Source organism: Macaca nemestrina, chromosome 2 (assembly GCF_043159975.1).
Source record: "Macaca nemestrina isolate mMacNem1 chromosome 2, mMacNem.hap1, whole genome shotgun sequence".
Taxonomy (NCBI): domain Eukaryota; kingdom Metazoa; phylum Chordata; class Mammalia; order Primates; family Cercopithecidae; genus Macaca; species Macaca nemestrina.
Window position 1 is genome coordinate 171,170,331 of NC_092126.1, and position 144,179 is coordinate 171,314,509.

General features: G+C 38.8%; 1 protein-coding gene across 3 annotated transcripts; it reads left to right on the forward strand.

The window, feature by feature from the left end:
* Positions 1–22,173: 22,173 nt before the first annotated feature.
* On the forward strand, positions 22,174–65,710 carry LOC105470400 (B and T lymphocyte associated). Of its 3 annotated transcripts, XM_011722362.3 has the most exons (6): positions 22,174–22,306; positions 22,401–22,600; positions 42,068–42,382; positions 50,779–50,940; positions 52,652–52,698; positions 56,039–65,710. In XM_011722362.3, exons 2-6 carry the CDS (start codon positions 22,513–22,515, stop codon positions 56,312–56,314), a joined length of 888 nt encoding a protein of 295 aa, XP_011720664.1. In that variant the 5' UTR covers positions 22,174–22,306; positions 22,401–22,512; the 3' UTR covers positions 56,315–65,710. The 3 variants fall into 3 exon arrangements, with proteins under 3 accessions (XP_011720664.1, XP_011720663.1, XP_011720665.1); XM_011722361.3 differs by having other exon boundaries at positions 22,174–22,600; XM_011722363.3 differs by having other exon boundaries at positions 22,179–22,600; positions 50,797–50,940.
* Positions 65,711–144,179: the final 78,469 nt, after the last annotated feature.

A 144,179-nucleotide genomic window follows, 5' to 3' on the forward strand; every position in this document is an offset into this window, starting at 1 on the left:
AGGAAAGGAAATCTATATATCAGAGAGATTCCTGCACCTTCATGTTTATTGAACCACTATTAACAATAGTCAAGATATGAAATGTCCATCAAAAGATGAATGGATAAGGTGGTCTATATACACACGATGGAATTCTATTTGGCCATAAAAAAGAATGAAATCTTCTAATTTGTGGCAACATGGATGAACCTGGAGGACATGTTAACTGAAATAAGATGGCACAGAAAGATAAATACCACAAAAAAAAGAGCTCATAGAGAGTATAATTGTGGTTTTTAAGAGTCTGGGAAGAGTAGTAGGGAGGGAAGAGTAGTGGGGAGGGGAGGATAGGGAGAAGTTCGTTAACAGATGAAATTATAGCTAAAGAGGAGGAATAAGTTCTAGAGTTCTGTAGCACTGTTAGGTAAATATTGTGTATTTTTTTAAAAGCTAGAAGAGAGGATTTTTATTTTGAATATTCACATCATAAATATTTGAGACAATGGATATGCTTAATTACCCTGACTTAGTCATTACAAATTGTATACATGTATTGAAAAACTACTGTATATCCCATAAATATGTAGTTATCACATGGTAAAGAAAGAAAAACAATGAAATATTAATAGGCAATTTACAGAAACCCAAAAGTCCAACAAGTGTGTAAAGATCCTCAAACTTATCAGAGAGATACGTATTATTACAGTAAGATACCTCTTTATCTGGTGAAAAATTAGGTTGGATAGTTGTTAGCATTCAAAGAAATGTGAACATAGAGGAATGCTTGTGCACGGCTGATAGGGTATAGACCGGCACAACCATTTTAGGGAGTAACCTGGCAGTATCTAATCCAATTGAGTGTACCTCACTCCTGAGTATATACCACAAAAGAATACATGCAGAGGACCTCAAGGAATGATATAGGAGGATGCTCATTGCTGTGTTGCTTGTGGTGGCAGGAGTTGGAAGTAATCTGGCCTCTTATTACTGATAGAGTTACAAGGGATTATGCAGCAATTAGAAAGAGATACACGTGAAACAACATGAATAGATCTTAAATATAGATCTGAATTTTTAAAAGTTATTTGTAGTTAACTCTACCATTTTTATTTGGTTACCTATATGGCAACATAAATATATTATCTAAACCAAAATTCTTGATTTTATATCTGCTGCCAAAAAAGTAACTACCACAACTGAACTAACAATAAAAACCCTTGCTCCTCTAATAATCTTTCTCATCTCAGTGAATGCCACTACTCTCCTCAAAATTTGTCCCGAGCCAAAAATTTTAAGAGCCATCTTTTGTTCCTCTTTCTCTATACCTCACTTGACTAACACATGTCCCAGCAATCAGGCACAAGCTCTGTCCTCTCTACCTCCAAAATACATCCTGATGCATAGGATTTTCTGTCCTGAAGTAGCACCTCATGTGATTCCAATGCAGGAGTTTCCTGAATCACACTTTGAGAAACTGAAAACATGCCTTCCTGCTCTGTTGAGGAGTAAGCTTTTCCTCTTTGGTAAATTTTGGGAAGATAATAATTTTTGGCTTTTTAGAATAAAGATTGTTGTGATTCCATTGTTAATAATCAGTGAATCAAAAGATCCCAACTAGTAATATCATTCCAGTTTTATCACCAACACAGCTGACAGACTGAAAGTTTAATGAACAGCAAGTAATTAAGACCTAGGCTTTAGAACCAATATTTAATTCCCAGATGCCTTACTTTTAGTTGTGTAACTTTGGTTTGTTTATTTACCTCTGAACCCCCAGGTTCCGCATCTACAAAATGAGGAGAGCATTATCTAGCCATAGAGTTGTTAGGAGGATTTGGATGTAAAGCACGTGGCACAGTGCTTGACCTTGACAGGGCTGCTGCTACAATGACAATGATGATAATGATGACTATTGCTGTGACTACTACAACCAGTAGACTTCTAGTTTTGAGACCACAAATACTAAGAGCATCCAGCAGAGGGCAATGGAACAGTGCAAGATTCAAGTTAGTATATGTGCCTACTGGAGATGTGTCAGATTTACCAAGCATTATTTCTACTTTTATATTTCTTGTTTTAATGGAAGAAAGAGGTGGATGTTATTGATAGACCTCCTTTATATTTGAGATTCTCACTTCTCCAATTATTGAAGAATGATGGTACATCTATATCTACACAATCCTCACTTATAACTTGCAATCTCAATCTCCTAATGCATTAGTCTGTTTTCACGCAGCTGATATAGACATACCTGAGACTGGGTAATTTATAAAGAAAAAGAGGTTTAATGGACTCAGTTCCACGTGGGTGGGGAGGCCTATCATCACAGAAGGAGAAAAGGCATGTCTCACATGGCAGCAGACAAGAAAGAAATGAGAGCCGAGCAAAAGGGGAAACTCCTTATAAAATCATTAGAACTTGTGAGACTTAGTCACTATCATAAGGACAGTATGGAAGAAACTGTCCCCATGATTCAATTACCTCCTACCTGGTCCCTCCCACAACATGTGGGAATTATGGGAGCTACGATTCAAGATGAGATTTGGGTGGGGATATAAACCATTTCACCTAACATCTTTTAAATTTTTTAAATTAAAAAAAAAATTTTATAGAGACAGGGTCTTCTATGTTGCCCAGGCTGATCTAGAACTCCTGGGCTCAAATGATCCACTCACCTCGGCCTCCCAAAATGTTGGGATTACAGGTGTGGGCCACTGTGCCTGGCCCTCCTAACAGCTTTGTCCTTTACATCTAAGGCACCTTACCCCAGCATCCCCCTTTCTAAAATGAGAGGAGTGGAATAAATATTTGGTATTTAAGTCCTGTACCCAAGAGCCTTTGGTGCTGTTGAGCTGCATCAGGGCTGTCAGAGATAAGTAGGAAGGCTCCACTTCTCTCCCCTCCACTGTCTACCAAAACAACTCAGCATTTATCTGTTTGATATATTGGAGTTTCTCATAAGATTTTATTTTGAAAAAAAAAAAAAAGTTAAAAAATAGATGCTCACAGGTGCCCCTTCTGGCTCTATCCAAAGAATCTAGTTTGCTGGGGCCTTTGTTGTTGTTTTAAGAAATAATAGTATATGTTATCTAGCATTTTTTAACATTTGGCCATTTCATCAGTTGCAAAATCAGTTACTGTATCTTTCTTAATATGAAATGATGGAATATAATAAAACAAGTAAAAATATCAACATACATTAGCAAGAAAAAATTTTGTTCTTTGTTCCAGCTATGTCTATCTGTACATGCTGGGTAGGGTGATAAAATTAATTTCATATTGTGGATTGTGACCAAAAATTTGTAAGCCACTGCTATATATATTGATACAGTTTTTGCTTTTATCACTGTATTAATCTGCTAAGGCTGCAATAAGTACCACAGATTGAATAGAATGGCTTAAACAACAGAAATTTGTTTTCTCACAGTTCTTGGGGCTAGAGTATAAGAAGATGTTAGCAGGGTTGATTTCCTCTGAGGCGTCTCTTTTTGGCTTGTAGGTGGTTGTTTTCATGTTCACGTGGTGTTCTTCCTCTATGCATATTGTTAAAGAAAAAAAATTATTTTATAATGCTTGTTGATGGGCATTTGGGTTGATTCCATGTCTTTGCTCTTTGTAAATAGTGCTGCAGTGAACACATATGTGCATGTATCTTTATAATTGAATGATTTACATTCCTTTGGGTATATACCCAGTAATGGAATTGCTGGGTCAAATGGTATTTCTGGTTCTATGTCTTTGAGAAATCACCACACTGTCTTCCATAATGGTTGTTCTAATTTACATTCCTACCAACAGTGTAAAACAGTTCCTATTTCTCCACAGCCTCACCAGCATCTGTTGTTTTCTGACTTTTTAATAATGGCCATTCTGACTGGTATGAGATGGTATCTTATTGTGGTTTTGATTTGGTTTTCTCTAATGATCAGGGATGTTGAGCTTTTTTTTCATATTTTTTTCATATGTTTGTTGGCTGTACTTTTTTTGAGAAGTATCTGTTCATGTCCTTTGCCCACTTTTTAATGGGATTGTTTGTTTATTTTTCCTGTAAATTTGTTTAAGTTCCTTGTACACTCTGGATATTAGACCTTTGTCAGATGGATAGATTGAAAATACGGTACATATACACCATGGGATACTATACAGCCATAAAAAGGAACAAGATCATGTCCTTTGCAGGACCATGGATGGAGCTAGAAGCCATTATCCACAGCAAACTAACACAGGAACAGAAAACCAAAGACCGCATGTTCTCACGTATAAGTGGGAGGTGAACAATGAGAACACATGGACACAGGGAGGGGAACAACACACACTGGGGCCTGTCGGTGAGGGGTTGAAGGAGGGAGAGCATCAAGAAAAGTAACTAATGCCTACTGGGCTTAATGCCTAGGTGATGGGTTAATAGGTGCAGCAAACCACCATGGCACATGTTTACCTATGTTTACCTGTGTAACAAACCTGCACATCCTGAAGGTTATGTATCCCAGAACATAAAATAAAATAAAAAACTAAAGTTCAGATCTTGAAATTGTAAAACACAGAACATAAAGCAAATATACTTAATACGTTACAAAAATGACAAATGCAAAAATAATAATAATAATGTTAAAGCACAGTGAAGAAGACTTTACTCAGGACCATTGCAATAAGTATAGGTAACACCACAACGAGATTTTGCAGTGTAGGAGAATGATTGGACTTGACTCCAAACACAGCATGGGCAAGTGGGAATTTATAGCCAAGCAGCAGGGTGGGGGTCAATGGATGGAAAATTACTAAAAGGAAACATCAGGAGTGAGGAGGATTTCAGCTAAACCAACTTCACAGGATTCTTGCTAAAGACAGAACAAGGTGATTTATTACCTGTGGGATAGTGGAGGATAAGGAACTTGATCAGATATCAAGGTTGATCAACTACTGAGGAAGAGGGTTTCTTGCTAAATGAGTTTTTGGATAAAGCTGGATTTTACAAGGAGGTGCACAGATGGGCCTAGGAGAAGGTTCAGGAGCCTGACTGAAGTTTGGTCAACCTAGAATCTGTGTCAATATCTGTACAAAATTCCTCTTCTTACAAGGACATAAATCATATTCAATTAGGGCCTAACCTACTGACTTCATTTTAACTTAGTTACCTCTTTAAAGACCCTATTTATAAACAGAGTCACATTCTTAGGTATTGGGTATTAGAACTTCAGCATGAAATTTGGTGTAACACACTTCAGTCTATAATGATCACATAAAAAATCTTGGAGATCAATCCATACAAACACATAAAGCCTGCTTCATTTTATTTCATTATTGGACTGTATTTCCTTCTCTTTCTGTCTTACTCCCCCCTACACAACCTCAAATAATAACTAGTGCTTTTGTAAAGGATTATGAATTCATTGTAAAAATTGCAAACAAGTACAAAGAAGAAAATAAAAAATCAGGTTCATTATTATCTCTTGGAGCTAATATTTTTGACATTTTGGTGAATATTCTTTCAATGATCCCTTTGTGTCTAAATACATATATAGATGTATATGTTCATGAATATATGTAAATGAGTATATGGATGTTTATGCATTTACCAAAACTGGGATTGTACCATTTATGTTTTTCTGTAATCCTTGTTCACGAAACAATATACGGGGACTGTCTTCTTCAAGAAATATATTAAGGCCGGGCGCCGTGGCTCAAGCCTGTAATCCCAGCACTTTGGGAGGCCGAGGCGGGTGGATCACGAGGTCAGTAGATCGAGACTATCCTGGCTAACATAGTGAAACCCCGTCTCTACTAAAAATACAAAAAACTAGCCGGGCGTGGTGGCCTGTAGTCTCAGCTACTTGGGAGGCTGAGGCGGGAGAATGGCGTGAACCCGGGAGGCGGAGCTTGCAGTGAGCCGAGATCACGCCACTGCACTCCAGCCTGGGAGACACAGCGAGACTCCGTCTCAAAAAAAAAAAAAAAAAAAAAAAAAGAAATATATTAATAGATCTATATTATGATTAACAATGGTTACCATTGTTGTATGGATGTTCAATTAATCATCTAACTGGTCATTTAATTTGCTTATATTTTTTCTGTTTTAATCAAGACTTATGTGAATATGTAGGTGTATACATCTTTGCACACTTGTATGATAATTCCCATGGAGTAAATCCTTGAAAGTAAGAATACCAAGTTGGCAGCCACTTTACATTTTGATATATACAATAATTCTAAGCTATCTTCCAAATAGTTTATACTAATTTATACACTCACAACAAAAATTTAAAAAACACATGAGTTCTTATGTATCTACACTGTCACTAATAATATTAGACTATATTATTTAGCATTTTTAAAATAAAATTACTTTAGTTTTTATTTGCACTTACAAGTGAAAGCATCTTTTCTCCCAACATTTTATTTACAACATATAACAAAGTTTGAATTCATTTTACAGTGAACACTCATGCACACCATCTTGATTCTGCCATTAACATTTTACTATAGTAACAATATATCCTTTTATCTTATCCATCCATTTAATTCATCTTTTAAAATGCATTTTAAAGGAATTTACAGGAATCCATACACTTTACCCAAAATGCAGTTGACCATTGAACAACACAGGTTTGAAATGTTTGAAATGTCCAGGTCGACTTATATGTGGATTTTTTTTCAGTAAATATATTGGAATTTTTTTGGAGATTTGTGACTATTTGAAAACACTCAGATGAACCACTTAGCCTAGAGATAACAAAAAAATTAAGAAAAAGTTATGTCGTGAATGCATAACATATAAACAAAATATAAAAAGTTATTTATCAAAACTGACACACACAAACACGCACCATACATGGTGCCATTTGCAGTTGAGAAAAATATAAACAAATGCAAAGGCAGTATTAAACTACACAAAATTAACTGTAGTATACACTTGACTCAGCTGAGTGACCAGAGGCCTTGTGGGTGTGTCTGGGTGAGGGTGGGGACAGGGGTTCAACCCTGTCCAGCAGCCCTACAGGGAAATGCCTGACAAAAATTAATTTTTAAAAAGGCTCATCCAGGAAACGCATATAAGGGCTGCTCACCTGGCGTTTTGAGCCCTCTCACAGGTCATAGACCTCTGGAGAGAGAAACTGAAACACTTAAGAGGGTGAAAATGACTCAGTGGTAACACACTATGGAGTCTTGCCCACAAGCAGCACACATCAATTCACCACACAAAAACCCTAGGCCACAGCTCAGTTCTCCTTTTAAGAAAAAAAAATAAGAAACTAATAATCTCAGAATGAGAAAACAAGGAGAATGATCTCCTTTCAAGCACTCCATAGGTTTTATGGCACCTCCACTTGCCAGAGTTTATGTGAAATGGAAGTAATATGGTATTTGTGCACATATACATTAATGAAAAAGAGTACTAAGGTCAACCTGCAAAATATAGAGTTCCTAAGTTCTCTTTTTCTCTATTTTCCTTTCTGCCAGCTTTAAATCTGCTGTTATTTTTCTATTAAGATACAAAACACTGTTTGGACTCAGCAAGTTTTTTGTTTGCAAGTGGGTGAATTTGTGTTTGTCTCATGGCTTAAGTTCTGAAGTAAAAGCTATAAGATTGTGTGTGTGTGTGTGTATGTCTGTGTGTACATATTTAAAAGGCCTTTATAATTTATGTACTTTTACGTTGAATTGGCAATTAAATCCATTTTAATTTCCCTCTTTCAGTACCTTATAATGATTTTCACCTGAGTTGTTTCCTGTAATATGCAAATTTAAGGTTAGTTAGTTGACAACTGCCTACGGTAGTAAAACAGGTTATCAATAAATTGAGGCTGGGTACAGTGGCTTACTCCCATAATCCCAGCACTTTGGGAGGCTGAGACAAGTGGATCACTTGAGGTCAGGAGTTCAAGACCAGCCTGGCCAACATAGTGAAACCTCATCTCTACTAAAAATACAAAAAAATTAGCCAAGTGTGGTGGCACATGCTTGTAATCCCAGCTAGTCAGGAGGCTGAGGTACAAGAATTGTTTGAACTTGGGAAGCAGAGGGTGCAGTGTTGCAGTGAGCTGAGAGCATGCCACTATACTCCAGCCTGGACAACAGAGTGAAACTCTGTGTCAAAAAAACAAAAAAATAATTTGAAAGTCTTAAGATAGGGAAAAAAGATCTTTAAGAATCTATAAGGTGTACTTCTGTTGGCTTACCTAATACGTCTATGTATTGATGTGTTGTGTACACAATGTTTCACTACTGAAAATATATAAAAGAGCTCTAATTAATTGGCTTATGAAAATAAAAGTGCTTGAATCAAATATGTTATCAGGAAAAAAGACTAGTCAAATGCTTTTTCAAGCTTACATAACTTAAGTAAAATATTTAATAAATAAGCTAGCTTTAAAATTACTCATAATTAATATTAGAAATGTCTTACGAACTGCCAGCATACATTTTTGTTTGCATTTATTAATCAAGCAATTTCCTACTTATCCCTGCCAAATTCTATAAGGTGTCAAAATTTGGCACAGGGGTTATAAAACTATAAATCCAACCTAATACAGAATTATCTTTGCTTATATAATTTTTAATAAATAAGACATTGATATTGGTTTAATGAAAATAGCTACATCTTGAATTTAGTATGATTACCATAACTTCTTATCTTGTGGCTTTAGAAGGTCTAGTCCACAGGCAGTAAGGTTTATTTTGGGAAAGGACTGTTACCATCTTTGTTTCAAAGCTAAACTGTAAACTAAGTTCCTCCCAAAGTTAGTTTGGCCTATGCACAGGAATAAACAAGGACAGGTTGGAGGTTAGAAGCAAGATGAAGTCAGTTAGGTCAGATATTTTTCACTGTCTCAGTTATAATTTTGCAATGGCAGTTCTATAACTTTAAATAATGACTATTGCAATTTTCATAAACAATCTAGGTAAATGATTAAAATAAAATAATTGGGAAAATGGGATAAATACTTGTAGACAAACTTATAATTTAGAATCTAAAGTTATATTAAATAATAGATATTTCATTATTTGGGTATTGTCCAATAATATATTGTAGGAAAGCATCATTTCTAAAAACAAAAGTATTTCATTTTTTAAAAGGTGAACAATTTTTGTTTAATTCAAAGCTTATTTAAAGGTTATGTATAAAACAAGGCAAAAGGAACCAGGAAATAAAAGAGATGTAAAGAAAGTTTTAAAAATAAAGAGGTTTTTTTTTTTGTTTTTTTCTGTAAGAAAGCTTAAAGAGACATAATTTTATATGAGAAAGAATCATTTATCATAAGTTTAGTCCTAGAATAAAATGATAGATTGTTTAAAGAAAAGGGATGTTCAGCACAAACCAGAAAGTCCATGCACGTAATGAACAGTCTGTGTAAGTCAATAAGAGAATTTATATATTTAAAAAAACAAAAAACTTTTCTATAAGAAACTCTATAATTAAAGGGAAATTATAATGGTCTTTCTAGAGATTGGGCTTGATGTAAGAAAAAAACATTTATACACTAAATATTTGGTTAGAACAATGAAATTTTCTTAAGGGATTGTTTTACTTTTTTTTTTTTTTCCAGACAGAATCTCACTCTGTTGCCCAGGCTGGAGTGCAGTGGCACGATCTCAGCTCACTGAAACTCTGCCTCCCAGGTTCACACCATTCTCCCGCCTCAGCCTCCCAAGTAGCTGGGACTACAGGTGCCTGCCACCACGCCCGGCTAATTTTTTGTATTTTTCGTAGAGACGAGGTTTCACCATGTCAGCCAGGATGGTCTCGATCTCCTGACCTCATGATCTGCCTGCCTCGGCCTCCCAAAGTGCTGGGATTACAGGCATGAGCCACCATGCCCGGCCAAGGGATTGTTTTACTCTTAATAAATTATAACATATTTTAATCTTTTAAACTCAAAGTTCAACTTTTATTGCATCTCACCATTTTCAGTTTCCTCTTCCCTTTTAAAGAGTGCAAAATAGTGATATTCTCCTTCAACTCATTTTCAGTTCACATAAATTTGTTACCTTGAGTTCTGTTTGTTGTGGCCTGATGCTAACAATGTTTTCTTAAAGGTCTAAAGGCAATGTTTTCTTCCAACATAATGTTCTGTGCAGGGCAGAAGGTCTTTTCTTTTCCTTTTGGTAACTGGCCTACCAGATTTTATGGTTTATCAAAACTATTCCTGTGCCATTATTATTAAGTTTTGGTGTGCTTAGGAAAAAGACTGAGATAAAAACAAATTTTTAATTATGGTTATCACATTCATGTATCTTTCTGTATGTGCTTTAAAGTCCTTCTGACATTAAGTTACAGGGCTTTGACTCCTGGGTCTAAAAAGGACACCAAGTCCTGCTAAATCTTAAACACTGACTGAAATTAAAGTCTCATTTTCACACCCAGTAGACAATGCCAATCAAAATAAACTGCATTCCAGAAACATAGGGCCAGAAATTAAAGCTATTAAACTCCTCGAGGCCCCAGGACTCTCACAGAAGAGGTGGGCATGTGAGATTGTAATGGTCAATTTTGAGAGATAAAATAAGTTCAATTTCTCTATAAGTTGATCATTAATGTCAAAGGCACACTGATGCAAGACCAGCATATGGGCTCTTGAGTCAGATTAACAAGGTTTTCTTGAAGCATTAATTGACTCCTTAATAAAGGTTATAAAGGTTATAAAAGGGTTATGGAAGTCATATCTTATGGTCAATATTAAACTTTTATAGACTGTTTATAAAATTTTGAAAAATAAGTTTAATAGGCTTCATGCTGTTTCATTAGGGTTTGTTGTTTTGAAAAGTAGGTCTCCTCTCCCAAAAATAAAGGTTCTTATCTTTTTTTGAAATCCTTGAGTTATCACTTTGGTCAAATGAATGACTTATTTTACAATGACACATGATATCAAGTGTTTTAAACCTTTGATATTTGACAAACTTTCCAAAATCAAATTACAAATTATGTATTTTTCTGATCTAATTAATCCTTTAAGATATTAGGTTCCCTAAAGTCCAAAAATGACATAACTTGGCTTATTTTGCATAAAAATTATACAGGAAGCATTGTCAAATATGAAATGGTGTTTGGTTTTCTTTGGGCTGTAGTTGTATAACTATGTTATTTATATGTGTTCCAAAATCATGGGAAACTCCTATAATTCTGATGTGACTTGGTATACATTATCAGTAACAGTTATAATTGTTATGCTAAATTATCGTGTGCCACAGAGGTAACAAATTTCCTAGCCAATTGTGTCTTTGACTATGGCTACCCTAAAACCTTTTGTCATCCTTGGACTACTGTTTTCTTGTTTTGGTCATCTTTAGAAGGTGGTTCTACTACTACTACTGAAAACCTTGGTTTTTGAACTACCTCTTTTCTTTCCCTCAAGTCAGAAGAATCAGGGCAGATATAGAAGGAACACATAGACATTTTTCATTACCCAGGATGGTTCAGCTGGATATAGATATTAGGAAACTAGTCAGTGTTAAATGGCTATGTTTTTATTTCAAAGTTTTTGGGGACCAGGTGGTGCTTGGTTACATGAATAAGTTCTTTAGTGGTGATTTGTGAGATTTGGGTGTACCCATCACCCAAGCAGTGTACATTGTACCCAAAGTGTAGCCTTTTATTCCTCACGCCCTCCCCACACTTTCCCCACAGTCCCCAAAGCCCATTGTATCATTCCTTTGTTTTTGCATCCCCATAGCTTATCTCCCAATTATGAGTGAGAACATATGATGTTTGGTTTTCCATTCCTGAGTTACTTCACTTAGAATAATGGTCTCCAATTCTATCCAACTCCAGAGTCTTTGATGTAACTTATATTTTATCTGTATTTCCTTTCTTTATATGGAGAATTGGAGAATTATAATTCTCAAAGACATAGCAATTGGTAGAAGTAGATGATTCCACAATTACTTTATTCCACGTTACACACATAGTGGTCTTAGGAGAATATTATTTTTTTATTTGAGGCTTTTTAAAAAATTATACTTCTTAGTATTCTCCTGTTTTGATTTTCTTCAAAAGGAGTTTCTGTTAACCATATATTAAATCTTCTTGGCCTACTTTCAATATTCATTATTTTCAATCCTTTTTATCTATTCATTTATTGTGTGCATTTTTAAAAGTCTCATTTTCACCTTCTCTTTTTATTAAGGCATTATCTGTTGAGTTGAGTCATTCTTGTGTTCCTTATTGTTTAGCCTTTGTTTCTAAAATGAGTTTCTTTATTTCTAATTCTTTTCTGAATTGTTGCCTCATTTTGAGTTTTTTGGATTCCAAATTATGTTGTTCTTTCATATCTTGTGTTACTTAATTTAAAAATATCTTCTGTAGGCGTGTTTTTGTCATGCTTTCATTGTTTGTAGGAAAATTAATCTGTTCTTTATTCTCTTTTCTTTTAATAACTTTGTATGGGATTTGACCTCACTACCTCCCTGTTTCTTAGTTTTTTCCAAACTTTTAGAAGGAGGAATGACACAGGGTAGTTTTTCTACTTTGAGAGGGCTCTATTTTCTGTTTTGCTTTTTCTCTTTAGAGAGTAAAAAAAATACAGTAGCTTGCTTTTTGAACTGTGTTCCTTTCTACCATTTAATAACTTTTTCTTTTCTTCATCTTTATTGTTACTATTCTTTCTTATTTTGATGCCACTCCCAGCAATTTCTATACAGTGTTGGCTCCCTGGGAGGAAGCCATAGTGGGTTAGTTTTGAAAATTTATGGAGGCTGGAGGTCTCCAGCCTCTCCGGTTCTTACAGCAGGCTCTTGTGATTATCCGCTAATAGAGCAGGCACACCCCTCCCAGGTTCAGCTGCTGAACTCATTTGGCCCACTGTGTGATGCAGTGAGTTCCTCTTAGCTATTTTGAGGGTTCTGTTGTTCTCAGCTCTGTCAGATGTCCCATTGCATCCCTCTACTTCCTCTTGCACAGAAGTTGTTGTATGCAGATTTATGCCTGTTGGTAATTTGTCCTCATCTACTTGTACACTGTGCTCTGTGACACACTTTATTACCTGGTTTTTTTTTTTAATTTTTTTGTAAAAATTATTCATGAGTTTTTGGGTTTGTTATTTGGTTACCTTATTTATTTGGATGTATTTGGAAAGATTTAAAAACTATGCTGCTGCCGCCACCGTCTTCTCAAAATGAACAGGGAACTATTGAATCATATTAAGAACATGAAAGTTTTCTAAAATATTTTGTTTCTTTTAATACATCGCTTTCCAAGGGAAAAAGATTTTTGATTCTTCAGAGTTGTGTTTCTCTTACTATAGAGTTAAAAAATACAGTGGCTTGCTTGTTGAACTCTGCATCTCCCTTCCACACTTATATAAGCCTTTTCTTGTATATAAATATTAACTTTGCATAGACCCTGTGATTTTGTCCTGTCTCCCTTCCTTCCTTCCTCTCTTAAAACAAAACAAAAACTAAAAAAAAAAAAAAAAAAAAAGTGTTTGTGCCTTTAGCAACAAATGGTGGCTGATCCCCACCTCTATCCCTCACCTTCTCACTTTGCTGCACACTTCCTAATTTCCAGTTGCTGGCACTTGCATTTCTTTGCCTGTGAATTTTCCCTGACTACCAGCGCCTGCTTGATTTACCTGAGTAGCAGGCTGAAGTGCTAATGCTGTCCTTGGAATCGGTCTTCAACTAATGACTGATGAGAGGAGGTGTATGCAGTAGACAGAGTAAAGGCCCACCGAAAGGTGTCCACAATCTAATCCCAAAAATCTAAATAAGTTGCCTCACAGGGCAAAGATACTTTCCAGATGTGATTAAGTGATGATCTGGAGATGGAAGCTTATAATAAATATAAAATTCTTCTTCTTCAATCCAAACTTGAGAATTTCAGCATGTACCTCCATCAGTCTCTCACCAAACTCATATCAAGTTTCATTTTAGACTGGGTTCCCCCAGAAGCAACCCCTAATTCAAGGACTTGAGTGCAAGTAGTTTATTTGGAGGTGTTCATAACATAATAGGGGGTGAAAAGGTTAGACAGGAAAGAGAAGGAAGCTACTAATTGGTTTGTTTTCTAGCTGTGGATTACCATTGTTGGATAAGGCACTTAATCCCCACCTCCAGGACTCTGAGAGCCAACATTAAACATACGCTTCAGTTATCCCACTCAAGGGCTGAGGAATTTTCCATGGGCTCCATCTTATCCTATGGGTTCTTCCTTAAAAGTGGAAGAAGGAGGTCATAGTCAGAGAGAAATTTGAAGATACTCTGATGCTGGCTTTGAAGATAAAGGGGACACCCCTTCTATTTGCAAAGGGTTGCAAATGGCCTCTAAAAGCTGAAGAGGAAGAGACAAGGAAACAGATCCTCCCATGGAGCCTTCAGATGCAGCTCTGCTGTCACCTTGAATTTATCCCAGTATGACCCATTTCGGACTGACGACTTCCAGAGCTGTTGTATAATAAATTTGTGTTAAGCCATCACATTCATGGTGGTTTCTTACAGGAACTCTAAGAAACTAATAAAATGCATAAATGTGCCAACTCTCTCAGCCCTTGAGTGGGATAACTGAAGCCTATGTTCAATGTTGGCTGTCAGAGTCCTAGAGGTGGGGATTAAATGCCTTATGCACCAATGGTAATCTGCAGCTAGAGAACAACCAACTAATAGCTTCCTTCTCTTTCCTGTCTAACTCTTTCACCCCCCTACTATGTTAGGAACACCTCCAAATAAACTACTTGCACTCAAATCCTTGAACTGGGGGTTGCTTCTGAGGGAACCCAGTCTAAAACGGAACTAGAGATGAGTTTGATGAGAGACTGATGTAGGTATGTGCTCAATTTCTTCAAGTTTGGATTGAAGAAGAGTTTTATATTTATCATAAGCTTTTATAGATTCAAGATGCAATAACACAGGGGCAGGTGGGAAGTGGGATGGAAGACTGAAACTCAGGTGGTCATAAAACATAGTCTCTATCTTTATTTCAATGCTTTTTAAAATAAGTGATTTTGTGTGTGTGTGTGTGTGTGTGTGTGTGTGTGTGTGTGTGTGTGTGTGTGACAGAGGGAGAGGTGGCAGGGGGAGAGCATAAGACTGTGGAGTTCAGATTTCTGCTTTGTGAGTCTCCAGAAACGAATCTTAGGGCTTTCACTGCCACCAAGGACTATCAATCAATCAGAGGAGGGACTTTGAGGTAGATACAGTAGGTCTGCTCACTTTATACCAGGATTTCTTACCTTGCACGGTTGACAATTTGGGCTGGATCATTCTTTGATGTGAGGTCTCTCCTGTGCATTGTAGGATGTTTAGCAGCACTCCTGGCCTCTACCTACTAGATGCTGATAGCACCCCCACACCAGCTGATAAGCAAAAATGTCTCCAAACATTGTCAAATTTCCCTGAGGGATAAAACCACCCTTGTTTGAGGGCCACTCCAACTCCAACTCCAACTCCTTTTTATCTTCAAATCTGAGACTCTGGAAGCAGGCAAGTTAAAGATCACATTCCCCAGCGTCCCTTGCAATTGGGATTCTGCATGTGCCAGCTTTTGAGGACGCAGCTGGGTAAGACTTAGAACATGGTGTGGACATCATGAGGCATGTGACTTTTCTGTTACCACTGTCGTGGAGGTAATTTTTTCCAGAACAGTATGGGTGAAGGTTTAGTCTCTGACTTCACAGGAACTGAGCACACAGGCAGCAGCATGATTTTTGCTAATGCAACGCTGTTGGATAGTTGGACATTTCTCTTTGCTGTGTTACTTCTCACTATATAGCATCTAAGTTCATTTTTTGGCACTTCAAGAAATTTAAAATGGCTCCTTTCTCATTACACTAGTCAGAGACTATTGTATGAACTAGTCATTTTTACCAGGACTGTGTACAGAGTACATCATAATCTAAATTGTGGCTTTTGTTTCATGGAGGAAGTAGGGAGAAAGATACTAAGAGTTTGAATTTTCAGCCTGGAAAGCTAGTGAACCTAGTTATATGGTGTTAAACATTTCTTACATGGCAGAACCCATGCTGACTAAGTCTGTAACATTAGCCAAAATGTTAGGACGAAGATGCAGATCAACTCAAACTAGAGATAGCAGGAATAGGACTTGGCTAAGAGAGGCTATGGGCCTGTGGTCCGCAATCTAAGTAGGCTGAGCCTTCAGTAATTTGGTATCTTGCAGTTAAAAAATTCAACTATGCTATTTACTCAATGAATTGAAAACATATGTCTCCCCTAAACATGCACACAGATGCTTACAGAAGCTTATTCATTATTGCCAAAATCTGGAAGCAACCAAGATGTCCTTCAGTAGATAAGTGAATAAACTATGGTACGTCCAGACAATGGAATGTTATTAAGCACTAAAAAGAAATGAGCTACCAAGCCATGAAAAGATATGAAGGAAACTTACCTGCATATTACTAAGTGAAAGAAGCCAACTTGAAAAGGCTACATTGATTCCAACTACATGACGTTCTGGGAAAAGCAATACTATGGAAACAGTGGTTGCCAGGTGTTAGGGTGGAGGGAGGATGATTAGAGAACAAACGTTTTACAGGGCTGTGAAACTATTCTTTATGTTACTATAACAGTGAATAAATGTCATTATGCATCTGTCAAGATCCATAGAATATACAGTATCAAGAGTAAACCCTAATGTAAACCATGGATTTTGGGTGATGCTGATGTGTCAACACAGGATTCATTGATTGTAATAAATGTGTTACACTAATGCCAACGTTGACGGTGAAGGAGGCTGTGCATGTGTGGGGGCAGGGACTATATGAGAACTCAGTACTTTCCACTCAATTTTGCTGTGAAAGCCACTATAAAAATAAAATTTTTTATTTTACCAGCTGCTTCTTTACCCCAGTTTTAAAACTGTACCCTCAGAAGGAGATAAGTTTCTGACTCCAAGTTCTCTTCCCCAAAGTCCTATCAGAGTGCCTGACAGTGGGAACTCGCTCATAAAGAGAAGATTAAGAATCACTTTTCTACCAAGTCCTATTTTAAATAGTCTCAGGATAGCTATCATTATAATGTGAACTGGAGGCTGGGCAGAGCATAATGGCTAGTAAGTCTCTTTGGCTTGAAAAATCCACAACTGCACAAGTTCTTTAACTGCGGTTATTTGTGCACAAAACTTACTGAAAGAGAATAAACAGAAATCCTACCAGATGTTTGAGAGAACTCTAAGACTATTTTATAATAGACTATATTAAACACCAAAACTCTACCTGGACCCTAACTTGCAGAACCAGGAAATGGAATGATGAAGCTGTGTATCCCCCAAAGCCATCTTCTCTAATGCCCACCTCAGCTGTGATCTGTGATCATCAAGGCAAGAGAGCTAGTGTAGTGGAAGCTATGATGCACCATTCATAGCCTCTTCAGGACTAAAGAATTTATTTCCCCAAGCTGTGGGGAGTGTTCCTGGCTAAGAGGCCTCAGCTGTCAGTCTTGTATGGAAATTTTCCACTGCAAAGAGAAATTCTTTACCCAAATGCAAACCCCCTTTCCTGGAGAGAGCCTGCATCCAATGACTGGTCATTGCAGGTATAAAAAATCCCAACCTCCTTGGCCAAACTAAAAACTATAAAGGATCAACCCAGCTTCAGACCTTCTTCTGTTTTGCTGAGGCCTTTGCTGAGACTGTATCACATCCTGATGTGTCCCTTTACCCTCTGCTGAATTCGGTTCTCTTTTCTGCCTCCACGCTTAATGATCCCCAGTGCACACCCTAAAAAACTTCCTGCCTACTAGTCTCTGCCTCAGAGTCTACTTCCCATTGAGCTTTATTTTCAAAAACTAGAAAGATCTTCCAAGGAACAGAGGCTGGAGCTATTGCATGGGCTAATTAAGAAACTTCACCCGCTGCTGCAGCAGGGCACCCTGGCTATTGACCAGTGGCTACCTATGTTTCTTGTATTCCCTTTTCTGAATAGGAACGTATGTGTGTCCCTAAAAACTGAAAATTAGTCATATTGACATTTCCCCCCTTAGCTTAAAGCAGCTTTCTAACAGGGACCATTGATGCACCATGGCCTAGAAAACATCTTTGCAGAAACTTACGTGACTGTCTTCTTCCGTTTGTGCTGGTATGACAATATACCTTAAACAGTAATTCTTGTTTCTTCCTTTGTTTTTAAAGACAGGGTCTCGCTCTGTCACCCAGACTAGAGAGCAGTGGCACAATCATAGCTCACTATAAAAGCTGGGTAGTTTAGAAAGAACAGAAATATATTTCTCACAGTTCTGGAGAGTGGGAGGTCCAAGATCGAGGCTCCAGCAGACACAGTGTCTGGCGAGGGTTGCTCTCTGCTTCCAGAATGGTGCCTTCTTACTGCCTCCTGACAGCAAGGTGGAAGGGAGCAAAAAGGGATGAATGCTGTGTCCTCACATGGTAGAAGAGATGGAAGTGCAGGCAGTTCTCTGAAGCTTTTTTTAGAGACAGGGTCTTACTCCCTTTCCCAGGCTGGAGTGCAGTGGTATGATCATAACTCATTGTAGCCTTGAACTCCTGGGCTCAAATGATCCTCCTGCCTTAGTGTCCCAAGTAGCTGGGCCTACAGGCATATACCACCATATCCAGCTAAGTTTTGAAGTTTCTTGTAGGTACAGGGGTTTTACTATGTTGCCCAGGCTAGTTTTGAACTTCTGGCCTCAAGCAATCTTCCTGACTTGGTCTTACAAAGTTTGGGATTACAGATGTGAGCCACAGCACCCAGCCTGAAGCCTCTTTCATAAGGACATTAATTCCATTCATGAGGGCAGAGACCTCATGACCTAATCACATTCCAAAAGTCCCTATCTCTTAATGCCATCACTTTAGGGGTTAAGTTCTAACATAGGAATTTCAAGGAGACACCCACACTCAAACCATAAAAGTTTTTATCAAAATGAGCTAAATATTATTCAGTTGGAATTGATTACTGTTATATAAGAATTCGAACTATGAATACTATATTATTTCTTCATTTGGGGAGACCAATTGTCCTAAAAGTGAGGCTTCCTCACTTTATTATGTTTTATTATTGCAAATAATACTTCACTCAACAATCAAACATTGCTTATGAAATTTTTTTAAACACTATCATGGAAACGTTGGGTGCATATAAATTGATTTTTAGTTCATAAGACATGGAACCATGAGACACTACATATAGACCTAAGGCTCCTTTGCAAATGTTTTTGTAATTTGGACCAGCTTTAAGCTACACCATTCCTCTGCTAATCAAAGCTTTATTATGGCATTTACTTTAGAGTCTTGATCTCTATGCAATAATGACTCCCATTAGCAAGCAGATATTTTCAACTTGTTCCACCATCATTACATTTTGGCTCATTAATACAGGGTTTCTTGGTTCCAGAATGATTATAGTTGCAATTTACTGATTACTTTGCATGTGTCACCTCAGTTAACCAACAAAACAGATAGGTATTGTTACTATGTTTTATAGAACTGGAAATTGAAATGTGGAGCAGATTTGGTTCTCTGGAAGCAGACACAGATAGATTAGGGATCAACAACTGTGAAAGGAAGGGATCAGAGGAAGAAACTGTGATGTAGGCCTAATATGCCCTTGGCAACTCAATTGGGAGTTCTGGATCAAGTATTGCCCATCAGCTTGCCGTGTCAGTTCAAAATGGCCAGCAATCTGTACACTTTCCCTGCTCCATCATTGGATGCAAGCTGTCACGGGAAAGCATGACCTTGGTCAAGGTGTGTCTCAACTGAGGAGACCTGGGAGAAGTTTACAGCTGAAGGTACTCTGCCTATTGCATTCCCCCCATCTAAGAGCAAAGATATCCTTGAAGGGGGATCTGAGAAGTGCATTTCTGTGTCTACTACAGACTCTAGGAACATAGAAAATCTATTAAAGTTTCTATAGCTAGTAAGTGACAAAGCTTTGATACCACATATGTGATTCAAAAGCTTATGTCCCCTGCCAACTCATAATTGATTTCTAACTATTCCTTCAAATCAGTATATCAAAATCATCTTTGGAGCTTTCTAAAAATAGGGATATCTGTCCTTCACCTTGTGAGATTCTGATTCAATGGAAATGAATAGGATTAAAAAATTCCACCCATTTTATAAAAAGTGCCCAGGCTGAGTATAAAGTATAGTAATGTACAGAAACTATTGCTCACAATAACATTAGTGAAAAAATGGCACCAAATTGAAAAATGTCAAAGGTTTTAAATTGCTGGACTACATTTACAGTAAAGCTATGGAATGTTTTGGGGGGATGTTAAAAAATCAGAACCAAGATTCATCTCTTTGGGGTTGTCTAACATCAGGGGCAAGACTTTTCCGGGATCCTGTGTCATGTTTTATGATTGCTGGTTCTCTGATTACCTGAGGGAAAAATATTGCAGAAAGTATAGCTGCTTCATCATTCATGAAATCAACCGAGTCTGTAAGTGAACTGAAAAATTTACCCTCCAAGTAGTTCCTGAGATGTTTGTAAGGAGAGTTTGAAGATACCAAATTCTATTTCCTTTTTGTCTTTCAACATAAAACTCATTAGAGGTTCATGTCTTTAAAATTGTTGCAATTTGTAATGCAATCGCTTTCAAGAATGTAATAAACTCTTTAAATTTGCAAATATACATGAAAATTATAATTTTGGAATCAAACAGTACATAATTATGATGGGATTACAAAAGTTATAAGCTTAAGGCAAGATTGACTTATTACTGAGATAATAAATTACTGAGTCTGGCTTCTTTCCATTTTTTTTTTCTTTTTGTCTTTACTAGAACAAAGACAGGAGTGAGATTCTGAGGCAGCGTTTTATCTACAGTGGAACACTCAGGACTCTACCTGCAGAAGGATAAAGAGCTAGGCGTGCTAATAAAAGCAAGAAAATATATACATCTTTTAAAAATACATTAGATGCTACATAAGATTTTTTCTAAATTTTGTCTAACTAGCATGGACTTTTTTGTATGAAAAATACTTAAAATAGTGACATAACAGCTTCAAGCTGAGATAAAGTTAATATGTTCTCTCTCTGATTTGGGCTTACGTAACCCATAAGCCATAAGGTTGTGGCTTTTGACCTCTGGGCCATTTTAAAGGGACAATGAGCCTTGCTTCAGCTGCCTCAAGAAGTTTTTACTCTACTCTGAACACGGGGAAAGGAAGGAGATGTGTAAATACTGCATAAATATTTCCCAGGATGTTTATTTAATAACAGAAATTCCAAAAGGCTGTGTGTAGCCTCTCTGTATTATACTCTATTATAGGACCAACACTAAAGGTGGATGTAAGGAAGTTGTAGTACTGGTTGAATGAGTTCTTTAAAATCAGCAATAACAACTCATTCATCATTCATCTCCAAACATAGCACATTGTCTATTTGAATCAATAAATATTGATAACTGTTTTTTTAAATTTTAATTTACCCTTGGCAACTCAATCGGGAGCTTTGAATCAAGTATTGCCCATCAGCTTCCCGGGTCTCGCCAAAATGGCCAGCAATCTATATATACTTTCCTTGCTTTTAAAACTTTCCTTGTACTTAAAAACACTGAAGTTTGGCCTTGGAAGAAAATCATCAGTCTCTGAGAAAAAACTTATATAATCGATTTCTGTCAATGATCACAAATGCCACAAATCTAGATCTCTTATTTGGAGTCTCAAATGGCAGGTGAATTTGATTAGCTCCTATGACAATAAGCTAAGCTAATTATTACAAGTGGTTGTGGAGAAAACAGTCCTATGGTGGCCTGTGGTATCTGATCTTGAACTTTTCCATTTCTTTCTTTACTGTTTCTATTCTACTTCATCAAGACAACTGCATGAAGAATGTTTAAAATGGAAATTTCCTTTAATTGATATTCAAGATCTCCTTTAGATTAGAACTTTATTATCTAGAGAGAACATGTAGCCAATATTAATGATGATCTTGTTCCATTGATATGTATCCACAAATTAAAGACGGCTGCTCTTCCTTCTTCTGTTGAGGAAGTGCTTCCTGTCACTCATTTTCTCCATAACCTCAGATAAATCTTCACTGGTTTAATGATAATAAGCAGTCTTATCTTACTGTGACATGTACAGGAAAAACAAGAAACCTAAAATCTTTTACATAAAAGAAGTTTCATAATCACAAGCTATCACAAAGGGGAAAATGTATGCTTACCATTGATAGTTTTACCATAAATTTCCTGACCTTAATTTGATTAAAATCTCAACTTAAAGACTGTAACAATATAGATTTCTTTAAAGTTTAATCGCTCATTTCACTGAACGTAGAGTGCAGGAAAAACCTCAAGCTGGGGCAAAAATGTGGTAGAGCGGAAGGAGAAGTTAAGGACTGAGCTGCTTTGCAGAGCAGAGTGTTTGAAAGTGAACAGCCAACCTGACAAGAAGCAAAAACCACAGGACAGAGTACCACATCATCTTTCTGTTCACTTTGTTTCACAAAATCATCCAGGTTCTTCCTACTCTCCTCTCTTACCACCTCTCTCTTCTTTTTTTTTAGTTATTTCACAGATGCCACTGGGGTAGGTAAACTGACCCAACTCTGCAGCACTCAGAAGACAAAGCAAAGCCTTCTACTTGAGCAGTTTTTCCATCCCTGATATGTGCCGGAAATGAAGACATTGCCTGCCATGCTTGGAAGTGGGCGATTATTTTGGGTCGTCTTCCTAATCCCTTATCTGGACATCTGGAACATCCATGGTAAGGCACCTGCTTAGGTTATTTCTGGTTTTATTTCTCAGGGGGTCTTGGAGGCAACATTTTCCCTTGCTGAACTTAGTACAGTGTAATGTTTATACTAAGTGGGTAATCGTAGATGAAACCAAGCAGTTACATTTGCTTACCGAAGACATCGTAGAGCGTAAACCAAATTAGAACATAGTTTTCATCTATCTAAATCATAGGCATTTCATCCATAGCTTGACTGACTTTCTTAAAAAACAGGTTGATGGCAAGAAAAGAGAACTGAGTAGATGTTATAAATAGTTAAGTATGAATCTATCACTACTTTTTGCAAAAATGCTCTGGCTGCCATACTGGTGATGAATAGATAGCTCGTTTTTTCCAAACTGAGTGCAGTAGAGTGTTGCAGTGCTCAGTTGGGTAGGAGAGTTGTTGGATAATCGGGGTTATACATATCTTCATGGTTACTCTCAAATAATACTGTCTCTAAATAAAATCTCTATACTTGCTTCGTTGGGGTGTATGCCATGAGAATACCAGTTGAGAAAATGCTACAAAATATAGGAGCAGAACCTTTCGTTATTGCTTCTGTTTTGTTGAAAGGGAATGGTTCCTACTTGGTTGTCAACTGAACACAGAAAATAAGTTGGATTCTGCAAAGATGACATTTAGCCACCCCTGCAAAGACTTTATACAGGCAAAAAAAAAAAAAAAAAAGATAATTTCTTCTTTGTTGTAAAGTCGCTTGCTACCTTATATTGACACATATTATCAAGAGGAAAAGCCTATGAGTGGCTCATCAGAACCTTCCGATTTTTCAGGTTTTATTTTTTTATCTTTTTTGAGACAGAGTTTTGCTCTCGTTACCCAGGCTGGAGTGCAATGGCGTGATCTCGGCTCACTGTAGCTTCTGCCTCCTGGGTTCAATCAATTCTTCTGCCTCCCGGGTTCAATTGATTCTCCTGCCTCAGCCTCCCAAGTAGCTGGGATTACAGGCGTCTGCCACCACGCCCAGCTAATTTTTGTATTTTTAGTAGAGATGTTGGATAATTGGGATTATCCAACATCTGTCCTACCCAACTGAGCACTGCAAAACTCTACTGCACTCAGTTTGGAAAGAACGAGCTAGCTATTCATCACCAGTGTGGCAGCCAGAGCATTTTCACAAGAAGTAGTGATAGATTTGTACTTAACTACTTATAACATCTACTCAGTTCTCTTTTCTTGCCATCAAGCTGTTTTTTAAGAAAGTCAGCCAAGCTATGGATACAATGCATGTTGGGCAGGCTGGTCTGGAACTCCTGACCTCAAGTGATCCATCTGCCTCAGACTCCGAAAGTGCTGGAATTACAGGCATGAGCCACCATGCCCGGCGATTTTTCAGGTTTTAAATATTCTGTCTTATTATTCCCTACAAGCACATATTTATCAGTTTGGCTACTGCAATTTTAAATTAGAAAATCTGACCACTGAGGTTCTATGGAAAGTCCATCTATAATTTTAAACTGTGTAGTTTGGAATTTGTCTCTATGATGCCAGGATGCCATACAACCAAGTACGAAGTGAAAAAGTCCTGAGTTACTTAAGCATCTTTATGTTTGTAAGTATCTAGTATTAAGTCGACTAGGTGCTTAGATGGTTGACAATTTCCCACCTTCCATCAGATGCCTACAGTCACATAGCCACAACTGGAGTCAAATATTATTCAATAGAATTCTTCCCCATTTGAAGGACACATAAACTACTCTATGAAATTAAGAGCACTGAGTTTCAGTGCTAAACCACATTGATGGTGGGATATGACATTTATTTCTCCTAATGTGCAACCTAGCGTTTGCAAAAGTGAACTTGGGTGTTAGAACTGGGTTAATTTACTGGCTCCGCCATATGGCATTGATTAAGTCTCTTATCTTTAGTTTCCTCACTTGAACAATGGAGATAATAATCATACCTAAATTATGGGGCTGCTGTGAAGACTGTAAATGCAATAATATGGGTAAAGTGCCTAGCATAGTAAGTGCACATATTTAAAACTCAATAAATGTTAGTGGTATTTTTCCTAAATTATTTTCACCAAGCAACTTCCATGTTATTAAATGAGAATTATGTTTTAACGTTATTATTTAAAATAGTTGAGTTTTTAAAGTTAAAAATAAAATAAATAAGTACAATATGTTTTGCAATATATTTAGCCCAAAATATAGTGAATAAAATTATTCAGAAAATGTAATACTGCTGGGAGCCATGGCTCTAGCCTGTAGTCTCAGCACTTTGGGAAGCCAAGATAGGCAGATCACCTGAGGTCATGAGTTTAAGACCAGACTGGTCAACATGGTGAAACCCTGTCTCTACTGAAAATACAAACATTAGCTGGGCATGGTGGGAGGTGCCTGTAGTCCCAGCTGCTCAGGAGGCCGAGACAGGAAAATAGCTTGAACCCAGGAGGTGGAGGTTGCAGTGAGCTGAGATCACACCACTGCACTCAAACAAAAAAGGGAAAGACTTGAGTGAAGTGCTGGTCAGATATATACCAGTTGATATAATTGCAGCATCAGTTGCATTAAATTAAAGCTATAGGTTAAGAGAAGGAACATTTGGTGCAATTTGTTCTCCCAGGCAGAGCTGGCGGCTCCATTTCTTAAAACCACATTAACTACCTTATATCTTGGGGATTTCCCGTGATTTACTTAATTGCTGAGTTCTTTACAGTAACACATTTTCGAAGTGTTTCAAGATAGCCTTTGAAGATTTTTCCCCCTACTTCAAAGCCATGTGAGATCCGTGTCCTTGTTCCTAGGAGTGAGGCTGCATCTATAATAAGGCTGGAAAAAATGTAATGTTCTCTACAAGCTTCCTGTTTAAGATCCTTATTTATTACAAAAGTATGCTTGCTTAGTTTTTGTGTTTCTCCAAAAAATTAGAGAAACTTGCCCCTCAGTGTGTGGCATACAATTTCTGTTCTGATAGAAGTAATAAAAATGTCAGCACTTTCCCTTCATGGGCAGATCATGCTGGTAAGAACTAGACTTCAAACGCAAGTGTCTCTGTCCATTGTCTGCCCTATCGTCCTGGACCATTTGTCTGAGGCGACCCTAGACCGTAGTTCAGTTGAGGATCAACCAAGGATTCCACCTTTAGTCAGGCAGGAACACTGCAGTTAATGTCTGAGTATCGCCTAGAACCGTATAGGATCCAGAATAAAGGCAATTGGAGCTCTTTGATTGATTACTGGTTATTGTGATTTTTTGAAAAAGCAATCCTAGTCTGGTTCAGTAAGGGAAGGACACCTGTATTCTGGCTCTTTCGAGAATACAGTGGTCAGGTCTATGTCTCCATTTTGATCTGGTTTGTGTCATATTTACCCTTTATTATGACGGTCCAGTATGGTTTATGGACCAGCTTTTAAACACCATATTCCACATCCCACACAGATTGTTTTGCTCTACCACAAACTGGCCATATCTTTGGGTCAAAAAAAATCATTCCTTGAAGTTCAGGTTTTGTAGCACAGTATCTTTATAAGGCATATTTCTATGACTTCAGCTATTTGTTCCTGCTGAAATGTACATATGGTGGAATGCTAGTGACAGAGCTCTGTCTTCTGCCAAGTGCCTATGTATTATTACAATAATACCTGCCACATATTAAATAAATGTTTAGGAATGCGTTCTGTGGTTATAGGACTTCTCGAATTAAAGCATGAAAAGATTAACCTTGTGCTGATTGCAACCTTGAATATACTTTGCTATCACAGAGAAGTTTTTAAATTTCTTGCTTCCTCTGTCCTACTACCAAAGTTTCCTCTATTGTAAAGTTGAGGTCAAAAGCTATTTATCTTGCCTCATTGGGACTTTCCTACTTAATTTCCATTATTTGTGAGTTTCATCTTTATGTAGAGTCCAGAATTGTTGAAAGAAAAATATTTATAGGCATTTGTAATCAGGTCCAAAAAATAATCCTTTTCTTTGTTCCTTGGAGAAGCTGTGTGGTATAGTGGCTAAGATCAGGGACTCTAGAGCCAGACTGCCTGGATTAGTATCCTATGTCTGCCATTTAATGGTTTTGTGACTATAAAATCTCTGGTTTTCAGTTTTCTCATCTAAAAAAATGGGAGAATAATCTTATAATGTCGTTGTGACTATTAAGTAAATTAATTCTGTAAAACACTTAGAATAGTGCATGGTATGCCATTAAGTGCTGTGCATTATTTAGCTAATTTTTTTTATTTTAGTCCAACATTTCATTAATTTAATAGTCCTGTTAAAGTAACATTGGGTGGCAATTGGGAATCAACCACAAATAAAATTTTGGAGTTGACAAAAGTCTTCTATAAATTACTCTTGATATTATTATCTACTCTTTTTTTTTCTTTATTTCTTCTAAAAAAGGAAAACAGTATACACGTGCAGATCATGCAGGTTTGTTACATAGGTATATGTGTGCCATGGGGGTTTGCTTAACCTATTGACCCATCCTCTAAGTTCCCTCTCCTCTCCCCACACCCCCCATTAGGCTCTGGTTTATGTTATTCCCCTCTTTGTGTCCATATATTCTCATTGTTCAACTCCCACTTATAAGTGAGAACATACAGTGTTTGGTTTTCTGTTTCTGTGTTAGTTTGCTGAGGGTGATGGCTTCCAGCTCCATCCATGTCCCTGCAAAGGGCACGATCTCATTCTTTTTTGTGGCTGCATAGTATTCCATAGTGTATATGTACCACATTTTCTTTTTCCAGTCTATCATTGATGGGCATTTGGGTTGGTTCCATGTCTTTGCTATTGTAAATAGTGCTGCAATAAACATACATGTGCATGTGTCTTTATAGTAGCATGATTCATATTCCTTTGGGTATATACCCAGTAATGGGATTGCTGGATCAAATGGTATTTCTGGTTCTAGATTGAGGAATCACCATACTGTCTTCCACAATGGTTGAACTAATTTACACTCCCACCAACAGTGTAAAAGCATTCCTATTTCTCCACAGCCTTGCCAGCATCTATTGTTTCCTGACTTTTTAATAATCGCCATTCAGACTGGTGTGAGATGTTATCTCTTTGTGGTTTTGGTTTGCATTTCTCTGATGATTAGTGATGTTGAAATTTATTCTTACGTTTGTTGGCTGCATAAATGTCTTCTTTTGAGAAGTGTCTGTTTAGGCCTGGAGTGGTGGCTCATGCCTGTAATCCCAGCACTTTGGGAGGCTGAGGAGGGCGGATCATTTGAGGTCAGGAGTTCAAGACCAGTCTGGCCAACATGGTGAAACCCTGTCTCTACTAAAAATACAAAAATTAGCTGGCCATGGTGGAATATGCTTGTAAGACCAGCTACTTGGAAGACTGAGGCAGAATTGCTTGAACCCAGCAGACAGAAGTTGCAGTGAGTCAGGTTGCACCACTGCACTCCAGCTGGGTGACAGAGTGAGACTCTGTCTCCAAAAAAAAGAGAGAGAAGTGTCTGTTCATATCCTTTGCGCACTTTTTGGTGGGGTTGTTTGTTTTTTTCTTGTACATTTATTTAAGTTCCTTGTAAATTCTGGATATTAGGCCTTTTTCAGACGGGTAGATTGCAAAAATTTTCTCCCATCCTGTAGGTTGCCTTTTTGCTCTGATGATAGTTTCTTTTGCTGTGCAGAAGTTCTTCAGTTTGTTGCAACTGCTTTTGGCATTTTTGTCATGAAGACTTTGTGACAAAAATGCCAAAAGCATTATCTACTCTTGTCCTTGTCACCAAGAAATGCTAATAGTGTTTGAGAATCATGCAGCTTGAGTTGTATTGTGTCAGTGAATTGTATCATATGTGATTTGTTTCACTTTTCTAATATTTTCCATTCTCTTACCTCAAAATAAGCTCAATATTTTGTACCTTTCTGGTATACTCTCGTGGTTATGGACCTGATTTACGTGTTTATCTTGATGGAAGAAGTGCCTTGTGTGCATGTGTCTGTGTGTATGCATGCAGAGGTGTCATTTTTAGTATGCTCAGAATCTAAACATATACAATTTGAGATTCACTTAGAACAGAGTCCAGAGGAGTGTTAGATCAGTCCCAGGAAAACATCAAGTTTAGCTGGCGGAGCTCTTCAGTTTCTCTTTTCTGCCTTCTTGATAACCATGTTCATCTTATAAGTACAACCTAGAACTCACACACATCACAAATGGCCTATTATCCAATAAGTTGGCTACAAGGGAGGCTGGGGCATTGAGATTTTCATCTGCGGGGTTATGGCCCCACTTCATTTTCATCTATAATATTAGAAGATGAGAATTAATACTGGAAGACATTTAGCAGATTCTGTCCACATAAGTATTGTTTACTATTTTCAAGGGCTTTGAAAATGCCAATGAATCTCAGTGTGATGTCTGTGGAGAGATATGAGGAAGTATCTGGGAAGAAAGTAGAGATTGACTTTCCCTTTCCATTCACAATACATAAGCCACACTTAATCTGAACATCACAGGTAACCATCCTTCCACTGAAGTCAATATTTAGAAATACTCATGTTGGTTTCTGATCAAATGCCAGAGGTGCTCACAGATGCTACTGTCAACAGCTTCTCAGGTATGCTCTCTGCATTTGCTGCCCTGTGTTTCTTCCTCAAGTCCCTGTGATCAAGGTGGAAAACTTAGCCTATCTGAAGGACAGGGCCTGTGTGTAACAGGCAATCAAAGGCTCTCTGGACCAGAGCTATTCTCTACATAGTCAACATAAATCATTGTTCTTTAGGACTCATTAAGTTGACTAAAAGCTTTTACTATTCAAGAGCAATAATTACATGTTGACCAACTAAAACCACCAGAAACTCATCCTTGTTACTTAGAGTAGACAGGGCTCTAAGGGGTGCAATGTATGTGAATCTTCTGGCCTAGAGAAGCAAAGTCAGTGACCAATAGGGTAGAACTGCAAGGGGACATTTGTGACTCGGCAGAGATGTAATGAAGAAATCCTGAAAGCAAGCTTAGAAAATTATCAAAGGACAAAGTTTTTTTCAATTTTCTAGTTTTGACCAAGGCAAGCCTTGCTGGTTAATATATGTCTGTAGAATTTCTTCTCCCACATAAAAGAAGATCATGCTTATATTGGATGTGCTGCCTTTCTTCTCTCTATTATCTATATTTTTTTGCCTGGTGTATATACCAGTTATTATGCACCACTGCTGATCCCTAGAATGGTTGTTGGGAGTAATTTTTCACAGCAGAGCCTTCTGTGTTTCCATCTTGTCTTTACCACTCAGGCTTTACACCTCTGGACAATGACTCAACTTCTGTGTGACTTCCCTAAATTCATCCTATCAGAAAACAATAATATCTGGTACTTACTCTTGTTGTTAGGTGCCAAGCATAGTGCTAAGAGTATTTCCTATGTGTTCCCATTTACTTTTACAACAGTCCTGCTGGATAAGAGCTTGTGCTTTGGAGTTAGCCAGGCCTGGGTTAAAGTCCTAGTCTTGACTCTTCCTCCCACCAGTTGGTGACCTTGGGCAAGTGGCTTATATTCTCTAATACCCAGTTTCCTCAACTTAAAAATAAAGGCCATAGTAGCAATTCCCTCATAAAATCATTGTGAGGGTCAAATGAAACAATACATGTTTGGTATCTAAAAGTGCCTACCTCATAATAAGAACTTTGAAAATATTAGTCATATGCTTTTTTTCCTCCTGTTAAGATAGATCTAGGTTGGTTCTACAGCTCATAGATAATGTGAGGTGGCGTGTGCTTGTGGGCAAGTGGCAAAGAACATGTAGCAGTGATTCTAGAGGTGATCTCCTAAATGTAACTTAAACTTTCCATTGGACATCTGACCTCATGACCTCTAAAGATCTCTTCTTGTTCTACTCTTAAATATCTCAAAGAGAGGAAATGACACGGGGACTTTGTAAGCTTTGCTAGATGCTGGAAAAAGCAATGACAAATACTAAAATGACTGAGTTTAGACAAAACAAGTTCAGAATTATTTCAAACATGAGAAAATCAAGAGATATATGGCTTAAAGTCTTCAGTTGCTCAATACAACTGCATTGAAGAGATCAATCTTCAAATTTACTTTCCAAATAGTCATACTACACTAACAATGAGGTATTCTAACTGTAGAAGAAATTACTTTAAAGTGTGCTAATACCATATGAAAGTACACTTAAAGAAAAGTTTCATATATGAATATAAGAAGATATATTTTTGTAAGAAGGGGATTTTAAAGAGGAAATAATAATAAAGGATGATTGTGAAAATGCTCTCAATTTTCTTGTTTCATGGTTCTTTGTTTTTGTTTTTAATAATGGGCATAAATGTAGACTTAGGCCCTGTGTATTCTTGGCATTAATACTTTCCAGTTCCATTTTTGTGAAGGAAATTTTACATTGTGTGTGTGTGTGTTTACACAGGGAGAGAATGGCTCTTCTTGTCTAAAGACCAATATCAGGTAATATCCACAGAGAATAAGTTAAATCTACTATTGCATACTACATCCTTGTCTGTGATCTGTATTGTCTGTGATCTGTATCTTTAGTGTTGTTTTTCAGGTGAGACGTATGTAAATACACTTTCATTTTACACAAGGGACTGAGGGTCAGTCAGTTTTCACCGTACTCATGAGAACAATCACAGGGTTTTCCTTAAAGTAACAATAGCCATTTTTACAATAGAAGCTCTGATTTTAACATATGTGTGTGTGCATCATACTTATTTAATTTTCTCCAGGTATTCCTAGTACTTCTGAGAATATCTGACTTATGGAGTGGGTTTATTTACCATAGAGTTAAAGTAATACCTTTAATAGACGTTACATAATACATTAAATGAATACTTTCTGTATGAGGTGGAACTCCCCCACCCTAGCCTCATGTCACCACATTTCTGATTTTGTGAGTGTATGTCAGCTAGTTTATGATGGGAAAGTATGCCATCTGGGTTTTCTGATGTCGTGCATGTGATTTCCCAAGGTGCGCAAGTCAATGTCCTCCCAAGATCTTTGAAGTATGGTTCCATGGCTGCTATTGCTGTGTGTGGATTTGCCCCGACTGTGTGCAAACCACTGCCTTATGGGATCCCTAAACTCTAATTTCAAGGGAAGATTTGCGAGACAGATTATTTCCCTTCCCTGGTGGCCATCATCTCTTCCCTCCTCTCTGCCATTCCAGCCTTCTAAAGTAAGGCGGAACATACCATCTGGAGGCCTTTTTGCTCCTGAGTGTAAAGACTTCTTTCCTTCTGTAGCCCCCCCAGCATGTATCTGAAGTTTGGTTTGTTGTTTGTCTATGATAGTATCTCCTGACAGACGCTAAAATCCTGGTTGATGTCACAGAAAATTGTTGGTTTATTATACTTAGTAATCATTTTAGTTTCTCAAAAAATCATTTGTTTAATTTCTGTGTTAAACTCTGACACTTTCTTAGCTCAAGTTAGGGCAATCTGCATTCATTACAGTAATTCATTTCTTTCAATGGTTGTAACCACTTTGAAGTTTCCATAAATTTGTAAGAATTTTTCAATGGAGACATAGTGAAACTCAGGGGAGATATTCCTCATGATAATGGTTATAATCAAAACATATGGTCTTTAAAAACAAGAAACAATGGTATTTTACAAAATGTTCATAATCACAACCCTCTTTTTTTTAAGGGCTAATTGGTTTCAAAAATTACTTACACTCTTCAGCTCAGCAACTACACTTGCTTGGTTGGGAGTTACGAGACTATACAGTTATTTGTGGCTGGCACTCCTTTCTGATCGGCTGGTCTGTGTAGCTGGATGGCCATGGAGTGTCACTTGTTAAATATTTTTAATATCCACCCCCGAGTGGACATAAATCAGGCCTTTTCAAACTGAGTACTTGTAAAGTCTAGCTTTTCTTTAGTGGTTACAACTTAACCACTGTAAGGTATGTTGAGTTGCATATGTTCTTCACCTCTCTGCCTTTTAGCCCACCTCTCTAAGGGCTTAGCTGACTCTGCTGTGCAGCCAGTACTAGGTAGAAACAATTAGAGCTGTGAACAGGGGATTATTTGCTCCATTAACGTCTTTCTGTTCAGTCTCAGGGCACATCGTGCTTTCTCACCTTTATACCTTTCTAAGTCCAACTCCTCATGCAGAGACAGGTAACACACCATCAAGGAAGTAGCAGACTAGATAGAAGACAGAAACATGAACACATGTGATTATAAAGAGTGATGCATGTCACACAAAATAGCATCAGACATTCGCTAGGGGGTGGGGATATGAGAGAATGGTGAGTTTGCATAAAGAAGCAGGGGCTAGGCCCGGTGTGGTGTCTCAGCCTGTAATCCCAGCATTTTGGGAGGCCAAGGCAGGCGGATCATGAGGTCAGGATATCGAGACCATCCTGGCTAACCCAGTAAAACTCCGTCTCTACTAAAAATACAAAAAATCAGCCGGGCGCGATGGCGGGCACCTGTAGTCCCAGCTACTCGGGAGGCTGAGGCAGGAGAATGACGTGAACCCGGGAGGCGGAGCTTGCAGTGAGCCAAGATCGCGCCACTGCACTCCAGCCTGGGCGACAGAGCAAGACTCTGTCTCAAAAAAAAAAAAAAAAAAAACAAACAAACACTGACAGTGATGTGGAGAATGGATTGAGGTGGAGGGAGGGAAACAAGGCCAAGTTTGGAATGTAGACGACCATTTGGTAGGCTGTGACAATAATCCACATGAAACAGAATGAGATCCAAATTAAGGCAGTGTCATGGAAACAAATATGGAAGACATTTTCCATCCTGAATCAACTGAACTTCGCAGCCGATAGAATGGGACAGTGACAAGGAAGCAGACTAAGATGGCTCCCCAGGTTCTGGCCCATGTAATTAGGTAAATGATGGTATTATACTGTGATAATGAGAGGAGGACCAAGTTTGCCAGGGGGTTGGCTTGGAAGAAGAAAGAGATTTATCTTCCCCCATGAAGCCTCTCCTGATTGACCCAGCGAGAAAGACTATCGTCCTCGTGAGGGATTTGAAAGCGCTGAGAGATTATATCATATCCTAGATAATCAAACAAAAATCTAATGGCAAAATTGAAAAGTAATGTAAGACTTTCAGCTTCTTCTTTATGCTAGAAACTGTCTTGTTACTAATGTGTCAAGGACAGTGGGATATCCACACTCCTAGGTGTGAACAAGTGGGTCCACTGTCTGTACTGAATTTAAAAACAACTAAAAGTTGGTTTCCTTTTTTTTTTTTTTGACACGGAGTGTCGCTCTTGTTGCCTAGGCTAGAGTGCAATGGCATGATCTCGGCTCACTACAACCTCCGCCTCCTGGGTTCAATCAATTCTCCTGCCTCAGCCTCTTGAGTAGCTGGGATTACAGGAGTGCGCCACCACGCCCAGCTACTTTTGTATTTCTTTATAGAGACAGGATTTCTCCATATTGGTTAGGCTGGTCTTGAACTCCTCACCTCAGGTGATCCACCCATCCTGGCCTCCCAAAGTGCTGGGATTAAGGCATGAGCCACTGCGCCCAGCCGGTTTCCTTTTAATTATCACTATATACTAGCAAATATGAACCACGTCAGAGGTGAAATATTTACCCTTCAAATATTTTTGGTCTAAGTTCTAAATACTGTGGTTACTGTTGAGTTTTATAATATATATGTAAACTTCAAATTAGCACAGTTGTAGTATATATCTTTTGACAAACTTTGCATTCTACTTGCAAGTTAACTCAGAGAACTTCCCAGTTATAGAGCTGGTCTTGGAGGTATACAATTCAGCTACTTGTGTTCATTTTGATAGTAAATTTATAATGTCCAGGATCTCTCCAGTTTCCTCCAGGGACACTTTGTGCCCCCAGTCTCGGTGGTACTACATACTCCAGTCTTTCAACATTCAGTTTTAAATAAACAACAATACCACAGAGAATGCTGAGACAAAGAAGCAGCACAGGAGCTGTTTCATTTTTGTCATTTGGTGCAAACGTCTTGAATTTTTATTTGTGTTTAAAATTTAAAACAGTGAAAAGGGTACAAATTGTGATGTATACCATTTTCGGCTTGGCAACTTTATTTCATGCATGAAATGTTAGATTGATTAATATTTTTACAATTGAAATGTATTTTTAAAATATTGTTTTAAAACTAAAGAAGAAATCAAGAAAATAAAACTTTAGTGTTACAATTTAGTAGTTACCTAAATTGTATCTTTGTAGAATTGCATTTTTAATACAACTCATTGATTAGTTATTGGACAATTATTTATATAAACTTATATCAGACTATAACTAAAGAATCAAAGTTCATACTGTTTAGGTGGATATAAAAATGATTGAATAATTACCTGTGCATTTTTCCTTTTTTGTATTTTAATATTTTTTTAAACATTTTTTAATTTGCATGGTTTTATACATGAAGTTCAACACAAGACAATGTTCATTATCTATATTTCTTTTCTGGCCATTTTATTACTTGTTTCATCTCATGATTATTTCTGAAAATATTTTTATGTATAGAGAAAGGGGTTGCTCAAAATGATGTACTCTGGACCTAAAATAAAATATAATCGGTACCACCTGAACGTGGAATATCCATACCACTAGTGGTTTTGATAAAAATTTTTAAAATGAAAGAATTCCTAAACCTATAGTGACTTAACAAGGGATATTTCATTATACAAGAGCCTGGAGGGAAGTAGAAGTTTTTATTTTTTGTTTGTTTGTTTGTTTGTTGAGACAGAGTCTCGCTCTGTCGCCCAGGCTGGAGTGCAGTGGCGCGATCTTGGCTCACTGCAAGCTCCGCCTCCCGGGTTCACGTCATTCTCCTGCCTCAGCCTCCCAGTAGCTGGGACTACAGGTGCCCACCACCACGCCCGGCTGATTTTTTGTATTTTTAGTAGAGACGGGTTTCACCGTGTTGGCCAGGATGGTCTCGATCTCCTGACTTTGGGATCTGCCCGCCTTGGCCTCCCAAGGTGCTGGGACCACAGGCTTGAGCCACCACGCTGGGCCAGAAGTTTTTATTCTTTTACTGCATGTATTTATTTTAATTATGTTTAGCATTGAAAATTTCCTATCATCAGACATGAATGCTTGAGAAAAACAGCAGAGATAATAAGAGCAAGAATAAAAATAACTGATAGCTCCCACTATTTGGGAGGCTGAGGCAGGAGAACTGCTTGAAACCGGGAGGTGGAGGTTGCAGTGAGAGGAGATCGCGCCATTGCACTCCAGCCTGGGCAACAAGAGCAAAACTCCATCTCAAAAAAATAAATAAATAAAAAATGAGATAAAATAACTGATCGTTGGAAGTTGAGTAACAGCCAAAAGCAACTGTCATAGTTATTCCTCTTTAGGAAATATTTATTTGATAAGACAAACTTTTGGGGGATAGCTTTGTGTGTCCTGAGTATCATATGATGGATATTCATAATTCAGAACAGGCGAAAAGGAGTGTTAACAAGCTTGTCAGATGGACAATTAGAATTGTGTCGACGGGGCCCGGCGGCTCACGCCTATAATCTCAGCACTTTGGGAGCAGAGGTGGGTGGATCACCTGAGGTCAGGAGTTCGAGACCAGCCTGGCTAACATGGCGAAACCCCGTTTCTACTAAAAATACAAAAATTAGCTGGACATGGTTGTGGGCGCCTGTAATCCCAGCCACCTGAGAGGCTGAGGCAGGAGAATCGCTTGAACCCGGGAGGCGCAGGCTGCAGTGAGCCGAAATTGTGTCACTATACTCCAGCCTGGGCAAGAGTGAGACTCCATCTCAAAAAATATATAAATTAAAAAAAAAAAAAGAATTGTGCTATTTGTCTCAGTGGTCATTTTTACACTATAAACATCAGTGTTAGCCTCTGAGAGATAGGAAGTATTATAATACCTTGTTTGTGCCCAGAGAGAGTCCTCTTGATTTTAATGCCTATTTGCAAGCCTGCATTCATCATCGGTTCATTCCTCCATTCAAGAAAAATTCCTGTGCCAGTCGGTATGATTGTGAATGGTCATTATCCTGCTGATAAGAATATTTAGGAACTGCAATGTTTCCATAATCCCGTTGTGAATCAGTGACGTCACCAACTCAGAAAGCTGGCTCTTTTCTCCAGCCCTAACCCACTTTGTGCACTGCTCCGGAGCATACAGTCACGAAAGACAGATCTTGAAGTGATGTCTAATTGCGCCACTAACATCAAGTGATAGCCCTGTGGCTAAATAGAAAGGTAATATATTGTGATAGAAATAGAAATTGCAGGCTAAAAGTGATTTCATAGTTTCAGTCACACATTGAGGAAGGTGAAGTTGTGTGTGTTAGTGTGGTCAGGGGGTGGTGAGTGAGAACTTTCTTACTTTTACAGCTCAACGCTTTCATCTTATTTTGAAGAAACTGAGGACCAGCAAAACTGGGGGACTATCTTCAAATTCGCTCAATGTGTTAGCATTTGAAACAGACATGTTCAAAGGAATAGTCTCATTTTTAGCTATTTCCATGTCCTTTATGAATATCCCCCAAAATTAGGCATTGTATTTTTTCATGGTGGATAAGCAAAGTTTAAACTCCTGCCTAATGCTTATTCCATTTGTTCTGAAACAACCGGTGGTCTCCATGTCATCATGTCAGAAAACCATGATCTAGTTGTGTATCAATGATCTAAATCTATCATGAGATTCCTGGTCTCTAAGACTTTTCCGTTCCATTTCCTCACTCTTAAAATACCTCCCCTGTCCCATGCACTGCTCTGATTGCCAAAGGGCTACTCATTTACCGAGGTTCAGCTCAAGTATTGCCCTTCCATGAAGCTTTGTTCCAGCTGAAGTTAACCTTCTGCAGACCCATGCAAACTTGTTTGTACCTCTGGTTTGTTTTTTTGTTTTTTTAGAGTCTCACTCCATTGCCCAGGCTGGATGGCATGATCTTGGCTCACTGCAACATCCAACTCCCTGGTTCAAGCAGTTCTCCTGCCTCAACCTCCTGAGTAGCTGGGATTACAGGCATGCACCACCACACCTGGCTAATTTTTGTATTTTTAGTAAAGATGGTGTTTCACCATGTTGGTCAGGCTGGTCTTAAACTCCTGACCTCAGGTGATCCACCTGCCACAGCCTCCCAAAGTGCTAGGATTACAGGCATGAGCCACCATGCCCAGCCTTGTTTGTACCTCTTTACAGTGTTATATAACACTCTCCCAATTGTCATTCTTTTTTATTTCCCATTAGAAGGCAAGCTCCACAAATGCAGACATCCTGTCCGATTCATTCCTAGGCTTCCTAACAACCAGCATGCAAGGACCCTCAAGCCTTGCTTTCAGCTCAGTAAACTGAAAGAACAAAGAGTGGTATATAGTAAATTTATTCTAGAAAGGTGTCCTCTGGCCGATGTGGTGGCTCACGCCTGTAATCCCAGCACTTTGGGAGGCCAAGATGAGCTGATCACCTGATGTTGGGAGTTCAAGACTAGCCTGACCAACATGAAGAAACCCTATCTTTACTAAAAATACAAAATTAGCTGGGCCTGATGGCTCATGCCTGTAATCCTAGTTACTCAGGAGGCTAAGGCAGGATAATCACTTGAACCCGGGAGGCAGAGATTGCGGTGAGCCGAGATCGTGCCATTGCATTCCAGCCTGTGCAACAAGAGTGAAACTCTGTCTCAAAAAAAAAAAAAAAAAAAAAGAAAGAAAGAAAAGAAAAGAAAGGAAAAGAAGGGAAAAGAAAGGAAAAGAAAAGAAAGGTGCCCTCATTGTTAGATACTCCCGCCTTACCAATTAAATGGTAAACTCTTTGAGGGTAAAAGATCTTTGTCTATAACCATCTCATTGTTTTTCATAACTCTAGCACAGACTTATAGGCTCCATAAACTGTTATTGACTTATCCAAGAAAATTAAAAGGGAAGTTAGGAGGCTGAGGGAGTCTGTTAATTTCAGGGAGAGGAACGGGCTTCTGGAAACAAGAGTTTCACTTGACCTTTCTGCCTCTGGCCTTCTTACTTTTGTGTTGTAAGTCTAACCACATTCAGGTACACTTCCTTTTGGTAAAATATTCTACCCTTTCTCTTCATTTTTTTGAAAACCTCATCCTTATAACTTACCTTTCAGTTTGGTTTCATTTTAGTTCTGAACTTTTGGAAGCAACTGAATTAGGAAGTCTTAAAGTGAACTTGTTTGAGGTCTCAGAGCAGTTAAAAGTAAGTAAATATTAAGAGGTTCTAAAAGTTTTCTGCAGGTCCTTTTTCTCACTCTGATTCCTGGAAACTCAATCAAGTTTGTATTAATCTGAGCAGAGATTAATAAGATGTGAGCAGGAAAGGTTTTTAAGTAGGATGTGAGTGAAAGCTATATTAGGTGTAAGAAAATAGATACAATGAGAATATTTATGCTGGCAAGGAGGGTGTAGAAATGAGGTGAAACCTTGTTCTGGATAGACATGTATGTGAAACTCAGGGTCAAAAGTTGCTCCTTGGTTCAACATCTGACAAGCTGTGTGATCACAGGCAAGGCCTTTACCTGTCTTTGTATTTAAAAGAGAGTTTTGGCTATAATCTCTGTTACGCTTATGTCATTATGATGTATGATACTGTAAATCTATTCAGAAGAATGCATGAAAATGAGTGAAATAAATAAATGAAGGAGATGGATTAGACATATTGCTAAGGGGGGGGTAGTTCAAAACATAGAAATAAAGGCTAAGAAAGAACTGTAAGAGTGGAGAAAAAATAATTTAAAAGAAAATACTTTTAGGATCATGTGCTTAGCCTTAACTTTACTGGAAAATAAAAAAAATACAAATCAACACAAAGTGCAAAACTAAAGGGAAATGAAGAACAAGCCATTGGAAACTGGAGTAAAGGCCGTCCTTGTCATACAGTTCCTAAGAACTTGGTGGAAGTGTATCTATGTCTTAGGACTTTACGGAAAGCAGAAATTAAGAGCAATAATTTAGGATATCTGGTGGAAGAAATATCTAAGCCTCAAAGCATTTAGGCTGCTGTGTGGCTACTTTTAACTGCTTACAGTAAGAGGCAGGAGGGGAAAAAATGACTTAAACATGGAATTTATAATTAAAAGAGAAGCAGAATAGAAAGACTTGGAAAACTCACTGCCTAGCCATATAAAAAGTGAAAAGGCATGTTTGGGAGAAAATACTAAGGGTGTGGCCTAGTGACCATTGTTAAAGCGATTAATAGGGATAGAAGGGAGTGTAGTACTATTCAAGAAGTTGCGGAAAAAGGCCCTGAAGGCATTTCAAAGCCTTTGAGGCTGCCCCTCCCATCATAGGCTCAGAGCTCAGAGGGCAAATTGGTTTCAGAGGAAACTGGAGTGCCTTTTACAGGCTTGCTGCCCAGATCTGCCGCAGGTTTCTGCTCTCTGAATCAATGTACTTTGTAATCTCCTCCACCCTTAAGAAGGTTCTTTATAATCTCCCCCAACCTTAAGAAGGTTCTTTGTAATCTCCCCAACCTTGAGAATGTACTTTGTGAGATCACCCCTTGCCCCCAATTGCTCTTAACTCCACCGCCTATCCCAAAACCTATAAGAACTAATGATAATCCCACCACATTTTGCCGACTCTCTTTTTGGACTCGTCCCGCCTGCACCCAGGTGAAATAAACAGCCTTGTGGCTCACACAAAGCCGTTTGGTGATCTCTTCACACGGATACGTGAGACACTGTCTTAGTCTGTTTTCTGCTACTATAACCGAATACCTGAGATTGGATAATTTATGAATCATGGAAGTTTTACTTGGCTCATGGCTCTGTAGGCTGAGAAGTCCAGAGAAGGGTGGGGGAGATTACAAAGTACCAGCACAGTGCTCCTTGGCTGCTCCGGCTATGGCTCAAGTGAACCCAGGTGCAGTTCAACCCACTACTCCGTAAGGTGCAATTGGTAAACCTTGGTGGCAAGCACTTGTTAAGTGTGCAAGCTAGCAGAATGCAAGAAGCTTGGGCCACAACTTCCTCCATGTAGATTTCAAAGGATGTTGTGGACAGCCTGAGGGCCCAGGAAGAGTCCACTCCCATGGCAGTGCCTAGTGGAGGCATGGGAGTGGACCTCCACTGAGACCTGAGAACTGTGGAGATATTAGCCTGAAGCATTAGCCTGGGAGAGCGCAAGCAGGAGTCTCTAACTTGTGAGTGCTGAAGCATCAACCAAGGCCAGCAATGCCATTTTATTTCTCTATTGGGTTTTGGACTTACTTGGGACCTGTTACTTTCTCATTTTTGCCTATTTCTCCCTTTTGGAATGGGAATATCTATCTTATATCTGTCCTACTACTGTATTTTGGAAGTAGATAACTTGTTTTGATTTCACAGGATCATAGTTGGAGGGAATAGGCTTCACAGTGAATTGTGCCTTGAATCTTACCTATATCTGATTTAGATAAGACTCTGAATTTGGCATTTTGAGTTGATTCTGGAATAAATTAAAACTTTTGGGGCTATTGAGATGGAATGAATGTATTTTGTATGTGAAAAGAACATGAGTTTTGGGGGACCAGGGACAGAATGCTATAGTTTGAATGCCCCCTCCAAAATTCATATTGAAATTTTATTGCCATTGTAACAGTATTATGAGATGGAACCTTTAAGACATCAGTAGATTATGAATGTATTAATGCCCTTATTGTAGGAATAGATTAGTTATCATGGGAGTGGGTGCCTGATAAAAGGATAAATTTTGGTCCCCATTTTTCTCTGTCTTGTGTGCTCCCTTCCACCTTCTGCTTTCTGTCATGAGATAATGCAGCACAAAGGCCTCTGCTAGATGCTGGCACCATGCTCTTGGACTTCTCAGCCTACAGAGCCATGAGCCAAGTAAAACTTCCATGATTCATAAATTATCCAATCTCAGGTATTCGGTTATAGTAGCAGAAAACAGACTAAGACAGTGTCTCACGTATCCGTGTGAAGAGATCACCAAACGGCTTTGTGTGAGCCACAAGGCTGTTTATTTCACCTGGGTGCAGGCGGGACGAGTCCAAAAAGAGAGTCGGCAAAATGTGGTGGGATTATCATTAGTTCTTATAGGTTTTGGGATAGGCGGTGGAGTTAAGAGCAATTGGGGGCAAGGGGTGATCTCACAAAGTACATTCTCAAGGTTGGGGAGATTACAAAGAACCTTTTTAAGGTTGGGGGAGATTATAAAGAACCTTCTTAAGGATGGGGGAGATTACAAAGTACATTGATCAGTTAGGGTGGGGCAGAAACAAATCACAATGGTGGAATGTCATCAGTTAAGACTATTTTCACTTCTTTTGTGGATCTTCAGTTGCTTCAGGCCATCTGGATGTATACATGTAAGTCACTGGGGATATGATGGCTTAGCTTGGGCTCGGAGGTCTGACAGAGGATTAAATGATTTATTTCACCTTTTAAACATATTTATTATGTGCCTAATAAGTATGAGACATTCTGCTAGTGAGGCTTAATTACTAGAAATTGGGGAATTGTTTTTGAAAATTACCAAATAATGCTTGAGAACTAATGAAGTCACATATATATGGTACTTCCAGAAGAACATATTTGATTTTAGTTTTGTTTTTATCTTTTAGGCAAAGAATCATGCGATGTACAGCTTTATATAAAGAGACAATCCTATCACTCCATCTTCGCAGGAGATCCCTTTAAACTAGAATGCCCTGTGAAATACTGTGCTCACAGGCCTCAAGTGACTTGGTGCAAGCTCAATGGAACAACATGTGTAAAACTTGAAGGTAGACACACAAGTTGGAAACAAGAGAAGAACCTTTCATTTTTTATTCTACATTTTGAACCAGTGCTTCCTAGTGACAATGGGTCATACCGCTGTTCTGCAAATTTTCTGTCTGCTATCATTGAAAGCCACTCAACAACTCTTTATGTGACAGGTGAGTTCTCAATATCTAGACCATCTGATATTTTTCTCATAATGTTTCCATGGAGAGGGGGATTCAGTTTCTCAAGTGATTATTTAGAAAGTCAATTCCCGGCCGGGCGCGGTGGCTCAAGCCTGTAATCCCAGCACTTTGGGAGGCCGAGACGGGCGGATCACAAGGTCAGGAGATCGAGACCATCCTGGCTAACACGGCGAAACCCCGTCTCTACTAAAAACACAAAAAATTAGCCGGGCGAGGTGGCGGCGCCTGTGGTCCCAGCTACTCGGGAGGCTGAGGCAGGAGAATGGCGTGAACCCGGGAGGCGGAGCTTGCAGTGAGCTGAGATCTGGCCACTGCACTCCAGCCTGGGCGACAGAGCGAGACTCCGTCTCAAAAAAAAAAAAAAAAAAAAAAAAAAAAGAAAGTCAATTCCCATAGCACATGTGAAATCTGCTACACGTCACAGATTGTTATGTGCCAGTGTGTACATATGTATGTGTATGTGTGTGTTTGAGATGAGTGAGATAGAGGAGAGTAGAGAAATAGATAATAAAAGTTATTGTTTTTGACTTTAGGGATTATAAAATTTATTTCATAAGTCCAAAAGTAGACCACTGAAATATCGAAAAAATTATAAAGTGAATACCTGTAGGTGCTAATAGCTCTGTGATTCTTTGTCTTTGGTTTTTTTTCTTTTCTTTTCTTTTCTTTTTTTCCCATTTTTCTGTTCTTTACTTTTGTTCATTACAATTTCTTGAATTTATGTTTGTGGTGCTTCAGCAGTTACACACTTCTTAATAGTTCACAGTTTGTTTAGAGGAAAAACAGCAAACAACTAACCTGGCTTCCTAATGATTTTCTGGGAATATTCAGAGCTTCATCTCTCTCCCCTGTTCCCCGACAGAGGCCTTTAATGTGCTTTGACAACTGAGGAAGGACAGATAGAAGTTAAGCTGGGGGAAACCAAGCTGAATAAAACATGAAAAAATACATAGAGAGGGGAGTAAGTGAGAGTAAAAAACATTTGGTTTATAAAAATTTTATAGCCAACATCATATTCAGTGGTGAAAGGCTTAGAGCTTTCCCCCCTAAGAGCAGGAACAAGATGTGGATTCTCGCTTTTGCCATTTCAATTTAACATTAAACTGCAAGTTCTAGCCAGAGCAAATAGGCAAGAACAGGAAATAAAAGGTATCTAACTTAGAAAAAAAGAAGTAAAACTTTATTCACAGATGGCATGAACTTACATGTAGAAAAATTCTTAAAAATTTATTTAAAACTATTAAAGCTAATACATGAATTTAGCAATTCCACATGATACAGGATCAACACACAAAAATCAGTGATATTTCTGTACACTAGCAATAAACAATCCACAAAGAAAATTAAGGAAACAGTTCCATTTACCATAGCATCAAAAAGAATAAAATATTTAAGAATAAATTTAACCAAAGAGGTACAAGAGTTGTACACTGAACAAAGAAAACATGGCTGAAAGAAATTCAAGAATATGTAAATAAATACAAAGACATTCTGTATTCATGGACTGAAAGATGTAATACTGCAAAGATAGCAGTATTTCCCAAGGTGATCTGCAGATTCAATGCGGTTCCACTAAAATCCTAACAGCTTTTTCTTGCTATTGCAGAAATAAAAAAGCTGATCCTAAAATTCACAGTGAGTTGCAACAGACCCAGAATTGCCAAAACACTCTTGAAAAAGAACAAAATTGAAGCTAAGACTTCCCTATTTCAAAACTTACTACAAAATGACAGTAAAAAAAAAACACAGTAGAACTGTCATATGGATAGACAAAGAGATCAATGCAAATAGAATTCAGAGTCCAGAATAAACTCCACATATCTGTAGTCAATTGATTTTTTATAAGGGTGCCAAGATTTTTCAGTGGGTAAAGAATAGTCTCAATAAATGGTGCCAGGATAATTGGATATTCATATGTAAAAGAATGAATTTGAACCCTCATCTCACACCATATTTTAAGAAATCAAAATGTCAGAGATTTAAGTAGAAGAGCTAAAACTATAAAAACTACATTATATAAAACAATAAAACTCTGGTTTCTTAGGAGAAAACATAGGGATAAATGTTTCTGATCTTGGATTTAGTAGTGCTTTCTTAGATATGATTACAAAAGCGTAATCAACAATAACACCAAAAATAGATAAATTGGACTTCATAAAAATTAAACACTTGTTCATCAAAAGACACTAAAATTCAACAACAAATAGACTGGCAACCTAATTTTAAAATGAGCAAAGGACTTGAATAGACATTTCATCAAAGAAAATACATAAATGGCCAATAAACATGTGAAAAAAAATGCTCCATGTCATTAGTTACTGGAGATTTGCAAATCAAAACCACAATGAAAACCCACTTCATACCCATTGAATGACTAGAATTAAAAAAAAAAATAGAAAACAAGAAGTGTTAGCAAGGATGTGAAGAAATAGAAACCCCATCCATTGCTGATGAGAATGTAAAATGGTGCAGTAACTTTAGAAAGTGGTCTAACAGTTCTTCAAAAGATAAAACCTAGTTGTCACAGTACTCAGTAATTCTATTCCTAGGTAAATATTCAAATGAAGTTAAAATATCTGTTCACACAAATCCTTGTGCGTGAATGTTTATCACAGCACTATTCACAATAGCCAAAAGATGGAAACAACCTAAATGTTCAACTGATGAATGGATAAAGGAAATGTAGTTTATCCACACATGGAATATTATTCAGTCATGAAAAGGAATGAAGTACTAACGTATGTTACAACATTGATGAACCTCAGAAGCATTATGCTAAGTAAAAGAAGATGTACACAAAAGTTGACATATGATGTGATTCTGTTTATATGAAATGTCCAAAATAGGCAAATCCATAGAGACAGAAAATAAATTGGTGGTTGCCAGGGGCTGAGGAAATAAAGAATGTGGCATGACTACTTAATAGGTAGAAGGTTTCCTTTTGGGGTGATGAATATGTTCTGAATCTAGATCGTAGTCATGTTTACACAACATTGTGAATATCTTAAATGCCATCTAATTGTACATTTTAAATGATTAAAATGGTAATTTTTGTGTTATATGTATTTTACCACAATAAAAATATATTTGGATCAAAAAAGAGCGCCCTTTAATTATAAGAAATAAGGTGGAGTTTCTTTCGTTGCTCATAAATTGACCCTTATGGTTATTGGGAAGAAAAATTTCAAAAGAGGGTTATTGCAATGGTAGCATGGCTGAACTCTAGATGCACCCTCATACAGTTTAGTTCCTTTATGGACATCATTCACTTGAATGCATACATTTTACAACTGTTCTTTTTAACGTTAATTTATTACTTTATATGCTTACTTTTGAGTGTCTTGCAACTCCCCCAAATTAGCACAATGAAAGAACCCATTTAAATTCTTTTAAAATGCTTTAAGTCAGTTTAAAATTTCTTACAGGAGCCCCATGAAAAAATGCAGAGCATTTTAGTGATAGCAGCAACCTTCAATTATGAAATATAGAAATATAGAAGAAATCGATGGCAGAGTTAGGGACTCCGCTTTTGCAAATACAGCGTCAAGCTCAGTGCTAGTTACTTGTGACCATCCATGCACTGGCTGATAAACCCCTTCAGGATGGAGGCTGTGTCTTAAACATCTTTGCTCTGTATGATGGATGTCAGGGTACCTGGAACATGGTAGGGGCTCACTAAATATTTCTTTGTAAATGAATTAAAGAATATAGTATATGCAAAGCACAAACATTGTCTTCATCAACCTGGAGAAGCCTATATTAAGGATGTATGGAATGAACACCTTCTAGAAATAATTGCATTATTAATTCACATTAATGAGACAAAATATTGAAATTTTAACAAATACTGTTTTGTAAACAGGCAAAATAAATTACAAAAATAAGGAAAATCTGCAAAATGTTAATTCTAGAATGATATATACTATTGAATAAATAAGTGCTATTAACTACTTTATATAATATATTAACATAATGTATAATAAAATTAAATGTTGAGGCATTGAGTCTACCTTCCTTGGAAGAGAAGCCGTCTTGTGTAATTCAGTCTTTCTTTATGGGAACTAATCTACTTCTATACGAGAGATGAATTTAGCCAAGGTCAGATGCAAGGTCAGAAGTTAATAATTAATTGCGATACAAAAGTCTGTTACACAAAAGTAACTTTACAATTTCAGCTCTATCCCATATTTGGGTCATTCATGACAACTAAAGATAGTCTATAGTTTGTAAAGTGCATAAAGGTGCCTATTCTAGGGATCAAGTTGGGGCTGAGATTAGGATCAACAGTCTATCTATTTTGTGGAGGAAAGAGCCCAACTTTAGGGGAAAGGGAATAACATTCCCTCCTAATTCCTGTGCCCTGGGGGTTTTATGGAACAAAGTACCAGAAGTATGAAGTGGTGAAAGAGAAAGTCTAAGAGCTAAATAGGAGACATGAAGGGCCTTGTCAGTTTTTTTCCGAACATTTCAACTCCTAGTTTCCTACTCACCTACCCTTCTTATCACTCCCTTCTTTATCAGTTTGTTAATTAATGCTCTTGATCCTTATGGAAAATCCCAGAGAATTTTCTTTGCTTCCTACTCTTGTCTCTCCACAACATTCCACTCTGTCATGTGTTTCCTCCAATTGCTTCTATGAGCATCTCACACCATCATCATCTTCCTTCTAAATAATTCCAATAAATTCTATGATTGGACTCTTTGTCTTTAGTGTTTCCCCATTTTGGTCCATTTCAGCCAAATACATTTAATTTACCTCATGTCCTTCGTAACACCACTCTCTTGCATAGCATCCCCAGTGCTCACAATATTCGGCTCATCTTTGTTAACCAGCACTCAAAATCTTCCAGAGTTTGATCCCACCACCTTTCTAGATTGTTTCTGCATTCCATATAGAGCCTCTCAACTCTAGCCTAATGGCCTTACTTGCCATAACCACATCTTCATCATAGCCCTGCCTATGCTGCTCTTGCCACTTGTAGAGCACCCATTCATCTGTCTCCACCTACGGAAATTCTACCCCTCCTTTCAATCTCAGCTCATTTTCCAAGTTCTTACGAAAGCCTTTCATGATCACCTGAAGGGAAGGGATCACTCCCTTTTACCAATTTGTATGCCATTTAAGGTCTGTGCCTCTCATTTATCATTTCCTTTCACTGTAGTAATGTGTGGAAATGTGTTTTAGGTCCCATGAAAGATTATAATGTCTTGGAAGGCAGGAATTTGTGGAATATTTCTTTTTTTTTTTCTACTTCCTTCACTAAAGGTAAATTGTTTAGGAATTAACTTTAATTTAAACTCTGTGTGAATTTAAAACTAATTTAATCTAGGTGTGCATTTTTCTTCAGTAAAGCGGTGAAAACAAAAATAACAGGGAGGGTCAAAGAAAAATTCTTTTTCCTTCTGAACCTGAAAGTGCTTAGTGAACCAAGTATAAGGTGAGGAGAAAAATATATTTTGGAAATAAGTTTAAGGACCATGCTTTTCATAAAGAAATTTTGGAGGTCTGATAAAAAATATTTTATTTTTTCCTGTGAAATATATTTCCAAAGTGATTTTGGACATTTTCTTGTTTTTGTATGTGACCCTCTTTTGCTGTTTATGTTCAAGTTAAAAGTTCATGTAAGAACAGGTCTGTGACAGTGTTGGGGCTTGGATGCTCTTGGGAAAGCACTATTCTCCCAAAACGAAGAAAAGCATCTTGTAAAACAAGCCAAAGTCCTAGGGGAAAAGTTGACAGAGCTGGGGAACAGTCATTGAAACATCCATTGGCCTGCCACTTCACCCTTCCCAAACTTCCTTTCGTCAGTTTCTGATTAAGAACTTCCCCAAGGCTGGGCATGGTTGCTCACGCCTGTAATCCCAGCACTTTGGGAGGCCGAGGCGGACAAATCACTTGAGGTCAGGGGTTTGAGACCAGCCTGGTTAACATGCTGAAACCCTATCTCTACTAAAAATACAAAAAATTAGCTGTACATGGTGGCAGGCACCTGTAATCCCAACTACTCAGAAGGCTAAAGCAGGAGAATCACTTGAACCCAGGAGGTGGAGGCTGCAGTGAATCGAGATTGCACCACTGCACTCCAGCCTGGGTGATAGAGCGAGACTCCGTCTCAAAAAAAAAAAGAAAAATGAAAAAAGAACTTCCTCAAAATGTGATCATTATCTGTGGCAGGAAAGTGGGTGTGAAGTGAGAGGGCAGGAAGTCCTTGTGGACTTCCACCCTGATTTGGAGTACCTGCTGAATGTGCCTCTTTTTATTCCAGGTGTCAGAGGTATCATTGTACAGGCTATACTGTGTCCTTATGCTTAAGGAATGGGGAAGAGGAGATCAAAGCAGATAGACGAAGATTGTGTTGTATTTACAGTCTTTCAGTGAGCTTCAAAATAAGCCCAGGAATTTACTTTGTGTCAATAATCTTGGGGTGATGTTCCACAAATGATGCTAACTTATCTTGAGATGGATTGTTGGATTCTCTGGTAGTGTGCAAACACTGGAATCCTCCCCAAGGCTAGCTCTGGTTTTGGACGTACACAAGTGTACACTCTCATCATTTTCTCAATCAATTTCAGTTCTTTTTCTTGTTTCTCTATTTCAGAACAAACTCAAAATAAGTTAGAGGAGTTTTGAATTTGTTCTGAAATAGAGAAACAGTTTGTTCTGAATTAGTTTTATTTGATCAAACTAATCAAGTAAAATTAAGGAAATTAGTTTTTTGGGGGGGTTAAAGAAGTAACAGAAGTTGGATCTTCTTGATCCAGCAGATTTGTTTGTATTAGGATATCTGTTGTAGAAACCTTAGTCCCCATTACTATCCAAGACTCTCCCCGAGACAGCTGTTTCTGGCACTCCTGGCAGTGGTTTGACTGATCACTAACTAAACAGCAGCTGCAGCATCAACAGACAACATTTGTTACCACTCTGAATAACCAAACCACTTTTTGTGCAGCTTCAATTGCCCCTAATCATTTTTACCCCAAACCCAAGCATCTAGCGAAACAAAATAACATTATAATAGAATTAATATGATTTTGTTTTGTTTTGTTTTTTTGAGATGGAGTCTCACTGTGTCACCCAGGCTGAGTGCAGTGGTATCATATCGGTTCACTGAAGTCTCCAGCTACCAAGTTCAAGCGATTCTCCTGTCTCAGCCTCCCATGTTCCTGGGATTACAGATGCACACCACCACACCCAGCTAATTTTTGTATTTTTAGTAGAGACGGGGCTTCATCATTTTGGCCAGGCTGGTCTCAAACTCCTGACCTCAAGTGATCCACCGGCCTCGGCCTCCCAAAGTGCTGAAATTACAGGTATGAGCCACCAGGCCAGACCTTAGAATATCTTACTTCAGTATTCTTCATACTGTGTTAACAGTAACCCAAAAATTAAAAAAAAAAAAAATAGATCTTACATCACAACCCATAATACACACAAATATAAAAAAGTTTCATAAGGTCTTACTTAACTGTAAGACAGAGTTTCTCCATTGACATTTTGGTCTGGATAGTGTTTTGTTGCACTAAGTGGGGGTTGCATCCTGTATAGTATAGGATGTTTAGCAGAATCCCTGGTTTCTACTCACTAGTTGCCAGCCCCCTACCTTGTTACAGCCAAAAACGTCTCCGGACATTGCCACATGTTCCCTGGAGCCAAAATTGTCCTGCATGAGAACCACTGCTCTAGTGTGTGTGATGCGTTCTGATTTCTATCCTCTTCTGTTTCCTTTTTTAAAATGCTATTTGTGACCTACTAAATTGTTTCACAACCTGCTAATGAGCTGTGAACAACTGCAGACAAACAGGACCTCAATGCATATCAACATTGATCAATAGTAATGCGCATTAGCTGTGTGCCATGCAGAGCACTTTTGAGGATATCAAAAGTATTTGGTATTTGGAGATTCTGATAAGTTATGAGACAAGGAAAGGACATTGTGTTGAAGAAACTTGAATTTCATGTTACAAACATGTTGACTTGAGTTCCCATTGCCACTCACTAGCTATCTGACTTGGGTCTATTCTTGGGGCAAAATAAAGACAATGGTTTTCCTACTTAAGGATGAATATGAGAGTTAGATACCGTAAATAGAAAATCTTAAAGAAGTACCTTCTGACAGCTATCATGAAGATTGTTCTGTGGAAGATTAACTCTATCAGAATAAAGAATTTCTGCAAAAGATAAATTATTGCAGAGCCACATCTGCTCAGCAAGAAAGTAAGAGGTGGCTGAGGGCACTGGGATTCTTGAGGAATGCCTCTGAAGGAGAAATGGGGGCACTGGCCTGAAATCTCCTTCATTCAAGTTCTGACAATGCAGAGGGGTGCCGCTGATCCCAATATATCTCGGATTTCCTAACTCTCTTTAGCATTTACTAACATTCCAGATGTAAAAAGTGCCTCAGAACGACCCTCCAAGGACGAAATGGCAAGCAGACCATGGCTCCTGTATAGTTTGCTTCCTTTGGGGGGATTGCCTCTACTCATCACTACCTGTTTCTGCCTCTTCTGCTTCCTGAGAAGGCACCAAGGTGGGTTCTATTTTCCCTCTGCCCCCAGTACCACACATTGTTATTTCTGGGGCTAAAGGATTTTTAGTTTCTTCCTGTTGTTTTCTTTCCCAATCCTGTAAACCATGGATAATGATTTCCTAGAAGACAAGTCATACTTGTGCTAAAAAGCCAGATGGGTTGGTTGGGGCTTCCTTGAGTCACGAGAGAGGCATGCTCACCGCAGCACAGTGTTCCAGCTAGAGTTGTGGCAAGCATAGCACATTGCTGAGAATTAATCATTCTCTTTGCATCAGTCTTAGGTTTGTGTGAGAAAGAGCTCTTCTAAACCTTAACAGGATTGGAAGTTGAAACAATCTCTCAGATCAAGATATCTGATTTATTTTGTATTATCCTCTTTTCACAGCCATACCACATCATGCCAGTCCCACACGCACCCTTATCTCATTGAAGAACCAATGTTCCCAGAGAAAATGAATGTGTCTGTACTTTTTGTTGCCATTATAAACATAGGCGGCCGGGCGCGGTGGCTCAAGCCTGTAATCCCAGCACTTTGGGAGGCCGAGACGGGCGGATCATGAGGTCAGGAGATCGAGACCATCCTGGCTAACCCGGTGAAACTCCGTCTCTACTAAAAAATACAAAAAACTAGCCGGGCGAGGTGGCGGGCGCCTGTAGTCCCAGCTACTCGGGAGGCTGAGGCGGGAGAACGGCGTGAACCCGGGAGGCGGAGCTTGCAGTGAGCTGAGATCCGGCCACTGCACTCCAGCCTGGGCGACAGAGCGAGACTCCGTCTCAAAAAAAAAAATAAATAAATAAATAAATAAACATAGGCTTGACCTGAATCCTTACCCAACAATAATGCATTTGAAAAATGTGGGTTTGGCTATGATGGGAATGGTGTGATATTTTGAAAATAATTCCTTTCTACTTTTGTAAGAACTCCCTCAATGTCATGACCAAATAAGTAAGAGAGGAAAGCATAGAGAATTCTGATCTAGCTTTGGCCTGAACTACTCAGTTTTCTCTTTCTTTTTTCTTCTCCTCCATTCTCTCCCATTCCTGTTTTCACAACACCAGCGACAGTGTAGTTATAGAAACTGAGCTAGATAGAGCAACCCTTATTCTGTGTGTCACAGGAATAACCTTTGACTGGGCAAAAGTGCTTCTGATATTTTGGAGTGAGAACTTCTGGAGTTCAGAACCTTCTCTGGATTCTGAAGAATTCTCTCTTACCCCAATTCTTCATCTGCAATTCCATGGCTCTTTCTACAGCCTCTCTGTATCTTTCATCATCTTTCTTGAGACTGCTGGAACCTCTCTTAGAACTTCAGAAAAGGAGGCAGGGATAAGTCTTTTGATTTACCACATCCAGAGTGAACTAGGTAGTAGGAGATCTTGGCTACATAGGTGACAGGACCGCAGCATTTCTGGCATTGAGTATGGAATGTCCCCAGAGCAAGGACTTCCAGTCTCTCGCAAGTGATATACTAGATCCTTCCCCTTCCTCTTAGATATGCCATGGGGCTATATGGACTGAAAAGTGATGGACCAGAGAGAGAGCTGGTCACTGTGAATTCTCACAAACAAGTGTGTGCTAGGCAAAGCAAATTAACAAGCCAAAACTAACAACACTATCCCTGGCATTCAACAGGGTAAGCATGGGTGGCAAGGTGGTTTACTTCTGCTTTCGTTACTCCTTTTGATTACTTCTTTTCCTTTTGTCTTCCAGGAAAGCAAAATGAACTCTCTGACACAACAGGAAGGGAAATTACCCTGGTAAACTTGATGTATCTGTTGAAACAAATGCAATTTGCGTTATACTGTGTTTATGTATTTATTCAATGAATTTATACAACACTTACCATGTGCCAGGCATTATTCTATGGACCATATATATATGTACCCATTTTTAAAGATGTGAATTTTGCATTCTGCTCTCTATGCAGCAAAAGCTCTTTAGGGTTAACAAGTATCACAATAAATGGTTCTTTGGAAGTTCATGGGAGGCAGTCTAGATCCAAGACAGAAAAGTCAGAGACTGAACCGTACAACCTTGACTCTACTCTTGCCTGTTATGTGGCTTCAGGCTATTCATTTATTTTTTATGTAAACACCTTAAGGTCTTTCTGGAAGAGAGTAGGGAGCTGATGAAAGAATGATCCCATAAATAACTTCATAAAATGGTTAGATATCTTCATAAATAGCACCAGCAAAATAGAGGCATGATCTTTGGCTTAGTTATTACACAGAGGACCCTGGCAATGTGTATGGGCTCATCAAGGAAGGGACCACCCAGACTAAAGGAAGGGAATTTTAGAGTCAATCTTTCCTACAAGGTTTGGAAAATAAATGTAGGCTTTTCTTTTGAGTTGAATGGTATGGAGATATTAGAACTAAAAACGAATGTAAGACGAGGCAATATATTTGTGGAAAAGCATTCTGAAGCCCTCTAATTAAAACTAAACAGTCATAAATGAGATACTGTAAAGGAACTTGATATGTATCTGTGTTTCAGTAAGGAAAAATAGTGATAAAGAGGTAGTAACCCTCTTAAAAATTCCACAAAAGGCAAAGTCGATACAGCCAATAATTCTGTATATAATATTAAATGGCATTCAACATTCCCCACCCAGCTGCTTAATTTTAAACCAAACCGAATACACTCAACTTGACAAACTTTTATTAAGTTTTCATGAGCATCAGTAGGTATGTGTTGAGTGCTAAGGCTTTGTTCCCTCAAATAGGGAAATCTTCTTGAATGCTATTTTCTTTCTATAGTAAATAATAATAAAACTTTCATTTGATTACAATAAGGCCAGAGAGCTATGAAATTATTTAAGACAAAAATCTAAATAATTTACTGTGCAAGTAAAACCCAGGTTGGTTAAGCTGTGGACATTTTTCTTCCTGTGTAGGCTGGATAAATTACGATTTGAAGCTTAATTCAAAAGGGTATTTTCTGTATGTGCAATTGTTTGGGAAGTTTGTTTTAAAGTGTTTTTGCTTGTCACAAGAATCTGAAGATTTTTGCCCCATTTCAGTTGTCTAGCATTTTAGAAAATAATCAAAAGGATACCATATTAGATCCTTGGGGCTAAATATTTCTTAACATAAAACTAGTATGGGAACTGTGGAGAAATCAAAGTACAGAAAGGAACTGGTATAAACGTGACAGGAAAGGAACTGGTACAAACATAACAGGTACATATGAAAGCCAAAGCTCTGATCTTAATCCAGAATGGTCCTTTGAGGGCGTAAAGTGCTTGCCTAATGAAAACCACTGAATTGTACACATAAAAGGATGAATTTTATGGCATGTGAATTATATCTAAACATATACTATAAATACAAATTTTAAAGTGCTTTGTATACCGCAACCTGCCATAGGAATGTAAGGTGGGATTGCTGTTTCTGGTTTTATCACCCCTATCCACCACACTGTGGTGCACTGGCCTTGTGGCAGCCAGCCACTTTGACGGGGTGCCACAGCAGGGGTGCTGCAGAGCGCTAGATTTTCCTTTGCTCCATTCACTTTAACAAAACGTTTCATGGAAATGAACCCTTTCTTGGGATGAGAGACAGGCAATTGAATTGACAGGTTTAAACAGATTGAAAAGTATCACAGGATCCTTGTTGATATATTGAGGACTAATGGCTATTTTTCAGTTCACTTGACAGTCTTCTTAAGTGTGCCACCTACTGACTTCAACCAGGCTCCTTCCAGTGGAGTTGGGAGTACTTTTTCTCTTAGCCAAGCAACCTCTGCCTCTTTCAGTCGCTCAGCCTCACTGTGATTTCTGGGCAGCCACCACATCAGAGGGTGGCACTGTATCAGGAATTATTACCTAGCTTCTCAGGGTAAAGCCAAACATGCTTGCATGATAGAGCTCTGCCAAGGAAATCTGCCACAGACATCCTACTGCACATAGCACAATGAGGATGACAAAGGACCAGATAAAGTGTGTAGACTTTCAGACTGTGTACCTGATACCTTAAAGGAGTTAGGCCAGACGTCAAGAGCATAAATCGATGGGCAAAACTTGAATTTAAAGAACTGAAATAGCCCCTAGGATGAACACATCTTTGTCATGTGAACCTTTGTATAGGTAGGAGTGGCTAATAAATAACTGCAGAGTGAGAAAACATCAGGACTAATTTTACTGTTTGTTTCTACAAATTCACCTCTTTCTCAGAAGCTCTAAGATATTTGGCTATATTTGAAACTGTAAGAATTTTCTTGCCGGGTGCAGTGGCTCATGCCTATAATCCGGCACTTTGGGAGACCGAAGCGGGTGGATCACGAGGTCAGGAGATTGAGACCGTCCTGGCTAACATGCTGAAACCCCGTCTCTACTAAAAATACAAAAAAATTAGCCAGACGAGATGGCGGGTGCCTGTAGTCCCAGCTACTCAGGAGGGAGGCTGAGTCAGGAGAATGGCGTGAACCCGGGAGGTGGAGCTTGCAGTGAGCCGAGATTGCGCCACTGCAGTCCAGCCTGGGCTGCAGAGCAAGACTCTGTCACCAAAAAAAAAAAAAAAAAAAAAAAAATTATTTTGATAGGAATAACAACTGGAATATTGTCTTAGAACTTTTTCTAAGCTTTATCTTTCCAAAACTGACATCAATTTTTTAATTTGAGGTCTCAAATTATAATAATGTATCTTGGCTAACTCATAATATTTATTCTTTCTGCCCCCTTCGGGGGTATTTGTTCTGCTTTATCCTTAATCTTTTTATTCTAAACTGCATTAAATGCTATTCATCATATTATAAACTGCCTGAAGTTTTCATAGGATATTTTTTGCTTTTTCCATCAATTTGGGCTATGCTTTTTATCTTAAAGGGGGATTAAAAAATGTTCTGTGACCTCAAAAGTGACCAGTAATAAAGCACAAAATAACTATTTAGGGGTGACATAGTGATTCTCAAGCCTTTCATCCTTTAATAATTGAGATTTAGCTGAAAATGTAGATGTCAGCAGCATACGTGAGGGACAGTAGATTATTTCTCACAATGGACATGACTCCATTGAAGCCTTTCATTCATAGTTTGCTAATGAATATGCACTACCATGGCCGTAAGTGTCACTTAAAACCATCCTCTTTTCTATTATAGGTTGATGTTCCCTTTAAGAGTGAGCAAACGGAAGCAAGCACCAGGCAAAATTCCCAAGTACTGCTATCAGAAACTGGAATTTATGATAATGAGCCTGACTTTTGTTTCAGGATGCAGGAAGGGTCTGAAGTTTATTCTAATCCATGCCTAGAAGAAAACAAACCGGGCATTATTTATGCTTCCCTGAACCATTCCATCATTGGACTGAACTCAAGACAGGCAAGAAATGTAAAAGAAGCACCGACAGAATATGCATCCATATGTGTGAGGAGTTAAGTCTGTTTCTGACTCCTACAGGAACCATTGAATGATCAATGTGTTGACATCATTGTCTGGGCCCAATAGGATGTCAAATAATATTTCTCAATTTGAGAATTTTTACTTTAGAAATGTTCATGTTAGTGCTTGGGTCTTAAGGGTCCATAGGACAAATGATTAAAATTTCTCTCAGAAACTTATTTGGGAGCTTTTTATGTTATAGCCTCGGACAACAAAATCTCTCCAAAGCTGATTGACGTCATGAATAGCAGAATAGTAGAATGTTTAAACTTTAGCTACATTTTACCTAATATACAAACTCGATCTTGCCTTTGAAGCTGTTGGAAAGACTCCGTAGGGAAAAGAGGTTTGTGTTATCTGCATCAGTTCACTACACACTCTTGAAAACAAAATGTACCAATTTGACTAACCAACCACAAATACAGTAATGATTGTATATTTCAAGTCAGTCTTCCATAATAAGAAATTTTTTCCTGTGTCAGTCTAAGAATGGTGTTTCTTAAATGCAAAGGAGAAATCATTTCAGGCCTGATGTAAGAAAATGAAAATAATAAACGGTGCAATAAAAATATAGAATATACCAATTGGATGTAGGGTAGATGTTCCCCATACCTGGCAAACAAATGCTTATATCTACTCTGTTAGATTGATAAGTAAATATAGGTGTTAATGGAGCAGTCAACATATAGCACATTTATGAGCAAAGTGGAGACTCATGTTTGGGTCACATAGACTAATGGATAGGAATGTGACATAATGCTGCTGAATTAATATATTTAATATACTTATGGGCATCTGAATAGTTTAAAAGTTAGAATAGGTATTATTGGGTAAGTGAAGATAGCTTAAACTGCTTCATGCTTGACTTGATAGCAAGTTAAAGTGCAATTAATGGAATGGAGGAAAAGCCAGAACATTCAATTGGTCAGTAGGGGTCAATATGCTTTCATTCACCACATCTGCATCTTGCTGTTCTTCTTACTAAGGAATCAGGGCAAATCATCTGTAGTGACATATTTTAGTTTGCTAATCGTCTATTTTAAAATACTGAGGTTGCAGCCACTTAAGAGTATAGCAAAAGATAGATTCAGATTTTTGGACTTTCCAAAGTACTTGAGCTAAATTATTTCAAAAATAGTCCATAATTTTATTCAACAGTTTGAGACGATTAGAATTCTCAGGTGCTGCTACTGAATAATGTAATAGTCTTCATCCAAAGTGGATAGCAAAGGCTAAAATCCATTTGAACAAATATGTAAGCTGAGCTGCTGCACAAATGAATGTGATGTGTGTGTGTGTGTGTGTGTTTTAGGTGGAGTTGGTGACAACAGACATGGTGCATGAGAAACTGATCAAAATGACATTACATTTTCAGTTTGCTTATGAAGCTCAAAATACTACAGTAAATGGGCCATTAAAGAAAATAATATGTGAAATTATGGAGTTGAGAGTACACGTGGGGTATACATACAAAAAGAAAAAACTGAGGTTTTGTGGCGGAGAGATTTTCTTAAGTAACACTGGCATTTTTAGTTCCTTAGATTTGGGGGTGCAGATATCCTTTTGAGTCACTGTTATTTTGCCAATTACACCTAGAATTTTAAGCAACCAATTCGAGATAGGCTCTTTTAGCCAGGGTGCATTTGTGGACAATTTATGTAAGAAAGACATGTTAGAATAGCTGCTTGTGGTATTCTTAAAAATAGAAACAGGAAATATGGGGAGGATACATTTAGCTGTCCTCTTATCAGATGAACACACAAAGTTGAACAGTTCCTTTATGATTCTCTCAAACTTAAAAGCAAAATATTTCTTATTTAGCATATTCTTAGTATGTCTTATAGTAAAGATAATGCTGATAATGATTTGTCTCTAAGATTTATTAATATATTTGTACTGTTTGCCAAAATCACAAATCATTTATGTTTTTTTTCCTTTTCAAAATGGTGTCAGAGCCATATATGCATTTTCCCAAATGACTCTATTTCACTGTTATTTACATGGCTTATTTCATTAATTTATAGATGGTTTGAGAAAAAGAATGTGCAGATAATTTAATGGTTTCTCACAAATTTTAAGCTTGTTGATTGTGCTCAATAAGAAGGTAAAGTTATTAAAACTTATTTGAAATCAATTTGGCATCTGCTTTTGTACCCCAAAATGTGTGGGCATGAATAGAATACTGATTCTTAAACCCCCTGACACATGAAAGCGACCTGAATAACTTGCTAAACTGCAGACTATCAGCTTGCAGCACTAAGAAATTCTGATTCAGGAGGTCTAGAAGATGGCTGTGTAATCGTCATGTTTAAAAGACATGCCAATTGATTTTAATATGTTTCCCAGTGTCCACAATTTGAGAAACCTGGTAGAGGGTAGGTTTGGTATATGTGGTTTATTTGATCAATTTTGTGCACCAACCAAAACTATCTAGTCCCCAGAATGGATTCTCTGGCGTGATCATATCTATTTTGCTAAATATATCAACTTTTTTTCAGAGCACCTTTAGGTTCAGCAAAGCTAAGCAGAGAGCATCGAGAGTTTCTATACCGTCTTCCCCCACATGTGCACAGCTTCTCCCATCATCAACATCCTGCACTTCAGTGGTGCATTTGTTACAATCAGTAACTAGAATTGACATGTCATGATCAACCAAAGTTCATGGCTTACATGAGGGTTCACACTTGCAGTTCTTTGGGTTTTGACAGGTATGATGACATGTATCCACCATTGTGGTGATTGACAGACTAGTTTCACTGTCCTAAAAACCCTCTGTGCTCTACTCGTTTACATCTCCCTCCCAATCCCTGACAACCGCTGCCTCTATTGTTTTGCCTTTTCCAGAGCGCCATACAGTTGGAGTCATGCCCCATGTAGCCTTTTCAGATTTGCTTATTTCACTTAATAATATGCATTTAAGTTTCCTCCATGTCTTATCATGGCTTGATAGTTCATTTCTTTTTAATGGTGAATAATATTCTGTTGTCTGAATGTTCCACAGTTTATTTATCTCTTCATCTACTGAAGGACATTTTTGTTGCTTCCAAGTTTTGACAATTATGAATAAAGCTGCTCTAAATATTTGTGTGCAGGGTTTTAGAAAAACTTCAATTTGAAATTCAGGGGTACATGGGCAGGTTTGTTATACAGGTAAACCAGTGTCATGGAAAGTTTGTTGTACAGATTATTTTATCACTCAAGTATTAAGCCTATTAGTACCCATTAGTTATTTTATCTGATCTTCTCCTTCCTCTCAACCTCCACCCTCCAGTGGGCCTTAAATGTCTGTCGTTTCGCTCTATGTTTCCATGTGTTCTCATCATTTAGCTCCCACTTGTAAGTGAGAACGTGCAATATTTAGTTTTCTGTTCCTGCCTTAGTCTGCTAAGAGTAATGGCTTCTAGTTCCATCCATGTTCCTGAAAAGGACATAATCTCATTCTTTTTTATGGCTGCATAGTGTTTCATGGTGTATATGTACCACATTTCCTTTATCCAGTCTTCCATTGATGGACATTTAGGTTGATTCCATGCTTTGTTATTGTGAGTAGTGCTGCAGTGAACATATGCCTGTATGTGTCTTTAAAACAGAACAATTTATATTCCTTTGGATACACACCCAGTAACGGAATTGCTGGGTCAAATGGTAGTTCTGTTTTTAGCTCTTTGAGGAATTGCCACACTACTTTCCACAATGGTTAAACTAATTTACACTCCCATCAACAGTGTGTAAGTGTTCCCTTTTCTTCACAACCTCACCAGTGTCTGTTATTTTTTGACTTTTTTTTTTTTTTTTTTTGAGACGGAGTCTTGCTCTGTCACCCAGGCTGGAGTGCAGTGGCCGGATCTCAGCTCACTGCAAGCTCCGCCTCCCGGGTTTACGCCATTCTCCTGCCTCAGCCTCCCGAGTAGCTGGGACTACAGGCGCCCGCCACCGCGCCCGGCTAGTTTTTTTTTTTTTTTTGTATTTTTAGTAGAGACGGGTTTCACCGTGTTAGCCAGGATGGTCTCGATCTCCTGACCTCGTGATCCGCCCGCCTCGGCCTCCCAAAGTGCTGGGATTACAGGCTTGAGCCACCGCGCCCGGCCTTGACTTTTTAATAATAGCCATTCTGACTGGTATGAGACAGCATTGTGGTTATGACTCACATTTGAATTTTCATCTCCTTTGTGTAAACACCAAGGAGGATGATGGCCGGATTGTATGGTAATAGTATGTTGAGTTTTGTAAGAAATTGTCAAAATATCTTCCAAAGTAACTGTACCATTTTGCATTTTTACCAGCAATAAATGAGACTTATTATTATTTCACATCCTAGCCAGCATTTAGTGATGTCACTGTTTTAGAATTTTGCCATTCTAATAGGTGCGTAGTGGTATCTCATTGTTTTAACTTGGAATTCCCTAATGACATATACTGTTGTGCATCTTTCCATATAGTTATTTGTAATCCATGTATCCTCTTTGGTGAGATGTCTGTTCAGATCTTTTGCCCATTGTTTAATTGGGTTGTTCATTTTCTTGTTGAATTTTAAGAGTTCTCTGTATAGTTTTGATACAAACCTTTATCAAATATGTCTCTTTTTCTAGATTGCAAGTAGTCCTTTTTTTTTCTTTTTTAAATTTTAGATTCAAGGGTATATGTGCATGTTTGTTACATGGGTATTACATGCATAATGGTGAGTGTTGCGCTTGTAGTATACCTGTCACCAAAACACTGGACATTGTATCCAGTGGGAATTTTTCAACCCTCAACTCCTCCTCACTATCTTCACAGTCCCCAGGGTCTATTTTCTCCATCTTTACATCCACGTGTGCCATTTGTTTAGCTCCCACTGGCAAATAATTTATTTCTGTCTGTGGCTTCTCTTCTCTCAGTATAATTCATAGCACTTATTTGTTATTATGTTTCCTGTAACATTAGACTGTGGGCTTCTTGTGGGCAAGGACTATGTCACATTCTTCCTCAGTTTTTTAGCTCAGTGTTTGGCACATATTAGGATTAAATAATGTTTAATTAATAAATGACTGTGTTTGCAAAGTACTCTCTTGATACTCAAAGGATGGCGCTCAAATCAGTAGCATGGGAATCCTCTGGGAGCTTGTTAGTAATGTAGAATCTCAGCCTTCACATGCTAAGTAAGTATCTACATTTTAACAGGATCTTCAGGTAATCAGTATGCACTTTGATGTTTGTGAATCTGTGTTCCACTTAACCTTTATGAACCCATCTTTCTCCACCCAAAGTCAGGTGTGGTAGGACTCTAAGTCGCATTTATAGGATAGACTAATTTAGAAAGTTCTATTTTAGGCAGAAACAGGAAAGGCCGCAAAGTAAAAATGACAAGTGAGAGAGCACAGTACTATTTTGTAGAAGTTTTGCTAAACCTGAGAACATGAGAACTGAAAGTCCTGTGCTAGAAATCAACTTACAGTTTCAAAAATAAGTTCTGGGGGGTTAAGCTTTAAAATTGGGCCCTTATTTTGAAGTTGGTCAGGTTAAACATTCCATGGCAATTGTTTTATCTGCACATAATTTATAACCACCTATTAGCACCTACCAGTTTGCTAGGTTCTGAGGTTAGTATGGTTGAGAAAGATTTCATTCCTGCCTGACACTGCTTATGGTGTAGGTGAAGTAGAAGATAAACAAAAAATTATAATCCCATTGTTGAATTTTGTTCTGGAGATAGGTGCAAAATGTGAAAACACCATAGAATTTTGTTTCTTGAGTATAAGAACTATGTATTATTCACTATAGTAGAGTTCATGTTTCTGAGACTGAGGGTTTTGAGGGAACCCTAAATAGTCACATTCCTCTGCCTCTACAGATTCTTGGCCAACTGAAAAACAGAGGAGTCAACTTGGGAATAATATTAATAATAAAGATGGATTGGCAAGCACAGCTTGGGCCCCAAACCAAAATGTCTTTCCTACCCATTCCTCCACCTAATCTTGCTTGACTTTGGGACCCCTTTATAGGAGAGTTTGGTCTACAGAAAGATACCTACCCAGTCATGTGGGGAATGTCAGCCTGCTTCAAGTTTCCTTGATTGCAAAGTAGAGTCAGAGATACAACTATAACCTCCTTGCCTTTGATGCAAGACGTTCTTTCAGAGGCTAATATGGTTAAAAGGGTGAGAAGCTCTGCCCATCACACCAGTATGTTAAATCAGTTCTCTTTCTGTAAGAAGCCTGCAAGAGGGCAGATCATAGGAGGACCTTATGTCACAGCTAAGGTGAGAACATAAGGAAAGAGAAACAATGACTTTTTCCTAGTTTGGTAAGTAATTGCTGAATGTTAAATTACTGAACTGAACAAATAAAAAACAAGAAACAACTGCTTCTTTCAGGGAAGTCAAAAAATGTCATTTGTGCCTTCTCTTAGAGCCAGAAAAAAGGGAGGAGAGAATTTTAAGTGCAGAAAAGAACCATTCAAAAGAGCATGGCACATTCTGAGATTGTTGGCCAGGCAGCCAGTGACTGTAGAGCAGGTTACAGAGAGGGAATTACAAAATGTAAGATGAATTTTAGTTGTAATTGCCACTTAAATACAATGTAGGTAGCCAAAGTTCTTTCCTGTATATTACACAAAACATTTTGAAAGATCTATCGGCAACGATTTTCTCTTTAAGCTTCTTGGCTGTCACAGATGTGCATAACTGACATGCTGATAAAGGCACACAATTTATTTTTATTTTGGAAAATGTTATTGAAACTTATCCAAGTCTTAATAAATGTTTAACAGTTGATAAATGATTTTATTTTGGGTTAAATACAGTATTGAGTAGAATTTTAGCAAACTCTATGAAGTCACAACCAAAGAGAGGTGAGAAACCTCAAACTTTCTTATTTGCCATTCACAATCTACCTTAAAATAATTAAAAATGTTAGCTCCAAACTGGATAATGACAGACTGCGTTGTTTTTTAAATTTTTGGAAATGTGTGTTTTCTTTGAATAATATGCTATAATGCAATTGGACAACATCTGATTCCTAAGTTTATTTGAATAACATTGGTGTTTATTATGCATCTTTAAAAAAAAAGTTAAAAAGTTCAAATTAAGTAGTATTATAGTCAATCTCTTCCAAGGAAGTATTCCAAGTAATAGTGGAGCTGGCCCACATATTGACTAACTGCTATGCTTTAGGGCTTTCTATGGCTCATAATCATATATTTATAAGCACCCCACAATATTTTACCTCTTATAATTCTTGATGATCCCTTGACAATAATAATAAAATGTTTATAATAATTGATATCTACCATTTATTTATTGCTTGTCTATGTGCCAAACACTGCTCTAAGTCTTTTAAATGTACAACTTTGTTTAATTCTCACAATCACCTTATGAAGTAAATGGTTATCATTCTCATTCTTCTGATCAGGAAACTGAGGCACACTAGTCATCAAGTTAACTTGTGCAAGTTCTCATCACTAATAAGTGATAGAAATTAAATCCCAACCTAGTAATCTGATTCCAGAACCTATATTCTTACCACAGCACCAACTTGAGGAGCAATGGAGAAGAATTTCGTATTGTTCTAGACTCTGTAGTATGCATAAGAAAACCTTAGATTTGTGCTGAAACCATCTCAGGATTGTCTCATTAAGCCCTGCTTAAGAGTGGTGTTGCTTGCAATTGCCCAGGTATCAGTGTTGGGCCATCAGTAGAAGGAAGGAATTGAACTAAGCAAAGATCTGGCACTACATTGGAGAAATAATACTCATGCTGATGGCAAGGACAGATTACAAGATGGTCATCAGGGTAAGTATGCACAGAAGACAAAAATGAGCAGTCTCCAATCAGGAGGTCAGGAATCTAAATAACAATGTTCAGAGATTAAACAAGTGGTATAAGAAACTAGCACAGAGCCCAACAGCATGCAAGAAGCTGGATTCTGAGCCAATTGCATTTTAATGCAGGAGTCTCTAACATAATTCCCATTCAGACTGTGTCCTAGACTGAGGTGGGCTTAAATCTCCAGATGAAAACAAATATTCAGATTTGTCTGGAGAAGAGAATTGAAGAATTAGAGACTCTAGAGGTTCATAACAACAGTGATGGGAGAAGATATGGAGCTTAGGCAGACCTGACATTTTTCACTCCCTGCCCCTGGAGAAGCATTGATATGTTGGAAAAACAAAGGAGAAACAGTGACAAAGTCAAAGAAAGAAGAGACTCAAGGACTTAGGAATAAGCCATTGAACCAAAATTGCAGTTTTGTCATCTGTAAGCTAAAAATGCACCGTAGTGGTCTTGGGAAAACCAGAGTGTATCCCATTCGTTAAAACCCACATATCACACAAAATGTCCTAGTTTTAAACTCTTTTTGCTGATAATGCTTACAAGAACCCAGAACAACCTCCAAGTTCACATGTTTTTTTTTTTTAAAGCACTGCCTATTCTGCATTGTATCTTGAATATCTTAAAGCATCTCAGAAATCTCAAAAAGTGGTACTATTAGTAGACATAACATACTTATCCACACAATCACACACACATATACATACAGACATAAAAATTAATATATGTATACAGTTCAAATAATGAAGACTAAAAATGTTAAAATGGCTACCTCTTAGAGGGAGGAGAGAATAGTGTGGAATAATTATGCATCAAAATGAGACTACAGTGAATGTACTTTGGTGTAGAGTTTGATTAGAAATAATGAAAATTATTTGCATAATTAAATAATAATACTTCATAAATAAAAAGCAATTCCTCAAATTGAAAACAAACTGAAACAAATTCAAATTTATATTAGATTGATGGCATACCACATAGAATAATTAAGTCAAATGACTTCAGTGTTTTGACTATACAACCTTGCAGGGATATACTATAACAACAAAAAGAACCATAAATATATTTTAATCTTCATTTTGTGCTTGTCATGGTAATATTGATATTATTATTTTATTTTTTGGTGGTTTCTTTGTTTATTTTGAGACAGGGTCTTACTCTGTTGTACAGGCTGGAGTATGGTGGCGTGATGATAGCTCACTGCAGCCTCGAACTTCTGGGCTCAAGTGATCCTTCCACCTCAACCTCCCGAAGTGCTGGGATTACAGGAAGGAACCACCATGCTTGGTGATATTATTATTTAAAAATAATATGCAGATAATATAGTATATAGCAAGTATATATGTTAATATATTTAGAAATATAGCTTTTTTGTATGCCAAAAATTAACAGAAGTATGGAATTAAAGATTTTAATTAAGAGCCCTGAAATCCAAGTTTTGAATTGGAGGTATATACGTAAATTCCTAATTTTATTTATTAACTTGAAAGGAAAAAAGGCATGCACATTTCTCTAATCATTAATGATTTTTAAAGCCTTAAATAAAATATTTCCAAATGTAAATCAGTAAAATATTTAAAGAATAATATACTAGAACTAAGTGAAACACATCTCCAGGAACAACAAAAACAATACCTCCAGTAGGTAAAAGAGAAAAACAACCGTACAACTCTGTATCATATCCAGAATGCTAAAAAATTGCTGTTCCTAGTCATTTATTAATTCACCCAACACATATTTTTGTGAAAGTCTGTTATATGCCAGGCCCTGTGCTAAGCTCTGTGGGGTTCAAAGAAATTTTTAGAAGACTTGTTGCCTGGTGAAAGAGCCATAAATAGGCAATTGTCTCACCTAATGGTAACTGTGAAGACTGACATTCATTTGAGTGCTCTGAGTTCATGGAAAGGCATGAGTCTGGCATCAATCTGGCCTTAGTGTGGTCAAACATGTTCAGAAGCAGTTTTTCTCATATGATACAAAATCAAGAAGCTATAAACAAGGAGAGAAACTACAATTTGGTTCTCATAGATGCTTTTAATTAAGAGGCCTTGAGGCATGAAAACTAATGTGAAAGAAAAGCTACTTTTCTCAAACAGTCCAAAATCATTGGCCATCCATCAGAATACAGTTGGATATACAAGTAGCTAATTTTATGTAATTCCAGCTATGTGCCAGGCAGTGTGCTACAGGTTTTGCATAGTTTATCTCATTTGATCCTTACAACATCCCTATGAGGTAGGAGCCAATGAAAATCTCAATTGATGAGAAACAGTGCTTAAAGAGGTTGCTCTTTTGCATAAGCCAGTTAAAGTTAGAATTCTGTCATTGACAATAAAAAATGTTAATTCATGTATTTACTAAAGCAGGTCCAATTAATGATGCTTTCTGTTTGGAACATTTCATGAATTTTTCCTTGCCTGTAAGATCTTCCACCTAAGATGTGGAAGCAAAGGAGGATAGACCAAGGCTGTGTTATCATGAGAGCTTGAGCTGCCCATAGCACTGCAAGTGGGTTGCCCATGGGTCATAGGATATGCAACTAAAATGGTACATCAGAGAAGTAGTATGCAGAGCAAATCTAAATCCATGTCCAGGCAGATGGTCCAACCAGGTTGTCTGACTGAAGGGAATAAATAGAGAGAAATGGAAATGGGAAGAAAGTAGGTCAGAGTGGGTGGTGTGCTTGAAGCAAAGGGTAAGCAAAGAAGCTTTGAGGAAAACTTTGTATTATAGAGACATAGTGAGGGCATTCATCCCCAGAAGATTCTTAATGAAGTCCCTGAAGCTTTTGGATTTTCAGGTTCCTCAACCTTTGGCTCTTTCTTACATTTAAATCATATCTGAGGACAACGGCTTTCAGCTCTGATTAACATTTCTGATGAGGTCTCTGCTAAATGTACACATTGCCAATGAATATCAGCCAGAATAGGAGACTTTCTTTTTTGTGTGTGGTTGGGTTTTAAAGAGCCCTGTTGGCTACATCCTTGATCAGGGAGAGAACTACTTTGCTTGGATAGTTATTCCACCTCTGTGTCATCCCACCTCCTGACAATGAAGTTCAAAGCATTCCTAGTGACTCCACTACCCCTTGACACCCAGAGAATCAAGAGCAGTTGGATATTGAGAGAATTTCCTGAAGTGTTTCAACTTGGCTTAGAAGCAGTCTTAGCTAATTCCTTTAAAGAAAAAATTAATTTAGAGATGGGGTCTCACTCTGTTGCGTAGGCTGAAACGCAGTATTAGCTAATTCCTGACTGAGAAATGAATTTGTGAACACTCAGCAATAGAGGCAGTAGTCTATCAAAATATTGTACTCTAAAAAGCCAATTTGCCTATATCCTTTGGTTACAAAACATTCTCCTTCCACCCCGTCTCACTTCTGACCCTGGGAATAGTGGGAAGAGGGCCCCGCCTTATTATTTTGGTCAACTCTCTGTGGGCTGTTTTCCTATTTATTCTGGTCAGCCCAATTTCCTGCAGCCGGTCTCTATTCCCAGACCTCCCTGCCCTATTTTGGGAAAGTTTCTTCACAGGACTTGGCCCTGCCTGATGGTTTCGGTCTCTCTAATTTGGATAGCTATAAACACAACTCCACTTTTCTTGTCCTTTTAGGACATTGCTTGGGTAAATACTTCAGCCTGGGACTGAAGGATATTGGCTTTATATTGGTTTGGGTTTAAGTGCAGATTCTCAGTACCTTTGCCAGGGATGCTTTCTCTGCCCTGGTTGGTAACTAGACTCTTCCAATGTTTTTAATAAATGTTATCACAAAATAAGTATTGTTATACATAGGGATTTACTTTATCAATGTGATTCATTAAGTTCTCGTATTTCTGTTAGCCCCCTGTGCTTTCTGGCTCCCTTCTCTCTGTATGTCACAGAGCCAACTCTCTGTAGTCTCTTTTCCTAAACATCAACACGGATAAGGGTAATAATCTGCGCATTCTTCAGCAGGATATTTTAAAGTCTTTGCAATTTGGTTCCAGTTTACACCTCCAGCTTTATCTTTGCCACTTTCTTTCATATCCAATAGACAGAAAAGCATAGCCAGAATCTAAGAATAGAAAACATAAATCATCTTAGCCTTAGAGTCCCTGAATCTTTGCAGAGATAGCAAGCACATAAATGATCACTGATGTTTCAGTCGAATCCTGAATACAGTAATGCTTGCTTTCACACTGCATTCAGCGTGTCTTTAAGTCTTTATAATCATAGCACTGTAATATTGGTGCTGAGTTCTACTTTTCCAGTATGTGCATAGGAGAAACAAGAAGACACTCCTCTCCATAGCCTTCCTGCCAATTCACAGCCCGTAAGCTCTTTATGTTCCCATAATATTTTATACCTCTGTAGCTTTGAACATGCATTCTCTTCCATTTGTTGACTGCATGTTTTCCACCATTTTGCATCCTGGACAATAACCACTCATTTAAGATTTAATTCAAGTGTCACTTTTTAAATCAGTTCTTTCATAGGTTCTCCAGCAGAATCATTTCCACCCTACTCTGTGTTTCCTGACAATTATGAATTATGATTATTTCTTTGTGTTCTGAAAGTGATCTGACCCTTTCATTCACTTATCCCTTGAAGTCAGGGATTGTCTTCTTCATGTGTATGTATTCATTTCCAAAATAATGCCTGATACATACTGGACACACCACAAAAATTTATTTTAAATAAATGTTATTTTAAGCCGGGCACGGTGGCTCAAGCCTGTAATCCCAGCACTTTGGGAGGCTGAGACGGGCGGATCACAAGGTCAGGAGATCGAGACCATCCTGGCTAACACGGTGAAACCCTGTCTCTACTAAAAAATACAAAAAACTAGCCGGGCGAGGTGGCGGGCGCCTGTGGTCCCAGCTACTCCGGAGGCTGAGGCAGGAGAATGGCGTAAACCCGGGAGGCGGAGCTTGCAGTGAGCTGAGATCCGGCCACTGCACTCCAGCCTGGGCGACAGAGCCAGACTCTGTCTCAAAAAAAAAAAAAAAAACAAAAAAACAAAAAAAAAAATGTTATTTTATATAGATATCCACTGAATCAATAGTTTCCATGAAATTGACCTTATTTATCCTGACATTTAGGTATAATCTGGTTTGAGTAATTTTTCTTTTTCTTTCTTTTTTTTTCTTTTTTCTTTTTTTTTGAGACAGAATCTGGCTCTGTGGCTCAGGTTGGAGTACAGTGGTGTGATCTCTGCTCACTGCAAACTCTGCCTCCCAGACTCACGCCATTCTCCTGCCTCAGCCTCCTGAGCAGCTGGGACTACAGGCGCCCGCCACCATGCCCGGCTATTTTTTTTTTTTTTTTTTTTTTTGTACTTTTAGTAGAGACGGGATTTCACTGTGTTTGCCAGGATGGTCTCGATCTCCTAACCTCGTGATCCGCCCGCCTCGGCCTCCCAAAGTGCTGGGATTAGAGGCTTGAGCCACCGCGCCCAGCCTTTTTGTTTGTTTGTTTGTTTGTTTGTTTGAGACAAAGTCTCACTCTGTGGCCCAGGCTGGAGTGCAGTGCCTCAATCTTGGCTCACTGCAACCCCCACCTCTAGGGTTCAAGCGATTCTCCTGCCTCAGCCTCCCAAGTAACTGGGACCACAGGTGCATGCCACCAGGCCCAGCTAATTTTTGTATTTCTTTTCTTTTCTTTCTTTCTTTCTTTTTTTTTTTTTTTTTTTTTTGAGATGGAGTCTTGCTCTGTTGCCCAGGCTGGAGTGCAGTGGTGCAATCTCGCCTCACTGCAACCTCTGCCTCCTGAGTTCAAGCAATTCTCTTGCCTCAGCCTCCTGAGTAGCTTGGACTATAGGCACATGCCACCATGCCCAGCTAATTTTTGTATTTTTAGTAGAGACGGGGTTTCACCATGTTGGCCAGGATGGTCTCCATCTCTTGACCTCGTGATCCGTCCACTTCAGCCTCCCAAAGTGTGGGGATTACAGGCATGAGTCACCATGCCTGGCCTTAACTAATTTTTCAGTACAATCTATCCTTATTTCCTAGTACCAAGGATACGGAATTTCTATACTTATTCTATGGTCTTCCACAACTGAGTTCCTATTTCTACTTGAAATGGCCACGATCTCAATTTTTAAAGCTTACCTGTAGAATTACTTTTGATCATTTACTTAAAGTTCTACCAAATAGACATTCCAGACTAGATTCCATCTTGATCTGGTTTAGAGAGGCTTTTGGCTTAAGCTTTGTTTCCTCTTAATTTCTTTCTTTTTTTTTTTTTTTTTTTTTTTGAGACGGAGTCTCGCTCTGTGGCCCAGGCTGGAGTGCAGTGGCCGGATCTCAGCTCACTGTAAGCTCCACCTCCCGGGTTTACGCCATTCTCCTGCCTCAGCCTCCCGAGTAGCTGGGACTACAGGCGCCCGCCACCTCGCCCGGCTAGTTTTTTTTTTTTTTTGTATTTTTTAGTAAAGACGGGGTTTCACCGTGTTAGCCAGGATGGTCTCGATCTCCTGACCTCGTGATCCGCCCGTCTCGGCCTCCCAAAGTGCTGGGATTACAGGCTTGAGCCACCGCGTCCGGCCCCTCTTAATTTCTTAGTCCCCATTTTAATCTACAGGCTTACGTTCTCACAAACCTAACCCATGCATCTGCATATGTGTTGGAGAGAAACTGATTCAGGGTATTAAGTGTGGGTTATGCCTCTAACTGCAAGAGAATTGAAGTACCTGGAATGGCCTCTGGAGAAAATTAAGAAAATAAATGAATTCCTTACATCTGAAAATAATTATATCTGAAAAAAGTTATTACTGGACCTTCCCATATCCCTAGCCCTGGGAAGACTATACTGGGTCTTTACTGCCATGCCGACAAATGTGAAACATATTTAATAAGCATGGGGGAGAAACTGAATAGCTTGTGAATAAGGCATTTGCCTCATCCTCTCTGGGGTACCAACTTTTCAGATGAAAAATGAAGGCTTACAAACACTGGCTGTAGAGATAACCTTCCTGTCATGCCCGTGACACTCAGTTACATCAGTCTATATGACATTCCAAAGTCACTTCTGTTGATGAGTTTGTCTTCAAGACAAAATTTACATGCCATACTGGGGCTTGGTATGGTTACTTGGTTCTCTCCAAGTACTTGAGTGGCTATTTGGTTTTCTCCAATTCCTATATTTCATGTCTTTGATCCTATAACAGGCCCAAGGGAGGACGGAAAAGTCATATAAACCATGGTTTCTGCCTTGTAGGAACACGCAATCTTGTTAAAAAGAAAGAATAAAGTAAATTAAGAGAAACTGCACATATTTGTCAAATATAAGGCTTAACTATGAGTATGCATTTCTGAGTGATATATAACTATATTAAGAGTATTGAGGGTTCTTTTATGGTTTGCTGTTTCTCTTCTGCACCATGTCTTCCTACTCTTGGATATTGATTTAGATTCGTTTATCAGGCAGCTGGAGTATTTGTTCCCCTACTTTCTTTCCAGTGAGGTAAATGAGTCATGTATCTTTTGAGTCCATTTACATCTGAAAATATACTTCCGTTGTCTTCACATATACATGATAAGGTAAATTTTTTCTCCTTCTTTCAAAATATTGTAGCTAGTTTTATTTGGTTCTGCAAATGAACATCACAAACAAAGTCTGTTGTAAATAAGAGATATATAATTTTCATTTTACGTGCCCTGTTGTTTTGTTTCTGTTTTTGTTCTTCCTATGTAGAAATCATATTTATCCTTGCAATTCTGAATTTCGAACAGCATATATCTAAACATGTAACTTTCTTGACTCCTGTCTACATCTGGAATCTCAACTAAAAGCATATTTTTCCTCTTGGATCTCTCCTCCATTTTTTTTTAAAGTTGTTTGGTTCTTTATCCTTTTTATTTTGAGTTCTAAATAATTAGTTGCACATGTTTTTTAATTCGTTAATTTGGTTATCGGTGGTATTCTGGTCACCAACTCTTCTGCTTTAAAACAATTTTTAAGTAGAAATTTTATGGAAATAGGCCAGGCGCGGTGGCTCACGCCTGTAATCTCAGCACTTTGGGAGGCCGAGGCGGGCGGATCACAAGGTCAGGAGATCGAGACCATCCTGGCTAACATGGTGAAACCCCGTCTCTACTAAAAAAAATACAAAAAATTAGCTGGGCGTGGTGGCAGGTGCCTGTAGTCCCAGCTACTCGGGAGGCTGAGGCAGGAGAATGGCATGAACTCGGGAGGTGGAGCTTGCAGTGAGCAGAGACCGTGCGCCACTGCATTGAAGCCTGGGCGACAGAGCGAGACTCCATCTCAAAAAAAAAGAGAAAGAAATTTTATGGAAATTAATATTTATAGAGAAAAAACACAAATAAAATATGCACAGATTATTGAATTTGAATGGGATAATCTATGTAATCAGTACTCTTTCAGATTAACAACTAGAAGACCAGAACTCCCCAATGCCTCCTTAAAGCCACATCCCTGCTCCCCAAAGAAACTATCTTGACTTCTAACATCATATGTTAGTTTTAATGCTTTTGGACTTGATATAAATAGAATCATATAGTATGTAATTTTTGAGTTTAAAATCAAGAACCCCTAAAGGTCTGAGATTTTACCCTGCTTGCAAGCTGACAGATTGGAGTCTCATAGTTTCATGCATGCTGGTAGAAGACATGGGACTGAGACAAAGGACATCATTCCTCACAGCCCAGCAAGTAACATAACCATCAGCATATTTGTGCCAGTTTGCCTTGCCCCTCAAGTCCCATGGGGTGATACAGAGGGGTTCAGATGAATGCCTTTTCAAATGGTGGGTTACATTACAGGAAAAAACTCCAAACACAGGGAACCTAAATCTTATAAAGGGTAGTAAGCATGCCTTCCCTTTGCTCTGAAAGGAGACGCTATCTTTTTTTTTTTTTTTGAGACGGAGTCTCCCTCTGTCCCCCAGGCTGGAGTGCAGTGGCCGGATCTCAGCTCACTGCAAGCTCCACCTCCCGGGTTCACATCGTTCTCCTGCCTCAGCCTCCCGAGTAGCTGGGACTACAGGCGCCCGCCACCGCTCCCGGCTAATTTTTGTATTTTTTTAGTAGAGACGGGGTTTCACCGGGTTAGCCAGGATGGTCTCGATCTCCTGACCTCGTGATCCGCCCGAGGAGACACTATCTTTATCTTCCAATATTGTTTGCTATACAAATACCCTGGAAACAAATCTGAAACAAAGCATTTAATGCTTTGCTTTACAAGGTATGCGGAAAGTGAGAGCCTCATGGAGAACTGTCTCCCAGTATCTGAGAGATTCCACATTGATATGGTTTTGCTGTGTCTCTACCCAAATCTCAACTTGAATTCTGTCTCCCAGAATTCCCACATGTTGTGAGAGGGACCCACAGGGAGGTAATTGAATCATGGGAACTGGTCTTTCCCATACTATTCTCATGACATTGAATAAATTTCACGAGATCTGATGGGTTTATTAGGAGTTTCCACTTTTGCTTTTCCTCATTTTCTCTTGCTGCCACCATGTAAGAGGTGCCTTTCACATTCCACCATGATTCTGAGGACTCCCCAGCCATGTGGAACTGTCAGTCCAATTAAACCTCTTTTTCTTCCTAGTCTCAGGTATGTCTTTATCAGCAGCATGAATACGGACTAATACACACATTATATGTTTATGTGTTGGTATTCATCCATGGTTTTGCTTATAGCAATAATTAGCTCTTCTGTAGTATGGTAATCCAATGCATGAATGTCTCACAATTTTAAGTGTACTTTCTTTTCTTGATGAAAATTTGGTTTGTTTCCAGTTTGGGGCTGTTATAAATAATATTACTATAAGTAAACTTGCACATTTTTGATGCATATTTGTTTGCATTTCTGTTGGGTATATACCTACAAATATAATTGCTGGATTATTGGTTATGCATATATTCAGCTTTAACAGATCTTGCCAGTTTCAGCACTTTGGGAGGCCGAGGCGGGCGGATCACAAGGTCAGGAGATCGAGACCATCCTGGCTAACATGGTGAAACCCCGTCTCTACTAGAAAAAATACAAAAAGTTAGCTGGGCGTGGTGGCAGGTGCCTGTAGTCCCAGCTACTCAGGACTTAAAAGTCAGTTGCTTGGTGCTGACCCTGTAAAAATTATTACCCGATTATCTAATCAATACATTGAATCTCTGCTGGAAACTCATGAGGGTTGGCAAGTGGCTTGCGCTGAGTATACTGGTTCTTTTTCTCAGCATTATCCTAGTAATAAATTGTTTGCTTTTCTGCAACAATATTCTTTACTGCCATATAATCCTATCTCTTACACTCCAGCTAAAGGTCCCACCTTTTTTACTGATGCTTCAAGCAATGGAAAGGCTGGATACTGGACTTCAGACAATTCAAAAATTTCTCACTATCCATTTGAATCAGTACAAGGAGAATTTTTGCCATTCTTATAGTTCTACAAGACTGGCCTCAAACACCTTGTAATATAGTTAGTGATTCCCAATATGCTGTATATGTAACTAAATATATTTCTCAGACTTCTTTACCATTATTTCCTCAAACTCCTTTACAAAAATTATTTTCTTTATTATTTGTAACTCTTACTTCCCACACTGCCCCCCTTTTTATCACTCATATTCGTTCTCATTCAGCTTTGCCAGGACCTTTATCTTTTGGCAATAGTCAGATTGATTCTTTACTTATTGGCAGTGTCCAACGGGCTCAGGATGAGCACCAACTACATCATACTAATAGTTTAGGATTACAACGGCGATTTTCTATAACACGCCGTCAAGCCCGAGCTATTGTCAGAGCCTGCCCATCTTGTGCTCCTATTGTTGCACCTTTTTAAAGTCCAGGTATTAATCCTCGAGGCATTCAACAAAATCACATTTGGCAAATGGATGTAACTTATGTTCCTTCCTTTGGTCGTTTAAAATATGTTCATCATACTATTGATACATGGTCACATTTCCAGTGGGCTACGCCATACCCTCTGAAAAGGCTGACTCTGTTATTACTCATTTACTTACTTGCTTTGCAGTTATGGGAGTCCCTGCTGAATTAAAAACTGATAATGCCCCTGCTTATTGCTCTCGCAAATTGGCTGCCTTCCTCTCTTTATACCATACTCATCATTCCACTGGTATTCCATTTAACAGTCAAGGTCAAGCAATTATTGAAAGAGCCAATGCTACCTTAAAATTACAACTTTTAAAGCAAAAAGGGGGAGATGGGCGAGATTCCCCAAAACATCAAATTCTGAAAGCCCTTTTTACTTTAAATTTTCTCAACCATTGGCGCCAATTACAGCAGTCTGCAGCGGTGAAACATTTTCAACAGCCTTTAGAAAAGCCACAAAACAGTAATCTGTGGGTGTATTATCCTTCATTACAAGGGAAATATTTAAAAGGAAACGTTTTACAATGAGGCCGAGGCTATGCTCTTGTCTGTACAGGTGCCGGAGACGATTGGTTTCCATCTCGACGGTTGAAACAGTGCCATGGCGAAGAGAAGCCGATCCAAAGAGTTCCTGAAGGAATTCCAGGAGCCAAATCTGAGCGCTCAGAGAACATTCACCTTCGGAACTTGACGTGCGGAGCCCCCAACATGGGGACAACTGAAACAGTTAAGAAGCTGAAGGGGTTGTTCAACAAGCTGGGCAGCCCAAAACCCCACTGACTTTATTCCTGGCTATGCTGGCCGTAGTAAATTGTCAGGTAACAGCTGGAGAATTTACATACTGGGCTTATATTCCTTTTCCACCCTTATATCAAGGTGTGGCCTGGGGAGACAGAGAAGTCCCAGTATTTACTAATGATACTGCTTGGATGCCATCGCCTTTTTTAAACCAGGATCCTGAATTAGACACTGGCACAGTAAATAGTTCATATCAATTTGGGGTTGAAGGGTTACCTATATGTCTTGGGGGTAGTCCGCATTGTCTGCATCTTTCTCATGAGGCTTGGGCTGTTCGCTATAACCATAGTCATATCTCTGCCTTTACTATGATTGTTGTGGCTCAAAGTTTCAAGTATAATCATACTGCAGTACTTGATGAAACTCTGCCAAGTACATTATCTTTATGCCCTATCCCTGATGTGTCTGGAGGTGTTTCTCAACTAGAGTGGACTAGATGTAGAAGTAGTGGGCCACGATTGTTGTTAGAAGTAAAAGGGAAGAGTCGTAAATACCTTGTTACAGATTGGAGTGTACATGATTTTCAGACTAAATTCAACCATGTCAACCTGCGTTGGCATATAGGTAATCACAACATCCCTGCAGATGGCAATGAAACTATTATTTGGCATGATGGTGGTCTATCACCCCCTATGCCACATTTGGCTAATACCTCACAAATACAAGGCCATATTTGGAAGTTGCTAGCTGCTGGTAAACCAATGTTCACTTTCGTGGGAAACATGTCCTTAAATCTTACTAATATTGCTAACCCTTTCCATATATCTTTGCATCGAAATAGTTCTAGATATGTTATTGCATGTGTAAGAAAGCCTTACTTGTTGTTGACAGGAATTTTTAAATGGGATAATAATACAGGGGTAGTTAACTGTACAAACAATTGTACATTCTTAAGTTGTATAAACACTACTTGGTGCAATAATAATTGGAATGAGTCTCATTCCGATTTATATGTACTAAGAGCCAGAAAAGAAACCTGGCTACCTGTAAACTTAACACGTACTTGGAGTTAATCTGCTGGGATTACTTAAATTTACAAGGTTATGGAAGATCTTGTCCACCGCAGTCGGAGGATGGTTGGAATCGTCGTGACCGCGGTGATAGGACTTGTAGCAATTGCTTCCACCGCCGCTGTTGCTGGATTAGCTCTACACCAGAGTATACAAAATGCAGAATTTGTGCAACAATGGCATGAACAATCACATTTGTTGCGGCAGCAGCAACGAGACATAGATGCTCATTTGACTGAACGAGTAGATAATCTGGAACAAGTGGTTTCTTGGTTGGGATATCAGCTAACAGTGTTGAATACCCGAGTTTTGTTGAAATGTGATTGGAACACTACCCAATTTTGTATTACTCCTGTTCCTTTTAACAGCACTGTACATAATTGGACTGAGATAAAGAGACTTTTAATTGGTCATAATAATCTTTCCCTAGAAATACAAGAATTAACACAGAACATTTCTGAAACATTTTGTAATCAGTTACCGTTGCTGACTTGTGCAGATTTGATGACTGGTATTGCACAAAGTTTGACGTCTTTGAACCCTATGAGTCCTGTAAAAACTTTGCTGACCTCTGTTTCTAGTAATGTATTGATTGTTGTTCTTGCCTTTGTCATTTTCACAGTCTGCTGGAGACGGTGCCAAAGGGCAAACACCGAATCCCAGCGAGCCCAACATGTAATGATGGTTTTAAAAGAAATTCAAACTTGTAAATAAGGAAAGGGGAAATGTAGAGGACTACGTGCTCGTGCTCGCAAACAGGGTGTTCCCGATAAGTCCTGCTCTTGCAAACGAAGCAGGGCGTTCCCAATAAGTCCTGCTCTTGCAAATGAAGCAGGGCGTTCCCCATAAGTCCTGCTTTTGCAAACGAAGTCAGGGAAAGGTCAGAAAAACAACAATGTGTCTTGTGACTTGGTAACATTCCACAAACGACTGTATAAAATAAAGAAGAGCGCGCGATTCAAGGCGGCCGCCATGTTTGTCTTGTCTTATGTTGTCTTGCGTGTTCATTCCTTTGTTTAGGAAACACGCGGACCCCAACAGTAAGGTTGCTTGAGAACAGAGGCAAGTACAAAGCTGGCAAGTGGATTACATTCTTTCATTACTGGTATTCCCCGGGGGCCACAGGTAGGCTTTAACTGGATTGAGATGGTACTACAATGAGTTTGCTTGTCTGGTAAGAGAAGAAACCTCCAAGAATACTTTGTAGGGTTCTGGAAAAGCAAAGTGTCCATCAATTTTGCCCACTTGAATATATTTCTTTTGATCAAGGTATATGCTTTTCTTCTACCAGTGTATAGAAGTGAACATCTCTACCCTGGGCAACAAGAGCGAAACTCCATCTCAAGAAAGAAAAATAATGTTATATGGTTACACCACATTCTCTTTCATGCTCAGAGCAGTGATTTCACTAAAAAATTGGAATGGGATTTGAATCCTTTGTTTCTCAACAGGCATTAAAAAAATACTTCCAGAGTTATTCATTCAAATGACTGAATATTAGAGGAAATAAAGTGAAGACTTCACTGGAACTATTCTGAAAGATCTGGAGATGAGAAGGAGGGGTGGGGGAAAACGAAATTACACAACTTTGTAAATTTCTCACTTCACAAAATTTTTTCATTTTGTCTTATCTATTGATACCAGGCCTGGGTTGAAATTTACATGTGCCCAAGAAAGGTGATATAAATGAATAAGACACAATATGCCATTTCTCTTGACAATATATAATTTTACAGGTATGTTTGGCTAGATCATAACTTTACCCCATGTAGCCAAATTTGGATAACTATAAATGTGATTCTGTTTCCAAGGGGCAGGGCTAAACCTATTTTTCTTTATCTTTCAAATACTATGAAGTCTTCTTGGTTGTGGGGCCAAAGAGAAAGATAGCAAAGCTTCTGTTATTACTACCTATGTGGGTAAATGGTACATCTACTGAGAAAAAAAAAATTAGCTATGGAGGGCGGAAATGTGTGTGTTAAAAGGCAATAGTTAGAAACAATGAGAGATCATAGTGGAAGGAAAGGGCGCTTGTCAATGGGTCACAATCCCAGGGAGAAGTGCAATTGTGCTATTTCCATAAGAGCGTTTCAGAGCGAGAGAATAATACTCTTAGCTATCTCTTTCAGAACTAGCACTGGCTCGTGTTGGGAAGGTTTAGCACATGGACTCTTTTATTTAAAAAGTAGGACTTTCTCAGAAGCCACTTAACAGAATTTCTTATAGCTCATGCCCCAAAATTGAGTGCTATAGTTATTACCACATGCAAGGGAGTTGTGGGAACACAACTACATTCTGTAGTAAGTAGCATTAAGAAAAAAGAGTTGAAAATAGCTGTGGTTTTGCCCCACTGACAACATCTTCCGCCAGGGGTGGGAAGGGGTGGTGATCAGATGTACATTTTTGAAAGGTCATTGTATCTGTAGCATAGATGATGAACAAGAAACTTGCAGAACTGGAGTTAGGGAAACCAGTTAACAGACTTTTGTGCGGGGAGAGGGGATGCAGTGATGGGTATTGAAAAGGAGGTAATATATGAGTGATATGAAGGTATACTTGTTAGAACTAGGCCGCTAGATATGTGGGACTAAGAAGAGGGAGAAATAAAGGAGGACTCCTCAGGTTTTGAACAAGGTAAATGATGCTAATAGAAAAGGAGAATGTTGAGGATGGAAACAATTCATTTAGTTATTTATGCTTATCTAATTTCACTTATTTCTCATTTTCTGCCTTTTGATACCTCTCATTATTTATGGACCATTGTGTCCTAAAATAAAGTAAAATGGGTCTGAAATGTTATGGCAAATGAGACATTTATTATAATAAAAAAATATCCTGTAACAGTAGTGTCATGGAAATCTTTATGTAGATTTTAGAATTACAAGGTTCATAGTTACTTCCAGGATTCCTGTTTTAGGCCCTGCAGCTTGCTACATCCCAGAAGGACCCTGTGAGGGTCAAATGAGATAATTATGAGAAAAATCTCTTGTAAGCTGCAAAATTCTATGCACATATACATGATTATAAGAAATCATTTTGGACAGATATCTAATGGGAGAAACACATAATCTCTGATTATTAATGTGCCTGAAAATGAAAGTGAATTTTTACTCCACTCCATTTAACATTGAATATTACATGAAAAATAATTATAATTCTCTACTTCTTTCTCACCAAAGGGGAAGAGAAGTGATACAACTGCCCAGTGAAGTTGTGACATGGAATCAAACTTCTGGGTTGCTCTTACTTTGGATCTGTGACAGGATCATTCTGGTCTGCTCTCCTATTCCTGGTGGTGGTGGAGCAGACCTTGTCCCCTTCTTTCTCTCTCTCTCTCTGTGTGCATATGTGTCTGTGAGACAATATAGGAGGATCTCAGTTTAATTCTACATAAAGTATTAGAAAACTCATTGTGGCTCTGTATTTAAGCTACATGCTCCAATGTAGCTTTTGATTGCAATAAATTAACCTTTTGATTTTTTTTTTTTTCCAGATGGAGTTTTGCTCTGTCACCCAGGCTAGAGTGCAGTGGCACAATCTTGGCTCACAGCGAGCTCTGCCTCCCTAGTTCAGGCCATTCTGCCTCCTCAGCCTTCCAAGTAGCTGGGACTACAGGTGCCCGCCACCACGCCCGGCTAATTTTTTGTATTTTTAGTAGAGATGGGGTTTCATCGTGTTAGCCAGGATGGTCTCGATCTCCTGGCCTCGTGATCTGCCCGCCTCGGCTTCCCACTAGGCATAAGCCACCGCGCCCAGCTGACCCTTTTGATTTTTATCAGTCGAGCTATGAGTCTAATTTTAACTGCCCAACTTAAAAGGGAAAGAAGAGGGTTATCTATCTATCCCAGACCTCAATACTATCAAAAACATCTCTTGGTGATTCTAAAAGCCTCAGCCAATAATTCGCTTTGAGTACAATCTACTTTATGTCTCTACAGATTAGCCTATTCTGGACATTTCATATAAATGAAATCATATAAGATATGACCTTTTAGTCTAGTTTCTTTCACTTAACATAATGTTTTCAAGGTTTATCTGTGCTGTAGCATATATCAGTCTTCTTTCCTCTTAATGACTGAATAATATTCTATTGCATGGATCTGCCATATTTTGTTTATTCATTCATTAGTAGATGAACATTTGAATTGTTTCTACCTTTTGGCTATCTGAATATTGCTGCTTACAGCATATGTTGTCATTAACCTTAAACTATACTTGCATTATCACATATCTATCCATCCAACAATCAATTTATGTTACTGATATATTTCAAGGTAATTTGTAAATATCAATTTATCCATCAAAAATATTCTTCCAGTTAAATACTTTCATGTTGTCAACATTAACTAGATGTAACATTTTTTAGAGTTTTTAAATATAAAATTGCATGCAATAAAAGGTGCATTTATTGAGTAGAAAAAATGCATAGACCTGGGTAAATGAATCTCATATTGAGATATGAACCACTATTCTCACTCCAGAAATTTCCTTATGTCCCCTCCCAGCCAATATTTCATACCCCCGGAGACAACTGTAGTTTTTATTTTTTTCACCATAAATATGAACTAGTACATACCAGGGTTTTTAAACAATGAGTTTCTGTCTTGAAGCTCTATAACTCCTTCATTTTTAATGCTTATTTATTTCACTGAACTTCTTTCTTATCTCATACTTCATATTTAGCATGCTTTGTTTTTTCCCTTTTTTTGCCTTTTTTTCTATTCCCCTCAAATTATATACGTGTTTTGTATTCTCATTCTGTATAGAATTAATTTTTTGGCCTACATAATTAAATGTATATTTTTTCTAAAAACGTCTAATTAGGGGCCGGGCGCGGTGGCTTAAGCCTGTAATCCCAGCACTTTGGGAGGCCGAGACGGGCGGATCACGAGGTCAGGAGATCGAGACCATCCTGGCTAATATGGTGAAACCCCGTCTCTACTAAAAATACAAAAAACTAGCCGGGCGAGGTGGTGGGCGCCTATAGTCCCAGCTACTCGGGAGGTTGAGGCAGGAGAATGGCGTAAACCCGGGAGGCAGAGCTTGCAGTGAGCTGAGATCCGGCCACTGCACTCCAGCCTGGGCGACAAAGCGAGACTCCGTCTCAAAAAAAAAAAAATAAAATAAATGTCTAATTAGTAGCTACATCCACCAACTGAACAAAACAAGAAAATTGATGCATTTAAAAATGTATATTACATGGGTATACTGCACCCATGTAATAAGCCTGCATATATACCAACCATACATATCTAAAATATAGGGAGGATAAGCCCAACAGGTAGTTTTTTAACACATGCCCCCCTCCCTCTGTCTCCCCTCTAGTAGTCCATCATGTCTATTGTTCCCATGTTTATGTCCCATGTATACTCAGTGTTTAGCTCCCACTTACATGCAGTATTTGGTTTTCTGCTCCTGCATTAATTTGCTTTGAATTATGTCCTCCAACTCTATCCATGTTGCTGCAGAGTACGTGATTTCATTCTTTTTTACGGCTGTATTCTGTGGTGTATATGAACCACGTTTTCTTTATCCAGCCCACCATCGATGGGGACCTAGGTTGACTGCATGTATTTGCTATTGTGAATAGCAGGATGATGAACATATGAGTACCTGTGTCTTTTGGTATAATGATACATTTTCCTGTGGATATATACCCAGTAATGGGATTGCTGGGTATAATAGTAGCTCTGTTTTAACTTCTTTGAGAAATCTCCAAATTGCTTTCCACAGCATCTGAACTAATTTACATTCCTACCAATAGTCTATAAGCATTCCCTTTCCTCTGCAGCCCCACCAACATCTGTTGTTTTTTTGGACTTTAATAAAGCCATTCTGACTGGTGTGAGGTGGTATCTCATGGTTTTAATTTTTACTTCTCTAATAATTGGTACTGATGACAATTTTTCATGTTTGTTGGCCACTTGTATGTCTTCCTTTGAGAAGTGTCTCTTCATGTCCTTTGCCAATTTTTTAATGAGGTTAATTTTTGTTTGTTGATTTGTTTAAGCTCTTTAGAAATTCTGGATATTAGACCTTTATCAGATGCACACTTTATGAATATTTTCTCCCACTCGGTAGGTTGTCTGTTTACTCTGGTGATAGCTTCTTTTACTCTGCAGAAGCTCTTTAGTTTAATTAGGTTCCACTTGTCAATTTTTGGTTTTGTTGCAATTGCTTTAGAGGACTTAGTCAAAAATTATTTGCCCACACTGATATTGAGAAGAGTATTTCCTAGTATTTTTTTCTAGGATTTTTATAGATTAAGGTTTTATATTTCAACATTTAATCCATCTCGAGTTAATTTTGTATACAGTGAAAGGTAAGAGTCCAGTATGATTCTTCTGCATATAGGTAGCCAGTTAACACCATTCATTGAATAGGGAATCCTTTCCCCATTGTTTGTTTTTGTCTACCTTGTTGAAGATCAGACTGTTGTAGGTGGGCAGCTTTATTTCTGAGTTTTCTATTCTGTTCCACTGGTCTATGTGTCGGTTTTTGTACCACCACCGTGGTGTTTTTGGTTGTTGTGCTCTTGTAGTATAATTTCATGTTGTGATGCTTTCAGCTTTGTCCTTTTTGCTTAGGATTTCTTTGGCTATTCAGGCTCTTTATTGGTTTCCTGTGAATTTTAGAGTAGGTTTTTCTAAGTCTGTGAAAAATGACACAGGTTATTTGATAGAAATAGCATTGAATCTGTAAATGGCTTTAGGCAGAATGCCCATTTTAATAATATTGATTCTTCCAGTCTAGAGCATGGAAAGTTTCCCCATGTATTTGTTTCATCTTTAATTTCTTTCAGCAGTGTTTTATAGTTCTCCTTGTAGAGATCTATCAACTCCTTGATTAACTATATTCCTAGGTATTTCATTTCCTTTGTGGCTGTTGTAAATGAGATTGCATTCTCAATTTGGTTCTCAGCCTGAATATTATTGGTGTATAGAAATGCTGCTGATTTTTTGTACATTGATTTTGTATCCTGAAACCTTGCTAAATTAATTTTTCAGTTCTAGGAAATTTTTGGCAGAGTCTTTAGGGTTTCCTAAGTATAGAATAATGATGTTAGTGACGAGAGATAGATTGACTTGTTCTTTTCCTATTTGGATGCCTTTTATTTCTTGTTCTTTCTTGACTGCTCTGGCTGAGACTTCCAGTACTTGTTGAATAGGAGGGCATCCTTGTCTTGCTCCAGTTTCTAAGTGGAATGCTTCCAGCTTTTGCCTGCTCAGTATGGTGTTGGCTGTGGGTTTTTCATAGATGATTCTTATTAATTTGAGGTATGTTCCTTTGGTGCCTAGTCTGTTGAGGGTTTTTACATGAAGGGATGTTTGAATTACCAAAAGCTTTCTCTGCATCTATTGAGATAATCATATGTTTTTTTTTGTTTGTTTTTTTTTTTTTTTTTGAGACGGAGTCTTGTTCTGTAGCCCAGGCTGGAGTGCAGTGGCCGGATCTCAGCTCACTGCAAGCTCCGCCTCCCGGGTTCACGCCATTCTCCGGCCTCAGCCTCCCGAGTAGCTGGGACTACAGGCGCCTGCCACCTCGCCTGGCTAGTTTTTTTGTATGTCTTAGTAGAGACGGGGTTTCACCGTGTTAGCCAGGATGGTCTCGATCTCCTGACCTCGTGATCCGCCCGTCTCGGCCTCCCAAAGTGCTGGGATTACAGGCTTGAGCCACCACGCCCAGCCTCATATGTTTTTCTTTTCCTTTTAATTCTGTTTATGTGGTCAATCACATTCATTGATTTGCATATGTTAAACCAACCTTGCATCCCAGGAATAAAGCCTACTCGATAGTGATGAATTAGCTTTTTGATATGCTGCTGGATTCAATTTGCTAGTATTTTGTTGAGGATTTTTTTAAATCTATGTTCATTAGGGATATTGGTCTGAAGTTTTCTTTTTTTATTGTATCTCTACCAGATTTTGGTATCAGAATGATGCTGGCTTCATAAAAGGAGTTAGGGAGGAGCTCCTTCTCCTCAAGTTTTTGGAATAGTTTCAGTAGAATTGGTACCACTTCTTTGTACATCTGGTAGAATTCAGCTGTAAACCTGTCTGGCCCAGGGCTTTCTTTGCTTGGTAGGATTTTTATTACTGATTCAATTTCAGAGGTTCTTATTGGTTTGTTCACATTTCACTTTCTTTCTCGTTCAATATTGTGAGGTTGTGTGTTCCCATGGGTGTACCCATTTCCTCTAGATTTTCTAATTTGTGTGCATAGGGGTGTTCATAATAGTCTCTGAGCATCTTTTGTTTTTCTATGCAGTCAGTCGTAATGTTATCTTTGCCATTTCTTATTGCACTTACTTGGTTCTTCTCTTTTTTTTTTCTTTGTTAGTCTAGGTAGTGGTCTATCAATTCCATTTATTTTTTGAGAAAACCAATACTTGGTTTCATTAATCTTTTCTATGGACTTTTGCATCTCAATTTCATTCAGTTCTTCTCTGCTTTTAGTTGTTTTATTTCTTCTAATAGCTTTGGTGTTGGTTTGTTCTATTTTTTTCTAGTTCCTCTAGATATGATGTTCTTTAATTTGAGGTCTTTCTAACTTCTTAATGAAGGCATTCAGTGGTATAAACTTTCATCCTAACACTGCATTCACCTGAATCTCAAATATTTAAATAAGTTGTATCTCTATTTTCATTAATTCTAAAGAATTATTTTGATTTCTCCCCTAATTTTGTTGTTCACCTAAGAGTTATTTAGGAACAAGTTGTTTTTTTCTTTTTTGGGGGGACAGAGTCTCGCTCTGTCACCCAGGCTGGAGCAGAGTGCTGCCATCTCGGCTCACTGCAACCTCTGCCTCCCAGGTTCAAGCCATTCTCCTGCCTCGGCCTCCCGAGTAGCTGGGACTACAGCCACATGCCACCACACCTAGCTAATTTTTTTGTGTTTTTATTAGAGACAGGTTTCACCATGTTAGCCAGGATGTTCTCGATCTCCTGACCTTGTGATCTGCCTGCCTTGGCTTCCCAAAGTGCTGGGATTACAGGTGTGAGTTACCGCACCCAGCCAGGAACAAGTTGTTTAATTTGCATGTTGTATAGTTTTGAGAGATCATGGTATTCGTTTCTGTTTTTATTGCACTGTAGTCTGAGAATGTGCTTGCTATAACTTCTATGTTTTTGAATTTATTGAGACTTGCTTTATGACTGAGCATGTGTTTGATCTCAGAATATGTTCTGTGTGTGAATGAGAAGAATGTGAGAATGTATATTCTGTGGCTGTTGGGTGGAATATTCTGTAGCTGTCTGTAGGTCTAGTTGGTCAAGTGTTGAGTTTAGGTCCAGAATTTCTTTGTTAGTTTTCTGCCTCAATGATCTGTCCAATACCGTCAGTGGGGTGTTGAAGTTCCCACTATTTTTCTGTGGCAGTCTAAATCTTTTTGTAGGTCAAGAAGAACTTGGTTTTATGAATCTGAGTGCCTTAATGTTGGGTGCCTATATAATTAGGATGGTTAGGTCTTGTTGAATTGATCCCTTTATCATTATGTAATATCCTTCTCTGTCCTTTCTGATTGTTGTTAATTTAAAATCTATTTATCTAGCATAAGAATAGTGACTCCTGCCATTCCTTGTTTTTAATTTGTATGGTAGATCTTTCTCCTTCCCTTTACTTTGCGGCTGTGTCTGTTATTACATGTGAGACGAGCCTCTTAAAGACAGCAGAGAGTTAGATCTTGTCTTTTTATCCAGCTTGTCACTCTATGCCTTTTAAGTGGGGCATTTAGACCATTTACATTCAGGGTTAGTATTGGTATGTAAGATTTGGACCCTGTCATCATGTTGTTATCTGGTTTTTAGCTGGCTGGGGGGGATAGTCTGTTCATTTGGAGGTCAGGGGACACTCTGTCTTTTAAATTGCCGGGATTCCTTGCTGATTCTTTCTCATTGAGAAGGTTGGTCTTCCATTAACTGTGGCACCAAATGAGCATCATCATCTATCTTTGTTTCCGGGTGCTTTCAGAGGCTCAAGGCTCTGTATAGGATCTTTAATTGTGGCTGGATTTTTGCCTAGGGTCTGACAGGCTTTGTATGCTGGCAAATATTTTTGGTGTTGTAATTTGGAGTGTGAACCAGTAGATGGAGCTTAAGAGTGTTGGTCAGCAGATAGGCTCTTAGCCATACAGTTCTCTGTGTATTTCAGTACATTCACAGTAGTACTCTGTGATGGCAGTGAGAAAGATAGGTGACCCCCCAACAAGGTCTGCTCCAGGGCCTTGGAGAAGCCCTCTTTGATTACTGGCACCTCATTCATATTTCCTTTGTTAGGCACTCTGGGCAGCAGGGTTCCCTCAGGTACTGGCTGTGGCTGGCATTCAGGTCACACCCTTCCTGGATCGGCCCTGTAGAAAGAGGCACAGCTCACTCCCCTGTCAGCCCACGAACCTGAGTGTCTCATCCCTCAAAGTGTTCTGGGAGTGGGGCACCTCTCCTGCTTGGGCACTGCCAAAGCCAGTGAGCCTTGTCTGGCTAGAGGCAGTGGGGGTGGGTGGAGTGACATGGACTACCATCTGCATGTTTTCTGGGGGAATACAGGGCTGTGACCACCTGCAGAATTCAGGCAGGAGAGGGACTGCTGTGCTAGAAGCCCAAGCTGGTGAGTCCCATCTGGCTAGCAGCAGTGTGGGTCAGAGGAATCTCCCAGTTCATCACCTGAGTGTTTCCTGGGGGGACACAGAGCTGTGCCCACTGGCAGAGTTCAGGCAGGGCTGGGTCTGCTGTACTGGAAGCAGGAGTCAAGCCTTGTCTGGCAGGGAGGAGTGAAGCAATCTGACTGCTCCCCAGCACCACAACTGTGGCCTCTATTGGTGTTATGGCAGTTGGTGTGAGGTTGTTCAGGTGTCTAAGGCCTAAGGGGCCCCCCATGGTTTTGAGTGGTACCTCTGCAAAAACTCTGGCAACTTTCTATATCAGTCTAGGCCCAGGGTAGGGTGGGGGTCAAGGGGGTTCTCCCCTTTCCTGAATTGCACAGGTTCCTGTGATAAGTGTGGATTCCCTGGGAACTCTTACTCCCTCACCCTGTCCCTGTATTAGGAAGCTTCTCTTGGCTCCATGCTAGTCCTGAGTGGGCAGCTGCCCAGCTTCACTACTTTCTGTTCTCTGTGTGTCCTCTCTCTGCCTTGATGGATCCTGACATGGATTCTTGGATGATCCACTTAAAGAGTCAGTATTTACTTGCCACTTTGTTTCTTCTCCATTAGAGTGGCACACAACTGCTGCTGCTAGTCAGCCATCTTGAAGCCACCTCAGGATTTTTTTTTTTTCTGGTATAAATCTTCAGAAAATTCATGCAGAAAGAGTTTTGGTGATAAATATTCTAAATTTTTACATGTGTAAGATATTTTTATTTTATCTTCCTAATTTGACTTTGATTGGAATTCTAGTGTTAAATTCTAGTGTAGTTCTCTTGAAAATTTGAAGATATTTTTCATTATTTACTGGTCTCAGAGTTTCTAAGAAGATTGATGTCAATTCATTCTTATTCATTTGTAGGTAATTTTTTCTGTTATATGAAAACTCTTAGAATTTCTCCCCATAATTTTGTGGGTTCTGAAATAACACTATAGGTAGTGTGTTCACGTTTTTTCTTGTTTGGGTTTTAGTAGAAATTTTAAGTTTCAGGACTCATGTCTTTCCCTGCTCAAGGTAATTCTCTTCTATTATTTCTTTAAATAACATGTTCTCCTCTTTTGGTCTATTCTTACTTTTGGTAACTCCCATGAAATGGCTGTTGAAATTCCGTGTCTAGTCAGCAAAGTCTTTTAAGTTTTATTTCATATATTCCCTCTCATTGTCTCTTTGTATGCATTCTAGGGCAATTCTTTGTCTCACTCTGCTAGCTTACTACATCAGCCTTCGGTTGGGTCTGCTCTACTTTTTAGACTCTCTTAAGTTTGTGATTTCAACAACCACATTTTTAATTTTCACAATAAATAATTTATATATTTTTTTAACTTATTCTGAGAATGCTGATTATGCTTCCTCCCCAGCCCCCAGCCCAAAAAAAGCTCTGTTTAGGTTGCTCTATTAATTCTACTTTTTCCCTCTGTAGGTTCTTGGGTTAATTGACTTTACTCTTTCTCTATGTGTTGGCTTCCCTCAAACATCTCATTATTCCCATAGTGAAGACTTTATCTTTGATTGTGTGTTATAGGTGTTTGTGCAGCCCACCAGGGCATTATTTTATTGAAAGTGTGTGGGAAGGATAGCACGCTAAAAGGACAGCACCTCAGTATGTATTTTTCTGAGCATGGCTGCTCTTCATTTCTTTTACAAATCACAGTCACATGCACATTGTCCATTCTCCATTCTCTCTACTCTAATCTTCCTCATGTTGTAAGCAATCACTCCCATTGCATGACTAGTCAATAGGGTAGGGGTTGGTCAGCTTGGCTGTTTCTACTAATCACCATGTTTATTGCCTCTTCTACTCATCAATCTCCAGGTATAAAGTTTCTTTGTATAAAATCTCACATTTTTAATAGTTTAATCATATACAGATTTTGGATTATGGCTTTTTAAAAAATCAATTTGACTCCTGTTACTTTTGTCCTTTAAGGATTTTTCCCAGTTCTGGTCCTCTGAGAGAGAGAGAGAGAGAGAGAGAGAGAGACAGAGAGAGAGAAGGCACATTCTTATTTTCAAGTGTAGCTATGGTGTACTCACACCCTTACAAACACATCTATCATCTATCCATCTATCTATCTATCTATCTATCTATCTATCTATCTATCTATCTATCTATCTATCATCTTACCACTTCTTCTGGCAAGAACTATAATTCTTTTTTTTTTTTTTTGAGATGAAGTCTTACTCTGCTGCCCAGGCTGGAGTGCAGTGGTGTGATCTTGGTTCATTGCAACCTCTGCCTCCCGGATTCAAGCGATTCTCCTGTTTCAGCCTCCTGAGAAGCTGGGACTACAGATGCATGCTGCCACACCTGGCTAATTTTTATATTTTTAGTAGAAACGGGGTTTCATCATGTTGGCCAGGGTAGTCTTGATCTCCTGACCTCATGATCCACCCACCTCAGCCTCCCAAACTGCTGGGATTACAGGCATGAGCCACCGTGTCTGACCAAGAACTGTAACTCTTTTATCTCAGTATTTCTAGTTTCTTCCACAGTGACTCCTCAAAAGGTGGTTGTAGATTTGGAAATAAATATAATTTCTCTGTCATGGGAAATCGGGCCATTTACAAGATAAATGCTTTATGGGAAGCTTTCAATTTGAATTCCAGTGATTTAACTTTCCTATCTACCTGTGTTTTGTCTTCCCAACACAACATCCATATTGATAATACATGGAAACAAATTTTCTGTAATGCTCAAAAATTGTATTTTGATACACATGTTCTTATTTGGTCCTTACAACCACCATCTGAGGCAAAAGTCCTGACCTCCATCTTTCAGTTGAGTAAACTGAGTCTCAGAGGGGACTAGTACAGGAATATGTTTTGGAAAGCAGCTGATGAACACAGATCTTTGGAAGCAAATTAAGTGTACCATCTTCCATAGAAAGATGGATATGTGCTTTCCTATTCCTTAAAACACTGGCCTACTGCAGATAGCAAAAGTTTAATAAAATATTAAAAACAAAATTTTATCAATTTTAAAGTAAGAGGGAAAAGAGAAAGAAATAAGTAAATGGACAAAATAAAATATAATACATAGAGGTAATTTTAGATCTTTTGTTGTTGTTCATTTTAATGTAATATTCACTTGTGTGAAGTTTGTGGTCAAATCTCTACAAGATGTTTTTTTGTTACTGAATGGAAATGTTTTTAATCTAAAATTTGCCATGGAAAATGGTTTCATTTTATCAGCATATTAACCAAATTATATCCTTGACTACTAGCACCTGATGTCAAGGGAAAATATTACAAAAGAAAGTAAAAATTTTCAGTTCAGTTGAGTTTCCATAACCCTCCTACTTATGTTAGTCATGTATTTTCCCTCTTTTAGAAGTGGTATACTTAGTATATTGGAGCCATTCCTAATTTTAACAGTTTATTAGCGGTTAAAGGCCTCATAAAGTATTCGAATGAGACATCAGAGTAATTTGTCTCACATATGATTAAAAACTCAAAATTAGTGTGTTATCATCTTATGGTTTATGATCACCAAGTCCACTCTAATCATAAACTTAGAGTGAATCTTAGTTCTAATCATCAACTAAGTTTAGCTGAATAATTCACTTTCATGTTATCAACTACTAAACTACAAATAATATTTGCAAAGACTACCCATATTATATTTGTTTAGCCCATATTTTTATTAATTAGTTCAGCAAAAATTGAATAACATGTAAACATACTGTGCTTACAGTGGGGACACAGAAGTGAACAAGATAGTAGCCCTTCTTTAAGAATTTTGTTGTCTATGTGGGAAGAAGGTAAGATGGCCAGATTTAACAAATAAAAATGCAGGATGCCCAGTTAACTTTTAACTTAAGATAAGGCCAGGCACAGTGGCTCATGCCTGTAATCCCAGCACTTTGGGAGGCCAAGGTGGGTGAATCACTTGAGGTCAGGAGTTCGAGACTAGCCTGACCAACACGGTGAAACCCCGTCTCTACTACAAATACAAAAATTAGCCAGGTGTGGTGGTGTGTGCCTGTAGTTCCCAGCTACGCAGGGAGGCTGAGGCAGGATAATTGCTTGAACCCAAGAGGCAAACGTTGCAGTGAACTGAGATCACGCCACTAGCTCCAGCCTGAGCAACAAAGTGAGACTCTGTCTCAAAAAATAAAAAGGCGGAGCTTGCAGTGAGCTGAGATCCGGCCACTGCACTCCAGACTGGATGACAGAGCGAGACTCTGTCTCAAAAAAAAATAAAAAAATAAAAAATAAAAATATAAAAAATATAACAATAAACTTAAGGTTAAATAAATAAATGTTTAGTGTGTGTATTAGTCTGTTTCATGCTGCTGATAAAGACATACCCATGACTGGGAAGAAAAATAGGTTTAATGGACTTACAGTTCCACGTGGCTGGAGAGGCTTCACAATGATGGCAGAAGGCAAGGAGTAAGACACGTCTTACATGGATGGCAGCAGGAAAAGAGAGAGTTTGTGCAGGGGAACTCCTCTTTATAAAATCATCAGATCTTATGAGACTTATTCACTATCGCAAGAACACCATGGAGGACTTCCCCCATGATTCAGTTACCTCCCACCAGGTCCCTCTCATGACACGTGGGAATTCAAGATGAGATGTGGGTAGAGACACAGCCAAACCGTATAATTCCACCCCCAGTCCCTCCCAAATCTCATGTCCTCACCTTTCAAAATCAATTATGCTTTCCCAACAGTCCCCCAAAGTCTTAAACTCATTTCAGCATTAACTCAAAAGTCCACAGTCCAAAGTCTCAACCAAGACAAGTTCTTCCATCCATGAGCCTGTAAAATCAAAAGCAAGTTAGTTACTTCTTAGATACAAAGGGGGTACAGGCATTGGGTAAGTACAGCCATTCCAAATGGGAGAAATTGGCCAAAACAGAGGCTACAAGCCCCATGCAAGTCCAAAATCCAGCAGGCTAGTCAAATCTTAAAGCTCCAAAATGGTCTCCTTTGACTCCATGTCTCACATCCAGGTCACACTGATGCAAGAAGTGGGTTCCTATGGTCTTGGGCAGCTCCATCCCTAAGGTACAGCTTTTTGCAAGGTACAACCTTCCTCCAGCTGCCTTCACAGGCTTGTGTCGAATGTCTGCCACTTTTCCAGATGCACGGTGCAAGCTGTTGGTGGATCTACCATTCTGGGGTCTGGAAGAGAGTGATCATCTTCTCACAGCTCCACTAGGTGGTGCCCCAGTAGGGACTCTGTGTGGGGGTTCCAATCCCACATTTCCCTTCTGCACTGCCCTAGCAGAGGTTCTCCATGAGGACCCCGCCCCTGTAGAAAACTTCTGCCTGGGCATCCAGGCGCTTCCATACAACTTCTGAAATCTAGGTGGAGGTTCCCAAACCTCGGTTCTTGACTTCTGTTCACTCACAGGCTCACCACCACATGGAAGCTGCCAAGGCTTGGGGCTTGTAGCCTCTGAAGCTATGGTCCAAGCACTATGTCATCCCCTTTCAGCCATGGCTGGAGCAGCTGGGACATAGGGCACCAAGACCCCAGGCTGTCCACAGCACAGAAGCCCTGGGACTGGGCCCACTAAACCACTTTTTCCTCCTAGGCCTCCAGGCCTGTGATGGGAGAAACTGCCATGAAGACCTCTGACATGCTCTGGAAACATTTTCCCCATTGTCTTGGGGATTAACATTCAGCTCTTCATTACTTATGCAAATTTCTGCAGCAGGCTTAAATTTCTCATCAGAAAATGGGATTTTATTTTCTATCACATTGTCAGGCTGCAAATTTTCTGAACTTTTATGATCTACTTCTCTTATAAAACTGAATGCCTTTAACAGCACCTAAGTTACCTCCATAATGCTTTGTTGCTTAGAATTTTTTTCTGCCAGATGCCCTAAAACATCTCTCTCAAATTGAAGGTTCCACAAATCTATAGGGCAGGGGCAAGATGACACCAGTCTATTTGCTAAAACAGAACAAGAGTCTCCTTTGCTCCAGTTCCCGACAAATTCTTCATCTCCATCTGAGACTATCTCAGCCTGGATTTCGTTGTCCATATAATTGTCAGCATTTTGGTGAAAATCATTCAACAAGTCTCTAGGGAGCTCCAAACTTTCTCACATTTTCCTGTCTTCTCCTGAGCCTTCCAAACTGTTCCAATCCCTGTCTGTTATCCAGTTCCCAAGTTGCTTCCACATTTTTGGGTATCTTTTCAGCATCACCCCACTCTACTGGTAGCAATTTACTGTATTAGTCTGTTTTCACACTGCTGATAAAGCCATACCCAAGGCTGGGAAAAAAAATAAGTTTAATAGCCAGTTCCATGTGGCTAGGGAGGCCTCACAATCATGGTGGAAGGCAAGGAGGGGCAAGTCATGTCTTACATGGTTGGCAACAGGCAAAGAGAGAGTTTGTGCCGGGGAACTCCTCTTTATAAAATCATCAGATCTCATGAGACTTATTCACTATCATGAGAACAGCATGGGAAAGACTTGCCCTCATGATTCAGTTACCTCCCACTGGGTCCCTCCCATGACATGTGGAAATTCAAGATGAGATTTGGATGGAGACACAGCCAAACCATATCAGTATGTCTATGTAGAATTTGGAATATACTATTAACTTTTCTGTTCTTTTCCTGAAATTTGAATTTAACTCAGAAGTTTGTATTTTATCTGGGAACCCTAGGAGAAAGTCAAGGAAAAAGATTGTTATACAACTCTTTTAATAAGTGATATAACATGGCTAAGTCTAGAGAATGGTAGAAATATATAGCTCCTTGATAATTAAGGGTTTTCTTTTCCTTTTTAGATTTTCATATATGCTAGAAGAGAATGTCATTTCTTTCTGCAATTTGACAAGGTTAGCGATCTGCAAAATGTCCTGAAAGGAGAGCATCTTCTTAGATAAAAATGATGCACATATAAATATGTGTAGGAATTCCTCAACCATACTGAAATTGACTGCATTGCAAGAACATCGAACCCAGTTTATAGTCATATGAGATGATTTTTCAGGATGAAGTCTATTAAAAATGTTCCCTTAATGTGTTTCTATATGGCAATCATGGAAAACAAACATGCTTTACTATTCTGAAAATACAGTAGAAGATACATTTCTTTCAGAGAGTGCTAATAGCACTCTCTGAAATTCTGGGCCTTGAACCTTTTAGAAATAATGTCTGGAGAAGGAATGTTAAAGCTAGAAGATCAACTGGGCTCATCTGGTTAATGCTTCTCATGCTACAGACATGAGAGCCAAGGCTAGCTAGGCTTAAGAGATTGTGACTGCTCCAGAAACAAATTATTCTATATCATATACGATGCTACCTTTTTTTCCCCAGCAGGCAATTATTTAATGTGGATGAGAATCATAAAAAGACTCTGAAAAACTTTTGTAAAGTTGAGGAAGGAGTGAAAAAAGAAAATACAGAAGAGGGAAACAATAAGGAAGTGATACTAGGAAAGTAAATCCATTCTGTTTTCAGATTAATTAAAAGAGAAAAATTGTGTAGTAGTTTTCCCCTACTCATATCTCTTGTCTCTGTTTTGAGACACTTATAATTTTCATAATTCATTGAAAAGGTAAAAGTCTATGTCTATTTTTTGCTGCTATAACTGAATACCCAAGGCTGAGCTATTGATTAGTTAATTGTAGAGATGGGGGTGGTCTTGCTATTTTGCCCAGGGTGGTCTCAAACTCCTGGGCTCAAGTGATTCTCGTGCCTTGGTCTCCCACAGTTCTGGGATTAAAGCTCCTACTCCTGACCCCTGGATTGGGTAATTATAATGAACAGTAATTTATTTCTTGAGTTCTGAAGACCGTGAAGTCCAAGCTTGAGGGGCCAGCATCTTCTGAAGGACTTCTTGCTGCATTATAACATGACAGAAGGGCAAGAGAGTGTGCAGGAAAGAACAGCAAGGGTGCCCATCCTTTTATTGGAATCCACTCCCATAATAACTAATCTACTCTCAGGATAAAGGCATTAATCCATTCATGATGTCAGAGACCTTATGACCTAGTCACCTCTTAAACATCCCACCTCTTTTTTTTTTTTTTTTTTTTGAGACGAGTCTCGCTCTGTCACCCAGGGTGGAGTGCAGTGGCGAGATCTCCCGCTCACTGCAAGCTCTGCCTACCAGGTTCAGGCCATTCTTCTGCCTCATTCTCCCAAGTAGCTGGGACAACAAGTGCCTGCCACCACGCCCGGCTAATTTTTTTATATTTTTAGGAGAGACGGGGTTTCACCGTGTAAGCCAGGATGGTCTCAATCTCCTGACCTCATGATCCACCTGCCTCATCCTCCCAAAGTGCTAGGATTACAGGAGTGAGCCACCGTGCCTGGCAACATCCCACCTCTTAACACTGTTGCATTGGGGATTAAGTTTCTAATATGTGAATGTCAGGAGACACATTCGAGCCATAGCATTCTGTCACCATTCCCCCAAATTTATGTCCTTTTCACATATGAAATACATTAATTCCATCCCAATAGCCTTGAAGTCTTAACTAGCTCCAGCACCAATTCAAATATCCTAAGTCCAGAGTCTCACCAAACGACATATGCTTAAGACTCAAAGCACAATAAAACCTCAGGCAAATTTTTCTCCAGCTATGAGCCTGTAAAATCAAAACAAGTTACATGCTTTCAAAGTACAATCATGGAACAGGCATAGTGAAGGGAGCCAGCCCCTCCACACCTGTGGGCGTTTCTCATCAGGTGGAATGAGAGACTTGAGAAAAGAAAGAGACACAGAGACAAAGTATAGAGAAACAAAAGTGGGCCCAGTGGACCGGTGCTCAGCATAGGCTTAGCATATGCTCAGCATATGGAGGACCCTGGGGGATGGTCAGGTCTTTCCCTTCCCACGAGGCCATATTTCAGACTATCACATGGGGAGAAACCTTGGACAATACCTGGCTTTCCTAGGCAGAGGTCCCTGAGGCCTTCCGCAGTGTTTGTGTCCTTGCATACTTGAGATTAGAGAATGGTGATGACTTTTAACAAGCATACTGCCTTTAAGCACTTGTTTAACAAAGCACATCCTGCATAGCCCTAAATCCATTAAACCTTGAGTAAACACAGCACAAGTCTCTGCAAGCACAGGGTTGCAGGTAAGGTTACAGATTAACAGCATCTCAAGGCAGAAGAATTTTTCTTAGTACAGAACAAAATGGAATCTCTTATGTCTGCTTCTTTCTACATAGACACAGTAACAGTCTGATATCTTTCTTTTCCCCACAGCATAAGATAGGCAATTCTATTCCAAAAGGGAGAAATAGCCAAGAAGAAATGAGTAACAGACCCCAAACAAGTCCCAGACCCCAAAAGTAGACATTAAATTTTAAGATTCCAGGACACACTGGCGTGGGGATTGAATTCCAGAGCCACAGACAGCCTGGTCCTGTGGGTTTGCTGGGCTCAGCTCATGCAGCACCTCTCATGCCTGCAGCTTTCCCAGACTGACATTGCATACTGGTAGGTCTACAGATCTACAGACTTGGAAGTGGTTGCACTCCCATGAATCCACTAGACATTACCCTGGTGAGGACTCCGCAGTGGCTTTGCCCCTCTGGCAAGTTTTTCTTGGGTTTACAGGCAGCCACAACATCCTTTGAAATCTAGATGGGGGCAGCCAGGGCCCCACAACTCATGTACCCTGCAAGCCTGAAGAATTAGCACTACATGGATGCTGCCAAGACCCATATATTGCATCCTCCAGGGTGGCAGTTGAGCTCCACCTGGGCCAGCTTGAGCTGGGGCAGCCGAGGAGACTGCACTGGGGAATGTGGGAGTGTTATGCCCAGACCGTTTGTTCCCCAAAGAAGACCACCAGAGTCCAGAGTCAAAGCCAAGCGGCAAGGATCTTTTACTATAAGTTCGAACTTGGTCCCTCCATTCCACAGCGTACAAGAGGGCCCCGAACAATGCGAGTGCTTGCTTTTTATAGCCCGATGTAAACAGGATATGTAAAGTTACAGGGGAACAAGGTAATTCTCTCGGTTACAGCATTACAATTGGTTAATATTATACATTTAGCATTTTTTATTGGTTCCCGCTGTGTCCTTATCGGAGATTTCCCAGGTGGTGTTTTTCTGAAGTTTGAAAGAAATATGGAGGAATGTGTTTGTGCTGGGCTCAGGAAGTTGAGAGATATATGGTGGGTTGTGTTTGTGCTGGGCTGAGGGAGTTGGGAGATATATGAGGAATGTGTTTGTGCTGGGCTCGTGCTGGGCTCAGGGAGTTGGGAGATATATGAGGAATGTGCCTTATTCCTTTCAGGAGCGAAGTCCTAAAGTGGTTCTGGGCAGCAGATCCTGAGGTCCTGCTGGATGCTTCTCTTGACCTCAAGATTCTAGCTTGCTTGGAAGATCTCTGAAATGCCTTTGGGGTCACTCTCACATTATCTTGGTAAATAGAACCTGGATTCCTTCTATCGATATTAATCTCTTTAGCAAATGGTCAATTGGCCAAACCCTTAATATTCTTTCCTGAACACATCTTTTTATTCCTTACATGGCCGTGCTGAGAATTTTCCAAATCTTTCCTTTCTGCTTCCCTTTTAGTTATAAACTCCTTCTTTAAAGTATTTTTCTTTTTTATTCATTTTACTGCAAGCAGCCAAAAGAAGTCACATAGCACCTTGAATGCTCCGATGCTTAGACATTTCATCTGTCAGGTATCATAGTTCATTTTTCTGGGAGTCAGACGCGCTACCACTGGGCCACGAGGTCACGTAGTTCATTGTTCTTAAGTTCTGTCTTCCACAAAGTCCTAAAACATGGACATAAATTCCACCAATTTCTTTGCAACTGTATAAGAAGGATGGTCTTTGCTCCATTTTCCGATACCTTGTTCCTTATTTCCATCTGAGACCTAATTGGAGTGGCCTTTGCTATCTATAGTTTTACCAGCATTCTGATCATGTCCAATTATGTAATTCCTAAGAAGATTTAGGCTCTCCCTACAGTGCTTGTCTTCTTACAAGCCCTCATCAGAGTTGCCCTTAGCACTCCACTCACAGCAATCTAGGCTTTTTCTAGCCTGCTTCTCCAAATTACTTCAGCCTCTGCCCATTACCCAGTTCCAAAGCCACTTCCACATTTTCAAACTTTGTTTTGTAACAACAACTCCACTTTTCAGTACCAGTTTCTTAGTCTGTTTCATGCTGCTGTAGCAGAATACTAAAGGCTAGGTAATTTATGATTAATAAAAATGTATTTTTCATAGTTCTGGAGGCTGACAAGTCTAAGACTGAGGGGCTAAAATCTTGTGACGGCTTTCTTAATGCATCACACCGTGGAAAGTAGAAAGGCAAGAGAGCATGCATGAGAGAGTGGGAAGAGGGTAGAACTGATCCTTTTATCAAAAGCCCACTCCCATGATAACTAGCTCACTCAGCAATATTTATCCACTGCGGAGGGCAAAACCCTCATGACCTAATCACCTTTTAAAGGACGCATCTCTCAACAGTGCTGCGCTAGGAATTAACTTTCCAACACTTCAATTTGGGGGCTCACATTTAAACGAAAGTAGTAACCTGAACTGTTCTAAACCAGAAGATCTGTCAGGGGACATAGGGTACCCAGTTGGCAGAATTGAAAATATACTTTTAAAAAATTTGGCCGGGTGCAGTGGCTCAGGCCTGTAATCCCAGCACTTTGGGAGGCCGAGGCGGTTGGATCATGAGGTCAGGAGATTGAGACCATCCTAGCTAACACGGTGAAACCCCATCTCCACTAAACAAAATATTAAAAATTGGCCAGGTGCCTGTAGTCCCAGCTACTCGGGAGGCTGAGGCAGGAGAATGGTGTGAACCTGGGAGGTGGATCTGCACTCCAGCCTGGGCAACAGAGTGAGACTCCGTCTCAAAAAAATAAAATAAAATAAAATAAAATAAATGTATTATCTATATTTTGACTTAATGTAAAGAAATTTAGGAATTGCTGTTATTAACTCTGTGGAAATTTTCTATGATTTATTTCTGAATTTGATTAATTAATTATTATTATTTTTGTTTCCCTCACCTATAATTGTATTATTTCCTAACTCCATTCCTACCCTGACTTTGGAGTGCTTTACAAATCCTGGGGATCTTTAAGAAATTTGATGCCCTCCACTAAGATTTGGATATAGTTTATTTGTCCCCTTCAAGTCTCATGTTGAAATTTGATCCCCAACATTGGAGGTGGGGACTGATGGAAAGTGTTTGGATCATGGAGGTGGATCCCTTGTGAACAGCTTTGTGCCATTCTTGTGAATGTGAGTGAGTTCTCATTCTTAGTTTCTGCAAAAACTGGCTGTTGAAAGGAGTCTGGCACTTCCTCCTTTCTTGCTTCCTCTCTGTCATGTGATGCCTTCTCCACTTCACCTTCTCCCATTGAGGAGAAGCTTTTGGCGGCCCTCACCAGGTGCAAATGCTGATACCATGCTTGATACTGATACCATGCTTCTTGTACAACCTGCAGAACTGTGAGTCAAGTAAACCTCTTTTCTTTATTAATCGCCCAACCTCAGGTATTCCTTTATAGCAACACAAATGAACTAAGACACCCTCTTATTCTTGTTAGTTACTAGGTAATCTCATTTTATTTTATTTTCTCCCCATTTCTCTGGTATTCTAAACATCCATGAGGATATTGCATGGGCTTTCATTCATTTATTGTTTTTGGCATTCGATGGTAGCATTCAGTGTTTCACTTATGCAAAATTAGTGTCTCAATTTTTTTTATTTTTTTTCTTTGATAAGTTATTTCTGTCAATTTGTTTTTTGGAAATTTCTTTGCATCTCACTGGGTCTTCTAAATTAATTTTCTTTTTCTTTCATGTTTTGCTCAGTTTTAATCTCTTCTTTCTTCTTTCCAGATATATCTTAGGTTTTATATTTCTACCTTTTAATTGATTCTTCTTTTATTTTTATTTCCTTTTGTTTTTATCACACTTTTAATTTCCAACAGTTTTTTGTCTTTCTTCGTGGCCTCCACTGCTTATTTTATGTGAATGAAAACTCTTCAAGTTTCTCTACAGAAGCTAACTAGAATTTTGTCTGTTCTGAAGTTTTCTTTCTTTTTTATTTTTATTTTTATTTTTATTTTTATTATTTTTTTTGAGACAGAGTCTTGCTCTGTCGCCCAGGCTGGGGTGCAGTGGCCAGATCTCAGCTCACTGCAAGCTCCGCCTCCCGGGTTTAGACCATTCTCCTGCCTCAGCCTCCCGAGTAGCTGGGACTACAGGCACCCGCCACCTCGCCCGGCTAGTTTTTTGTATTTTTTAGTAGAGACGGGGTTTCACCGTGTTAGCCAGGATGGTCTCGATCTCCTGACCTCGTGATCCGCCCGTCTCGGCCTCCCAAAGTGCTGGGATTACAGGCTTGAGCCACCGCGCCCGGCCTCTTTTTTTTTTTTTAAATCCTTCTTTCTCCTAAGTTAAATGATTAGAGGTTTTTCTTCTTTTTGTTTTTAGCTTTATCTTTCTTTCAGGTTACCAAATTTCCTCAAATAGTTGGTAGTAATGCATGACACTTGGCTGCTCTGGAAAGGTAGGTGGGCTTATTAACTGATAGTCTTCACATTATAGAAACAAAAGGGAGCAGGCCATGTGTGTTTCAAGACCCCCAGTGCCCACATGTAGAGGTCTTTGCTCTGGAAAAACTGATGTCTGATCGCTCTGCCTTAGGTAGTCTCAGATACTTCATTAACCTCTTTGTGAAAGAACCCTCTGATTTAAAAAAAATTTTTATTTTATTTTTATGTTTTTACATAGGATACAGTTATCTGACTGTCCATGTTTCTACATGTGGTTGGAAAAGTTAGGGAATGTAATATGAGCTCAAATGTTCTGGATTCAGAGTTTCATTTAGACAACTTCATAGTTTGAATTCTGGGCCTCTCCAGAGTTCTGCCTCAAAATGTATTGCATTCCCCTCTTCTAGAGCCATCTTTCCTCTAGGCTACCTTTTCTTTATCCTGTTACATCATTTACTCCTTTATTTATTTTTTATCTGTCATAACTTTTTAAAAACTTTTTTTTAACGTGCTCATCTTTTCTCCTTAATTGGTTGCATACTTATAATACTTTAAGTTATTTTATTTTTTCAGTGGAAACTCAGGGATTATGAAAGACAAGGATGTATGGCAAATCTTTCATCTTGAAATAGAAACCTATTATTAAATTTTTCTAAAGCCAGAATATTTGGAAAATATTAGTACAACGGTACATGAATACAGGATAAATCTGCCAGTTATTTCAAAAGTTGGGCAAAGTGTTATGTTTTGAGGCATCTGGTTAACATAAAATATATTTTAAAATTTATTAATTTGTCGTCAGATACAAATATTCATTAAATATGTAGTATGCCAGATCAGAGAAAGATTTTTCTATCCTGTTTGGCAAGTAGATTGTTTGGTTCACCTGTCAAACTGTGTCATCAGAGACTCCACTCTTTTTATTTATTTTCTTTGCTATACTTAGCTGCCCTGTAGGAAATTGCCTTCATGTGATGATTGCCTTTAAGTACAGTTTCAAGAAAGCTATTCCAGACCAGAAATACCAGAAAGCCTCATGGACCAGATTAAAATGCTTGGATTACATGGTTTATTAAATCAACTTAAAAACACACAGCAAGAAACAAGTGGAAAGAGTTAAGGTAAGTTAACATATTTAAGTTAGAAAAGTCCAAAAGAGAAGCTAAAAAAAGAAAGATTGGGTTATTTTCAGACAATTTAATGCAACAGAAAATAATCCAAGGTATGATAATAGAGCCCTAGGATAACACTGTATTATGGCTTAAGCAAATCACTAATATTCGTAATAGTGACCAGAAATGGAAATGAAAATATATGATTGTATTCTTTATGTTTGCAAGAAGGCAAAACAGGTTTATAATTTATTTTAGGAAGAATTCCATTCAATATGCTTTTTAAAAATCTAGGTGACTAAAACTTTGACTTTTTCATGAGAGTACAGACTAGGATTTGTTTTTTAGCTCTGTCACTCACTGTGTGACACTGTATAATCTAAATCATATATGTGAGCTCTCATTTCTTCAGCTGTGAAATGGTAAAAGTAATACATTTCTGATATACTTATGACAATTCAATAAAATTATTCATGTATGATGTTTAGGATAATATTATTTGCTATTATTAATATTACTAAAATGTTTTTCTTCAGTTTTTATGAGTTCGTTGTATGTATAATTTTAATGTTTACAAAATATTTTGTCATACAGTTTTAATTTAAACTACTAAATCAATCTCCATCAGATACTGGCAGGAGTTTTTGTGTGTTTTTGTTTTTCAGAAATGGATGACATTAATCTAAAATTTATAAGAAAATGTAAAAGTTTAGAAATAGGCAAGGCAAGCCTGAGGAAGAAGAAGAAAAAAAACTAGAGGACTTGCACTAAACATAAAGATCTCTTAAAAACTATAATTAATTATATTCTTTTTTTTTTTTTTTGAGACGGAGTCTCGCTCTGTCGCCCAGGCTGGAGTGCAGTGGCCGGATCTCAGCTCACTGCAAGCTCCGCCTCCCGGGTTCACGCCATTCTCCTGCCTCAGCCTCCCGAGTAGCTGGGACTATAGGCCCCCGCCGCCTTGCCCGGCTAGTTTTTTGTATTTTTTAGTAGAGACGGGGTTTCACCGTGTTAGCCAGGATGGTCTCGATCTCCTGACCTCGTGATCCGCCCGTCTCGGCCTCCCAAAGTGCTGGGATTACAGGCTTGAGCCACCGCGCCCGGCCAATTAATTATATTCTTATGTGATGCATTATATTTAGTAGTTAAGACAGTGTGACTCAAATATAGATTAAAATTACTAATGGCACAGAATAGAGAGTTCAGAAACAGATTCACCTGATTTATGAAAAATGTGATATTGTGGTGCAGTGAGAAATGGATGGGACCATTGGATGTTCACATGGAAAAAGCATATATCAACTTCTTCCTCACAAAAATAAATTTCAGAACAATTACATATCAATGTGAGAGATAAACCTATAAGGCTTTTAGAATCATCAATGCTATATATGTGAATAAGTTTGGTTTTTTTAATAGTGGTGTTTAATAGGTAAAGAGTAGAATAACCCCAGGCAGATGTTTTTTGAGAGATTAAAAGGTGTCAGGGATGGGAAGCCATATACTCCTGGGCGACAAGTTCATGGAAATAATTAATGTGATTTTGTTACTGGGAAGAGCAGAGTCCTTGGTTCCTAGACTTACTTGCAAGAAAGAATTCCACCGAGACCACTTAGCCCAAAAAGAGAATTTACTGAAGCAAAATTAGAGCAGAGAGTTCATTTAGAGAGACAGTACACTCTAAACGATGGGGCATAGTGGGCTACTCACAGAGAATGAGCCAGCAGTAGCCCCGAGAGTTCTGCACTGGGTTTTCGTGACGGATTTTTTCTTGAAATTCTCATCTCTATCTTAAGTCTCCACCTTTTTCCTTCATCTAGTTTTTCCTGCTGCTGCCTTAAGTCCCTGCCTTTTCCCTGCCTAGTTCCTGCCTCAGATTGGTGGGATTCTCTCTTACTATTAGTTGGCGTGCATGTGTGGACCTGGTGTTGGATGCAAATTCTACCTAATGGCTACATTGCTCATTACCATCACCCCAGGAAGGCTGTGTAGCAGTTAAATCTGTACTTTTTATGCCTGCATATCTCTTAGGAATTTCACTTCACCCTCTTTCTCTCTTTATCAGCATGCAGCTAGCTACATTCCGACAGGTTAATTGCAGGGTGGGTGATTTCTGGGCGATTCTTCCCACGTAAGTATTTCCCCTTCTCTTTGCTTATATCCAGCACATGTGTTTTGGGTGGTCCCTGGGGTGTGAGATTTTCCATACCTCCCTTTTCCTCAGTGACTCCCCTACTCTCGCTGCTTACGTCTAGCTATCTGCCTACTATGACAATTTCTTCCTACCACAATTAATATGAAAGAGAATTAATTCATTCATTCATTCACTCACATAACAAATACTACCTGAGTGACAACCATGTCCCAAGCATTGTTCTAGGTGCTGAGGATATAGTAATGAACAAGGCAGTTAGTTCCTCTTTTCATGGCTCATTCATGAGGCAGACATGGAGGCAACAGAAAGCAATCCATAAATAGATAAATAAATAAATGATGAAGAAATAAAATTCAGTAGTGAATTTGAGACAATGAATCAACCCATTCAATGATGAAACAGAGAGTGACCAGTAGTTCTTAAAGATGGAGTGGTCACGGAAGGCCTCTCTGGGGACATAGGAAGTCACCTGTCACCTGAATGGCAAGAATCCCACTGCTAGCTATGTACCCACATGGTGTTATGAAATGTATTGGTTTTCATGCATGGATTCTGGCTTACAACTCCCAAAGCCCTTGTTGCAGTCTTTTGTTACAACGTTGGGTATGTTAGGCCTCAGAAGTGGGCCTCTGACCTTCCTCTGCCCTCCTTTCACTTGACCCAAAACAAGACTCTAATCTTAGCTTACCTTTCTGATGTGGGTCTTAAGGCCCTCCCATGAGGGGAGTCCCACCCTGTACCTTGGGGGAAGGAATGCTGACATCATGAAAATCTAAAGGCACAGGGCTCAGAGAGTTTTTGGATACCTGAACACATGGAGGTACCTGCAGGTACCTCCCCAAGGAGGGCGTGCAAGCTCCACACCCCTTCCCCTACACCTCATCCCACATGTCTCTTTATTTGTATTCTTTGCAATACCCTTTATAGTAAACCAGTAAATGTAAGTCAGTGTTTCCATGAATTTTGGGAGCTACTTCAGCAAATTCATTGAACTCAAAGAGAGGGTCATGGGAACCCCAACTTGAAGCTGGTTGGTCGGAAGTTACAGAGGCCCAGACTGGTGTGGTGGGGGAAGGACTTGGGGACTGAGCCCTCAACTTGTAGGATATGACACTGTGTTCATATCAGTTCAGTGTTGAACGGAATTAACAGCTGATGTCTACTGCCTGGTGTGCGGGGAAAAGAATCACATGCATATGGTCACAGAAGTCTCCTGTGTTGATGACCATTGTGGTGTGAGAGTAGAGGAAAAATATGATTAAAGAGTTTTCTCTACACACCCCAGAAGATAGGAAATCAGTATATCAGAGAGATATCTATACTCCACTGTTTTTTGCAGCAGTTTTCACAATAGCCAAGATTTGGAAGCAACCTAAGTGTCCATCAAGAAATGAATGGATAAAGAAAATGCACATTTACACAAGGGAGCACTATTCAGCCATTAAAAAGAATGAGATCCTGTCATTTGTCCACATGGATGAAATTGGAGGTCATCATGTGAAGTGAAATAAGCCAGACACAAAAAGACAAACTTTGCATGTTCTCACTTACTTGTGAGACCTAAAAATTAAAACAATTGAACTCATAGAGATAGAGAGGGTAGAAGGATAGTTACCAGAGGCTGGGAACTATGAGGGGGGATTGTGGGAGGGAAGTAAGGATAGTTAATACATACAAAATAATAATTAGAAAGAATGAATAAGACCTAATATTTGATAACACAGCAGGGTGACTATAGTCAATAATAGTTTAACTGTACATTTTAAAATAATGAAAAGAGTATAATAGGTTGTAACACAAAGGATAAACTTTGGGGTGATGGATACCCCATTTTCCCGATGTAATTATTATGCATTGCATGTCTCTATCAAAGTATTTCACGTACCCCGTAAGTATATACACTTACTATATACCCATAAAAGTTAAAAAAAATAAACCAGCTGACACAGCTCTAGAGAAAAAAACATTTCTTGCAATGATATCATTCGTTGCAAAGGTCCACAGGTAGAAAAGAGCCTAGCAATTCAGGAACCAAAAAGAAAACCAGTGTGGCCGAAGTGTCATGACAAGGAGATGAATGGTATTCGATGATGTTGAAGAGGTAACTAGGGGGCTGCTGATGTGAGTAAAGAGTTCGTGGGCTTTTTTTTTTTTTGAGACGGAGTCTCGCTCTGTCGCCCAGGCTGGAGTGCAGTGGCGCGATCTCGGCTCACTGCAAGCTCCGCCTCCTGGCTTCAAGCGATTCCCCTGCCTCAGCCTCCAGAGTAGCTGGGACTACAGGAGTGCGCCACCATGCCCAGTTCATTTTTGTATTTTCAGTAGACACAGGGTTTCACCATGTTGACCAGGATGATCTCAATCTCTTGACCTCCTGATCCGCCCGCCTCAGCCTCCCAGTGTTGGGATTACAAGGGTGAGCCACCACGCCCAGCCTGTGTTTTATTTAAAGAGATGAAAAGGTGTTAGAGAGGAATACTACTTTACCTTCTTCATTTTTCCATAGAAGGAAGAAAATTTCTACTTTGTTTTCTCAAAGAGAAGAGAGTTAGAGTAACAATTCCAGATTCTGTATGACTTATCTAATTGAAGAATTCTGGATAAGAAACTGAGATCACAATACTATTTTTCAATATTCTGGTAGACCATGGTGTTTTTAGGTACCAACAAGACATTGCTATTCTTTTGATATAATAAAATTAAGATTAAAAAAAGAACCATTAACATCTTTAGATGTCTTAATATACTACACTAAAATGTTTAATCAGACATTTGATATATTATAAAACATTCTTCTATACTTCCAAAATTCTTCCAAAATCCAAAATTCTTCTAAACAAGAACAACAAAAGTCAATTGAGCATAGACATGGAATCATAAACGTAAAAATTCTTACTCTGGTTTAAAAACTTTCTAAACAAGTGAAATATAAACATGACAAAGTTGAAATTAATTCAGGTGTTAATCAGTTTCTAGAAAATAAAAAAAAGAACTAAAAACATTTTCTTTGGAAAAAAAACACATACTACAGCTTGCTCTCAATGTAATTACTGAAAAAAATGAAAGCTTTCAAAAAGATCTTCTCAAACTTCTCTAGCAAGAAGGTGAATTAACCAGAGGAAAATATTGAAATCGTTTATAAATGTCTTATTTCCCACAAAAAGAGTTTTTGATAGTTTTTGTTTTGTTTTGTTTTGTTTTTTTAACAAAAAATAACTACATGCACGGGTTTCAGCGAAATGGCAGAATGGGAGGGCCCCAGCCCAACACCCTTCACAGAAATTATCTAGTCTTCTTACAGAGTTAGTAACTATTCACAGACAAGAATGCCTTTGTGAGAAGTCTAGATCACTGGGATAAAATTGCAGCGCCCAGTAGAGCATAGAAACAGAAAAGCTATATTAAAAGAGGTAAGAGGAATGATTTCACTTTGGCCGGTGTTGCCCCTCCAGCAAGCCAGCACAGAGCCATGCCAAGAAAGATCCCCTTGGCCTATCACTTCTCCAGTGGGAGAAAGAGAGACTGAGGTGGCTGTTCAATTTCCCCAGCATATCAGAGACATACAGAAGAGCCCCAAATCGGTTTCACTGCATATGGAATTCTCGGGGGATTGGCCTGGATAGACTGACAGGAGAGAGCTATGAACAAAGAAAAAGAGTTGTGGGAATTTGAACAGCAGCATGCAGATCTTTGTGGAGTCTCCCTATTTCCACCAGTGGCCTTACCCAAACGGGGCCCCACTGGCAGCCTCGCCAAACCAGAGTCCACTCATCCAGCCCTGCCTAAGTGTGAAGGTCCTCCAACTGGCCCTATCCAACAATGCAGCACACTCAGTGGCTCTACCTGACTAGAGAGTCCAGACAGTAGCCCTGTCATGCCAGGGAGCCCAGCCAGCAGCCCTGCCAGATCAGGGAGCACTTCCAGCACCCTGCTCAATCAGGGAGCATGGCCAGCATTCCCACCTGAATGCAGAGCCTAGCTAGAAGCCCTGCTCACCTGAATGCAGAGCCCAGATAGCAGCCCTGTCAGACCACAGAGCCCAGCCAGATGTCCCATCTTACTGTGGAGCTCCACCAGTGTCTCTGTCTCACTACAGGGCTCTTCCCACTGGTCCCGCCTGACTTTGAAGCCCAGCCACTGACCGTGCCTGACTGTAGAAATCCCCCTAGACAGTCATACTCAACTTTGGACATTCCCCCAACTAGCCCCAACTGACCATGGTGCCGAGTCAGCTGATCCTGCCAGATAGCAGAGCACAACCAGTGGGCACCACTCAGCCACAGAGCACTGGCAGTGGGTCCTGCTTGACCAGGGACCCTGGTGGCACAACATGCCTGATCCTATGTGCCACCATCTGGCTTAGCCAAAACTGCACGCTGAACTACGTGGAAAAGGTCTGACCCTGACAAAACCAATCTACAAAGTCTAAAGAAGTAAGCACTTCCTCAAATGTACAGTACAGTTGCAGGATACAAAATCAACATACAAAAATTAGCAGCATTTCTATTTACAAACAACAAACTGTGAAAAAAGGAAAGAACACAATCTCATTTAAAATTAGCAACAGAAAAAATAAAATACACAGGAATAAACTTAACCAAAATGGTGAAAGACATGTCAACTGAAAATTATAGTATGTTGACGAAGGAAATTAAAGAGGAAACATATAAATAGAAAGACATCTGTGTTCATGGTATGGAAGAATTAATATTGTTAAAATGTTTATAACATCCAAAGTTATCTACAGAGTCAATGCCATCTCTGTCAAAATTCCAAGGGCATTTTTCGATATGAGTGCCAAGAACACAAAATTGGGGAAGACTTGTTTCTTCAATAAACGGTATTGGTAAAACGACAACCACATCTGAAAAAAATGAAGTTAGACCCTTATCTTTCATCATACACAAAAATCAACTCAAAATGAATCAAAGATTTGACTACAAGATCTGAAACCACACAACTCCTAGAAGAAAACAGAGAGAGAAAGCTTCTTGATAGTGACCTCAGCAATTGTTTCTTAGATACGACATCAAAAGCACAGGCAACACAGCAGAAATAGACAAACAGAACTACGTAAAATGAAAAAGCTTCTGCATGACAAATGAAACAATCAACAGAGTGAAAGTAACCTATAGAATGAGAGAAAATATTTGCAAGTTATGTATATGATAAGGGGCTACTTTAAAAAATATATATAAGCAGTTCCTAAAACTCAATAGCACAAGCCAAATAATCTGTTTTAAAAAATGGGCAAAGAACTTGAATAGAGAAACATTTCTCTAGAAAACACATACTTGTATGGAAGAATTAATGCTGTTAAAGTGTTCATAACACCCATATATTTTGTACCATAATAATATGTAAATAAAAGGATAAACTGGGTACAGGGTATACAGGAACACTGTATAGTCTTCTCAATTTATCTGTAAATCTAAAACTGTTCTAAAAGATGAAGTCTATTTTAAAAATAAGTAATTCTGCAGAATTTTAAAAATTGACCATTTTAAAATTGATCATTTACATGTGATCCATTGACATGTGTTCAACCCTTTTATGATGATCAAATAATATTTCAATATTATGTTTTTGCAATTAAATGTTTTATGTAGTGTTTAGTTTTTTAAATAATTGCTCTATTAAATTTTATCTGATATTATTTTATATAAAATCAAATATGCTTAACTATAATTGTTAAACTGTAATTGTTTTATAAGCCGACTTAGACATGTCTGGAGCCTGAGGAAAAGAAGCCAGTAGAGAGACTACTATAAAACCCAGGAAAAGGAACAATGGGTGGTATGGAATCCTGGAGGAGACACTTGGGGACTAGGAGTGAGCTGTCGAAAGGAGAAGGGCCATCCTCAGAGTTGAGGGAAAGAAGAGAGGGTAGGAGAGGAAGAAGAGAAAAATGTGACTGTGCCTATGCTTGAATGTGTCTACTGTGGCATATCCTCCTGTGTTGGGGACATAAACATCTTACTCTGCATTCCTTTGTGAGAATGGCAGTAACAGAAGAAATGTCACTGTGCCCCAGGAATAGCTTCAGAAGGCTCTAGAATTAGATCCCGAGGTATGAGGTCATCATATGCTTGGAAGTTCCAGTCAGTTGAAGTATTTGAAATACAGCACTAATTCTGTGGACACTGCTGCATGGCTTAGGCATTGCAGAGACTGAAGCATGTGGGGATTCATTTAATACCCCCAAAACTTTGAGCTCTGGGAGCAGCAGGACACAGCAGCACTTTAGCTAGGAAGGCACTGTTCTTATAGTCAGTGTTGGCAAACATGGTCATGGGGAGGTATCTATTACAAGTGGATTTCAGGCATGAGATATATCAACCTCAAAGAATACCTGGGAAACCTTCTTGATATGCTTCAAGAAATTGGAAGAAATTTTGACTAGGGGTCAGGGAGGCAGGGTCTGACCAAGTTCCAAGTCAGGCATGGGGAGATGAACAATTGGCAAAATTTAGATTATCAAGGTTAATGTTACCATGTTTTTACCCACAGGTTCATGAGATTAGAGGACCTTTAGACAACATGAATTTCAGCTAGTTATTTTTAGTTGTTCCTTCCTAAAATCAAAATCACCCTTCAGCATTGGTTATAGAGACTTAAATCCTAAATTACAAACAAGAATACAATAGCACAATTCATGTGACAACCACGCGTAGGTTTAGTGATGTTTGTTCTCCGTGAAGCGAAGCTATCTCAGCTAGGGGGCTGAGGACTTGAGTACTGTCTGGACTAGGCAGAGGTGAATTTGATTGAATGTGTAAGACAGTGCTAATTGTTACCATATATAGCTGTGTGAGTTTCCTTCTGTCTAAAATATCAACCTATGCTTGCCTTTAATCTCATCCTCAATTAATTGCAATGCTCAAAAACTCCTCCTAGTGTCATTATATTGTCATAAAATATTCTGAATCACAGGCTTAGAGAGATAAAAGTTCTAACTTCTCTTAAAGAAACAATGTCTGAAAATCTTTTCATTTGTGTTGTTCCACATGAAATGACTTTGTGTTGATTGTGCATGTTATTCCTACATTCGGAGACTTAGATTTATAGTTTATGAGTTGTCCTTCTAAAGGTATAGTCTTCATATGCCAGTGACTCCCCAGCTTATACTGTAGTTATGCCTTATTGGTGAGGGATGCTTTCAAAGACTCCTTGTGGGCCGGGCGCGGTGGCTCAAGCCTGTAATCCCAGCACTTTGGGAGGCCGAGGCGGGCGGATCACAAGGTCAGGAGATCGAGACCACAGTGAAACCCCGTCTCTACTAAAAATACAAAAAAAAAAAAAATTAGCCGGGCGCGGTGGCGGGCGCCTGTAGTCCCAGCTACTCGGGAGGCTGAGGCAGGAGAATGGCGGGAACCCGGGAGGCGGAGCTTGCAGTGAGCCGAGATCGCGCCACTGCACTCCAGCCTGGGCAACAGCGTGAGACTCCGTCTCAAAAAAAAAAAAAAAAAAAAAAAAAAAAAAGACTCCTTGTGGATGCCTGAAACCTGTTACCAAACCCCATATATCTCTAGTGCGCATCTAAATCTGTGTTTAGATGAACAGAACCAGCTTTGTATCCAATTATCTTCACCAAGATGTATGGTATAAATCTCAAACTTGTCATATTTAACACAAAGTTCTTAATTTCCTTCCTTTTTCAAGCCCACTTCTGCTGTGTTTTCTGTTTAAGTAAATGACACTCATCCATTTAGTTATGTCAAAAACCTAGGAATTATCCTTGACTTCTCTCTTACTTTCTGCACTTTAAATGCATCAGCTAGTACTGTCTTCAAGAATGTATCCTTTTTACCCACTCCTCGCCATCTCCTTTACTCTCCCCCTTGTCCAAGCCACTATACTTCCATCCTGCTGTGAAAGCAGTTTTCCAACCCTCCTTACTCTCCTTTTGACCACTTAATATACATTCTTCACTAAGTAGCCAGAACAATCTTTGAAAAATGTAACTTACCGTATGTCACTCCCCATTTGAAATGTTTCTATTAGGATTTTAAGAAGATATTAAATAACTTCTCATTTTCTCAGCTCTCAAGTCTGGATTCAACTGAGAGACAGATTTGGGCAAATGAGATAAAATACTCGTTTTGTATTGATAAATGCTTGGATTGGCAGATGTTGCCTTGTATTGAGTATGGTCGTAAAGATACCACTAATATTTAACTTCTCTACCTATTTATTTTCTCTCACTTTAAAGTGTGGTTAGAGTTTGGGGGAAGCAATTTCATGAAGGTAGAAATAAGATTGCCCTCATAAAATATATTATGTCCTCATAAAATATACATTTATATATTACATATAAAATATGTAAATTTATTATCTGATCCTTCCCAAGAGAGATTCCACACCCCTGGTTGCCCTTGGGCTTAATCATTAAGCCAGAACCGCAAAGAGAACAAAAAATATTACCTGTGCCTAACATTTTATGGCCTGTGGCACTCCTCAAGTAGTCTCTCCAAAGGAGGAATGTCTGATGTGGTAAGTAAGTTTGAGAAGAAACTGGATTTTGTTGGATCCACCCCTTCTGAAATCTCTTGTCTTCCTCCCTCAAGAGATGTCTGCTCTGTTTTCCACTTGTTTGGAAACTCTCTCCCCTGTCTGGTGTCCTTGCAGCTGTGCATCTGTGAATCTGTGCTGGTAAGCTTTCTCCCTCAAAAACTGACTTGATGTGCTTCTCTGTTCTTACAATATCTGGCTCATATACCTGCATTTCACTAACCTAACCTACTATACTTTATATAATTTTGTTGTTTATATGTTCATCTTTTATGCCTCACTGAGTTCCTTGAGGGTAGGAACAGTGAGTTTGTCTGTCTGTTTTTTTTTGACTCCATGTTCTCAGAACTCTGGCACAGAGTAAATACTCACAAAATATTTATTCTTCCTCTCTTCCTTCCCTCCTTCTCTCTCTCATTTTCTCCCTCTCTCTTTCTCTCTTTATTTCTTTCGTCTATTTTTTAAATCACCAAAACAATACTTTGCATGCAGTAGGTATTTTCCTGACTAGTACATACCCAAGTATTTTTCAATATTGTTGCACAGTAATTAGTCTTAGAATTCCCACCCAGATATTTACAGGGATTTAAGTCTGATAGTGGTGTCTGTATAATGTGAAACAACATTGTTTTACTTGATTGTAATGTAATATCAACAGTTTGTTATATGTATCTGTTTTCACACTTTATGGACACCTCATATTTTGACATATCTGCCATATCTCAAATGTTATAAAACCTATCTTAAGTACTAAACAAATGACTGATACAAGCATGTTTTATCTTGATATCTGAACACTCCTCGTTACTTATAATCTGTATCACCAACATTAATTTGCTATCTCTTATTTGTTCATGCTTGTTCACATTTGGTAATAGCTGTACAAGTATTAACCAGGTTGGAAGTTATGTTTAAGATGGTGAACTGATTAAGCGATAACTAAATGTGTGAGCCCATATAACTAAAAATTCTGAATATTTAGCTTTTGGAGCACCTGGATGAGAAGATTATATATATCTGTTATCAGGATCTAGACGATTTTTATTTATTTTCTACTTTTGTTCACCTCTAATTAGGTTCCATTCTTAGTTATGCTCTGTCCTTGTAGTTGCAAGATGACTGCAGCAGCTCTATAACACTTATCTTTAAAACTCCACACCCGGAAGAAAAAAGAAAGAACTTGTCTCAGAAAGGTCTAAGAAAGTCTTAGAATAGAATCTCACAGATCTTGATTTCACAGACTTGGATCCTGTGTCCATTCTGGAATCAAATTGTGGCTAGAACAAATAGCGATGAATAAAATGTATTGTCAGAATGAGGATTTGGCCAAAAGTACACTCACTCCCAGAGCCAGGTATGAAATCAACTTTATACATGTAGAAAGGTAGAAGAAGGGAATCCCCAAAACAAAATCAGAGTTCTGTAACCACAAGACGAGACCTTGATTACAGGTGGCAAACCCAACAAATGTTCATTATAAATGTCCTGATACATGGTCTCAGTAGTACATGTGAAATTCACTTTGGGGAATTCACAGAAAGAGGCAGCCTTTCTCAGGAACATTAAACTGATGTTTGGAAAGATGCCCATAGACTGCCGATTAGGAAAGACCATTCATACTAAAAGGGCATTAACAGGTAAAGAAAACACTGGCTTCCCATATGAACCAAAAACACTTATAATAAAAGTAGATGCCTCAACTATCAGCCATTGATCCATCACTGAGCCGTCTCTTAAGAGTGCTGTCTCCTGGGTGACAGCAACAGGACTTATTTATTTAATTTGATAATTGTTAAAAAGTTAATAATACTGTATTGAAAATTTGAAATTTAATAAGAGAGTAGACCTTTGTTTTTACCACACACACAAAAGGTAACTATGTGAGGTGAGGGATGTGTTAACTAACTTAATTTTGGCAATAATTTCACAATGCATAGGTACATCAGAGTATCATACTATACAACTTAAATATGTACAATTTTATTTGTCTATTATACCTCAGTAAAGCTGGAAAAAGTATCAGTTAAACAGTATTATGAAAGCCTGAAAGCCTTCTGTGTTGTACTTGGCACTCTGTTAGGTGCTAGGAAAAGACTTTTTTTTTAAAGGATAACCCTAGGAGCCAAACACAGGGTAATGATACTAATGTCCAAAGAGACCAGCTCCATCAAAGACAAAGCTCAGAAGATGCCTTGAGGTTAAAAGAATTGCTGTCCTTGGCCAGGTGTGGTGGTTCACACCTATAATGCTAGCACTTTGGGAGGCCAAGGTGGGTGGATCACCTGAGGTCAGGAGCTCAAGACCAGCCTGGGCAACATGAAACCCCATCTCTACTAAAAATACAAAAAATTAGTCAGGTGTAGTGGCACATGCCTGTAATCCTAGCTACTCAGGAGACTGAGGCAGGAGAATCACTTGAACCTGGGAGACAGAGGTTGCAGTGAGCTGAGATCACGCCACTGCACTCCAGCCTGGGCAACAGAGCAAGACTCCATCTCAGAAAAAAAAAAAAAAAAAAAAGAATTGCTGCCCTTAAAGGTGAAGAGAGTGTCTTGTAGAGCTGATCACCTGGCATTCTGAGCCCTTTCAGAGGTCATAGACCTCTGGAGAGAGAAACCGAGACACGTAAGAGGATGGAAACAACTCAGTGGTGACACACTGAGGAGTCCTGCGCACAAGCAGCACACACTGATCCACCACTCAAAAACCCTAGGCCACAGCTCGGTTCCTCCTTTTAAGAAAATACATAAATAAATATATAAATAAAAGCAGGAAACAGTCTAAGAATGACGAGAAAACAAGGAGAATGACCCACTTTTGTGCACTCCATAGGTTTTACGGCACCTCTACTTGCCAGAGTAAAATGGAAGTAATACAGTCTTTGTGTACATTTAGATTAAGGAAAAAGAGCCCTAAGGTGGACCTGTAAACTATAGAGTTCCCAGGTTCCCTTTTTCTGTATTTTCTTTTCTGCCTGCTTTACATCTGTTGTTACTTTTCTACTGAGATAAAAACCACTGTTTGGATCTAACAGGTTTTGTTTGTTTGTTTTTTGCAAGCTGGCAAATTGGTATTTATCACATGGCTAACGTACTGAAGTAAAAGCTGTAGAAGCTGTGTGTGTGTGTGTGTGGGTGTGTGCCTGTATATGTGTGTTTGTATATATTTGAAGGCCTTTATAATAGACTTCTATAATGTTATGTTCAATTGGCAATTAAATCCATTTTAATTTCTCTCCAGCTCACCAGACTTTCTCTTCTTACACTCTTTTTTTCTGAGGCAGAGTCTCACTCTGTTGCCCAGGCTGGAGCGCAGTAGTGCCATCTCTGCTCACTGAAACCTCTGCCTCCTGGGTTAAAGTGATTCTCTTGCCTCAGCCTCTCAAGTAGCTGGGATTGCAGGCACACCAGCACACCTGGCTAATTTTTGCACTTTTAGTGGAGACAAGGTTTCACCACGTTGGCCAGGCTGGTCTCGAACTCCTGACCTCAAGTGATCCAACAGTCTCGGCCTCCCACAGTGCTGGGATTACAGGCATTGGCTGCCCCACCAGGCCCTTTTCATACCTTATGATGTAAATTTTGTTATCTGATTTTTACCTGAGTCATTTCCTCTAATACGCAAATTTAAGGCTATTTAGCTGACAACTGCCCAGGGTAAGCTTAAATAAAAAAAGGAAAAAAAGGAGGTCTTTATGAATCTATAAGATGTACTTCTATCAGCATGCCTAATACGTCTATATATTTATGTATTGAAATATACAATATTTCACTATTTAAACTATATAAAAGAGCTCTGATTAATTGGATTTAAAAGAGTGCTTAAATCAGATACTAAAGAAAAAAGACTAGTTAAATGCTTTTTCAAGTTCATGTGAGTTAAGTAAAATCTTTAATAAATAAGTTGGCTTTAAAATTATTGGTAAAATAATATTAGAAATGTCTTAACAATTTGCCAGCATACATTTTTGTTTGCATTTATTAATCAAGCATTTTCATACTTATTCCTCCTAAATACTATAAGGTGTCAAAACCTGGCATAGCAGTTACAGCTATTAACCCAGCCCAAAACAGAATGATCTTCACTTTTGTAATCTTTAATAAATAAGAATGAGTATTGATTTAATCAAAATAGCTACATCTTAAATTTAGTAAGATTACTATAACTTCTAATCTTGTGGTTTTAGGCGGTCTAGTTCACAGGCAGTAAGGTTTGTTATTGTCTTTGTTTCAAAGCTAAACTATAAACCAAGTTCTTACCAAAGTTAGTTCAGCCTATACCCAGGAATGAACAAGTACAGCTTGGAGGTTAAAAGCAAGATGGAGTCAGGTAGGTCAAATCTTTAGAATCTGAAGATTTAATTTAGAAAGTTATATTAAATTAAATAATAGACATTTCATTAAGTATTTTCCAATAAAACTGTATTTGTAGAAAAACATTCTTTCTAAGAAAAAAGTGTGCCCTTAAAAAGGTGAACAATTTTTGTCTAATTCAAAGCTTATTTAGAGGTCATGTATGAAACAAGGTAAAAGGAACCAGGAAATAAAGCAGATGTAAAGAAAGTTATAAAAATAAGGAGGTGGTTTTTTGGTAAGAAAGCTTAAAGAGAAATAATTTTATATGAGAAAGAATCTCGTATGGTAAATTTAGTCCTGGAGTAAAATGACTGGTTGTTTAAGAAAGAGGGATGTTCAGGACAAACCAGAAAGTCGAAGCATGATCTATGTAAGTCACAATGAGAGGATTAAAAAAAAACCCCAAAGCCCCAAAAACTTTTATATGATCAACTTGTCATATTATTATTAAGTTTTGGTTTGTTAGGAAAAAAACTGAGTTTAAAAACCTTCAAAAAATTAAGGTTATTACATCTGTGTATCTCTCTGTATGTGTGTGTGGTTTGTTGTTGTTGTTGTTGTATTGATACGGAGACTCGCTCTGTCGCCCAGGCTGGAGTGCAGTGGTGCGATCTCAGCTCACTGCAACCTCCACCTCCTGGATTCAAGGATTCAAGCCATTCTCCTGCTTCAGCCTCCCAGGTAGCTGGGACTACAGGCGTGTGCTATCACATCTGGATAATTTTTGTATTTTTAGTAGAGACAGTACATTGGCCAGGCTAGTCTCAAACTACTTGTGACATTGAGTTATAGGGCTCTGACTCCTGGGTCTAAAAAGGACACCAAATCCACTAAATTTTAAACGCTGACAGTAATTAAAGCCCCAGCTTCAGGCCCGGTAGAAGATGCCATCAAAATAAACCACATTCCTGAAACACAGAGCTGGAAATGAAAGCTATTCCATTCCTCAAGGCCCCAGGACTATCATGGAAGAGGTGAGCGTGTGAGATTGTAAGGGCCTATTTTGAGAGACAAAATAGTTCAGTTTCTCTGTGAGTTAATCATTAATGTCAAAGGCACACTGATACCTGCCTGTGATTAACAAGGTTTTCTTGAAGTGTTAACTGACTCCTTAGTAAAGGTTATAAAAGTTATAAAAGACTTATGGAAGTTATATCTTATGGTCAAGATTAAACTTTTATAGACTGTTTATAAAATTTTGAAAAAAAAATTTAGTTGGCTTCATGCTGTTTTATCAGGGCTTATTGTTTTGAAAATTAAGTCTCCTCTCCCAGAGAATGAAGATCCTTGCCTTTTTTTTTGAAATCCTTGAGTTATCACTTTGGTCAGATGAATGACTTATTTTACAATGACCTGTGATATCAAGTATTTTAAACATTTGCTATTTGGCAAACTTTCCAAAACCAAATGATAAATTATGTCTTTTTTCTGATCTAATTTGTCCTTTAAGCTATTAGGTTCCCTAAATTCCAAAAATGACATAATTTGTCATTTTTGGTTTAAAAATTATACAGGAGGCCGGGCGCAGTGGCTCAAGCCTGTAATCCCAGCACTTTGGGAGGCCAAGATGGGTGGATCACGAGGTCAGGAGATCGAGACCATCCTGGCTAACACGGTGAAACCCCATCTCTACTAAAAAATACAAAAAACTAGCCAGGCGAGGTGGCGGGCGCCTGTAGTCCCAGCTACTCAGGAGGCTGAGGCAGGAGAATGGCGTGAACCCAGGAGGCGGAGCTTGCAGTGAGCTGAGATCTGGCCACTGCACTCCAGCCTGGGTGACAGAGCGAGACTCCGTCTCAAAAAAAAAAAAAAAAAAAAAATTATACAGGAAACATTGTCAAATATGAAATGGTGTGTGGTTTTCTTTGGGCTGTATTTGTATAAATATGTTACTGGTATGTGTTTCAAAATTATGAGAAACTCCTATAATTCTGATATTACTTAGTGTACATTATCAGTAATAATTTTAATTGTTAAATTATTGTGTGCCTGAGAGGTAACAAATTTCCTTGTCAATTGTGTCTTTGATAATGGCTGCCCTAAAACTTTTTGTCATCCATGGACAATTCTTGTCTTGTTTTGGGCCTTTTTAGAAGGTGAGTTTATAATCAGCTATAGAACTCTAACAGGTGTCCTTAAATGAAGATTTCTGATAACTTCGGAGACTATGACATTAGACAAGAGGAACAATTTTCAGGACTCTCATGGAGAGCTAAAATATTCATGAATATCAAGCAGAATAGGAATGAACTGTGCAAACTGAACTATAAGAAGACTAAAGTAATCTTTTTAGCTTTTTGCTTAAAATGTTGCTGATCCTTTTGTTTTTCGGATCAAGAAGACTTTTCTTTATGCTATTTACAGCTTTTAACAGTTAAGTAAAGTCTACTCCTATGAACAAAATTTGGAGCATATTTGCTTCTCTCTACCTGATTTCTTTTTTTTTTTTTTGAGACGGAGTCTTGCTCTGTTGCCCAGGCTGGAGTGCAGTGGCCGGATCTTAGCTCACTGCAAGCTCTGTCTCCCGGGTTCACGCCATTCTCCTGCCTCAGCCTCCCGAGTAGTTGGGACTACAGGCGCCCGCCACCTCGCCTGGCTAGTTTTTTTGTATTTCTTTAGTAGAGATGGGGTTTCACCGTGTTAGCCAGGATGGTCTCGATCTCCTGACCTCGTGATCCGCCCGTCTTGGCCTCCCAAAGTGCTGGGATTACAGGCTTGAGCCACCGCGCCCAGCCTCTCTACCTGATTTCTACAGAATTTGGAAACTATTTGTGCATATTCTTAACTTATGACAATACAGTTATATGCATAAGTGCAATAATAATCTGTTTTCATTTGTAAAAGCACACAATTGGCAAAACTGATTATTTTACCAATGCTCTGACTGGAAGGGTCTGATTTCCTTAAAGAATCAAACTTGATTTATGCAGCAATAAAAGCCCCTTGGAAAACCGACCTCATACCTTTGTCTACACAGCCCCTGTACAGGGTTCCTGACTTGTAGTAAGTAAAGAATGTCACTTTCTGACAGACCCAGGAGCCCCAAGTTTATCTTGGAACCTCAAGAGGAGAGGATCACCCAACTCATAGGTATTTGATGGTGTCAGGTCTCTGAGCCCAAGCCTGCGTGTATTCATCCAGATGGCCTGAAGCAAGTGAAGAATCACAAAAGAAGTGAAAATGGCCAGTTCCTGCCTTAACTGATGACATTACCTTGTGCAATTCCTTCTCCTGGCTCATCCTGGCTCAAAAGCTCCCCCACTGAGCACCCTGGGACCCCCACCACTGCCAGCCAGAGAACGACCCCGCTTTGACTGTAATTTTCCACTGCCTTCCCAAATCCTATAAAACGGCCCCACCCCTCTCTCCCTTCACTGACTCTCTTTTCAGACTCAGCCCGCCTGCACCCAGGTGATTAAAAAGCTTTATTGCTCACACAAATCCTGTTTCGTGGTCTCTTCACACGGACGTGCATGAAAGACGGCACAAATCCATGGCTGGGCTCAGCTTTTAAAAAGTCTTATCTGAGATTCCTTCAATGGAACAAAGTTGCATCAAAGCCAATTTAAAAGCCTATATAAAAAAATAACTATTCTTGCTGCACTGTATACAAATAATCAGGCCAAGTATAATAAAGCAAATCAGTCCTACCATGATCTGTCTTTAGTAAAAATGGGAAACTAGAGAGAGAAAAATTATGTTTCAAAAACTATAGTACACCTGTTGTTAGATTCTAGTCTGGCCTAATTTTTTATAGTTTTTACTATTTTCCACAGTTTGAACCGAATTCTAATTTTTTGTGGCTACCACGCATTGAAATAATGTTTTAATTTTTTTCCTTCTTTTTTTCACCAAATTTTTCCTAATTTGGAGTCATTGAAAACTAAGCTCTGCTCTCTAAAGCCCTGTGAACTGAAACTAGACAACTTAAACTTCAGAAGTAAATAACAACCTATTTACATAGATAAGCCACTTTCATACCTGCCTACTGATGTATGAACTTCAGAGTCATGTGGCCTATATCAATTTAACAGGACTTTTTTTTGTTTGTTGTTGTTTTTCTCCCTTCCTCCCCCTATTTTCTCTTAATAAAACATGAGATTTCACAACTTTCTACAAATGAGCTTTCCTAGTAACTCGGGACCTACCTGTCTAGGAATAAACCATCCTAGCCAAGAGCGATCAGAGGAAAGCTGGAATCACGACTCATTTTCTTCTAAAATGTTTTCTCCAGAAGATTTTTTAAAAAGCAAAGGGAAGAAATGTGAAAGGAAAATATCTTGGGCCCCCCAAATCACTAGGCTAAAGGGAAAAGTCAAGCTGCGAACTGCTTAGGGCAAACCTGCCTCCCATTCTATTCAAAGTCATCCCTCTGCTCACTGAGATAAATGCATACCTGATTGCCTCATTCAGAAAGGCGAATCAGAAACTCAAAAGAATGCAATCGTTTTTCTCTCACCTACCTGTGACCAGGAAACCCCTTCCTTGCCTGGAGTTGTCCCACTTTTGCTTTGAGTTGTCCCACCTTTCTGGACTAAACCAGTGTTCATTTTATATATGTTGATTGATGTCTCATGTCTCCCTAAAATGTATAAAAGCAAGCTGTGCTCTGACCACCTTGGGCACATGTTGTCAGGACCCCCTGAGTCTGTGTCATGGGCATGCATCTTCAACCTTGGCACAATAAACTTTCTAAATTAACTGAGACCTGTCTCAGATTGTTGGGGTTCACAGTTCACAACCTTAAATGGATCATGATTGGGAATAGTTAGTTGCTTAGCTTTAGTGTTCAGTGAGGAGTGGCCCAGCTCATAGTCTCAGGTAGTAGTAATAAACTGAAACCTGGGGAAAGACAGGGAATTTTTCTGATAGCCTGACAACCTGTTAGGGAAGCCATGCCTGTTACAGGATGATGGGTCATAGTCAGGTGAGAATTCATATGTCTGTAATTTCCTGAAGTGATTAATTTGGATTTTCCAATTATTCAACACATCATAATAATAAGACTAATCAGAATATGTCACATCAACAGCCTGATATAATAACTTGTGTATATACTCTTCCTGTAAGATCAATCCAAGGACCTACCTGGGGGACATTGCAGACTTCCATATTTGACTTTTTTTTTTTTTTTTTTTTGACAGAGTCTCATTCTGTCACCCAGGCTGGAGTGCAGTGGTACTATCTTGGCTCACTGCAAGCTCCGCCTCCTGGGTTCCCATCATTCTCCTGCCTCAGCCTCCCAAGTAGCTGGGACTACAGGTGCCCGCCACCACACCCGGCTAATTTTTTTGTTGTATTTTTAGTAAAGACGGAGTTTTACCGTGTTAGCTGGGATAGTCTTGATCTCCCAACCTCGTGATCCGACTGCCTCAGTCTCCCAAAGTGCTGGGTTTACAGGCGTGAGCCACCATGCCTGGCCTTACATTTGACATTAAGTCAATAATATTGAAATGATAAAACTTTCAGTAAGGATAAAGGAAAATATGAAAATATAGCTCTATTTTGAGAGAAGCAACAAGGACAAATTTCTTGGGGAAGAAATCATGTTACAAAAATTGTAATGTTCTTTATCATAGAAATCATAAGCATTTTGATACATTATAGATGCTCATATATATATATGCAGTATATGTATTGTTCATTTCAGAGTTAAGAAGTTTATTTTCAGTTAATAGGGACCAGCTAATTTAATCAAATAGAGAATAACTTGCTCAGAACATGGATCAGAACTTATTTATAATAACTCATAATTTACCTACTTTTAAGCTATAATTTCTTTAAAGGAATTTGAACCTTGTAGATTTGTGGAGGAATTTGAAAAATTAGAACTCTTTCTGGTTTAGTACCAGCCAGGAAGAAAATAAATGAGTTAGTCAAAGTTTAAGAATAATAAATTCACTCAAAATGGAAAGTTCTAAATTTTTTCGTCATTCATTTGTCCAACTAATAAATATTTACTGAAAACCACTATGTGTAAGTTACTGGGTTCCAGTCGTTGACAATGGGGAGAAAGCCCAGAGAGAAGTGATGAGCCTCTATAATGTGCTAAATTGCTTATGGTGTCTATGTTATAAAGAACATTACAGCAATATGATTTTTTTCCGAAGAGATTTGTCCTTGTTGCTTCTCTCAAAACAGTGGTTTAGAAGTAGCTCTCTAGATTAATCTTAAAAATTACTTTCTAAAGTATCTGTTTTTGTATCATTGAAAATTCCCACCCAGTAATGTAATCTTTCCTCTCCTTTCTCAATACAGACACTCAATTTAACTTGCAAATTTATTCATTTTGACTCATTATATCTGCTTGTTATTCACTCGAGTGAATCTGTCACAATCGCATTTCTCTATCAAGGACCTCAGTCAAGAACATTACTACTAAACTGTTAGAAATAAAGTCTCTTCATGAATGTATGTTCTGTACCTTTGCAGGCCTCAATGTGGCAGGCCTCAGGTTTCTAAGCGATACCAAACCATACTTAAAACTATCCTAACTGCTGAATTGAAAACATTAATTTTTGTATTTTGACTTCTCTCATATGTTTATTGTTGTACCTTTCACAGTACTTATTTTTCCTTGTGCTTTTTTTTAACAATTTTTCTACCAAGTCATACTATTAATAAAATCAAACTAGATTTCTGATTGCTCAAATAATAGCATTAATCAGTATGATTCTAACTTTACAAAGTTAGTTGCCTATCTTGTAAGTGACCTTCAATATTTTCATTAAGGCTAATACATAGAATGATGAGAATAATTGTGATTTATCATATGTATGGTATTTCTATTATTTTCTAGAATTATAATCATATACATTTTTTTAAAATTGAAGAAGATTCAACTTCACCCTTCTCCCCAAAACAGGGATTCTTTTTTTTTTTTTTTTTTTTTTTTTTGAGACGGAGTCTTGCTCTGTTGCCCAGGCTGGAGTGCAGTGGCCGGATCTCAACTCACTGCAAGCTCCGCCTCCCGGGTTCACGCCATTCTCCTGCCTCAGCCTCCCGAGTAGCTGGGACTACAGGCGCCCGCCACCTCGCCCGGCTAGTTTTTTGTATTTTTTTAGTAGAGACGGGGTTTCACCGTGTTAGCCAGGATGGTCTCGATCTCCTGACCTCGTGATCCGCCCGTCTCGGCCTCCCAAAGTGCTGGGATTACAGGCTTGAGCCACCGCGCCCGGCCATATGAGATAAAATAATTTTTAATTTGGAAGCAGGAGAAAAAGTTGGGTAAATTTTTTAATATAAGAAATTTGATTTTTTTTCCATTTCTTAGTTTATGGTATGAGATTCATCTCAGTGCATTCTTAATCGTGACTACTAAGGCAACCAATTGAACCCATTTAAAATAAGGAGACAAATAATGTTTCATTATTTTATTATTGAAATCAAAAGCAAGTTAAGCCTTCATAGTGAATTACCCTTCATTATACTAAGCTTCTCTCCTCCCTTTTAGTCATCTTCCTCAGGGTAACCTCACATGTTCCAGGTCTTACACATACTCATCGTATTCAGGGAACTGAGACTCCACACACCTCACTATGTGGCTGGAATATGCTGAAACTGCCTCCACAAACTCGTTATTCTGGACCAAGACTTATGGCCTAAAGTGAAGGACATTTCCAAAGAAATTTTCTCCTCTCTGATGCTGCTCCTGCTGCAATGCAATGACCCTGGCTATGTACAAGACATACTTTGGCTTGCTCCTGGGAAACCTTTAGACAAAGCCTCTACTCTAAAGATCACTGAGCTGTTGCTACCATCGCCGACTCTGAGCACTTTGTCCCCATTTATTTCCAAGGTCAGACCTAATGTCAAGACTTTCTTGAAGGAGAAGTGGGGAGTCTCAGCTACTGCCTCTAGAAAGGCAGATGTTTTCATTGTTTGCTGCAACCTGTTTGTCTTATAGTGGTTTCTCAAGATATGCAGGAGAAAGAAAAACAAATACCTCAACTCGCCCTAGGAAAGTGACAGACTGATGACACTTCCATCACAAAACAGGCCTGGACTCTGAGGAAATTGTCTCCTTTAACACACCCATTTTAAAACCAGTCTAAGTTTCGCCTTCCCAGGCATACTCCCACTACGTTGTGTTTAAAATATTTTTTTCGTATTATTATTTTATTTATTTATGTATTTATTTTTATTTATTTATTTATTTATTTTGAGACAAAGTCTCGCTCTGTTACCCAGGCTGGAGTGCAGTGGCTCGATCTTGGCTCACTGCAAGCTCCGCCTCCCAGGTTCATGCCATTCTCCTGCCTCAGCCTCCAGAGTAGCTGGGACTAGAGGCACCCACCACCACACCTGGCTACTGTTTTGCATTTTTAGTAGAGACAGGGTTTCACCATGTTGGCCAGGATGGTCTTGATCTCTTGACCTTATGATCCGCCCACCTCGGCCTCCCAAAATGTTGGGATTACAGGCATGAGCCACCACTCCCGGCCCTACAATATTTTAATACACATTTTCGTTTTTTGGAGAAATGTGTCATTGCTTAAGTTGTTCTGTTTAAACAATCTGAGACGGGCCTCATTTAATTTAGAAAGTTTATTTTGCCAAAGTTGAGGATGCATGCCTGTGACACAGCCTCAGGAGATTCTGACAACATGTGCCCAAGGTGGTCAGAGCACAGTTTGGTTTTATACATCTTAGGGAGATACGAGATGTCAATCAACATATGTAAGATGAACATTGGTTCAGTCTGGAAAGGTGGGACAACTTTAAGCAAAGGCAGGAAGACTTGAAGTCAGGAGGGGCCTTCCAGGTCATAGGCAGATAAGAGAAAAATGATTACATTCTTCTGAGTTTCTGATTAGCCTCTCCAAAGAAGGCAATCAGATATGCATTTATCTCAGTGAGCGGAGGGGTGACTTTAAATAGAATGGGAGGCAGGTTTGCCCTAAGCAGTTTCCACTTGACTTTTCCTTTTAGCTTAGTGATTTAGGGTCCCCAAGATTTATTTTCCTTTCACACTCCTAGGTACAGTGCTTAGTCAGAAAAAAAAAAAAAAAAAAAAAAAAGCCCCAAGTCTATAAAGTCACAGTGACAGTCACAAACATAATTTTCCCGCGGTGCTCTGCATCCCAATGACAACTGCACACTCTAATGTTAGTCTTGCATCACCTGAAACTTCTTTACCCCTAGGTGCTATGGGTTTATGAGAACATAAATGATACATAGTTAGAGAATCACCAGCTGAATAGACTCCAACATTGTCTACCATGGAAGACACATTTATTCTCCACCTTGTGCCATGACACTACTTTTGTTTGTACCTATTGAGGTAAATTTATTTTATTGGGTTTTCATGAGCTTGGGACACTGAGAATGCATGTCAAGAAGCAGAAGGGAAGAAAGAAAAGAAAAGCAGTGTTATGGTCTGCTGTGCTTTCTTACTTGATACTGAAAGCAATGCAAAGAATGATTCACAGCTGGGGACACTGGGATATGAAAAGTGATAACCCTATGATCACATAGTACATTGCAGATCTTAGATTTAAACTGATGTTTTAAGTGACTCAGAAACCCTTCATGTTATTTACACTACTCATTTCTATCCTGCTAAATATCTCTGTTAATACCCAGACTCTTTTTTGGATTAAAACTCTGAATTCTCTTTCTGATCTCTATCATTTAAATCATAAATACTTAGTATGAACACCATAAGTGCTAAAGCATTAAAAAGTCATTAACCTCAAATTAATAAGGCACTTTAGTGTTTGAAAATTCTTGTACATATATTACCTCTTGTTTTTCTTTAATAGCAGTATGAGATGAATATTTTAATGTCATCTCTTTTTAAAAATTAAGAGGCCAAGGTCTAGGGAGATAATCTGTGAGAGACAGCATGATGACAGTGGAGCCAGAATGTAAACCTGGGTCTTTTGGCTCCAAGTCCAGATTAGCTGTATTGCTCTACTGCAGTCAGTATTGTGTTGAGGAAACATCTGTAGTCTCGCTTTCCTGGGGTACAGCATCAGGGGAAGGACAACAAAGAGTATGCATGCATTCTCAGTGATGTTCAACAGTGGTTTCCTTCCACTAACGACTTACAGAGTTCTTTCTTCTTGATTTCCTTCCTTTTCTCCAGTGAGAGTCTAGAAGTCATTTATATTCACTATGTCAGGGGTGTGAGCTTAATTTTCTTAACTATATTCTGCTGTTCTCTCTTTACTTTCTTATAGACTCATTCAATGAGAAATTCAAACACAGTCAAACTGTCAAAGGCATTCAAACCAGAACAATTCCATCTTGAGTGAGGGCTAGGAAAAAATGAAGCTGGGGCTTGCTGGGCTGCATTCCCAGAAAGTTAGGTATTCCTAGCCTCCAGATGTTTATGGTTAAGGGAATAGATTACTAATCAGGCCCAGACTTGGGAGTGTCCTTATATCCCAATATCTTTCTTTTTTTTTTTTTTTTTTGAGGTGGAGTCTTGTTCTGTTGCCCAGGCTGCTGAAGTGCAGTGGTGGGATCTCTGCTCACTGCAGCCTCTGCCTCCCTGGTTCAAGCGATTCTCCTGCCTCAGCCTCCCGAGTAGCTGGGACTATAGGTGTGTACCATCACGCCTGGCTAATTATTGTATTTTTAGTAGAGATGGGGTTTCACCATGTTGACCAGGTTGGTCTCGAACTCCTGATCCCAGGTGATCCTCCCACCCTGGCCTCCCAAAATGCTGAGATTACAGGTGTGAGCCACCGTGCCCAGCCAGTATCCCAATATCTTCAGAACAGAAGCGTTCTTAATCATGCTTTAAAGGTAATACTGATTCTTGCAAAATATAGTAATTAAAAAATCCTGTTTCACAAACCCTTGTAACAGAGTGTGTCTCCTCATCAATCATTTTTTATGTTATATATAAACAAGTATTGTACCTAGGGTGAACACATTCTCCTCTTACTTTCAGGAACATCCTACTCTGTCCTACTCTGTCTACAGTAGGATGTTTTTTCACCACTTTATTTTCTTAATAAACTTCCTTTTGCTTTGCACTGTGGAGTTGCCCTGAATTCTTTCTGGCATGAGATCCAAGAACCCTCCATTGGGACCTGCATCAGGACTCCTTTCCTATAACAAAACTGTGTGCGGTGTGAGTGCAGGAGCATCGTTGCTGCTTGGAGAACTGCTGAGCCTAGCTGTTGCAAAAACACATTCTGCTGGCTGCCATCATTGCCAAAGTGTGTCAAAGTGGAGAAGTCTCCCTGTCTACTCATACATGCATATTGGAGCTCTTGCTCTACTTGGGTTACCTTTTCTTTCTATTTTCTTAGTGTTCTTGCAACATTATGCATGTCTAAATTCCTTATTAGCAAATGGAGACCTTTGCTCTTGGCTGGGGTGCTGAGTCTGATAGCTACATGGAGTTCCACAAAAGAATAGGTTGCAGGGCAAAGGGGAAACTGAAGGCATAATCTTGGGGGAAAGTGGAGTTGAAAGTCAAGGGGTCCAAATAAAGAATCCCTTCAAAGGTCAGGGAGTGAGTCAGGAGAGAAAACTATTTATTAACATATTTTAACAAGCATCTTGTTAAACTATTTTGTCATTTACCTCTCCTGACTCCCGCAGGTATGTGAAATTGCACCTCCCACTTTAGAGACATAAACAAGTTTTGTTCTCATTCCTTTCCTTTTCACTTAGGAATCTCAATTTCAGTGCTACAAAACTTACATTAATCCTAAAGTAATTCTTCCCAGATTCCTGAGGACCCTACTTGGCTCTTAGAACCATAACCATGTTTCTAAACGTTGAACTATTAAATAAAGCTACAGACATTAAACGAAATAATATGAAGCATCTCATGAGGCAGCACACGATTAATTTCCAAATGTGTATCGAAAATTTTAAGTTAGGAGACTGAGTTAGAAATGATTGATTTTTTTAAAAAGGAAAAACAGAGCTTTTTTCTTTTCTTTTCATAACTTTGGTAAATCTAAAATTACATTGTTTGGGGCCATGAATGTCTATTATGTAACACTTGGTTTTAGGGGCATGAAAATCTATTGTATAACACTTGGCATGCTTATTTAAACAACTTGGTTGATATATTTAGGATATAATATATGTTCATCTTGTCTAAAAAAATATGGAGAAAGGAAGTCCTTCCACCTTACCATCTCTTATTTTTCTTTTGAAGAAGTTAGGAAACAATAGGCACCAAAAGCCTAGAGAAAATAATATGAATGTTTTTCTTTTTATCCCCAGGTCCACATCTCTCTAATGACTAGCCAAGGAAAACAGAGAGACCGGTTCTAGAGGAATTTCCTAGGGGAGTTGACTTTGCCAGCTTTACTCCACAACAGTGGAGTAAAGGTGGAAGGAGAGTTTACGCTAGTTAGAAAAGTATGCATGTGAGCACAAACAAAGCAGCGTCACAGGCTGTAACAGAGACTTTTGGGCCAGGGATGGGGAGAAAGGCAAGCTCGAGGTGATAAGGATCTTACTTTCCTTTTAAAAGTGCTCCTATCTAGCTTCAAAAAGCATGATTTTTTTCCTTTGACAAATCCTGTCTCCAGTTAAAACGTATTTATCAATCTACTCAAATATTTACAAGAGCCCCTTCCCTCATGTGACAGATTTGTATGTGCATGTGATAAATGATATGCATCTAATACACACTCTAAACCAGACAAGAGAAAAGAAGCCATTTACACATATCTGTGATTAACATATTTTATGAACCAAAAATTAAAACAAAAAATTGAAAATAGAACTACTCTTGAAAATCCGGGGCAGATAATTACTCTGGGAATAGTGAGCGTGTTCGTTTCAGGCAAAAACAAGAAGGATTCATTTATTTCAGAGAGGAACCACAGGTGCAACAACTTTCCCAGAGGTGGGATTTGAAAGAACCCTGATGCTAACAATATGGTGCAAAGAATAAAGCTACAGGAGTCATCTCACTTGAAATTAAGAAGGCAATGACAGGGTCTAAGTAGAACACAGCACCTGTCATATAATGAAAGTTCAATAAATGCTCATGGAATGATGGATAGAATAAATCAAAGTCATTATGACACATAATAAAGGTGCCCTGGTTTGGCAGTAAATGCAATGTTTGATGGCACACTGATACATTTCTGGTTCCCACATATTATTTCTTTTTTTTTTTTTTGAGACGGAGTCTTGCTCTATCGCCCAGGCTGGAGTGCAGTGGCAGGATCTCAGCTCACTGCAAGCTCCGCCTCCCGGGTTCACGCCATTCTCCTGCCTCAGCCTCCCGAGTAACTGGGACTACAGGCGCCCGCCACCTCGCCCAGCTAGTTTTTTGTATTTTTTTTAGTAGAGACGGGGTTTCACCGTGTTAGCCAGGATGGTCTCGATCTCCTGACCTCATGATCCGCCCGTCTCGGCCTCCCAAAGTGTCCCACATATTATTTCTAAAAGATATCAAGATAAAAACAAAACTCCAACAATTTAGACAAAGAAATATATACTAAGATTGCCCTCCTAGGTGTTTGAACAATGTAAATAGTTGGCAATGGTCTATTCCTTAAGCTTTTGAGAGAAGCACCACATGTTTATTATTTTACTCTTGATTTCTTCCTTTTTTTTTTTTTTTTTTTTTGAGACGGAGTCTCGCTCTGTCGCCCAGGCTGGAGTGCAGTGGCCGGACCTCAGCTCACTGCAAGCTCCGCCTCCCGGGTTCACGCCATTCTCCTGCCTCAGCCTCCCGAGTTGGGACTACAGGCGCCCGCCACCTCGCCCGGCTAGTTTTTTTGTATTTTTTAGTAGAGACGGGGTTTTACCGGGTTAGCCAGGATGGTCTTGATCTCCTGACCTCGTGATCCGCCTGTCTCGGCCTCCCAAAGTGCTGGGATTACAGGCTTGAGCCACCGCACCCAGCCTACTCTTGATTTCTTATCAAGCTTTTCTTATATATTCATATTAGTTCAAAATAATTTTTTAATAGAAAACATCCCAAAATGTATTACTTTGGGCTTTGAGCCATCAATCTCAGTTTTGCTAAAGATGCAATCCATTGTATTCTTGAATAACACTAATTTACTCTATTTTAAGTCAATGAAAAATAATTATATTTATTTATTTATCCAAGCTTCCTCTCCTCTCTTGTTCTGCTTTTCAAAGATGTTTTTCTTGTAAAACAAGATGAAGGTCAAACAATCTCCAGGATACTAAGACATTTGGTGGAATGTCTGAAAAAAGGCAGAAACTACAAAATGTATTTTTTAAAATAGTGGTTATTATAATTTAGAAAGTATTTGGGCCCTTGTGAAGGAAGAAAAATAATTTATAACCCCTTAAATGATTAGTGCTCCTGGTTCTTTGCAAAGGCATTGTGTGAACAACATGGACTATGTCAGTGTCCTTTGCCAATCTCTAGTATCAGAGGAGGAATTGAAGATGAAGGTGAGGAGGGGCAGGCAGATAAACTTCTAGAAACCCTCCTAAGTAGATGATCTAGGGGTGTCGTGGAATCCATTCTGCTGGCATGTGGGGGAATTTTTACTAACCAGCTAATTTCTCCACTTTTCTGCCCATAGTGAAGTTTTGTGAAATATCTGAACATATAACAAAATGCTATTTATTGAATGTGCCTTAGGACTCAAGACACTAATACAACTCTATGGAAAATGTTATGGAGCCAACTTAACCTGCTAATATCTGCCATTGGCTTCAGATCTGGTAAACACATGGTTTACACTAAGAAGGTGATCCTTTCTCAACACTTCAACCACCTGTTAGTTCCTGGATCTGAATTCCTTGTCAAAGCTTCCTATAGTTTGATCAGAATTTGGACACTGGATCAGCTACTGCCCATTAACCTGCTAACAACTTCTCTGTGATTAACTCCTAGAAAACTCAACATTATCTGCCAAGAAAGCCAGGTTTAAAATGTTTTTAATCAATAACACATTTTTTAAGAATTTAGGGATGCCAAGGTGGGCTTCATTCCATGTCTGCCCAGAAGTGCACCCTGACAGAAAAATGCAATGCCTTAACTGCCCTTACTTAATTAAAATTATACACTTTGGGAGGCTGAGGTGGGCAGATCACGAGGTCGGGGGTTTGAGACCATCCTGACTGACATGATGAAACTCCATCTCTACTAAAAATACAAAAATTAGCCAGGCATGGTGGTGCAACAGAGCAAGACTCCATCTCAAAAAAAAAAAAAAAAGAGAAACTAGAAGCTTTCCTACTAAGATCAGGAACAAGACAAGGATGTCCCCTCAAACCACTCCTTTTCAACATTATATAGAAAGTCCTAAGTAATGCAATGAGACAAGAAAAGGAAATAAAAGACATACAAATTGAGAAGTAGGAAATTAAGCTATGTTTGTTGATAGATAACATAGTTGTCTATATAGAAAATTCAGTACAATTGACAACAACAAAAAACTTTGAACTAGTAAGTGATTATGGACAAGGTTGCAGGATACAAGGCTAATATACAAAAGTCAATTGCTTTTATATATACCAGCAATTAACAAATGGAATTGAAATTAAAGATATAATACCATTTACATGTATAGAAAAATTATAAAACTCTGATGAAAACAACCAAAGGAAAACTTAATAAATGCAGAGATATTTTATGCTTGTGGATAGAAAAACTCAATATTGGAAATATGATGATTTTTTCTGACTTGATCTATACATTAAATGCAAAGTCAAAATTCCAACAGGTTATTTTGTGGATGTAAACAAACTTATTCTAAAGTTTATATAAAGAGGCAAAAGACCCAAAATAGCCAACACAGTATTAAAGGAGAAGGACAAAGTCAGAGGATGGACAGTACCCAACTTCAAGACAGGCTATAAAGTTTCAGTAATCAAGACAGTGAGTATTGCTAAAAAGAATAGACAAGTAGATCAACAGAGCAGAACAGAGAGCCCAGAAATGAATCCACATAAATATAGTCAATAGATCATTCACAAAGGAACAAAGGCGATACAATAGAACAAAGATATCCTTTTCAACAAATGGCCCTGGACATCACATGCAAAAAAATAAAAAATAAAAAAAAATAAGAATCTGGATAGATAGAGACCTTACAATTTTGACAAAAAATAATACAAAATGAATCATATAAATGTAAAATGAAATACTATAAAAGACCTAGAAGATAACATAAAGAAAATCTAGATGACCTTGAGTATGGTGACGACATTATAGATACAACACTGAAACCATGATTCATGAAAACTAATTCATAAGCTAGACTTCATTAGAATGAAAAGTTTCTGCTCTGTCAAGGCCACTTACAAAGAATAAGAAGATGACCCCATAGACTGGGGGAAAATATATGCAAAACACTTATCTGATTAAAAAAAGACTATTATCCAAAATATACCCACCCCCCCAAAAAAAACCCTCTTAAAACTCAACAATAAGAAAGTGAACAACCAGATTAGAAAATGGGCAAAAGATCTGAACAGACATCTTACCAAAAAAGATACAGATGACTAATAAGCACATAAAAAGATGTTCAACATCATATGTTATCAGGGAAATGTGACTCAAAATGATGAGATACCTCTATACACCTATTTGAATGGCAAAAATTCGAAACATTGAGAACGCCAAATGCTGGTGAGAATGTGGAGCAACAGGGACTCTCCTTTATTGCAGATGGCAATGAAAAATGGTATAGCCAACTTGGAATACAGTTTGGTAGTTTCTTCTGAACATATAATTCAAAAATCACACTGCTTGGAATTTTCTCATATTAGTTAAAAACATGTCTACACAAAAATCTGCAGGCAGATATTTATAGCAGCTTTATTAATAATTGCCAAAACGTGGAAGAAACCAAGATGTCCTTCAATAGGCGAATGGTTAAGTAAACTGTGGCATATCTGTTCAATGGAATATTATTCACCATTAAAAAGAAATGCACTGTCACACAGTGAAAATTACCATGTGAAGCAAGCCAAACTAAAAAAGCTGCAAACTGTATGGTTCCAACTGCATTCTGGAACAGGCAAAACTATGAAGACATTAAAAAGATCAGTGGTTGTCTGGGGTTAGGGAAGAAGAGGGAATGAATCAGCAGAGCATGGAGAATTTTTAGGGCAGTGATACTATTCTGCATAATACTACAATGATGGCTACATGTCATTATACATTTGCAAAACCTACACAACATGCAACACCAAGAGTGAACCCTAAGGTATAGTATGAACTTTGGGTGACAATGATATGTCAATGTCATATGGAGTTTGATTATAACAAATATACAGCTCTTATGTGGGCTATTGCTCGGGGGGAGGCTATGTGTATGTGGGGGCAGGGAGCATGTGGGAAATCACTGTACCTTCTGCTCAGCTTTGCTATACACCTAAAACTAAAAACCAAAATCTATTTTAAAACCTAAAGAACAAAATCTATTAAAAAATAGAATTGATATTTGCAGCACCTGAAGTGCCTCTAAGAAATCTTACAGTCATCTGAAACAGTTTGGTACTCACCAAGTGAAACTGTCGTTCATTACATAACTAATAATATCACTGAAATCCACAATACAATCAAAATAAATTGAGGACACCCCTCTTGAGAAACTTTACTAAATCTTCGCAAACATATTCTTTCCATTCCTAAATGTAACCTACTTTATGTATAAGAAGGCTTTTAAACTCATTGACATATAAGGAAACAGATGTACAAAGAAGATCAGTGGGTTGCTCAAGGTCACAGAGCTAGTAAGAGAAGACACAGAGCTAGTAAGAGAAGCTAGTAAGAGAAGACAGCATCAATCCAACGCTCTTTCATGACGCCCTGGAACTCCCTTATCCTGATCTCTTTCTTTGGGCAAGACTTATGACACCCAGCATGAGGAAAAAGAACTAAGTACACTCAGTGCATCTGTACCTTTGGATGACTGCACTGTGAGCTTTCCAGAGGCTGCCAGTTCCTCTGCCTTGGGTTCTGAAGGGCACCAGCCAGGCCTCTCCTGAGTGGGAGGCTAACACAAGTCTGGCTCTGTCCAGGAAGGTCTTCACTGCCCCATGGGTGGACTAAAGTGAAGAATGCTGAAGAAGCCACTGAAATAATGTTCTCAAACTTCCTGCTTTTCATTCTTGCGTCCACAGGGTGTTCTCACAGTGGCTATTATGTGAAAATACTGTTTTGGGCACAGGAGGTACAGGAGGAAACAAGACAGGGAAGGTTCACATTTGAAGCAGAGAAAACAGCAAATGTGAAAGCCTTGAGTTGGGAACAAGCAGATGCTTGTGGCCAGGCAGGAGGAGGAGCCCCCAGGAACCACCAGTGGCAGGGCAGAGGTGTACTTAGTTTACATTTTATTCCATCGAAACATTTCCTCCTGATCATTTCTTTTCATTCCTGCTCATCTGTTGACCTCAACTCAGATGGAAGCCTTGCAGCTGGAGGGCAGAAGAGGGGAGGAGGCCTTACATGGTACCACTGACTGTCAGGAAATGAGCATATTTGGTTAACAAGAGAGGGATGAGAGAAACAATCGAGCTCTGTTTCCCAAGCCACAGAGCTAGCACCAGGCTCTGCTGAAGAAAGCACAAACAAAAGATTTATTTGTTTCCCAGCGGCACTGCCCTCTAAGGCCTCTCCACAGAAAAGCGATCTGAAGAAGCAGCCAATGAGATTTATTTTTACCATACCGAGTATGTGTGTTGAAAGTGAGAGGCATCTGGGGGAGTTATTTTTTAGCTGACTGTTACATAGCTTCCCAGCTAAGGAGTTTTGGCATCTACCTCCTTATGAATTCCTGCTTTATGCTTCATGCTTCAAGACTAAAGCTCTTGCAGTTTCCTGAACAACGTTATCCCTCTCTTCTATTCAGTCTCAATCTGTTTGGGCTCACTTTTTCAGATTCTTTATTTTTGACCTCAGCATTACTTTCATCAGAAAGATTTTTTGGCTCTGTCCCAGAGTGACATCAATTGGACTTTTTTGGAAAAGATTCATAGAGGCTTTTGTGTGCAGAAAACAGTACTTACAGTACTCTGTGTTATCATTGACATTCATTCAACTACAATCATAGATGGAAAACTTTGCTTTTCTTAAGCTTTTAAACATAATTGAAAAATATTTGGTATTAATCTATAAATGTAAACATTTTTCGGTTAAGCACAGCTTTTCCTTGGTTATTGTTTGGTTGGCCTATATATATGTATTTCACAAACAAAATGTGTAGAAACTTTTAGGTACTATATATAAGCTTAAATTATTTCATATTCTAAATATACAGTTGACTCATGAAAAAGGCAGATGTTAAGGACATTGTCTCCCTTCACGGTCAAAAATCTATATATTACTTGACTCTCCAAAAACTTAACTACTGATAGACTACTGCTGACTGGAAGAATTACTGATAATATAAACACTCAATTAACACATATTTTATATGTTATGTGTATTATATACTGTATTCTTACAATAAGGTAGGGTAGAGAAAAGGAATGTTATTAAGCTATTCCTAAGAGAAAATATATTTACTGTTCATTAAGTGGATTATCATAAAGGTCTTCATCCTTGTCTTCACGTTGAGTAGGTTGAGGAAGAGAGAAAAGAGGAAGGGTTGGTCTTGCTGTCTCAGGGGTGACAGAGCTGAAAGAGGTGGAAGAAATGGAAGGAGGAGCGGCAGGTACACTGGTGTAGCTTTCCAGAAATACATAAATTCTGTTTTTGCTTTTTCATTTCTCCAAAGATGTTTCCATACAGTACCAATCCTTCCACCATTTTCTTTGATTTCAGTGCCTGTATCATAGAAGGCTCCATGTTGTACTAAAAGTCGGAAGCAGTCTTAAATAATTGTAACCCTTCTGCCAGATTGTCTAATATCAATTTGTTTTCTGACACTGCTTCTCCTATGCCCACTTCCTCACTGTCTCACACAGGTTTGGAAGTACTCATCTCCATCAGGTTATCTTCTGTTAATTCTTCTGATGTGGTACCTATGCGTTCTTGAACTTCTTCAAGATTCATATCGTGAAACCTCTCATCCCCGCACCATTTTTGCCATCTCCACAATCTCTTTCAAGATTCCTTTGACTGGTCCTGCCACAAATCCTGTGAAATCATGCACCACATCTGGACACAGTTTTCTCCAGCAAAAATTTATTTGTTTGGGGCTGATTGCTTTCACAGCATTTTCTGTAACGACAATGGCATCTTCAGTGGGGTAATCTTCCAAACTTTCATGATGTGCTGTCTGTTAAGATTCTCCTCCTTAGTGCTGACAATCATTCCATAGACTACCGTGAATAATGAGCCTTAAAGGTCCTTGTGAAACCCTGTTCTAAAAGCTGAATTAGAGATGCTGAGTTCGTGGCCAAATAGACCACTTTGATGCCTTCGGTGTAGAACTCATAGAATTCTAGGTGGCCAGGGACATTGTCCACTATCAAACTAACTTCATAAAAAAGCCCCTTACTGGCAAAGTACTTCCCGATTTCAGGAACAAAGCATTGATAGAACCAATCAGAAAAAGAGTTCTCATTTTCTGGGCCTTCTTGTTGGAATACAACCAAAAGACTGACAGCTGGTCTTTATGTTTTCCTTCAAGACTTTGGTGTTAGTAGCTTCGTAGATAAGGACAGTCCTGATCATAAACCCAACTGCTTTTACACAAAACACTAGCATTAGCCTATCCCTTCCTGTCTAAGCCCAATAATATGATTGCTTCTAAATATTTAAACGTATTTTGTGTATTTGGTTAATTATATTCCTATAAATGTTTCCAGCTATGGTCACAATTTCATATAATGGATTTTCTCAAGAACTTTAAGCACCTAAAAGGATCTCTTGAGGCCCAGGAGGTCCAGGATGCAGTGAGCCGTGATTGCGCCAGTGCATTCCAGCCTGGGTGACAGAGCAAGACCCTGTCTCACACAAAATAATAATATGATAAATAAGTTATCAGTGTGCATAACATGCAATAAGGGCAAGTATTTATTAATAAAATGCTCACAAATATGTACTTTGGATTATGCCATAAAAGGTATTTCTTCCCATGGTTATGTGAAAGTGCGAAAAACATTGATTTAAAATGTGACTGAGTTATTAATGTCTGTACAACTCAGCAGACCGTTCAGTATATATTTCAGTAACTTTTTTGATTAAAAAAAACTTCAAGACCAGTCTTGCCAAATGACAAAACCCCGTCTCTACTAAAAAATACAAAAATTAGCTGGGCTTGGTGATGCAGGCCTGTAATCCCAGCTACTCTGGTGACTGAGGCATGAGAATTGCTTGAACCCATGAGGCGGAGGTTGTAGTGAGCTGAGATGGAGCCACTGCATGGCAGCCTGGGTAGCAAAGCGAGACTCCGTCTCAAAAAAAAAAAAAAAAAAAAAAAGGACAGACATTTCCCTTCTTCTTTGTAGCAGAGCTGAGAACTGGCATACAAACTCAAGAGGGTTCAGGTTCCAACACTCAAGTTTTTTTTCTTTCTTTTTTAAATATCTTGCTGGCAAAAACCTGCTTTCCTCTAAGCAGTCATTCAGGGCCCAGTGAAAAATGACCCTGAAAAATCCACCATCAAAGATTAAGAGAGAGCCCCTAAACTTTGTGTGCTCCTGGCAAGATCCCTCCTCCCTCCTCTCTCAAAAACACCAGCTTTGTCATCATTACCTAATATGTCTTTATACCTATTTATGTCAGTCATTGCCAGAAACCAAGAACTGATTCTTAGGAAATTGCTCATTCCTCCTTACACTCATTTTGATAATTCCTGGTTTTGATCCTGCTTCTCACCAATCCTCAACCACTGAACTCCTTCAGCTCTGTTCCCTGGAACTCCAATAATTAGCAGACTTCTCTGTGGCCTCAACTTTTTTCTAAAGGTTCACTTTCACCTCTTCTTGCACTAACTGAACCTGGTGCCCCTGGGAGGACAGTGTCCCCTGCAGCCCCCTGCAGTGGTTTTGCCTTTTTTGGTATCACTGGATCCAGACATAGGCATGGGAGGAAGGGGTGTCCTTTTTGTCCCCCATTGCCACTTCTAGGCTGCTGTCTTTTCTGACTCCATGAAAGGACTTGCTTGAATCTCAAATAATCAGATATTTTACCTTCTCTTTCTCTTTGTTATAGTCATTCATCTTCCCCAGATCACCCCTGCCTCCCACATTTCTTGAAGATTTTAGTTCCTGGTTAACTGTCAGCCTCCAAAACTACTTCTGTGATAAAATTATTGGCTATGTCAATGTGTACACATATGGTCCTTTTAATTCCCAGGCCTTTTCCCCTCTACCAACCCAGTCTTCACCCTACATCAGGCACTTGTCTCACTCCTGTAATCATATCCTAATCTTTTTCTTACACAAACTAATACCTCTCTGTTACCTCATTTATACACTTCCCGTTGCCATAAGAGAATTTCCTATTTTTCCTATTTGCTTCTTCCAATATTCCAACTCTGGCTTTCCTTTATGTGTGCCTTTCTTTATTTATTTTCTTTCATCTGTGGTTTTCAACTAAGGGCAATTTTGATGCCCATCCCTCCAGGAGGTATTTAGAGATGTCTGAAGACATTTTTGGTGGTCACACCAAGAGGGTGTTACGGGCATCTAACAGGTAAAGTCCAAAGATGCTGGTGACATCTCCCAATATACAGGACAGACCTGAATTTTCCAGTACAACAAATAATTCAGTGCAAAGAATTATTCAGTGCAATGGGTCAATAATGCCAAGGTTGATAAACTGCTTAACATTACCAGGATCTACAGTCCATTGATTTTATCATGGTGTTAGAGATCAAACTGCTTCCTCCAAAAAACACATGTTGAAGTCCAAACCGTTACTCAGAATGTGACCTGACTTGGAGATAGGTCATCGCAGGTGTAATTAAGTTAAGATGGTATTATGCTGGAGTAGGGTGCCATCCAATATGACTGCCATCTTTATGAAAAGAATGCCACGTGAAGACACAAAGGCACAAGAAGAACTTCGTATGAAGATGGAGGACTAGAGTGATGCATATACAAACTAAGGAACACCAAAGGTTGCCTGCGGACCACCATCACCAGAAGCTAGGAAGAGGCAAGGAAGGATCCTCTTCTACAGATTTCAAGAGAGCATGGTGCTGCTGACACCTTGATTTCAGACTTCTCTATTACAGATCTACAAGACAATAAACAACCCTGTTCATGGTACTTTGTTACAGCAGCCATATGAAGTTCATACAACTGGTTTCTTTGAACTTTGCTTGAATTTATGTTCTCATTTCCAGCCTTGCCTACCTTAAATAATAAGACCAGAATACTAGCTATTAATAATGGAATCGTGTTTGCTAAGCCATAGAATATAGAATCTTACACTACTGTGTTTATTCTAATTAGGAAGCAAAGAGATTCTAATCTGGATGTGCATATTCATCTATCCAATCAAGTGATAAAATGTTATAGGCAATTATGACAGAATTTGTGTCAGGGTAAAATTTGAAAGATGGCAAAAATTGATGTGATATAGTAAATTGACGATATCAATGAGTTCTCCATTAATAGCAGAACTCTTGAAAGGGGATTTTCCTTATAAACCTGAGCTGAATTTTCTTGGAAGGTACACTGCATTAGTCCACATGTTCCAGATTTTAATTCCTTGGCCAGTGATCAGTGACCCCAAATCCATACTGTTGTTATCAAATCTCTGACCAACAACTCTGAGTGAATAATCTCAGCTTTAGTGGTGGGACTGAAAGATAATTCTGTCCTACTTAATTAAATGACTTTGCAAACTCAGGGCTATATCAAAAAAAGAGAAATACTTAGATGATTTTTTAAAAAGGATATGATATTGTCATTTTTGCATAATTTGTTTTTATGCAAATGTAACAAATTTAAAAAAATCGATACTGCTTTGTATATGCTTTGTATTAAAAATATTTGAGAAATTAACCTAATAGATGATTTTAACTAAAACACTGGAAGATTTTACCCATGATGTTTGCAATTAATTTTAAATATTTAAGATAATCAGATTTACTAAATATATGAGGGCAAGTTTTATGATGTTTAAATGCTTGAGAGAATCATATGGAAATGTGTAATTTTATTATTTGACTTACCCCAATTACTTATGTGTATAGAAAGGATTTTTTTATAGATCACAGTCATACGTCTCCAGGCTTTTTATCTTCCTCTGAACCCGACCTAGCTACTGTTTGGTAGATTATAGAAGAAAGGCTGTAATGGGAAAGTAGGCTGGGTGAAGGGATGAGAAAAAGGACAGCATCGTGGAGCACATTAGCAGGCTTTCCCCATGCAGAAGCAGGTATGCGCCCGGTGGAGACTCACAGGACGGGAACTACAGATCTTTCTCTCTTTCTCTTCCCTTCCTACATGCTTTTTTTCCCTCCTTACCTTTTCCATTTGCTCTCCACTCCTTAAGGGAGATGTATACCTCGATGCCCTGGGATGTGAAGGGGTTGGACTGTGAACCAGTCTACCCTGGACTCTGACATGCCAGCAGAAATATGTACTTTCCATCAGAACCAAAGCACCAAGCAAACCTTGTCAAAAATTCACAGAGAATCAACCGGGTGCGGTGGCTCATGCCTGTAATCCCAGCACTTTGGAAGGCCGAGGTGGGTGGATCACAAGGTCAGGAGATCGAGACCATCCGGCTAACATGGTGAAACCCCGTCTCTACTAAAAATAAAAAATAAAAAATAAATTAGCCGGGCATGGTGGTGGGAAGCCTGTAGTCCCAGCTACTCGGGAGGCTGAGGCAGGAGAATGGCATGAACCCGGGAGGCGGAGCTTGCAGTGAGCTGAGATTGACCCACTGCAGTCCAGTTTGGGCGACAGAGAGAGACTCCGTCTCAAAAAAAAAAAAAAAAAAAAAAAAAAAAAAAAACATAGAGGACCAAAAAAAGCATGCTGTGGACAGATGTGCTACCTGTCTATGCTGACAGACCCTTTAAAAACATTCCACATAAAGTCCCCATAAGTAATAGTCAGACCATATACTCTGACTTTTAGTTGTGATCAAAGGCCTGAAGAGTTTTCTTGGTGGCACAATGAGTGTTCAAAAGACTAAAAAAGGAGTATATGGTGTAAATAATGTGTCAATAAATGCTGTCATTTCTAGGGTGGACTAGTGTTACTAGGAGAATCAGATGAGTCAATCAGAGAGGAGAGGCAGAATGTCTTCATGGAAGAGAAGTAACCTCACTAGTTATACCATGGTGATTAAGGGATTTCTTTCTCCAAACACTGTTGGGCTCTGCTAGCAGCCAGATTCTTGCAGCCCCTGCCAGAATGAAAGGCCTAAAGCATGGATAGTGGCAATTTATTCCTAGACCTAGGGACGTAATCTTTAGAAGCAGAAAATAGAATTGTCCTTAAGGGTGGGAATAAAATATGGGAGGGAACAGACATATATTTAGGGCCTATGCCAAACACAAGATTGGGAACAGAAACAGGCATTACAGAGTATGTTCATTAGCTGCTTATTCAAGAGGTGGCCTAGCTGTTGTTTCAGTGTCTTAAACAGTCAAACATTTTTAGTCATGCCTGTGGTTTCTTTTGCAATCCAGTTTCCTCAGAAACTTACAAGGCTTCTATACTATTTTCCTCCCAGTGACTTCTGTTTCCAGGACATACACAATATTCTTAGATATACTTCTTACGTATAGTTTTCAAGCCTGCCTTACTTTTTTGCTTCCCCACCTCTACGCCTCGCTCTGAATTTAATTGCAGCTAATTTGAAGGCCAGTAGGCTCAAACAGGAAGATATTACATCTTTTTTTTTCTCCTCAAATAAGAAATTTAAGGCTGAAGAAAGTTAGAAAATGTTTTCAAAGTTACCAGATTAATAATCGGCAAAGTTGCCAGGTGCGGCAGCTCACGCCTATAATCCCAGCACTTTGGGAGGCTGAGCTGAGGTGTGTGGGTCACCTGAGGTCAGGAGTTCAAGACCAGCCTGGCCAACATGGTGAAACTCTGTCTCTACTAAAAATACAAAAATTAGCTGGGTGTGGTGGCAGGCACCTATAATCCCAGTTACTTGGGAGGCTGAGACAGGAGAATCACTTGAACCCGGGAGGCGGAAGTTGTAGTGATTGGAGATTACACCACTGCACTCCAGCCTGGGCAAGAAGAGTGAAACTCCATCTCAAAACAAACAAACAAACAAAAATGGCAGAGTTGAGATTCTATCTTGCATTCCTCAGACTTAGAAATCTGTGCTGTTTATCTTTCATTAAGCCCAGTAGAGAATTCTCAGCATTTCTGACAGTTTGGAAGATAGGTACTTAATGGACTATAGCCTCCTCAACAATGTCTGGGAGACCTATGATATAAAGTGGAGTCTGGACATTAAAAAAAGAGAGAAAAGGAGAAGAGAAGGTAGAAAATAAGTGTGCCATAGAGGCGAAGACAAGAAGTAAATGCATATGTTCCAGTAGAGTGGCCTTGGGCCTCAGCGGAGTTCAAGCAAAGGTGTCCATTCTTGGAATATCCTGCTAAGACTGTGGTCTCTTAATCATGTCTAATTTTACTACCACATTTAAAAACATGGTAAAGAATATCTTAGTTCATTTTGTGTTGCTGTAAAGGAATGCCTGAGGTTGGGTAATTTATAAAGGAAAAAAGGTTTATTTGGCTCACAATTCTGATTGCTGGAAAGTTCATTATTGGGCACCCACATCTGGTGAGGGCCTTAGGCTGCTTCCACTCATGACAGAAGGTAAAGGGGTGATGATATGTGCAGAGATCACATAGCAACAGAGGAAGCAAGAGAAGGGCGGAGATTCCAGGCTAATTTTAACAACTAGCTCTCTGAAAAACTAAAGTAGTGAGAATTCACTCACCCGCAAGGGAGGGCGTTAACCTATTCAGGAGAAATCTGCCCCCATGACCCAAACACTTCCCATTAGGCCCCACCTCCAACATTAAGGATCAAATTTCAACATGAGATTGAAAAGTGTGACGAACAAGTAAAGGAAAACTGAAAATGTGGGTTATATATATCAAACTGTGAAATTCAAGAACTGCATTTATTTAATCCTATGGACCTTTAGTTTTCTCCCGTAAAATGTGAATAGTGATGCAATATTGTAGATTCATTGCAAATATAAAGCCATATAAGTTGAGTTTATAGCACAGTATCTGGCTCATAAAGGGATAGCAAATGCATCATCTCCTTCCTCTCTCCTTAAAAAAATTTCTGTTTTATTTTGCAGTTATTTTCTAAAATTTGATTCTGTAAAATCTTTTTTTGTGTTGACAATTACA

What these genes read in the sequence shown, in the direction of transcription:
- LOC105470400 (XM_011722361.3), top strand. Translation starts at nt 22,513, where the DNA reads ATGAAGACATTGCCTGCCATGCTTGGAAGTGGGCGATTATTTTGGGTC. An exon ending in GGACATCTGGAACATCCATG is followed by an intron (nt 22,601 to 42,067) that starts GTAAGGCACCTG and finishes TTTATCTTTTAG; the next exon opens with GCAAAGAATCATGCGATGTA. An exon ending in AACAACTCTTTATGTGACAG is followed by an intron (nt 42,383 to 50,778) that starts GTGAGTTCTCAA and finishes AACTCTCTTTAG; the next exon opens with CATTTACTAACATTCCAGAT.